At 49.7% G+C, this 144179-nt stretch overlaps 1 protein-coding gene across 1 annotated transcript; it reads left to right on the top strand.

Moving 5' to 3' along the window:
- Window positions 1-34669: 34669 nt before the first annotated feature.
- On the top strand, window positions 34670-142089 carry LOC141047971 (uncharacterized). The gene is made up of 21 exons (XM_073543345.1): window positions 34670-35280; window positions 35459-35588; window positions 69938-70060; window positions 70460-70600; window positions 79944-80069; window positions 80312-80434; window positions 80535-80657; window positions 87701-87823; window positions 87938-88060; window positions 88243-88365; window positions 119580-119705; window positions 124161-124289; window positions 124469-124561; window positions 127035-127130; window positions 134766-134861; window positions 135510-135605; window positions 137501-137591; window positions 137928-137944; window positions 139219-139324; window positions 139870-139986; window positions 140782-142089. The coding sequence occupies exons 1-21, from the start codon at window positions 35041-35043 to the stop codon at window positions 140858-140860; spliced, it is 2421 nt and encodes an 806-aa protein (XP_073399446.1). The 5' UTR covers window positions 34670-35040; the 3' UTR covers window positions 140861-142089.
- The last annotated feature ends 2090 nt before the right edge of the window (window positions 142090-144179 follow it).

Raw genomic sequence — 144179 nt, 5'->3', positions numbered from 1 at the left:
TTGCAGCGGATCCGCAGCGGATTTTACCGCGCAGAAACGTTGCATATCCGCATTGTGATGTACAGTACCATTAAAAGCAATGTAAAAAAAAACGCTGTGCAGACGCTGCGGATTTTTCCGCGCGGTTTTCCTGCGGTACAACATCCGCAGCATGTCACTTGTTTTGTGCGGTTTTCTATCTCCCCTGTCACCAAATCCGCAGGGGGAAAACCGCGATGGAAAACCGCACAAAAACCGCATGAAAAATGGAAGGAATCCGCAGGAAAAATGCAGGTCATTTGACCTGCGGATTTCTTCCATTCTGCGCGGAAAAATCCGCAGGGCCAAAAACTCCGTCTGCACATGGCCTAAAGGGAGCAAAAAGTTCTAGAAAGGCATGTGAATTAATAGGGCAAATCAAACATGATATTTTACATTATCGTGACACCGTGTAATATAGGAGAGGCCTTCATCCTGTGAAATATAGGATATGTGCTGCTGTCCTGTCTTTAGTATCTCAGTTGATGTACTTCTTTTTCATGGCACCTTATAATGAAACATATATGTGAACGCACTGTCGGTTTATATTAGCGTCTGCCGTCTTATACCCATATGTCAGTTTGTCAGTGTTGTTATCTTCCTTAGGCCTCTTTCACACATCCATCTGTCCCCATCAGTCAAAATCCGCCGTTTTGTAAAAAAAACGATCCGCCATTTTTCTTGGCGGATCCGTTTTTCTTCCCATTGACTTGCATTATTTGCGGATCTTGACGGATGGTCATCCGTAGGATCCGTTTTTTCATGGATCCGCCAAAATCTTGGCGTCCGCTGGCAAGACTGGACGGACACTGAAACGTTTTTTTGCTGGCTGGATCCGCATTTGCCCGGAAGAATTGACTTCTGGCGGCTGAGAAATATTTTCTCCCTCTCCCTCTCCTCCTGGGCACGGGTTCCTTTAAATTTCAGCCTTCGCCGGATCCGTCTATGAAATGGTCCGGTACCACACGTTGGTATAATCACTGTTACGGATCCGTGTCCTGCCATTTTCACGGATTGCAACTGATCGAAAAAACGTATGTGTGAAACAGGCCTTATTTGATTCCTTTATTGCACTGAGCACTATATATTGGGAAGCCCTAGGGACGATAGAATCTGACAGATTGGCATATGCTGCTCATTCATTCTGTTTCAAATAAATTGCAGTAAAATCCCGCTGTTACAGATCAGGTGTTTCTGCATCTACAGTGTGTAGCACTTTTTGTTTTTGAACATATTGGAATTATATAGTTTGGTGCCATTGGATCGCCCGCCAGGGCAGTGGGGTACTCGGTACCGGGCCAGTATTTCACTGGGGAGTGTCACCGTAGCGGTGACCCGGTCCGTGGCCCTGGGCGTCCATGTGAGGGAGTGAAGTGATGGAATAAAGTTTATGAATAGATGGCAGGGTCCTGAGTACAGATGGCACAGGAGCTGGTTAGCCTGGAAGCAACTCAGGAATCACTCTGGCAGATGGGTGTGCAGTCTCCTTGCTAGCGCTCTCTATGAAGTACTCCCAGTACTGAGTTACACTGGAGTCCCTCCTTTCTCATGTTATCCACACTCCACTCGCATGGCAGACAGCCGTAGCCTTCTATCTCTCTTGGCTCACCCTTCGCTGTTGTGCCTCCGAGGATTATGTGGGAATACGGCATTTACAGCTTCCTATTCCTCTGGTTTCTGGCGCAGGACCGTTAGTATCCATACACCCTTGGAGACCAGGCTCCAGATCATGCGCTCTCACTGGGACTGAGCTCTCCACTTTCCTCAGTCTCCCCAGCTCTTCTCCTCCACGTCTGCACACGATAGTGATGTGTCGTTCGTGAACGAACCGAGACAAAGAGCCGGCTCTTTCATGTGACCGACGGGAGCCGCCTCACCACTGGGAGCTGAACCAAATTTTTTTTTTCCCCTGCTGTTTGCTACCTTCTTCCTGCCTGGCTGGGGGCTGGGAGGAGATGGGGAGGAGACTTAGAGCAATGAGCACAAGTGGGGAGTGACTGGCAAGGCTTTGACTTGCGACTGGGCTCCTCCCACATGACACATAGCTGTACTGTGATTGGCTGCTCAGTGCAGTGAGTGCACACACATGATCTGTGATAGATTACAATGTGCAGTCACACAGACTGTCACTGACATAACAGTGGATGTCCGGCAGCTGCAGGATGAGCACTGACAGCCATCTTATCCCTCATTATTTTCTGTAGTTCCTGCTGCTCTACAGCGGAAAAGTAATAATATAAATCTGAGGCAGAGAAACTCTGTGGACAGGTCCGGGGTATATCTGTAATATAACGGGCTAAGGCCCTGTGCACACGGTGCGGTTTCTACCGTGGATCCGCAGCAGAACTGCAGGTGATGTACAGTACCATTATAGCCAATGAAAAAAAAAAAACGCTGTACACATGCTGCAGATATTTCCACGCTGTTTTTGTGCAGTAAAAAAAAAGCAGCATGTGACTTCTTTTGTGCGGTTTCGCTGCAGTTTTCCACCTGCTCCATTCTACAGATCCGCAGGTGGAAAACCGCACAAAAACCGCAGTAAAACTGCGAAAAAACGGAGAAATCCGCAGGAAAAATGCAGGTCATTTGACCTGCGGATTTCTTAAGATCTGCGCGGAAAAATCCGCGGAAGGATCCGCACTGTGTGCACATTGCCTAAGCATCACTCTGTCCGAAGCCTTTATAGACTGTGCAAGCGCGACACACCTGCGCATTCTGGCTCCAGACAGAGTGACGCACCCCCCCAGGAGATCGCGGAAGACGCACCCCCCACGGAGATCGCAGTAGACGCAGGCCCCCGCCGGCACGACACCTTACCGATTCGGTGTGGCCGCGGGGTCTTGCTGTGATGACAGGAGAGGGCGGGTTGATGCTCCGGAATTGGCGCCTGCGCAGTCCGCGCTTTCCGGCGCCATTTCGGGGAAGACACACTGCAGTGTGTCTTCAAGAAAATGCCGCCGGAAAGAGAGGAATGCGCAGGCGCCAATTCCGGAGCAGCAACCCGCCCTCTCCTGTCATCACAGCAGGCACAATAGATTACTGGGGTATTCGCCGTGAAGTCAGGAGATGGTGGGTTGTGGCGCCGAAATCGGGTGCCAATTACGGTCGCACAATCCCACACTCCTCAGACCTGGATCGGGGGATGTGGGGTACCATGCATACCAGGATAGGGAGATGAGGGGACCATGCATACCAGGATAGGGGGGTGAGGGGGCCATACATACCAGGATATAGGGTGAGGTGACCATGCATATCAGGATAGGGGGTGAGGGGACCATGCATACCAGGATTGGGGGTGAGGGGGCCATACATACCAAGATTGGGGGTGAGGGGGCCTTGCATACCAGGACTGGGGGGTGAGGGGACCATGCATACCAGGACTGGGGGGTGAGGGGACCATGCATACCAGGATTGGGGGTGAGGGAGCCATACATACGAAGATTGGGGGTGAGGAGGCCATACATACCAGGATTGGGGGAGAGGTGACCATGCATACCAGAATGAAGAATGGGGTGCCATGCATACCAGGATTAGGGGGGTGAGCGTACCATGCATACAAGATAGGAATGAAGGGTGCCATGAATACCAGGATAGGAGGGGGCAGCACATACCAGGATGGGAGGCCATATGCCAATAAAAATGCTCGCCACCCGGGCGTAGAACGGGTGCATAGCTAGTGTATAATATAACGCTCTAAGCATCATTCTGTCCGAAGCCTTTATAGACTGCGCAAGTGCGACGCACCTGCGCAGTCTGGCTCCAGACAGAGTGGCGCACCCCCCACGAGATCACAGTAGACACATTCCCCCCAGCAGATCGCGGTATGCGTAAGCACTGATTGCATACCGCGATCTCTGGCACACCTTACCGATTCGGTGTTGCCGCGGGGTCTTGTGTCTGGCGGTGATGATAGGAGAGGGCGGGTTGTTGGGCCAGAATCGGCGCATGCGCAGTCCGCACTTTCTGGCGCCATTTTGTAGAAGACAGTGTGTCTTCTACAAAATGGAGCCAGAAAGAGAGGAATGTGCAGGCGCCAATTCCGGCCCAACAACCCGCCCTCTCCTGTCATCACCGCACAAAAGATTACCGATCGGGTATTCACCGTGAAGTCAGTAGAGGGAGGGTTGTGGCGCCATGCATACCAGGATAGGGGGGTTAGAGGACCATGCATATCAGGATTGGGGGGAGAGGGGGCCATGCATACCAGAATGAGGAATGGGGTGCCATGCATGCCAGGATTGGGGGGGTGAGGGGACCATATATACCAGAATAGGGGGTGAGGGAACCATGCATACCAGGATTGGGGGTGAGGTGACCACGCATACCAGGATTGGGGGGTGAGGTGACCATGCATACCAGGATTGGGGGATGAGGGGTACCACGCATACCTGGATTGGGGGATGAGGGGTACCACGCATACCAGGATTGGGGGGTGAGAGGACCATGTATACCAGGATAAGGGAGATGAGGGGTACCATGCATACCAGGATTGGGAGATGAGGGGTACCATGCATATCAGGATAGGGGGGTGAGGGGTACCATGCATATCAGGATAGGGGGGTGAGGGGTACCATGCATACCAGGATAGGGGGGTGAGGGGTGCCATGTATACAAGGATTGGGGATGAGGGGACCATGCATACCATGATTGGGGGTGAGGTGACCATGCATACCAGGATTGGGGGGTGAGGTGACCATGCATGCCAGGATTGGGGATGAGAGGACAATGCATACCAGAATTGGGGGATGAGGGGTACCATGCATACCAGGATTGGGGGGTGAGGGGACCATGCATATCTCAGGATTGGGGGGTGAGAGAACCATGCACACCAGGATTGGGGGATGAGGGGTACCACGCATACCAGGATTGGGGTATGAGGGGTACCATGTATACCAGGATAAGGGGGATGAGGTGTACCATGCATACCAGGATTGGGGATGAGGGGTACCATGCATACCAGGATAGGGGGTGAGGGGTGCCATGTATACAAGGATTGGGGGTGAGAGGACCATGCATACCAGGAATGGGAGATGAGGGGTACCATGCATATCAGGATAGGGGGGTGAGGGGTACCATGCATACCAGGATAGGGGGGTGAGGGTTGCCATGTATACAAGGATTGGGGGTGAGGGGACCATGCATACCATGATTGGGGGGTGAGGTGACCATGCATACCAGGATTGGGGGGTGAGGGGACCATGCATACCAGGATTGGGGGGTGAGGGGACCATGCATACCAGGATTGGGGGGTGAGAAGACCATGCATACGAGGATTGGGGGATGAGGGGTACCATGCATACCAGGATTGGGGATGGGGGGTACCATGCATATCAGGATAGGGGGGTGAGGGGTACCATGCATACCAGAATTGGGGGGTGAGGGGTACCATGCATACCAGGATTGGGGGGTGAGGTGACCATGCATACCAGAATTGGGGGATGAGGGGTACCATGCATACCAGGATTGGGGGGTGAGGGGACCATGTATACCAGGATTGGGGATGAGGGGTACCATGCATATCAGGATAGGGGGGTGAGGGGTACCATGCATACCAGAATTGGTGGATGAGGGGTACCATGCATACCAGGATTGGGGGGGTGAGGTGACCATGCATACCAGGGTTGGGGGATGAGGGGACCATGCATACCAGGATTGGTAGGTAAGGGGTGCCATTTATGGTGCAGATATCAGAGTTACTCTGTAAGAACCTGGAACATGTCTGCAAGGATTTACTTATAAGGGTATGTGCACATGTTGCGGATTGCTGTGTGGAATCTGCATCTCTTGGCAGACTCCGCAGGTCTAAATCCGTGAGGTTTTTATGCAGATTTATTGTGGATTTTGTGCGGATTTCTGTAATGGAATGGGTGTAAAAACTCTGCGGAATCCGCACAAAGTATTGACATGCTGCGGAAAATAAACTGCTGCGTTTCCGCTTGGATTTTTCCGCAGCATGTGCACAGCGTTTTTTTCCCCATAGAATAGCATTGTACTGTACATCACTTGTGGATCCGCAGCAAATCCGCAACGTGTGCACATAGCCTTAGAATAATCAGTGCCGGCAGATGTCACAGCACTGACTAATGTAGAACAGATGGACAAATATTAGAGGAGAACACAAATCAGCAATACGGACAGGAGTGAGGGCCTGATCCCAGGAACTACACTCTTGAGAAAATGGCTAAAAAGCCTTCACTAGACCCCTGTATAGCTGTATAATGAGGCCCAGGCTTTATAGTTAAGAGACTGGAGTGATAAAAGAGGGGAAAGGAGCACTTTTTGCAAGAAGAGCCGCTTTTTGAGCCAAAAAGAGCCGGCTCTTTTTGGTGAGCGGAGCCGAGTGAGCCAGATCACCAAAAAGAGCCGGACTGGCCATCACTAGCACAAGATGCCCTCCTCACACTAACTGACTCTCCCCTTCCTGGCCCCCAGAGACAGCTCCTCCCCTCAGTTCTGGGTTCAGAGCTCCCTCTGCTGACCCGGAGTGGGAACTGTGTTGCATGCAGTGATTAACTGCCAGAGAGACCCTTCATTGCTCCCAGGCATGACATCACTCTCCCTCGAGGAAGGCAATGCCACTGTGGCGGCCATACTCCTGGTGGCGCCACACTATCAGTAAAGAATAAGAATCAGACTGAGACTTTACTCTCAACCCGTCCACAAGGTCATTAATAAAGAGGTTAAAAAGAAGGTCCCAGTACAGATCCCTGCGGTCCCCACTGCTCCCACTACAGATCCCTGCGGTCCCCACTGTTCCCAGTACAGATCCCTACGGTCCCCACTGCTCCCACTACAGATCCCTGCGGTCCCCACTGCTCCCAGTACAGATCTCTGTAGTCTCCACTGTTCCCAGTACAGATCCCTGCGGTCCCCACTGCTCCCAGTACAGATCCCTGCGGTCCCCACTGCTCCCACTACAGATCCCTGCGGTCCCCACTGTTCCCAGTACAGATCCCTACGGTCCCCACTGCTCCCACTACAGATCCCTGCGGTCCCCACTGCTCCCAGTACAGATCTCTGTGGTCTCCACTGTTCCCAGTACAGATCCCTGCGGTCCCCACTGCTCCCACTACAGATCCCTGCGGTCCCCACTGCTCCCACTACAGATACCTGCGGTCCCTACTGTTCCCACTACAGATCCCTGCGGTCCCCACTGTTCCCAGTACAGATCCCTGCGGTCCCCACTGCTCCCAGTACACATCCCTGCGGTCCCCACTGCTCCCAGTACAGATCCTTGCGGTCCCCAATGTTCCCAGTACAGATCCCTGCGGTCCCCACTGTTCCCAGTACAGATCCCTGCGGTCCCCACTGTTCCCAGTACACATCCCTGCGGTCCCCACTGTTCCCAGTACAGATCCCTGCGGTCCCCACTGCTCCCACTATAGATCCCTGTGGTCCCCACTGTTCCCAGTACAGATCCCTGCGGTCCCCACTGCTCCCAGTACACATCCCTGCGGTCCCCACTGCTCCCAGTACAGATCCTTGTGGTCCCCAATGTTCCCAGTACAGATCCCTGCGGTCCCCACTGCTCCCAGTACAGATCCCTGCGGTCCCCACTGCTCCCACTACAGATCCCTGCGGTCCCCACTGTTCCCACTACGGATCCCTGCTGTCAGGACTCTAATGTCAGCCACGCAGAGCAGGGTGACTTACCCACACTATGGGAGAGCGCAGGGTCCAATACTGTAGTGATGGTTCAAGCAGACAGGACCTGCGGCACTGAAAATAGTAAGGAGTCCCAGAACCTACGATCATGTGACTGCAGGGGGCGGGGCTTAGCGTCCTACTGCTGCAGATGATGTAACGTACCTACTGCAGGGAAACTGTTGTAGAGGAGAGGAAAACGCAGGTCAGACAAGCGAGGGTTCGTACACGGAGAGGGCTGAGCGGTACCAGAGGGACGAGCAGAGAATAGTCAAATCACAGGCAGAGGGTCATACACAGAGAGGTAGTGCAGGACAAGAGGGACAGGCAGAACTCGTAACAGGGACAGAACCGGATCAAAATCAAACAAGCAAGCAAGATATCAGGCACAAGGCACACGTACGCACGAGGTCAACTAACTCAGCCGCGGGCAGGAGTATAACTGACACCGGACCTAGGTCCAGTAAGCATTAAATAGCCGCTCTCTGCCAGAGAGAGGCAGAAACAATTAACCCCTGTCTGACCAGGATGGGCCAAAGACAAACCCCATCCTGGATCAAGACAGTACCCTCCTCTCGATGGGGGGCCACTGGACCCCCGGGTCTCTCAGGATGCTTGGCGTGAAAGCCCGGACCAACCGATCCGCATGAACCGATCGAGCAGGTACCCATGACCCTTCTTCAGGACCGTAGCCTTTCCAATGTACAAGATATTGAAGGGCTCGACTGACCAACCTATAGTCAACAATTCGTTCCACCTCGTACTCAGACTGCCCATCTACCAAAACCGGTGGCGGGGAAGACGATGATCCCTCCCCACAGGTCCCCACAGGTTTCAAAAGGGCCCTATGGAAAACATTGGGGATCCGTAGAGATGGCGGGAGACGCAACCGAAAAGCCACCGGGTTTACCGCTTCGGTAATTTCATAGGGACCAATACATTTAGGACCAAGCTTCGAAGAGGGGACTGTTATGAATGAGTCACCGTAGGAGGCAAAAACAGAAATGCTAGCTAAGTCCAGAAAACCAGAGAAGTTGGCAGCTATCGGATTGCAGACCCCTGAACCTATCAACACAACTAGCAGTAGCCGTGGGGGGTTCCTACGATGCCCTAGACCCCTCGATCACAGCCGGAGGACTATATAGCCTAAAGACAGAAAGGGAAATCTAAACTGCCCCAGAGCAGACCCCAAAGCAAAAGGCAGCCCCCAACATATAATGACGGTGAAGCAAGAAGAAAGAACACTAACACAGACAGAAAGATAGACTGAGCAAAGACGGGGCCCAAGCTAACTAGATAGGAAAGGACAGGAAGGCTGCTGTCTACAATCCGTGAAAAACCCTATGAAAATTAGAGCCAACAAACTGACAGTGAAAAAGGCCCTGAAGACGCTAGGCTTCAAAAAGGCTATGTCAGTACTCAGGAATATTCTGAAGACAGAGCAACCAGCAAAAGAAGATTCAGCTCACCCCAGCAGGGAATGGCAGAATCCAGAAAGGCAAGGCAAACAAAAACAAAACACAAATGCTAACAGGCAAAGCAGAAAACTTAGCTTTAGAGGAGCAAGAATCAGACTGGTCTCCTAGAAGTCCACAGAGAAATCACCCGCAGGGCAGAAGGGCGTCGGCAGCCTTATATCCAGTCCGTGACTCCACTCAACCAGTCATCATCATTAGGCTCAGGTGCCTGATAATCAGGCTCATTACCTTCCTTTACCAGAATAGGGAGTTCACCAGACCTCAGTGACGAAGGGGAAAATGAATTCACAACAGTACCTCCCCCTTGAGGAGGGGTCACCGAACCCTCAACCACGCCACCAGGGCGATCAGGGTGAGCCCGATGAAAGGCACGCACCAATCTTTTGGCATGAATATCAGAGGCAGAGACCCAGGAATTATCCTCCTGACCATAACCCTTCCACTTAACCAAATACTGGAGTCTCCGTCTAGCCAGACGGGAATCCAGTATTTTCTCTACCTCATATTCCATGTTACCTTCAACCAATACAGGGTCCGGAGGTGCCACCCCAGGAACAACTGGTTCAACAAACCTCTTCAATAAGGACTTATGGAACACATTATGGATCCTAAATGTGACAGGAAGAGCCAAACGAAAAGAGACCGGATTAATAATCTCCAAAATCTTGTAAGGTCCAATAAATCTAGGCTTAAACTTAGGAGAAGCCACCTTCATAGCAATATTTTTTGATGATAACCACACCATATCACCAATCTTAAACTGGGGACCAATGGTCCTAGGTCGATTGGAAAACCGCTGGGCCTTTTCCTGGGAGAGAGATAACTTATCCACCACTTGGTCCCAGATCTGGTGCATTCTCTCCATCACAGTGTCAACACCTGGGCAGGCAGAAGGCTCCACGTGCCCTGAAGAAAATCGAGGATGAAACCCAAAGTTACAAAAAAAAGGTGACATCAAAGTGGCAGAACTAGCTCTATTATTTAAAGCAAATTCGGCCAAGGGCAAAAATGAAACCCAATCATCCTGATCAGCGGAAATAAAACATCTCAAATACGACTCCAAGGTCTGGTTTGTTCTCTCTGTCTGCCCATTGGTCTGAGGGTGAAAAGCAGAGGAGAAGGACAAATGAATTCCCAGCTTGGAACAGAAAGTCCTCCAAAATCTAGACACAAACTGAACTCCTCTGTCAGATACAATGTTCTCAGGAATCCCGTGCAAGCGAACCACCTGTTGCAAAAACAGGGGCACTAACTCAGTGGAAGACAGCAACTTAGGGAGTGGTACAAGATGAACCATCTTAGAGAACCTATCACAAATCACCCAAATAACAGTCATTCTTTGAGAGACTGGCATATCAGAGCTGAAATCCATTGAAATATGGGTCCATGGCCTCCTGGGGACCGGCAAAGGCATCAACAACCCACTAGAGCGAGAACAAGATTTAGACCGGGAGCAAGTCCCACAGGACTGCACAAAATTTCTGACATCATGAGACAAGGTGGGCCACCAAAAAGAGCGACTCACCAGATCTCTAGTACCAAAAATACCTGGATGACCAGCCAATGCAGAGCAATGAACTTCAGACATCACTCTCTTCTTCCACTGGTCAGGAACATACAACTTTCCACTGGGACAACGCTCAGGTTTGTCCTCCTGGAACTCTTGCAGAGCAAGTCTCAAATCGGGCGAGATGGCAGAAAGAAATACCCCTTCGCCTAAGATGGTAGCAGGCTTGGTCACCACAGGAGAATCAGCAAAGAAGCTCCTAGAGAGGGCGTCTGCCTTGACATTCTTAGTTCCAGGAAGAAAAGAGACCACAAAATCAAAACGTGTAAAAAACAAGGCCCACCTAGCCTGTCTAGGGTTCAAGCGTTTAGCTGACTCTAGGTAAATCAAATTCTTGTGGTCAGTGAGGACCACAACTTGATGTTTAGCTCCCTCCAACCAATGTCTCCACTCCACAAATGCCCATTTCATGGCCAACAGTTCCCGATTCCCCACATCATAGTTATGTTCAGATGGAGAGAACTTTCGGGAAAAGAAAGCACAGGGATTCATTTTAGATGTTACAGGATCCTTTTGGGACAAAACAGCTCCTGCACCAATCTCAGTAGCATCCACCTCTACCTGGAATGGGAGTGAGACATCAGGTTGCCGCAAAACCGGGGCGGAGGTAAATCTTCGCTTCAGCTCCTGAAAGGAAGCAACAGCCTCCGGAGACCAATTCAACACATCAGCACCCTTCTTAGTCAGATCAGTCAATGGCTTGGCAATACTAGAAAATTTTGCTATAAATTTCCGATAAAAATTAGCAAAACCCAAAAACTTCTGGAGGGCCTTCAAAGAAGTGGGCTGAACCCAATCATAAATGGCCTGTACCTTGGCCGGGTCCATTTCAATAGTTGACGGAGACAAAATAAATCCCAAAAATGAAATCCTCTGTACTCCAAAAAGGCATTTCGATCCTTTGACATACAGGGAATTCTCCCTCAAGATCCGGAACACCGTCCGAATATGTTCCACATGAGAATCCCAATCCTTGGAGAAGATCAAAATATCATCCAGATAGATAATGAAAAATTTATCGACAAAGTCTCAGAAAATATCGTTCATGAAGCACTGGAAGACAGAAGGGGCATTAGTGAGCCCAAAAGGCATCACCAGGTACTCAAAATGTCCCTCCAGAGTATTAAACGCCGTCTTCCATTCATCCCCCTGCTTAATGCGGATAAGATTATACGCCCCCCTGAGGTCAAGCTTGGTAAACCAGCAAGCACCTCTAACTCTAGAGAAAAGATCCGAAATCAGGGGTAACGGATACTGATATTTAATAGTAATTTTGTTGAGGGCACGATAATCAATACAAGGCCTTAAAGAACCATCCTTTTTGGCCACAAAAAAAAAAAACGGCATCTAAGGGTGAAGAGGATGGTCTAATATGACCCTTCTCCAACGCCTCCTTAATATAGGATCGCATAGCCTCGTGCTCGGGTACAGATAAATTGAAGAGTCGACCCTTGGGAAATTTACACCCCGGGCTCAGTTCAATTGCACAGTAATAACTCCTATGAGGAGGCAAAGATGCAGACTCATTCTCACTAAATACATCATAAAAGTCCGCCAAATAGTCAGGAACATCATGCGACTGAGGAGAGGTGGAAAAAACCGGAGCCTCACTGAAGGCACACCGACAACCCCAACTCACCACAGACACAGATTTCCAATCCAAAACTGGATTATGAATTTGCAACCAGGGAAACCCCAGAACAACGGCATCATGCAGACCATGCAACACCAAAAATCTGCAATTTTCTTGATGGTCTGGGGCGACCCACATGACCACCTGGGTCCAAAACTGAGGTTTATTTTTCGCCAAAGGAGTAGCATCAATCCCCCTCAAAGGGATAGGCGTCTGCAGAGGTGTCATCGGAAATCCACAACGTTTAGCAAAATCCAAGTCCATTAGGTTTAGCGCTGCTCCTGAATCCACAAAAGCCTTGTCGGAAAATGTGGACAGGGAGCAGATCAGAGTAATTGCCAGAAGAAACTTAGGTTGAGCACCACCAACAGAAAACGTGTGTGCAAAGCGTTTCTCTCGTTTAGGACAAACATAAATAATATGCGAGGCATCTCCACAGAAAAAACACAGCTTATTACGCCTTCTGAACTCCTGACGTTGCGCCCTAGACAAAACTCTATCACATTGCTTAGGTTCAGACGTCTGTTCAACCGGTGGCAACACCTCTCGTGCAATCCTGCGTTCACGTAAACGCCGATCAACCTGAATGGCTAATGACATAGAATCGTCCAGACCAGAGGGAACAGGAAATCCCACCATAGTATCTTTTACGGCTTCTGACAAACCCTTCCAAAAGAGAGCAGCCAAGACATTATCATTCCAGGCAGTAAGAACCGCCCACTTTCGGAATTTTTGACAGTACAATTCTGCAGAATCTCGACCCTGGTTCAATGCCAACAGGGTCTTTTCTGCCTGATCAATAGCATTAGGTTCGTCATACAACAACCCCAAGGCTTGAAAGAATGCGTTCACATTAGTCAGAATAGGATCATCTGGTTTCAAAGGAAACGCCCAATCCTGGGGATCGCCACGCAGCAAAGAGATAACAATTTTAACCTGCTGCGCGGAGCTCCCTGACGAGTTAGGCTTCAAGGCAAAAAATAATTTACAATTATTTTTGAAACTCAAAAATTTAGATCGATCCCCAAAAAATACATCAGGTGTAGGGATCTTTGGTTCAACAGCATGCGAACGAGCAAGGTAGGCGGAAATTCCCCGCACTTCCGCAGCGAGCTGCTCCACATGATCAGACAATTGCTTTATCTCCATTGAGAGAAAAAAAAATTCCCCCTACGGCCTCAGAGATATAGAGGAAAGAATATACACACTTTTTTTTTTTTTTTTTTTTTTATAAACACAATTCTTTCCTGCTATTGAGTACCCTAGGATCTGCGGTATGGCGGGTGATTCTGTTATGAATGAGTCACCGTAGGAGGCAAAAACAGAAATGCTAGCTAAGTCCAGAAAACCAGAGAAGTTGGCAGCTATCGGATTGCAGACCCCTGAACCTATCAACACAACTAGCAGTAGCCGTGGGGGGTTCCTACGATGCCCTAGACCCCTCGATCACAGCCGGAGGACTATATAGCCTAAAGACAGAAAGGGAAATCTAAACTGCCCCAGAGCAGACCTTAAAGCAAAAGGTAGCCCCCAACATATAATGACGGTGAAGCAAGAAGAAAGAACACTAACACAGACAGAAAGATAGACTGAGCAAAGACGGGGCCCAAGCTAACTAGATAGGAAAGGACAGGAAGGCTGCTGTCTGCAATCCGTGAAAAACCCTATGAAAATTAGAGCCAACAAACTGATAGTGAAAAAGGCCCTGAAGATGCTAGGCTTCAAAAAGGCTATGTCAGTACTCAGGAATATTCTGAAGACAGAGCAACCGGCAAAAGGAGATTCAGCTCACCCCAGCAGGGAATGGCAGAATCCAGAAAGGCAAGGCAAACAAAAACAAAACACAAATACTAACAGGCAAAGCAGAAAACTTAGCTTTAGAGGAGCAGGAATCAGACTGGTCTCCTAGAAGTCCACAGAGAAATCACCCGCAGGGCAGAAGGGCATCAGCAGCCTTATATCCAGTCCGTGACTCCACTCAGCCAGTCATCATCATTAGGCTCAGGTGCCTGATAATCAGGCTCATTACCTTCCTTTACCAGAATAGGGAGTTTACCAGACCTCAGTGACGAAGGGGAAAATGAACTCACAACAGGGGACCTTGAGCCTTATATTCTTGGTAGATAACCATACCTTATCCCCAACCTGGAACACCGGCCCAAGGACCGTTTTTTGTCTGCAATAAACTTATATTTATCATGGGCCTTCGTAACGTTACTCTGGACCTCCCGCCATACCTCCCCCAACCGCTGGATAGTCTCATCCGCCCCAGGACACCCAGAGTCCAAACGGGAAAACTCTCCAAAATGTGGATGAAACCCATAGGTGCAGAAAAAGGGAGAGGTACCCGTAGACTGGTTAATGCGGTTGTTAAATGCAAACTCGGCCAAAGGTAACGAAGTACACCAATCATCCTATCGGGCTGAGATCAAGTAACGCAGAATTTGATCCAGAGACTGATTGGTCCGCTCAGTCTGCCCATTAGTCTCTGGATGGTAAGCGGATGAAAAGGACAGACCAATACCCAATCTCTTACAAAATGCCCTCCAAAATCTGGAAACAAATTGTACTCCTCTATCAGACACCACATTCAAGGGTACCCCATGCAACCGCACCACATGCTCAACAAACAATCTGGACAACGTTTCCGCATTAGGTAGAGCCGCCAAGGGTACAAAATGTGCCTGCTTACTAAACCTGTCCAACACTACCCAAATGACGGTATTACCCTTGGAGAGGGGAAGGTTGGTGATGAAATCCATGGACAAATGAGTCCATGGTCTCTAAGGAATTGGCAGCGGTACCAATTTCCGGGTTTTCGCACGGGCACAAATATCACAAGCAGACACAAATTCTCCAACATCAGAGGCTAAAGAAGACCACCAGAATATTCTAGCGATGGCCTTCCGGGTAGCCGAGATCCCTGGATGTCCACCCAGAACTGAGTCGTGGAACTCCGGGAGGACTTTGAGACGAAATTGAGCTAGTACGAAAAGTTTATCCACCAGCTTAGCCGGAGGTGCAAGAGACTGGGCTTCCCGAATTTCCCGTTCCAACATATTAGAAATACCTGCCACCACCACCCCGGGCTGAAGAATGGAGGATGTAGGTTCGGGTGGGGACACTGGATCTAGACTGCATAACAAGGAATCAGCTCTGACATTTTGGATCCTGGCCGAAAAGTGATAGAGAAGTGGAATTGGGAAAAAAAAAGTGACCATCTACCTGTGTAGGAGTCAACCTTTTAGCTGACTCAATGTAAGCTAGGTTCTTGTGGTCCGTAATTACGGTTATAGGATGGACAGCCCCCGCCAAAAAATGCCTCCATTCTTCAAAGGCCAACTTCACGGCCAGAAGTTCTCGATTCCCAACATCATAGTTTCTCTCCGCAGGGGAGAATTTCTTTGACAAAAAGGCGCAGGGTCTCAAATTAGTCAAAGTGGCGGGTCCCTGGGACAATACCGCCCCCACCACCACCTCTGACGCATCCACCTCAACAATAAATGGTTCAGATGGGTCCGGTTGAACAAGAACCGGAGCAGACATGAAACATTTTTTAAAAAACTGAAACGCCGCTATCGCTGCGGCTGACCAATTCTTGATATCGGCCCCCTTTTGAGTCATGTCTGTGAGGTGTTTAACCACCTGTGAGAACCCTCTTATAAATTTGCGATAATAATTGGTGAATCCTAGGAAACGCTGCAGAGCCTTCAAATCACAAGGTTGAACCCAATCGACAATGGCCTGCACCTTATTAGGATCCATGCGATACCCCTCAGCAGACACAATGAATCCCAGAAAAGACAGTTCCTGAACAAAAAATAAACATTTCTCTAGTTTTGCAAAGAGACAGTTCTCCAGAAGCCTTTGGAGAACTGCCCGAATATGACCAATGTGAGCCTGTTTATCAGGTGAGCAGATCAGTATGTCATCCAAATCCACAACCATAAAACGTCCAATAAAATCAGAGAACATGTGATTAATGAAATTTTGGAAGACCGCTGGTGCATTGGTCAGACCAAAGGGCATGACCAAATTTTCAAACAACCCTTCAGTAGTGAGAAAAGCAGTTTTCCACACATCTCCTTCCCGGACTCAGATAAGGTTATACGCTCCCCGTAGATCTAATTTCGAAAACCATTTAGCTCCGGACAACTGGTTGTATAAATCAGGAATAAGTGGGAGGGGATACGTATTTCTCACAGTTATCTTATTTAACTCTCGAAAATCGAGGCATGGGCGCAAACCACCGTCTTTCTTCTTTACGAAAAAGAACCCCACCACCACGGGAGAGACAGAAGGACGAATGTGTCCCTTACGGAGACTCTCGGAAATGTATTCCTTCATAGCAGCCTGCTCTGGACCCGAAAGGTTATACAAGCTTACCTTGGGCAATTTAGCACCTGTAACCAGGTCAATGGCACAATCAAATGGGCGGTGTGGTGGTAAAACTTCAGCCTCTTTTTCGGAGAAAACGTCCATATAGTCTTTTAGGTACTCCGGAATACCTTCCAGACCAACGGACACAGACACAGTAGCATGACATTTTTCAGAACAATAGGTACTCCATTTAACAATGTCCCGAGATTCCCAATTAATCACAGGATTATGTAATTGTAACCAGGGGAACCACATCACCAAATCCGCAGGCAGGTTGTCCATAACAAAGCATGAAATACGTTCCTGGTGCAAGGAACTCACTTTAAGGAGAAACTCCTCTGTAAGAAATATGATGTCATTCTTAGCCAGTGGTGTTTTGTCAATGGCAACTGTCCCTAACTTACACCTGGACATCAAGTCAGAGTCAATAAAGTTCAACGACGATCCGCAATCCACGAAGGCAGAAGTGGATATGGAGACACTCCCACAACAAAGTTCCACTAGCAACAACATTTTTGAAAATGGAGAAAAAAGGTACCTGAGAGCCTGGGTGACCTCCACAACAATCACCCGGGCTCAGTCGCTTGTTGGTCAGTGGACAGGAGGGGCAATCCTTTTTCCAATGTCCAGAATCGCCACAGTGAAAACAGCATTTTCCCAAGCGCCGTTGTCTCCTTTCTTTCTCCTTGAGGTCGATGGTTCTCATCTCCATGGTTTCCAATGTAGGACTGGCTCCCCTTCCTTGGGAGAATAACGGGGTCTCAATCTGCGTCACTCCCCTCGCCCGTAGCCTGCGATCCATTCGGACGGCCTGTGCCATAGCCTTCTCCAGGGAATCAGGCGGAGGGTGGAGAGCCAAGGCATCTTTCAGATAGGCCTCTACGGAACAAGCCACGGAGGGTGGCATCATTCCAGCAGACCTCAGCAGCCCAGTGTTTGAACTCTGAGCAAAACCACTCTGCTGAGTGCTTCCCCTGGCACACACTGATCACCATTTCCTCAGCCATACGCATCCGATCAGGCTCATCATAAATATGCCCCAGGGCCTCAAAAAATGAATCCACAGTCATACGCTCAGGGGCAGTGGTCGGAAGGGAGAAAGCCTAAGCCTGGGGGGGCTCCCCTTAACAGAGACATAATGACCCCCACTCTCTGACTTCCATCCCCTGAAGAGAGTGGTCTCAATGAAAAAAAAACTTACAGCCCTCCTTGAAAACTTTGAATTCCTTTTTCTCTCCAGAAAAGGTATCCGGTAACTTAACCGGAGACTCAGGGAAAATTAATGTAATATCCCGAGCCCCCCGATGATAAAACCCCCTGCACAGTATCAGCGATCAGCTGCTGAGACTGAGCCAGGGCTAGTTGTTCCCCCAGGGGTTTCTGAGACAACTGAGTCAGGTGCTTTACCTGCCCAGAAAGAGCGTGCATAGGATCCATCACACACACAGAAGGGGAGCGGAGAAAAAAAAATGGTAACGGTCAGTTATAATGTCAGGACTCTAATGTCAGGACCCTGTCAGCATCGGTAAACTGCCATGCAGAGCAGGGTGACTTACCCACACTATAGGAGAGTGCGGGGTCCAATACTGTAGTGATGGTTCAAGTAGACAGGACCTGCGGCACTGAAAATAGTAAGGAGTCTCAGGACCTACAATCATGTGACTGCAGGGGGCGGAGCTTAGCATCCTACTGCTGCAGATGATGTAATGTACCTACTGCAGGGAAACTGTTGCAGAGGAGAGGAAAACGCAGGTCAGACAAGCGAGGGTTCGTACACGGAGAGGGCTGTGCAGTACCAGAGGGACGAGCAGAGAATTGTCAAGTCACAGGCAGAGGGTCATACACAGAGAGGTAGCGCAGTACAAGAGGGACAGGCAGAACTCGTAACAGGGACAGAACCGGATCAAAACCAAACAAACATCAAGTTATCAGGCACAAGGCACACGTACGTACGTACGAGGTCAACTAACTCAGCCGAGGGCAGGAGTATAAGTGACACCGGAGCTAGGTCAAGTGAGCATTAAATAGCCACCCTCTGCCAGAGAGAGGCAGAAACAATTAACCCCTGTCTGACCAGGACGGGCCAAAGACAAACCCCATCCTGGATCATGACACGTGCGGTCCCCACGGCTCCCACTACAGATCCCTGCGGTCCCCACGGCTCCCACTACAGATCTCTGCAGTTCCCACTGCCCCCCAGTACAGATCACTGCAATCCCCACAGCTCCCAGTACAGATCCCTGCGGTCCACACTGCTCCCAGTACAGATCACTGCAATCCCCACTGCTGCCAGTACAGATCCTTGCCTTCCCCACAGCTCCTAGTGCAGGGATCTGTACTGGGTACAATGGGGGCTGCAGTGATCTGTACCAGTAGCAGTGGGGCCCGCAGAGTTCTGTACTGGAAGCTGTGGGAACCGCAGAGATCTCTACTGGGAGCTGTTGGGACCGCAGAGATCTCTACTGGGAGCAGTGGGGACCGCAAGGATTTGTACTGAGAACTGTTGTGAATTCCCTTGCTCGGATTTCTGAGCCGAAGCTCCCTCTGCTCCCTCTGGTGGTTACTGAAAGTAGTGGAGCTGGCCAGGTTGATGGAAGTTCCCCACCTGACGATGATAATTGAGAACCTGGGATTACTGGCTGGGAGCATATAATTGAGCTGGCTGCTCTTGGAGGTTGCTGGTGATTTTCCTCCTTGTGCATTTGGAGTTCATTTGTCCCCTGCCTGATCTGCATGGTTCAGTTAAGTGATTCTTTTGCTAATCCTTTGCATCTAATCTGGTTGTGCTTTTTTTTGCTTTCTGCTTTGTTGCTAGGGTTCAGCGTACTCCCTGCTGGGGGCAGCGCTGGGCCCTGCTCCATATGTTACAGCTTGTGTCAGTTTGTTCAGTCCCCTGTTATGTTAGTATATTTTGCTTCGCTTCCAGTTTATAGCAGAGTGCTGATCTAGCGGGGGTTAGGTCATGTGGCCTCAGGTTTTTTGTATATCAGAAGTGTTGGATTTTTTTAGGGTTTTGTGTGTGATTGCAGACAGTATCCTTTCTGTCCTGTCCTGTCTGGACAGCTTGGGCCACACCGTTTACTCAGTCTGTTTTCTGCCTATGTTTGTGTCTCATCTTGTCTCACCGATAATATATGTTTGGGGGATGTCTATTCCTTTGGGGATCTGCTTCGTGGAAGTTTAGATTTCACCTTTCTGGCTTTAGGCTTAGTTAGTTCTCCGGCTGTGATGAAGCATCTAGGGCATCGTAGGAACGCTCCAAGGCTACTGCTAGTTGTGTTGAAAGGATCAGGGGTCTGCAATCCGCATAGTTACCAACCTCTCTGGTTTTCTGGTGGCTTAGCCTGTTCCTGCCATCCTCCTCGGTGACCCATTCATAACAGGGAACAGCGGAGACCGCAGGGATTTATACTGGGAGTCGTGGGGACTGCAGTGATCTGTACTGGGAGCCATAGGGACTGCAGGGATCTGTAGTGGGAGCAGTGAGGACCACAGGGATCTGTAGTGGGAGCTGTTTTGATGAGTCACCGAAGGAGGAAAAAACAAAATACCAGCTAAGTCCAGAAAAACCAGAGAGGTTGGCAGCTATCGGATTGCAGACCCCTGAACCTATCCACAACAACTAGCAGTAGCCGTGGGGGATTCCTACGGTGCCCTAGATCCCTCGATCACAGCCGGACAACTACATAGCCTAAAGACAGAAAGGGGAAAAACTAAACTGCCCCAGAGCAGACCCCAAAGCAATAGGCAGCCCCAAACAAATAATGTCGGTGAAGCAAGATGAAAACACTAACACAGATAGAAAGATAGGTTGTGCAAATGATGGGGCCCAAGCTAACTACATAGGACAGGATAGGAAAGCTGCTGTCTGCCATCCGCAAAAACCCTATCAAAATGAGCCAACCGACTGATATGAAAAACAGGCCCTGAAATCGCTAGGCTTCAAAAGACTATATCAGCACACAGGTATATTCTGAAGACAGAGCAAAAGATCAACAGATCAGAGACAAAAATGGAATTCAGCTCACCCCCGGCCGGGGATGGCAGAACTCCCAAAAAACAAGGCAAAACAAAAAACAAAACTGAAGAGTACAAAGCAGAGCAGAAAAACTTAGCTTTGAGAAGCAGGAATCAGACTGGTCTCCAAGAATCCAGCAGGAAAATCACCAGCCAGGAAGAAGGGCGTCGGCAGCCTTATATCCAGTCCTCAATTCCAGCCACCCAGTCATCATCTAGCTGCCCAGGTGTTTGGTAATCAGTCTCACTACCTTCCTTCACTAGAGGAGGGAGTTCATCAGACCTCAATGGTGAAGGGAAAAATGAACTCACAACAGGGAGCAGTGGGGACTGCAAAGATCTATACTGAGAACAGTGGAGACCCCTGGGATCTGTACGGGGAGCCGTGGGGACTGCAGTGATCTCTACTGGGAGCAGTGGGGATGGCAGGGATCTGTAGTGGGAGCAGTGGGGACTGAAGGGATCTGTACTGGGAGCTGTGGGGACCGCAGGGATCTGTAGTGGGAGCAGTGGGGACCGCAGGGATCTGTAGTGGGAGCAGTGGAGACCACAGGGATCTGCACTGGGAGCTGTGGGGACTGCAGTGATCTGTACTGGGAGCAGTGGGGACCGCAGGGATCTGTACTGGGAGCCATAGGGACCGCAGGGATCTGTAGTGGGAGCAGTGGGGACCACAGGGATCTGTACTGGGAGCTGTGGAGACCGCATAGATCTGTAGTGGGAGCAGTGGGGACTGCAGGGATCTGTAGTGGGAGCAGTGGGGACTGCAGGGATCTGTACTGGGAACAGTGGAGACCGCCGGGATCTGTACTGGGAGCCGTGGGGACTGCAGTGATCTGTACCGCGAGCAGTGGGGACCGCAGGGATCTGTACTAGGAGCTGTGGGGACTGCAAGGATTAGCAGTGGGAGCAGTGGGGACTGCAGGGATCTGTATTGGGAACAGTGGAGACCGCCGGGATCTGTACTGGGAGCCATGGGGACTATCGTGATCTTTACTGGGAGCAGTGGGGACCGCAGGGATCTATAGTGGGAGCAGTGGGGACTGCAGGGATCTGTACTCGGAGCCGTGGGGACAGCAGGGATCTGTAGTGGGAGCCGTGGGGACCACAGGGATCTGTAGTGGGAGCAGTGGGGACCACAGGGATCTGTAGTGGGAGCAGTGGGGACCGCAGGGATCTGTACTGGGAACAGTGGAGACCGCCGGGATCTGTACTGGGAGCCGTGGGGACTGCAGTGATCTGTACCGCGAGCAGTGCGGACCGCAGGGATCTGTACTGGGAGCCGTGGGGACTGCAGGGATCTGTAGTGGGAGCAGTGGGGACCGCAGGGATCTGTACTAGGAGCTGTGGGAACTGCAGGGATCTGTACTGGGAACAGTGGAGACCGCCGGGATCTGTACTGGGAGCCGTGGGGACTGTCGTGATCTTTACTGGGAGCAGTGGGGACCGCAGGGATCTGTAGTGGGAGCAGTGGGGACTGCAGGGATCTGTACTGGGAGCCATGGGGAAAGCAGGGATCTGTAGTGGGAGCCGTGGGGACCACAGGGATCTGTAGTGGGAGCAGTGGGGACCGCAGGGATTTGTCTGGGAGCTGTGCGGACAGCAGAGATCTCTACTGGGAGCTGTGGGGACTGCAGGGATCTGTAGTGGCAGCAGTGGGGACCGCAGGGATCTGTACTAGGGGCTGTGTGGACCGCAGAGATCTGTACTGGGAACAGTGGAGACCGCAGGGATCTGTACTGGGAGCAGTGGGGACCGGAGGGATCTGTACTGGGTGCAATGGGGGCTGCAGGGATTTGTACCAGGAGCAGGGTGGACCTACCATAAAAAGCCTCAGACAAGAGAAAAGGGTTTCCAGAAGAAAAATCCAAAAAAGCATTGTCCTTTCAGAGGCCTCGTTCCCACCAGAGACCAGATTATTCTGGTAAAGGGAAAACGGGTAGATGGAGCTACCCGAAGGGAGGCAGAGGATACCTTTCCCAATCCAACAAGTAGCACAGGGAGACAATGACGCCAAGAAATTCAGGAGAAGATTCCAATACTCTCACAAGGCCTGGATGGAAGTATTCAAAAATCCGTGGATACTTCAAAAAATGGCAGAAGTGTACAGAATAGAGTTTTTGCTGATCCATCAGGGAAGATTCCACCTCACAACTATCCAGACTCCACAGGTCTCAGAAAGGCCATTGAAGGATGGAAAAAAGATGGTGAATTCTGGAGTGGTGATACCAGAAGCAGAATGGTGTCATGGATACTATGCAAATCTATATTCAATAAAAAAATAACCTGGGGGCGACGATTGCACAATTATAAATCTAAAATCCCTAAACAAATAGCGTACAAAAAATTAAAGGTGGAAACTATAAGATCAAAGATTCCACTAACCAAGAAAGACATGGTGATGTGCATGCTAGATCTCAAAGAAGCATATTATCATGTGCCTATTCATGCTCACAGTCAGATATTCCTATTCATGCTCACAGTCAGATATTCCTATTCATGCTCACAGTCAGATATTCCTATTCATGCTCACAGTCAGATATTCCTATTCATGCTCACAGTTAGAGATAGCGAAGATTCGCACTGAAAGAAGGGGAAGCCATTCAGCAGTACCAGCCTGATGCCTTTAGTCTGGTCTTTCTTTGGCCCCACACATTTTCAGCAGCTACATTGTGGCCTTTTGAGAAAACAAGAGAAATTAACTGTTCATTATCTGGACCACTTCCTGTTAATTGCAGAGTCATGAGAGCAACTAAAAGCCACTTAACATCAACCGTCTTAGTTTTAAAAAACTTGGGATGGATCATAAACTGGAAAAAAATCGGAACCTCCTTATTACCAGGGAGAAAACAAAACGAGCTCAGAGACAGAGTGGTAACCTTCAGAGAAGGCATGGAGCTTCTGGGGTTAATACCTGCCCGGTATTCAGTGGAGACAGTTCCATTTGAGGCAGTTACCACATCAGATTTTGGCATCCTGGAGCAGAAGGATAGAAAAGGACTGGACAAGAAAATAAGATAGTCCATAATAACAAGGGAGTCATAACATGGTGGACTTCTATGACCAACCTTCAGAAAGGGATCATGTTGAATGTATCCCCATTTGTAACCGTCACCACAGACGGGAGCAGCAGAGGTTGGAAGGCCCATGCACAGGGTCAGAACCTACAAGGCATCTGACTAAAATCAGAGCTTCTCAGATCTTCAAACTTCACTGAGCTCCAAGCAGTCTGGGAGACATTAAAAATATGTCTGTCAGGCCTAAAGAATCAACACATCAGAAAGCTGTCAGACAATATCACGACAGTAGCCTTCCTCATGCGTCAGGTTGTACGGAGACCTCACCATCTTCAGGCTTTAGCGGAAAAAAATAATCTTTCAGTGGGAAGAGAGGACACTTTTATCCGCGATAGCGACACACCTGAAGGGCACTGAGAACGCAGTGGAAGACTTTTTCATCAGGAAGGTGTCAGGAACACCGCACTGCACTAGCTCACTGAGCCAGTGCGCGTGTCCTGAGTACAAAAACAGTGCTCAAAGATACCTGTGGAGCAGGCAGCAGCGGTGACGATGCGTGCTTCAGAGTATCAGGACCTGAAGCATGTGACTGCTGGGGGCGTGGCCTAAGCTCCACAGAGCTAGGAGCTGCAGGGAAACTCTTAGAAAAGTAACTACAGGACAAGTTACCAAGGGGCATAGACAGAGACGTAAAACAGGTCAAGCCAAGGTCAAAGCACGAGATGGCAGGACAGTACCAAAGGGTTAGACAGAGCAGATAGTCAGGACGAAGCAATAGATCAGAAAACCAGAACGGGCAATAGACGGTACAATAGGGACAAACTGTAACGGAGTAACAATAGCCAAGCCAGGAGGTTAGAACCGGAGAAGACAATAGTACCAAAATGTGAGACAGAGAACAGCACGACGGGACAGACCAAGTCATACACAGGAAGCAAACAAGCAATGCAGTATACATGCACCCCAGGGGTCAGACACACAGCCAGAATAAGAGTATAGCTGACAGGGAATCCTAGTCTGAGATCCAAAGAGAGGCCGGCAAAAGTTAACCCTGTGAGAACAGGACATTAACCATGTCCTAACCATGACAGAAGGAAGTTCCACAGTCAGAATGGGAACTGAACTGGGAGGAATTCATAATGCATCTTCTGGCTTACTGAACATAGGCGTCTGGTTAATTAAGATAAAATTCTACGTCTTCACATTGCTTCCCCATTTTCACTAGCCAGATGTGAGAGGCTTCCGATAATCCTTCTCCACTTATCGGGGACAGTCCACAACATGTCTTTAAGCACATACACGAATGCAAGAGGTCCCACCTTCATGACAACTAAACTTTGTATCATCCAATTTCCTCAAAGCATATTCCATGTCTTACATGTAGCGTTTATTCACAAGTAATTGATGAGAAATAACTCATATCCACACATGGCATCCTCCTCATCCAGCTGTTCCTTTATTAAAGTTGACCGAGTGTTGGTGGCCTGGAATTCAATCCATCGGAGCTGCCGCAGCTCCTGTAGTTGCCATTTCTTGTTGCAGTTATACATCAATCCACTCTGGTCCTCTTCCCAAGGCACAGTTGGTGAAGTTGGACGTAATGGCATCCGAAACCTGCAGTGCATGCCTTATCAATGGTCTGCTGGGTCTGTTTGTATACCTTCCTGGTTGTGGAGCCCTCAACGGTGTCTGAGAACACCAGTCCCCTGCAGCTCCCCCAGTGCCACAGGGCTGAGTAGTATCCCACTGCTGCCACCATAATGTGAAGATAAGGGGGTCAACTGGTGCTCTAGTCCGATAACTGAAACTGCCTGGACCAGGGCACATCCTACCGAATGTCTGCTCTCCTTATACGGTTGGTGTAATACTACTCAGATAACACAGGGTGCGGGTAAAAGAGTGTGGCAATGCTCTATTGAACCATGAATAAAGGCAAGTAACACATAGAACAGCCCCAGAAAAATACTCAAGATGGTACACATTACAGAGTCCCTTCCACTGACTTGCCGGGATAAGAGCAGCTGTGACTGGAGAGCTTCCAGGGCTGACTACCCCCACCTGTGGCATGCACATAGAGGAGGCAATAACAAGCATAGGAAGATGACAATCCATTGAGGTACAAGGCCAGGTGACCAGAGGGTCACAACCAGGCTTCTCCGAATATCTCCATGGAGCCAGGTGACCAATGGATCTCATTCCTGGCTTTTCCAAAACGTATCCATGGGGCTCAGGTGACCGGTGGGTCCACATCCTGGCTACTCCAAATGTATGCATGAGTTCAGTGATTGTCAAAGGATCAGATATGTATTCTTTCACGTCAGGTGAATAAATTAGTATGCCATCAAGATAGATTACAAATCTACCCTACTTGGTGGCTAAAGATGTAATTTACAAAGTGCTGAAAGACGGCGGGCACGTTCGTCAACCCAAATGGCTTCAAAAGGTTCTCACATTATCCCTCAGGTGTATTAAAAGCTGTTTTCCACTCATCCCCCTCTTTAACACTAATGTGATTATTCACACCCCTGAGATCCAGTTTAGAAAACCATTTTGCTCCTGCAATCTGATTAAAGAGGTCCAAGATGAAAGAATGGATACAGATCACGAATCGTGATCTCATTGAGTTCGCAGAAATCTACGCAGGGGCGTAACCCCCTGTCTTTCCTCTTTACAAAGAAAAATCCAGCAGCAATGAGGGATGAGGATGGTCTGATGTAAACCTTTGACAAACTTTCTGCGATATAATCATTAATGGCCTGCCTCTCTGAACCAGATATATTGTATAGTTTGCTTTTTGGCAGTTTGGCCCCAGGGACAAGATTAACGGCACAGTCATAAGGATGATGGGGAGGAAGTTCTTGGCATACCTGCTCTGAAAACACATTTTCAAATCCAGACAGGTATTTAGGCACAGACTCGGGTGCTCAAGCAGCATCCTTGACAATACTCACTCCACTTTACCACCTCCCAAGTCTGCCAATCTACCACAGGGTTGTGCAGACTGAGCCAAGGAAGTCCAAATACCACAGCCACAGGAGAGGGCAGACCCTCTAGCACATAACAGTCAATGCCTTCTGAGTGCATGGCCCCTACCTGTAGATATAACCCCTGTCTCAAGGGTGCAGAGTCAATGGCAACTATGGGTGTAGGTCTGGAAATTGTATGTGGATTGAGGCCCTGGACCTACACATACTTAGTGTCAATCAAGTTCAACCCTGCCCCACTGCCTAGAAAGGCAGAAACAACCACCTGACTACTCTCTATCAAGGTAAACTTGTGACAGTCTACTTCCTGATGGTGCAGTCATTATGGACTCCTGGAAAACCAATTATCGATGGGACTAATACCTATTTTCTTCACTGCCCTAAAGTATAAAATTCTGTGACACACCTCTGGTGTCAATGTGGCACCCCAGGAGTCCGGTTGCCACAGTGGCATTGCCTCCATCACAGGGAGTAATGTCATGCCTGGAAGCAAGGAGGGGTCCCCTTACCAGGTGTCAGTAGGAGGGAAGTCGAGGAGAACCTGGGGAGTGGAGCTGTGATTAAACTTGCTCGAGAGTTGAGCGCTAGGAACCGGATACTGTAGTCTGTGATTGCGTGGGTCTTGAAGTTCCGGCAGCTAAATCCAGAGGGCAGGGGACTGCAGGTCTCCTGGCCCGATCTAATACCCGGTGGCACAGCAGCATACCAGAGCAAGGAGCCGACACAAAGGAGTGGCACCTGTGATAGGCTCGAGCTGCCCGCCATGCGGGCAACGGTTTGTTTTTTAAAACAGAGAATGACGGCAGTAGGAGGGTGAGCTGTTAGGCAGCAAGGAGAAAGGGAGGATAGCGCAGAATCAAGGGCTCCGTACCTGCCTGGCCAGCTAGGTGTATCCAAAATTGCTTCCAGGCTGCCCGGCTCTCCATCACGATCTGTTACCAGAGTCCCGGTCTATCACCTATCAAGTAAAGGAAAAGAAAACTACAGTCCTTGTGTCCTCCAGTGATCTCTTGCGTCCTGAGTCTTGCACCACAAGGTACACGAAGCCTGACATACACAGAACGGGTAGCCCTGGGGCCATGTTCCACCTGTGGGGAGCAGTACCATCCCATTAACCCCAGCGGTCTCCTTTAGCAGCGTCTGCCATCCGTTGATGAAAACCACAGGTGGCGTCACGTTAAATCCCATATACATATTCCCCATTTTACGGCACAGCCAGGGCCACAAAGTCGGGTAACGGCCCCGTGACTTCCCCAAAGAATGGTCCGACCCGGTTCCGAGTACCCCATGACCCTGGTGGGCGTGTCATTAATATGATCACTGCTCCTCTAGATGAATTCATTGAGATGTGTCGCTTGTAAATTGGGGTCACTTATGGGGGGTTCTGCTGTTCTGGCACCTATGGGGCTCTCCCAGTGGGTTATGGCACCTGGAAATCATAACAGTAAAATCTGCACTATAATATGGCGCTCCTTCTCTTCTGAGCTTTGCTCTGTGCCTGAAAGGAAGTTTTCGACTACTTAAGGGGAAATGGTGCACTCAGGAGAAACTGCACAACAAATCTTATTGTCCATTTTCTCCTGTTACCCTTTTGAAAATTAAACACTTGAGGTCTAAGTAACATTTTAGTGGAAAAAATATGGTACTTTTCCTTTTACTCTGCCTATTGTTATTGAATTCTGTGAATAGCCTGAAGGCTAAAAATGCTCACTACACTGCTAGATGAATTCCTCAAGAGTTGTAGTTTCCAAAATGAGGTCACTTGTGGGGGTTTCCGCTGTTTTGGCGCCTCAGGGGCTCTCCAAACGTGACACGGCATCCGCAATCTATTCCAGCCAAAATTGCGCTCAAGAATGCCATTGCGCTCCCTTCCTTCTGAGCCCTGCCGTGCGCCCAAACAGTAGCTTTCCCCCACGTATGGGTATAGGCGCACTCAGGAGAAATTGCACAATTTGCATGGTGCCATTTCACTTATTACCCTTGTAAACATGAAAAATTTGGGGGTAAATCAACATTTTTGTGGGAAAAAGTAAAATGTTCATTTTTTCCTTTTACATGGCATTAATTTCAGTGAAGACACCGGTCAGAGTTGTAAAATGTGTCCTGGTCATGAAGGTGAAAATAGGCTGGGAGTGAAGGGGTAAACAAGTGGAGGCCACATAAGAAGGGGATGTAAATGAATGGGAGACACAAAAGGGAATATTACAACTATATTGGGGTCACAAAGAAGCCCCATCTATGGGGGCGTACGAGTCACCTGTACTGTATATGCTGACACCTCCTACGACATGGTCATTATATGGCGGTAATAGCAGTGTTTATTATCATTACTCCGCAACATGTGGTGTGATGTCAGACACTGTATGACTTATTAAAATGATATTATTGCCATCTCTTTTCAGATTTATTTGCTAAGTTTGTATTATTTCTAAGGGCCATAAATCCAGAGCAGCATCTGGAGGTGGAGAGAGGTCACCCAGGTCCAGAGCAGTGATCATAGGACTCTAGTGACACCGCTGTATCGGTCTGTTCACCCCTCACCCATCTCTCCGTCCATCACTCCATTCCTTCGCCCTTCCCTCCATCCATCCTTTCATCCCTCTGTTCATCCTCCCGCCCTTCCCACCATCCCTTCTGTAATAAAGAGCAGGTGCTGGGTATGTCACCACGGAACAGACGGACCAACAGTCAGGCTGTGTGCCCATGTTGCGTTTTTTTCAGCGTTTTTGATGCGTTTTTCGGGGTCAAACCGCATAAAAAATGCTTAAAAGAAGCATCCCGTTCATTTTAATGCATTTTGGCCTTTTCGTGCCAATGGATGTGTTTTTTACCGCTAAGGAAACGCTTAGCGGTAAAAACCGCAGCAGGTTCATTAATTTCCGCTTAGGTCCGTGTTTTTGGCTATTTCCTATAGTCAAAGACGCACGAAAAAAATGCAAAAATCACGCGGACAAAAACGCGCGTTTTTGGGGAAGGAGACCCGTTTCCTGAGCGTTTAAAAACGCTAATGTGGGCACACACCCTTAAAGGGAGGTTTATTTACAGGGATAAACACCGACAATATAACAGTGCGAGTATTGGTGAAGTAGAAAAACAAGTTATTAAACAGGCAAACGGAAATAGCAATATTAAACAGTATTCTCTGGAGTGAACTTGGCAGTCGGAAGGGGACTTGCTTGTAGGGTCAACCTTCTCCCACGTAGGTACCGAACAACAGCGGCACTTGTCGTCTATAGTCTCTGTAAACTCTGTGATCCTTAGCAATCCTCAGCCGGGTTCTCAGGGGTTAATGCGGGAGTCAGAGGGGGCACGAGGCAGACGGGGTCCCCTCTGCTCTCAGTCTTTTGCTCCAACGCTACAGTCTCTCCTGCAGAAGCCAAGCTCGGTGAACAATGGCGACTCTTCGCCAAAATTAGGGGCTCTGCACTAATTCCACGGGTACCGGGGCTTCGCGCAGGGATCACTGCCTCTGTACGGGTCACTGTCTACCCATGACACCGTCTCAACACAGGCCACGGTCTCTGTATGGGCCACAGTCTCTGCACGGGCCACGGTCTCTGTACGGGCCACAGTCTCAACACAGGCCACAGTCTCTGCACGGGCCACAGTCTCAACACAGGCCACGGTCTCTGCACGGGCCACAGTCTCAACACAGGCCACGGTCTCTGCACGGGCCACAGTCTCAACACAGGCCACGGTCTCTGTACAGGCCAGTCTCTGCATGGGCCACAGTCTCAACACAGGCCACGGTCTCTGCACGGGCCACAGTCTCAACACAGGCCACGGTCTCTGCACGGGCCACAGTCTCAACACAGGCCACGGTCTCTGCACGGGCCACAGTCTCAACACAGGCCACAGTCTCTGCACGGGCCACAGTCTCAACACAGGCCACGATCTCTGTACGGGCCACAGTCTCTGCACAGGGGTCAGGACGCACCTTTGCGGTCACTGCAGTCTCCGGCTGCACGTTCTCACGGGCTGCAGTCTCTGTGTGCGGTACCCCAGTTTTTGCCTTCTGAACGGGAGCTCTGTCTCTCTCCCGGTCTGTGTCTGCGTCCTGTCCTGGCCGCTGCCCAGGCTGCACTTTTCTCGCTCTTTGTCCGGCTTCTTTCCTGTCCCCCGGGGAACCTGCTGTGCTGCTCCATGCTTCTGGGCACAGAGCAGAGGAGGCAGCCCCCTCCCCGGCTCTTCCTGTACTACACCCCCTTATACTTCGTCCTTCCCTCCATCCCTCACTCAGCCCATCCAACTTTGCTGTGGATACTTTTATATCACGAGGATTTCTGAAAGTCGAAGAGGAAAGAATTCCCAGCTGGCAGACACATGTGTGATGTGCGGAGGATGATGAGGGGAGTGGAGAATGTTGTGCTGGTGCCGTCTGTAAGGATTCCGCCTCCTCCTGCCAATCACTGCAGGATCATTTTAGGGTTCAGTTTACACCACAAATTTGAAAACTAATAAATGTTAGTGATCGTGTGAGACAGGTGAAAATGTCACCAGCAGCCCCATGTAACACCACAGATAACACAGTGATGACTCTCTGAGTACAGATAATGTAGTAGATGTCACCTGCAGTCCTATGTAACACCACAGATAACACAGTGATAACTCTCTGAGTACAGGTGATGAATTAGATGTCATCTGCAGTCCTATGTAACACCACAGATAACACAGTGATAACTCTCTGAGTACAGGTAATGAATTACATGTCACCTGCAGTCCTATGTAACACCACCGATAACAGAGTGATAACTCCCTGAGTACAGATAATGTAACAGATGACATCTGCAGTCCTATGTAACACCACAGATAACACAGTGATAACTCTCTGAGTACAGGTAATGAATTACATGTCACCTGCAGTCCTATGTAACACCACAGATAACAGTGATAACGCTCTGAGTACAGATAAGGTAGTAGATGTCACCTGCAGTCCTATGTAACACCACAGATAACACAGTGATAACGCTCTGAGTACAGATAAGGTAGTAGATGTCACCTGCAGTCCTATGTAACACCACAGATAACACAGTGATAACTCTCTGAGTACAGGTAATGAATTAGATGTCACCTGCAGTCCTATGTAATACCACAGATAACAGTGATAACGCTCTGAGTACAGATAAGGTAGTAGATGTCACCTGCAGTCCTATGTAACACCACAGATAACACAGTGATAACGCTCTGAGTACAGATAAGGTAGTAGATGTCACCTGCAGTCCTATGTAACACCACAGATAACACAGTGATAACTCTCTGAGTACAGGTAATGAATTACATGTCACCTGCAGTCCTATGTAACACCACAGATAACAGTGATAACTCTCTGAGTACAGGTAATGAATTAGATGTCACCTGCAGTCCTATGTAATACCACAGATAACAGTGATAACGCTCTGAGTACAGATAAGGTAGTAGATGTCACCTGCAGTCCTATGTAACACCACAGATAACACAGTGATAACGCTCTGAGTACAGATAAGGTAGTAGATGTCACCTGCAGTCCTATGTAACACCACCGATAACAGAGTGATAACTCCCTGAGTACAGATAATGTAACAGATGACATCTGCAGTCCTATGTAACACCACAGATAACACAGTGATAACTCTCTGAGTACAGGTAATGTATTAGATGTCACCTGCGATCCTATGTAACACCACAGATAACACAGTGATAACTCTCTGAGTACAGATAATGTAGTAGATGTCACCTGCAGTCCTATGTACCCCTACAGATATCACAGTGATAACTCTCTGAGTACAGGTAATGAATTAGATGTCACCTGCGATCCTATGTAACACCACAGATAACAGTGATAACTCTCTGAGTACAGGTAATGAATTAGATGTCACCTGCAGTCCTATGTAATACCACAGATAACACAGTGATAACTCTCTGAGTACAGGTAATGAATTAGATGTCACCTGCAGTCCTATGTAACACCACAGATAACACAGTGATAACTCTCTGAGTACAGGTAATGAATTAGATGTCACCTGCAGTCCTATGTAATACCACAGATAACAGTGATAACGCTCTGAGTACAGATAAGGTAGTAGATGTCACCTGCAGTCCTATGTAACACCACAGATAACACAGTGATAACGCTCTGAGTACAGATAAGGTAGTAGATGTCACCTGCAGTCCTATGTAACACCACAGATAACACAGTGATAACTCTCTGAGTACAGGTAATGAATTACATGTCACCTGCAGTCCTATGTAACACCACAGATAACAGTGATAACTCTCTGAGTACAGGTAATGAATTAGATGTCACCTGCAGTCCTATGTAATACCACAGATAACAGTGATAACGCTCTGAGTACAGATAAGGTAGTAGATGTCACCTGCAGTCCTATGTAACACCACAGATAACACAGTGATAACGCTCTGAGTACAGATAAGGTAGTAGATGTCACCTGCAGTCCTATGTAACACCACCGATAACAGAGTGATAACTCCCTGAGTACAGATAATGTAACAGATGACATCTGCAGTCCTATGTAACACCACAGATAACACAGTGATAACTCTCTGAGTACAGGTAATGTATTAGATGTCACCTGCGATCCTATGTAACACCACAGATAACACAGTGATAACTCTCTGAGTACAGATAATGTAGTAGATGTCACCTGCAGTCCTATGTAACACCACAGATAACAGTGATAACTCTCTGAGTACAGGTAATGAATTAGATGTCACCTGCAGTCCTATGTAATACCACAGATAACAGTGATAACGCTCTGAGTACAGATAAGGTAGTAGATGTCACCTGCAGTCCTATGTAACACCACAGATAACACAGTGATAACGCTCTGAGTACAGATAAGGTAGTAGATGTCACCTGCAGTCCTATGTAACACCACCGATAACAGAGTGATAACTCCCTGAGTACAGATAATGTAACAGATGACATCTGCAGTCCTATGTAACACCACAGATAACACAGTGATAACTCTCTGAGTACAGGTAATGTATTAGATGTCACCTGCGATCCTATGTAACACCACATATAACACAGTGATCTCTCTCTCTGCGTACAGTTAATGTAGTAGATGTCACCTGCAGTCCTATGTACCCCTACAGATATCACAGTGATAACTATCTGAGTACAGATAATGTAGTAGATGTCACCTGCAGTCCTATGTAACACCACCGATAACAGAGTGATAACTCCCTGAGTACAGATAATGTAACAGATGACATCTGCAGTCCTATGTAACACCACAGATAACACAGTGATAACTCTCTGAGTACAGTTAATGTAGTAGATGTCACCTGCAGTCCTATGTAACACCACAGATAACACAGTGATAACTCTCTGAGTACAGGTAATGTATTAGATGTCACCTGTGATCCTATGTAACACCACAGATAACACAGTGATCTCTCTCTCTGCGTACAGTTAATGTAGTAGATGTCACCTGCAGTCCTATGTACCCCTACAGATATCACAGGGATAACTATCTGAGTACAGATAATGTAGTAGATGTCACATGCAGTCCTATGTAACACCACAGATAACACAGTGATCTCTCTCTCTGCGTACAGTTAATGTAGTAGATGTCACCTGCAGTCCTATGTACCCCTACAGATATCACAGGGATAACTATCTGAGTACAGATAATGTAGTAGATGTCACATGCAGTCCTATGTAACACCACCGATAACACAGTGATAACTCCCTGAGTACAGATAATGTAACAGATGACATCTGCAGTCCTATGTAACACCACAGATAACACAGTGATAACTCTTTGAGTACAGATAATGATGTAGATGTGACCTGCAGTCCTATGTAACAGCAGCGTTATCATTAATATCCGCTCTCGTACACTATGTACGTTCCCCCTTCCTCTCCCGTTCCCCCTCTCATCCTGTGGTTGGGATCGTCGGCCGCCCTCCCCCTCGCCCTGAGGGATTATTCCCTGGGAAGAAGCTGTGGGAGAGCTCCCAGGAGAGGACGTGTCCGGATTGTGCTCCGGGGCCCCGGCGCTGGGTCCTCCCAGTCTGTGCACTGGATGAGCTCAGTCCCTGCTGGATCTCTGGACGCCTCTGACCGGTCAGTGCTCCCCCATTGATTGCATTCAGTGCTGTTTGCTGTCTCTGGGGCCCCTGTACCTGGATGTGTCACCTGGGGCCCCTCCTCATTGTCAGCACCGGATCCTGCAGGATTCCGCCCTGTGATCTGCTCTCCCATGTTATGGATTAATAATAATTTTATTTCTATAGAGCCAACATGTTCCGCAGCACTTTACATTTTAGATGGATTCGATGACCTCCTGATTCCAGGATGAGTCCTCCCTGCAGAACGTCACCTCTGCTGCTCGTCCTCCTCCTCTCTGATCCCCTAATTGCTGGTCTGGGATCAATCATCACAGGGGATCCCACAGGATCTCATAGAACTGCGGGGGCTGAGCTGGGGCCGCACCATGGCATCCGGGACGCGGTCATTCAGCCTAGTGGCCGGCCCAGCACGTGGGGTGGAGGATCCCTGAAGATGGCGATCACTGAGCCTTCTACAGATGGGAAGGTGAGAAGAATACTATTGTGGTTTAATCTACAATATTCGGGGGGGGGGAGGCGCGTTTTTTATATGGAGCCGGCGTCCCCCCTTATTCCTCCCCAGACCTCGGCTCTCTCACAGATGCCAGATTATCGGATTGTGCTGATCCCCTTTATTGCCTTCACTTCTTTGCTATATCTCACAGGTATCCGATGTACACAGTACTGGCCGGCCTGAGCAGAGCGCCCACAGCCCCCCGGGGCAGAGCGCCCACAGCCCCCTGGGGCAGAGCGCCCACAGCCCCCCGGGGCAGAGCGCCCACAGCCCCCTGGGAGGTGAGTTTATATCTGGAGCTTCAGTTTATAGACTATAAAAGGAGTGATGGGGTCCATTATTGCTGAGCTCCGGCTGACAAGTCTCACTGTAGCGCCCAGGTAGCATCATACAGCACTCAGATAGTATCATACCATGCCCAGATTGTATCATACTATGCCCAGGTAGTGTCATACAGTGCCAACATAGTGTCATAACACACCCAGATAGTGTCGTACCATGCCCAGGTAGTGTCATACTGTGCCCAGATAGAGTTGTCCTGCACGCATATAGTGTCATACATTGACCAGGTAGTGTTGTATCATGCCTAGTAGTGTCATACTGCACCCAGGTAGTATCAGACTGTGCACAGTTAGTGTTGTACTGTGCCCGGGTAGTGTTATACTGCACCCAGGTAGTGTTGTACTGTGCCCAGGTAGTGTAGTATTGTGCTTCATGCCCAAGTAGTGTCGCACCGTGCCCAGGTAGTTGTCGCACCGTGCCCAGGTAGTGTTGTACTATGCCTGGTAGTTTCATATTGCACCCAGATAGTGTTGTACTGCTCCCAGGTAGCGTCGTACTGTGCCCAGGTTGAGTCGTTAAGCCTCCGGGGAGTATCGTACAACACCCAGGTAGTGTTGTACTGTGCCCAGGTAGTGTAGTATCGTGCCTCATGCCCAAGTAGTGTCGCACCGTGCCCAGGTAGTTGTCGCACCGTTCCCAGGTAGTGTCGCACCGTGCTCAGGTAGTGTCGTACTATGCCTGGTAGTTTCATATTGCACCCAGATAGTGTTGTACTGCTCCCAGGTAGTGTCGTACTGTGCCCAGGTAGCGTCGTACTGTGCCCAGGTTGAGTCGTTAAGCCTCCGGGGAGTATCGTACAACATCCAGGTAGTGTCGCACTGTGCCTGGTAGTTTCATATTGCACCCAGGTAGTGTCGTACTGCACCCAGGTAGTGTCATAATGCACCCAGGTAGTGTCATACTGTGCCCAGGTAGTGTCATATTGTGCCCAGGTAGTGTCATACTGTGCCCAGGTACTGTCATACAGTGCCCGGGTAGTGTCGTACTACACCCAGGTAGTGTTGTAATGTGCCCAGGAAGTGTCATACAGTGCCAACATAGTGTTGTACCACACCCAGGTAGTGTCGTACTGTAAGGGGGTGTACAGGGACCGTGTAATACCCCACTCCCTTCCTTTGTGTTGATACTGTTGTAATTAATCTATATGGCTGCTATGTAAATAGTGTTGCTTAATACTGTGTATTGTATCTAATGCTAATATTTCCACAGTTTTATTAGGGAAAGCGTAGTACCCATTTTTGGCCACAAGATGGGATGTTATAGGATATGTAATGTAGGATAGTGAAACCAGTTAGGAAGCAGTTAAATGTAGGAGGGGTCAGCTGCAACTAAGAGAGGGAGAACTTCCTCATAGGAGTCAGATGGGCCATGGTGCCCATACCGCCTGCACGGGCTTAAGTGCCCAGAATTATAGCACAGATTTAAGTGTTCAGAATCGTAGCAGTGACCACGCAACGATCAAGGGAGAAGCCCAGCCATCCATAGCTACAGGACAGAACAGAGGAGGATAACCGCAGGCTTGGAACAGAAGCTTGAGGCAGAAAGTGGCAACACGGGGACGCAGGTGACTCCATTATGTAGCAACTTATAGCATGGGCTGATTCGCTCAGAACTGGGGCGAAATGGCTGAGAGAACTTCCAAATGCAGAAAGTTTGGACCGGGAGAATGCTGTGTCACCACAGGAAACAGTACAGAAGGGCAGGTCAATCGCCATGTGGCAACTGACTTTGGGAACAGATGATCCTATGTCAGGGGCGAAACAGGCAGAGGAGTGTCTAACCATCGTAGAGCTAAACAGGGAGGATGCTGAGGAACTGTATAAGGCGGTCCAACCTGGGAATGTGCTGTCTGAGAGTGAAAGAAGTACAGGGAAAGAGGAAGAGATGTGTAATGTGGAACATGTGATTAATGCTGTGAAATACTTGGATGTGCTGATAAATGAATACAGTAAAGTTGTCCTAGTTGAAATAGACTGTGAGTCAGTTCATTCGAAAACATTTGCAGACACCCTTCAGTGGTGCAGATGGGATCCGGATGATGCTGGACCTGAAGTCATAGGTACAGTATGCTGACTAATGGACATTGTTTTCGTGTGAAGGGAGGCCAAGGCACAGATGCTCTGGTGTCCGCGGTCATGACTATGGCCCTGACCCTCCCTCCCAGTACCACACCCAGGTAGTGTCGTACTGTGCCCAGATTGTATCATACTGCACCCAGGTAGTATCGTACTATGCCCAGGTGGTGTTCTACTACACCAAGGTAGCACTGTACTGTGCCCAGATAGTGTTGTACTGCACCCAGGTAGTGTCATACAGCGACCAGGTAGTGTTGTATTGTGCCTAGTAGTGTCGTACTGCACCCAGGTTGTTAGGCGTCGGATTTCTGAGACTGCACAACAGGAATCCAGAGCTGAACATCCAGCGGTCTCCCATTCCCCTCAGGGACCTGCACAGCAATCTCGGCGATCCAGGCGTCCTGCTCAGACCCGCTCTCTGGGTCTGGATGTTGCTACCACCTCTGGTCCAGCAATGGTACCGCAACCTGCTTTGCAGGGAATCGCTCCAGAGGCTAAGTCCTCTCGCCGTGCTACCGGGCATGTCCACAAGACGACTTCTCAGTGGAGAGCAGGGGTCACATGCTCAGGTCCTGTCTCGGATCTGATTGGTCCTTCTCAGAGGACTGGAAGGTCCCGGAAGCGCATGGCTATAAAAAGCCCGCATTGTGGCTCGGCCATGCGCTAGTGTAGACTTTATCTGCTATGTATGAATGGTGACGGATGCATGTGTCTGGTGACTGACTCATTGGAAACCCCTACCCTCTGATATTACAAATGTGGGCAGAGTGTATGTTTTAGTCAGCGCCAGGTAGTGGCTAGCTATGCGCCACTGTGCTCACCGCACCTTAGGCTAGCGTCCGACGGTGACCGGCTCCCCGGCACTGTCGCTAAGCGGCTTCAGTTACTGCCGTGCAGCAGTCAGCAGCACCTCTTGGCGTTTGCGGCTGCGACGCCATACGCTGGTCCTGTGACGTTAACAGGCCCGGCGTCTACGCCTTATTTATTCTAGGGCGTCTCTATGCCTTAAACAGAGGCTGTCCTAGCACCTCGGGTGACGCTAGACCGAGCGCAGTACTCCGCCTCCTAGCGTGTCTGCCATTACCCAGCAGCGGTTCTGACATCTACCGCACGGTGGACCCCGGGCGGCGAACGCACCTCCTATTATTTATATTTGGTGCGTTCTGCCGTCCCTAACACAGGTAGTGTCAGACTGTGCCCAGGTAGTGTTGTACTGTGCCCGGGTAGTGTCACACTACACCCATTTAGTGTAGTATTGTGCCTCGTGCCCAGGTAGTGCAGTATCATGCCGAGGTAGTGTAGTATCGTGCCAAGGTAGTGTCGCACCGTGTCCAGGTAGTGCATCCAGGTAGTGTCGTACGTGCCTGATAGTTTCATATTTCACCCAGGTAGTGCTATACTGTGCCCAGGTGGTGTCGTACTGTGCCCAGGTGGTGTCGTACTGTGCCCAGATGGTTGCGTACTGTGCCCAGGTAGTGTCGTACTGTGCCCAGGTAGTGTTGTATAGTGCTCAGGTAGTATCATGCCTTCCTCAGGAACTGTCATACTGCGCCTAACATGTAAAAGGGGCAAATAAAGACAAGTACAATAAACATGAGCAAAACAAGGCACACACAAGTACAGAAGGAGAGAGGACCCTGCCTGCGAGGGCTCACAGTCTACAGGGGATAGGTGAGGGTACACTAAGAGAGGGTAGAGCTGGTCATGCGGCAGTTCAGTAGACTGAGTATCACTGCAGGTTGTAGGCTTGTCAGAAGAGGTGGGTCTTCAGGTTCTTTTTGAAGCCTTCCTTGGTAGGGGAGAGTCTGATGTATTGGTGTAGAGAGTTCCAGAGTATGGGGGAAGCACGGGAGAAGTCTTGTATGCGGTTGTGGGAAGAAGAGATAAGAGGTGAGTAGAGAAGGAGATCTTGAGAGGATCGAAGGTTGCGTGTAGGTAAGTACTGGGAGACCATGTCACAGATGTATGGAGACAGCTTGTGGATGGCTTTGTATGTCATGGTTAGGGCTTTGAACTGGAGCCTCTGGGAAAAAGGAAGCCAGTGAAGGGCTTGGCATAGAGGAAAGGCTAGGGAATAATGCGGAGACAGGTGGATTAGTCAGGCAGCAGAGTGTAGGATGGATTGGAGTGGTGCCAGGGCGCTAGAAAGGAGGCCAGAGAGTAGGAGGTTGCAGTAGTCGAAGCGGGAGATGATAAGGGCATGCACTAGTGTTTTTCTGGTTTTATGGTCAAGGAATATACAGATCCGGGAAATAAGGAGGAGGCAAGGGCTTGGATATGTGGCTTGAAAGAGAGGGCAGAGTCGAGGATCACACCGAGGCACCGAGCATGCGGGACTGGGGAAAGTGAGCACCCATTGACATTGATGGATAGGTCTGGCGGAAGGGTAGGGTGAGATGGGGGAAAGATGATGAATTCTGTTTTATCCATGTTCAGTTTTAGAAAGCGAGCAGAAAAAAGAAAGCTGAAATAGCGGACAGACATTGTGGTATTTTGGTCATTAAGCAGGTGAGGTCAGGTCCAGATAGGTAGATCTGCGTGTCATCGGCGTAGAGATGATACTGCAAACCGTGGGATTCTATGAGCTGTCCCAGGCCGAAGGTGTAGATGGAGAAAAATAGGGGTCCTAGAACTGAGCCTTGAGGAACACCGACAGACAAGGTGCGAGGTGAGGAGGTGGTGTGGGAGAGGGAGACACTGAATGTTCGGTCTGTTAGATATGACGAGATCCAGGAGAGGGCCAAGTCAGTAATGCCAAGAGATGAGAGAATCTGTAGCAGGAGGGCATGGTCCAACAGTGTCAAAGGCAGATGACAGGTCCAAGAGAAGGAGGACAGAGTAGTGTCGCTTGCTCATGGCTGTTTGTAGGTCGTTGGTGACTTTAGTTAGGGCAGTTTCAGTTGAGTGATGCGGTCGGAAGCCTGATTGTAACCGGTCAAAGAGGGAGCAGGAGGAGAAGTGGGAGGTCAGTTCAAGATATACATACTGTTCCAGTAGTTTTGAGGCATAAGGGAGAAGAGATATTGGGTAATAGCTAGACACAGAGAATGGGTCGAGGGAGGACTTTTTGAGGATGGATGTGATCAAGGCATGTTTGAAGGATGAGGGGAAGACACCATTTGTAAGTGAGAGGTTGACAAGGTTTGTTAGGATTGGGATGAAGACTGTGATGAGGTTAGGAATGAGGTGGGACGGGAGTGGGTCAAGCAAGCAAGTGGTGAGATGTGATCTTGACCGGAGGGTGGAGAGCTGATCTTCTGTCATGGTGGAGAAGCTGGTTTTGGAGGAACAGGGCTAAGCAGCTAAGAGGGGCATTAGGGGCTATGGGCCAAAGCTTTCTCTGATTGTATGAATCTTCTGCTTAAAGAAAGAGGCAATGTCCTCAGCAGAAATGAGATTAGGGGGAGGAGGTGCTGGGTGATGGAGTAGAGAAATGAAAGTGTTGAAAAGCTGTTTAGGGTTGTGAGACAGGGAGGATATGAGAGATGAGAAGTAAGTTTGTTTTGCAGCAGTGAGCGTGGACTTGAAGCTGGTGAGGGACTGCTTGTATGCGTTGAAGTGCTCGGTAAAACGGGTTCTCTTCCATCTCCGCTCAGCGGCCCTGGAAGCCCGACTCAGTTCTTTGGTCAGGCTGGTCAGCCAGGGCTGCCTGTTGATTGTATGAGTTTTGCTGTGCATGAGGGGGGGTGGCCGAATCAAGTGTTGCTGTTATTGTTGTGCTATAAAAAGTGGCAGCAGCATCTGCGTCATGAAGGGAAGCTATGTCTGTAAGAGGGAGAAGGGACTCGAGAGTGGGTGTAAATTGAGGTGTTTGAGATTTCTGCGAGGGTTAGTGAGTTTGTGGAGTGGGGGCTGCGCACTAGGAGAGGAAAGGGAAGAGAATGTCAGTAGGTTGTGGTCAGACAGGGGAGGGGTTAGTGAGATTAGTAAGGGAACAGGGGTGGGTGAAGATAAGGTTCAGCATGTGACCATCTTTGTGAGTGGCAGTGGAGGACCATTGAGTGAGGCCAAAGGAGGCAGTGATCGCTAAAAGTTTAGAGGTAGCCGGGGTGGAAGCGTCAATGGGGATGTTGAAGTCACCCGTGATGACAGTGGGGATGTCAGTAGAAAGGAGATTAAGTAGCCAGGTGGTGAAGTGGATGAGAAAGGTGGAGATGGCTAGTTCTGGGGGGCGGTAGATGACAGCCAACTGGAGGTTGGAGGGGAAGTAGATGCAGACAGAGTGCACCTCAAAAGGGGGAAGAGTAGTGGAGGGTGGAATTGGGGTAAAGGAGCAGGTATCGGAGAGGAGCAAGCCAATTTCTCCACCACATTTGTTGCTGAGGCGAGGGGTGCGAGAGAGATTGAATCTGCCATAATAAAGTGGAGCTGGAGAGGCGGAGTCAGAGGGGATGAGCCAGGTTTCAGTGATGTCAAGGAAGGAGAGTTTGTTGGTGGTAAAGAGGTCTTGGATAAATGATAGCTTGTTGCAGACCGAGCGTGCATTTCATAGTGCTCCAGGTAGGGGGAGAGGATAGAGTGGTAGCTGGGTGAATGGGTATGAGGTTATCATCATTATGAAAATGTGTAGAGAATCGTGGCAGGGTGTTAGAAATGAGTGTGGGAATGTGTTGAGGAGGGCCAGGATTTTTGGTTATGTCACCAGCAATGAGGAATAGCAGACAGAGCGTTAGAAGGTGGGAGCAGGATGGGACATGATGTGGCCGTGTGTGTCTGGAGAAAAAGGATTGCATGTGGAGGAACAGTTCTGAGGAGGAGTTGAGATGGCTGGGGAGGATGGAGGGAGAAATGACTAGTTCCTTAGTAGGTGGAGGGATTACAGGAAATAGGAAAACGTAGAGTATATGGGGCTGTAAGTGAAAAGAAACTGAAACATTGTAGTGATTTTCTATTCCATTACCTTACAGTCAATTCCAGTCAAATTCTAGTCTAATTCAAAGTACTGTAATTAGAAATCTGTAATTTGGAAGATGCATGGATCAGACGACGTCTTGATCAGACACATGGTTCTGAATATATCTGCAGCTAAGAGCGGTCAGCTGTGAGAGGGGATGTGGTCGTGTATTGGCAGACCACATGTTCAGTTTCTGAATCCTGCTCATGTAGGTACTATTCACATGGTCAGGTTTTAAATACATCGGTTAGGGACTGCTCTGATATGGGTTACCTTGACGTTTGGTAGAGAGGCTTAGTATACATTTTTTGCAAAAAACGTATCAACTAAATACCCTGTTTTGTTATCATCTTTTTACTAGCACTTGCTGTCTATTGTTATATATATTTTTTTTACAACAGAGTATTTTTACACGTTGGTTATACTGTGTTTCTCTGTGTTTCATTTTAAACAAAGGTCATAAAGGGGAAGAGGGGTTACACTGACCACTCGGATATGCATGGAGAACACAAGAGGAGTGAGATACATATGGATACCAAATGATGGGTAAACAAAGCATAGCAGAGATAGTAAAGACTAGGTAAGAAAGCATACCAGAAAAGGATTATATGTACTTCATATAGACAGTCAAAGACAGGGAAAGCTGGGTAGATGAAAAGCATACCAGAAAAGGATTATATGCCCAGGTAGTGTCAATCCTTCCTCAGGTACTGTCTTACCGCACCCAGGTAGTGTCGTACCGTGCCCAGGCAGTTACATTTTGCACCCAGGTTGTGTCATACAGTGCCCAAGCAGTGTCATATCATGCCCTTCCCTTGCAGTATGAGTCCCCTTTTGCATCACATCTCTCATTTTTCCCCTCACGTCTCTCATTTTCACCGTCGCCTTATACATAGCTGTAGGAAGGATGACCCCCACAGAGTGTCCGGGCCGGAACCAAGGGGACCGCCATCTGAGTTCCTAAGGAAACAGTACCCAGGGAACAGAGGAGGCGAGTGGACTGTTGAGAGTGACAGGACAGCAAGGGGAGGGGCGAGTATAAAAGGGACAGGGAGCGTGGAGAGGAGTCAGTTGGTGATACGTCAGACACGGAGCAGGAGACGGAGGGGGTGTGAGAGAATGGGAAGGACACTGACAGTTGAGAGAAGAGACCAGCAGCAGAGGGTAGATACGCAGTGGCCCTCAGGAAAGAGGCGCCGAGCCTACCGACAGGGCACTGCCTCTTCACCCCAATCCCGGGTTACGATCTGCTCGAGCCCTTTGTGGCCTGTCCGCTCCCTCTCCCGGCTGCTGCCATCCCCCTTCAGCCCGCGGTGGTGGCCTGCCCGCTGCAACCCGCGGACTCTGCCGTTTCACTTCAGCCCGTGGTTGTGGCCTGTCTGTCACCGCTCACAGCCGCCTTCACCCCGCTGCAGTCGGCAGTTGGGGCCTGTTCCTCGTCAATAGAGAAAGTTTACGGCTGCCCTCAACGGATACATTCTGATCAAGGAGCATGTTTTTTGGGAAAAATAATGGAGGAACTACACCATCTCTATGGTATTGACAAATTCTGGACCACGCCATGCCACCTGCAGGGAAACGGGGCCTGCGAGTGATTTAATCGGATATTAATCCAAATGTTGCGTACTCTAGAGAGTGACAAGAAGGCCCGTTGGCCCGAATATGTCCCTGAACTAGTATGGGTCTATAACAACCGAGTACATCGAGTTACTGGCTATACCCCTTACTCACTGTTGTTCGGATGCGAGGGCAAGGGGATCACGGAGGTAGAGTTGGACCCAGAGGAACCTCAGCCCTGGACTGGGGTATCATCATGGATCCGAAATTACCAGCACAGGCTGCAAACTCTTCATCGAATCGTACATACCAAACTTCAAGTATTAGAACACCCAGGAAAGAGTTCATCTCTACCGCCTGACCTCCAAAGCGGAGACCGAGTACTCGTACTAGACCATCGTCCCCAGAACAAATTAGAGCCACACTGGAAAGAGGGTCCCTATCGGGTCCTACGCCATATAAACCCTGAAGTACCTGTGTACGAAATACGACCCGAGAAAGATGAAACGCTGCCCACCCGCATAGTGCATCGGAATATGCTATGCCCCTGTATTTCCACTGACCCGAAACAACCTGAACCTGCTCCTCAGGTCTCTGAACCATTGTCCGTGTTCTGGGACTCGGACTACGAAGAGGACTTCCCCACAATAACCAGGGGTTCTCTACTCAATGACAAACCAACTTACACAATTAGCCTCCCGAACCAGCTAGCCCACCACCGGCCACCACCCCAGAAGACTCCACCCTCGTCGAACTAAGACGCTCCGAGCAGTCAACAGCCGGCAAACCCCCCAAACGATAAAAACAGGACCAGTTCATATGGCAACGAAAACTGACATCTCCGCAGACGAGCCCAAGTATACTGAGGCCCTCGTTCGAGGACTGGCGAGCTTACAGGATGGGAGAGTGTAGGGAGGAGGACTCCCACAGAGTGTCTGGGCCGGAACCAAGGGGACCGCCAACTGAGTTCCTAAGGAAACAGTACCCAGGGAACAGAGGAGGAGAGTGGACTGTTGAGAGTGACAAGACAGCAAGGGGAGGGGCGAGTATAAAAGGGATAGGGAGCGCGGAGAGGAGTCAGTTGGTGATACATCAGACACGGAGCAGGAGACGGAGGGGGCGTGAGAGAACAGGAAGGACACTGACAGTTGAGAGAAGAGACCAGCATCAGAGGGTAGATATGCAGTGGCCCTCAGGAAAGAGGCGCCGAGCTTACCGACAGAGGACTGCCTCTTCACCCCAATCCCGGGTTACGATCTGCCCCCGGTCATCCTCGGCTGTTACCACTGAGCTTGAGCCCTCTGAGGCCTGTCCGCTCCCTCTCCCGGCTGCTGCCATCCCCCTTCAGCCCACGGTTGCGGCCTGCCCGCTGCCACCCGTGGACGCTGCCGTTTCACTTCAGCCCATGGTTGCGCCCTGTCTATCACCGCTCACAGCCGCCTTCACCCCGCTGCAGTCGGCAGTTGGGGCCTGTTCCTCGTCAATAGAGACACTCTGCACACAGCCTCAGGCTGTGCGTGTGGCCAGTAAACCGCCACTCTTGAGGACTGCGGCACAACCCTGCTTGGGGACAGGAGTCCCATTGAACTCACTAACAAGTGCAACCCCGCTGTTACAACGGGGTTACTTCATCGCAAGACTCCATCAGGGCCTGTTGTGCCCCAACTCCTCCTGGGCGCTGGAACGTCCGAAGACTACTCTAAATCTTCATCAGCTGGGCCCAGCGGCTGCGACTATAAGGCAGCCTCATCAAAGACTCCACAGCAGCCTTATCAAAAACGCCAAAGCAGCTTCATCAGCAACGCAGCTTCCACAGAGATGCCGAGGGATGTCAGGACGGATAAGTGACATTATAGAGTATGAGGACTCGTAGGTGACCATACCGTGGCCCCATAGTAACCGGCCTCGGCCAGATTAGTCGTGTTCTTTTCAAATAGTGTTTGGTTGTACTGAGTCCCTGCGAGGACAACTGTTGTTACCCCTTTTTGGTTGCTTAGTATAGCCCTAATTATAAAAGTTTGCTTTTCAAAGTTCAACCAGTCTTGAGTCTTGTCACTGCATCCTGCAAACCTGCTGTTACCTACACAGCCTCCACCTGCAGCACCTCACTCTTCTGTGAACACAGCCTCATACTGCAGCAGCACCTCACTTCTCTCATTTTGCCATCACGCCTCTAGGTGAAGAGCATTAAAGTTTTGTCATAGTTTATGAAGATCTAATCAGTTATAGTTGGAAATAAAGATGTGGTTATAGAAATAGTCCACTTGATGTCAACAGAGAGCTAGAGATGGCTTGATACACACACACACACACACACACATACACCTTTATCTACACTGCTCAAAAAAATAAAGGGAACACTAAAATACCACATCCTAGATATCTCTTAATGAAATATTCCAGTTGCAAATCTTTATTCATTGCATAACGGAATGCGTTAAGAACAATAAAACATAGCAATTATCAATGTAAATCAAAATGAATATTCCATGGAGGTCTGGATTTGGAATGATACTCAAAATCAAAGTGGAAAATCAAATTACAGGCTGATCCAACTTCAATGAAAATGCCTCATGTCAAGGAAAAGATGCTCAGTAGTGTGTGTGGCCTCCACGTGCCTATATGACCTCCCTACTGAACAACGCCTCCTGATGAGGCGGCGGATGGTCTCCTGAGGGATCTCCTCCCAGACCTAGACTAATGCATCCGCCAACTCCAGGACAGTCTGTGGTGCAACGTGATGTTGGTGGATGGTGCGAGACATGATGTCCCAGATGTGCTCAATCGGATTCAGGTCTGGGGAACGGGCGGGCCAGTCCATAGCTTCAGTGCCTTCATCTTGCAGGAACTGCTGACACACTCCAGCGACATGAGGTCTGGCATTGTTCTGCATTAGGAGGAACCCAGGGCCAACCGCACCAGCATATGGTCTCACAAGGGGTCGAGGATCTCATCTCGGTACCTAATGGCAGTCAGGCTACCTCTGGTGAGCACATGGAGGGCTGTGCGGCCCTCCAAAGAAATGCCACCCCACACCATTACTGACCCACTGCCTGAAGGATGTTGCAGGCAGCAGATTGCGCTCCATGGCGTCTTCAGATGTCTGTCACATGTGTTCAGTGTGAACCTGCTTTCATCTGTGAAGAGCACAGGGTGCCAGTGGTGAATTTGCCAATCCTGGTGATCTGTGGCAAATGCCAAGCGTCCTTAACGCTGTTGGGCTGTGAGCACAACCCCCATCTGTGGACGTTGGGCCCTCAGACCATCCTCATGGAGTCGGTTTCTAACTGTTTGTGCAGACACATGCACATTTGTGGCCTGCTGGAGGTCATTTTGCAGGGCTCTGGCAGTGCTCCTCCTGTTCCTCCTTGCACAAAGGCGTAGGTAGCGGTCCTGCTGCTGGGTTGTTGCCCTCCTACGGCCCCCTCCACATCTCCTGGTGTACTGGCCTGTCTCCTGGTAGCTACGCTGACAGACACAGCAAACCTTCTTGCCACAGCTCACATTGATGTGCCATCCTGGATGAGCTGCACTACCTGAGCCACTTGTCTGGGTTGTAGAGTCTGTCTCATGCTACCATGAGTGTGAAAGCACAACCAACATTCAAAAGTGACCAAAATATCAGCCAGAAAGCATTGGTACTGAGATGTGGTCTGTAGTCCCCACCTGCAGAACCAATCCTTTATTGAGGGTGTCTTGATAATTGCCAATAATTTCCATCTGTTGTCTATTCCATTTGCACAACAGCATGTGAAATTGATTGTCAATCATTGTTGCTTTCTAAGTGAACAGTTTGATTTCACAGAAGTTTGATTTGCTTGGAGTTATAGTCTGTTGTTTAAGTGTTCCCTTTATTTTTTTGAGCAGTGTATATATACGTATATATATATATATAAAGAGAGAGAGAGAGAGAGACACACACATGTGAGCACTATATGACAGGGTGCAGTAGCAGGGCTAATACACTGTGTTATGACTCAGCAATGTGACTAAATACAATGTCTATGCAATGTTCTATTACATTCACGGTTGTCATTATCTACCTGACGGTGCACTAGCTGTGCTAGCTGTGAGTCCTATCTCTACCTTTTCTCTGGAGTCGCTGTCATTGTCAACTCCCTTGGGGCATACCGGCTCTACCCGAGTCACTTTCAGACACCCAGGTGATGCAGATGTATTTCTGCAGTCAACTGACACCATATCCCTCATCACTTGGCACCCAGTGTCATTACTCCATCTTGCATTGGGTGAAGTTCTTCTCAATGTCCCATTTCCTCCAGGCCTCTGTCAGTCCTCTGCGGTCACTCTACAGTGGGCCAACCTTGTCTCTCCACTTTGCCCTATGGGTGCAGGCATTCCTCTCTATGGACTGACTTCTCCAGATGCTGCACTCCTTCCAATATGCGTAACCCTTGGAGGACTGGGCGAACCTTCATCTTCTATCTCTTCTCTAACACTCACAATAGGCGGGGCACTCAGCAATGACATCTTTGGAACCTTGGATCCTCAGTACATAGGGACATAGCCCAGAGGTATGCTCCCTTACCTTGGGGCACCATAGTTTAAAGAGCTGCTCCTGGCGTGGGGCATCTCCTTGACATGTGCCCCAGTCCTCCATAAGTCCAGAACTCAATTCTGTGATTGTCCTGTGGGCATCTAATTCTGTACCTCTGTTCCCCTGGAGGGGCATAACCCGGCTCTGGTCACGCCTCATACCGGGGTGCAAAGTTGGGTTCAAGGTTAGCTGTAAGGTTTTTTTTTTACACTTTATAATTTTATAATTCCCAACTTACCTCCCACAGTTCCCGGGTTCAGTCTGGCTCATCATTGGGCTTGTGAAAATCTGAGGTTGTGAGTTGTAATTATCACCTAGCCAGGTTAATGATGCAATTATTTTTATTTTTCCATCAAACGTCATACTGCAACTCCAGGTATATGGCTAAAATACAACTCCCTCAGTCCACAAGATCCCTACCCTTGATTGAAAGTTCTACTGTCCTCGTACTAGGTGCTACCAACTGATCCCAAACTTTAGGTTGGCCAACAGCTTTTGGTATCTACCACCAGTATAGTCTGCAGTTATAGCCTATGTTCCTCCAGATGACGGATATCGTGACCGTAGCACGTGTATCCCTCTCCAGTAGGCAACTGATCTCCAAACTCCATAGGCCATCCATATATGAGTACCATGACCTCAAGCAATAGATCTTGGTGGCCAATCATGAGGTACCTTTCTCAGATCCAATCATATATAGCCACAACAGACGAACAATCACAGATGCACAGTATTGGAAGCTGTTGTTTCTATGGATATAGAACGCAAGAGAGACTACAAGAGTCATTAATACGGATGAGCGAAGGTGCTCGGTTATACTTGGTTATCACCGAGTATCAAGGTGCTCGGATGTGCTCGTTAATCAGCGAGCAATGAGCGGTGCTCAATGAAAACTCAAATCTCCACCCTGCATCTTTGGCGCCTGTTACGCAACCCACAAGCATGAGGGGATTGCCTGTGAGTCACTGTAATGCTATAGACATCTTGGTTGTGGCATTACTGTGATTGGCTAACTGTCTGACATCATCAAGGGTTATAAAAGGACAAGCGCCGCCTGGCTCAGCACACTGGCGCCATCGCACAGCTCTGCGGAACTTTGTATTGGAGGGAGAGAGTGCTTGTCTAGACCTGTGTGTGCACAGTACAACAAATCAGAGGACTGTAGTGTTGATACTGGTGTTGAAGCTGAGCCGTATCTAAGCTAATCGTTTGTATCACATACAATCTGCATTTAGAGTAGTAGGGAAGAGAGAGTAGCAGGAGCAGGGAGAGTGACAGAATCCAATCAGCAGACAGGGATTAGGCTTCTGCAGTCCTTTGGCAAATATATAGCTGCAGCTTTTTTTGTGGGGACTAAAAAAAATTGAATATATTTTCTTCCATCAAATATTTTATACTTTTGAGGTCCTTATTTGTGTTATATAACACATCCAAAAATCATTGACACATTTTCCTGGGCTACATTTCTCAGCCATACACTATTCCATAGTGTGGAGTACTTTTCTCTGATCTCTAAAACTGATAAAAAGCTTTAAAAAATTGTGAAGGCATCCAATTCTCCGCCTTAGGGGATCATACTCACTTGTGAGAGACTCGCATGAAAACCTGGCACTGTTGCTGGCACTTTGACCGGAGCGTGCGGCTACATGTATTTCTATGCAGCTGCACGCTCCTATCCAAGTGCCGGTGGCAGTGCCAGGTTTTCATGCGAGAATCGTGTGAGTCTTTCGCAAGTGGGTGTGAGACTTTACAGTGTTACATGGTCTGTAAACATTTCTGTAATCTCTAAAATTGACAAAAAGCTTTTAAAAATTTTGTAGGCCTTCATTGCTCGGACATACAGTGTTACGGGCTCTATGAAAATTTCTGTGATCTCTAAAAGTGATAAAAAGCTTTTGACCCCTTCACGACATGTGCCGTACTAGTATGTCGCATGACCGGTGCTGAGCCCTCATCTTTCCCGGTACATGTCAGCTGTTTTTAACAGCTGACATGTGCCTGAAACAGCGCGGGTGGAATCGTGATCCACCCGCAGCTATTAACCCGTTAAATGCCAGTGACAGCTGTATATAACATGCAATTCCGACATTCGTGCCAGAAATCCAACCATCGGTGACCCCCGTCACGTGATCGCGGGTCACCGATAGGTTGGAATGACGACCAGAAGTCTCCTGGAAACCTCTATGATTGTCAATACCAGATTGCTATGAGCGCCGCCTGGTGATCGGCGTTCTTAGCAAGCCAGCAATTCTGCTACATACAGGTGATCTAATCATCAGATAACCTCCCTTTTGCCCCATTCAAAATAAAGCAAAAAAAAAATTCAAACCTACACATATTTGGTATCACCGTGTTCAGAATCGCTCCAATATATCAATATAAAAAAAGTATTAGCCCAATTGTTAAACGGCATAACGAGAAAAAAGTAGAAACGCCAGAATTACCTTTTTTTGGTTGCCGCAACATTGCATTAAAATGCAGGCGATCAAAAGATCGTATCTGCAACAATTTATTTATAACACAATTTGGATTTTTTTCACCACTTAAATAAAAAAGAACCTAGACATGTTTGGTGTCTATGAACTCGTAATAACCTGGAGAAAGTGAATGCCGGAGCTGGAGCCGGGTCCCCCTCCCACCCAGGCATGGGCGGAACCCTGCATGACAATGGGGGCTGATGAGAAGGGATGCTAATTAGGGGGCGTTTTTGGTGGGGGCCGTTATTCGGCCTGGATTGGGGGTGTAACCTACCATTTTCCGCTCTCCCTGGAGGAATTCGGTCCTCATCGCCACCATGTCAGACGTCGACCGGCTCCTGGAGAGCTTGAGGGCTGCTGCCACATCGCAGCCTCAGGGCTGGCTAGAGGAGCAGATTGCCGGTATTTTAAGATCATCTGGTCCAGCGGGGGAGCCCTCTGCGCGCGGGCGGCCTTCTCGATGCGCGAGGCCTCCTGAGAGGCTGTCGCCCGACGTCGCCCCTCAGTCTCGACGGAGGCGCAGGAGCCCCTCCAGGGACCCTCCAGCCCGGGCGCCAACAAATACTCGGGCCAGCCGGCTCCGGGCTGGGAGGAATCCTACAGTCAAGCTGAGCTCAGCGGAGCTTACACGCACCGGGTCTTCTGGGAGCCCTGACGTCAGCGAGGGACGCCGCTGCGTTGCTCCAGTGTCGCGAACGGCTGCGACGCCGTCGGAAGCAGGAGGGGATCCGGTGACCCGCAATCGGACGCAGCAGTTTCGGCCCTGACTGCCGCAACAGCGGGCTGCCTTACCGCTCTAAGGGGACCAGGAAGGACGCAAAGTGTCGCGGATGTCAGGTTGCGGACTGTGGACAGTTCGGCGCACGCATGGCTTGAGGGTCCGTCTCAGCATTATGGGGCTACTCCTACCCAGTCGGATCATTCGCCTGGCGCACCTGCATGCTCTGTGGTGCCATCATCTGGTGGGGGACCTTCAGATGCCAGGACAGAAGGTCATCAGGACTCCATTTTTCCTGCTGGAGGGGTCACAGCCCTTTTGCAGCCTGGTGAGTTCAGCGCCATGTTTTGTTCGTCTCAGCAGTTACGGGGGTCGTCGATGCTAAGTGCAGGTCAGGGTATTGGGGTTGAGGACAGGGGTGTAGAAGTTTCGGGTACTGGTTCAAATGCGTCTGTAGGGGAACTGTTAGCAAGCGTGCAGGATTTACTTGGTCGTTTAGAGAGGGGAGTGGCGGCGCCAGGGCATTTATCAGCATGGATGGCTCAGTCCGTTGGGGGGGCTTTTTCTCAGAATGGGCCAGTTGCGGTTTCAAGTAGCCTTTCAACCCTGGTGTCTGTGTCTGTACAGACGGAAAAGAAGGAGTGCCGGATCCATTTAGATGATAGGGCCCATGGGGAGGTGTATGTATGTTTTGAGGGGCCTTTGGGGGCACATTTAAAGAAGGAGGTACAGGAAAAGATATGGAAGGATGAGTATGTGGAAATTTTTTCACTGCTTCCTTTATAAAAATTAAATTTAGACAAGGGGAAAAAAGATGAGAGTAAAAAGGACGAAGAGGAGAAGCGCAGATGGCGTTTGATCCCTCAAACGTTTGTTAATTGGCTTCAAGCTTTTGCCATATTGGCGAGCGTTATTGGGGAGCGGGCGCCGGAGTGTTGTTCCTCCCTTTTTTGTTATGTGGATTCCATCGGTGACGCTCATAGGTGCTATGGCGGTCAGGCATGGCTCCGTTACGATGAGCACTTTTGCCAGCGTAAGGCGATAAGGCTGGTAATTCGGTGGGATCAGAAGGATATAGGCCTGTGGTTAAAGATTACGGCAGCTAATAGAACTGGTAATTCCTTTCAAGGGGGGGCTGGGCATTCCGGCCTCGGCAGCAGTCAATCTTCCTCTTCAGGGACTGGAAGTCAGACAGGGGGTCAAAAGTCAGGTTTGTGCTGGCAGTTCAATGATGGGCAGTGTAAGTTTGGGGCCAATTGCAAGTTTAAGCACAACTGCTCCCACTGCAATGGTACCTCACACGGGGCTGCAAAATGTTTCAAGAAAGGAAAGCTTAAGCCTGGGGGGCCAATTCTCAAGGGGGTTACTCCAGTGAAGTTAGCAAAGATGGTCCCCTATCTAAATAGGTACCTGGGTCACCCTCCCAGGGCTGTGGGGTACTCGGTACCGGGCCGGTGTCTGGGAGAAAGGTGTCACAGCAGCGGTGACCCGGTCCGTGGCCCTGGGCGCCCAAATCAATGGTGGTTTGTGATGTAGATTATGTGATAGTTCGTGACGCCACCTGTGGTGTTTGGCAAGCAAGATGTTAAGCCAACACTGCGTGCAGATCCTCTGGGGCTGATGGTGTGTTGCAGCATAGATGGTGTAGCTCTCCACAGGTGAAGCTGTAGCCCCAGGGCAGTGTAATGGCAATAGATGAGAATAGGTGCAGGCGGTGTGAGGAATGTTGATACCCAGATGTAGCGGTGCTGACGGTGTTAGCGCACAAATGAATGGAAGACACCAGGGCTTGCAGTTCCAAAGCTTTACTCACAGTCCGTGGTACACACTGGTGCTTGCCTCTGTGCCGTGTCCTCCGGGGCAGAGACTCAATCAACCTCCCGGGCAAGTCAGGATTCTCCTCTCCAACACTCCGCCAACATGTACCTCTCCTGAACGACTCCTCTATTGCGCCTTAAGGTATGAAGAGCTCCAGTACCGTGATACTCTGGAGTTCCTCCTGTCAGATGTTCCTAACAACTCTACTTGTATGGCAGACAGCTGTAGCCTCTCTCGGGGACTCCCTTCTCCGGAGTCCTGTCTCTCTATTCAGTTACTGTTGTGCCCCAAATCTTAGATGGGAGTAGTGCATTTACAGCCAACTACTCCACCGGTGTCTGCTGCTGAACCATAAGTGCCCATTCAACCTCGGGGACCGGGCCCCGACCTTGCGCTGAGAACCTATAGGCAGGGTTCCTCTTCCGACCCACAACTCCTCTCTGTTCCCTATACTCCTCTATCCTATGGAAGCTTAGGTTGCAGTTCTACTTCTTTCTCCTTCTGTTCCTTTCCCGTGCCAGCTGGCACAGATCACTGAGGCAGCTGCAGCACTCCTTCTTCTCTCCCTCTTCTAGGGATCTCCTTCCTCTCGGACCCATACTCAGACTCTCCTGACTGACTGTCCAGACTGAACTCAGACTGATCTGTAATTCTAAACCTTCCCAACCTTTTATATGGATCTCAACTCCACCCACCTCCCAGCACATCCAGTGTTCCATGCAGGGAACCACCAAGGCACTCCTAATGTTTAGGAGGAGAGAGACACCTCAATGTGGTTGTGCAGAACTACCCTGTTGTGTGGGATGCAAGTGATGGAGTGTGGAAAGGAGTTCCCAACTTACCTAGTTGGTGGGGCACTACACCTTAGGAGAAGGTGCAGTACCTCTGTGGCGACTGAGCCTCAGGGGCGCCAAATACCCGCTTAGGAAAAAAGCGGCGTTGTTGCTTTCCGGTTTTTCAGTAGGTTTTGAAATTCCCCCTCCGCCTTTTGTTCTACCTTGGGTTCTTAAGAATCTGCGTTCTGCTATGGTTCATGGGGATGTTGTTTCGGAAAAATTAGGCAAAGAGGTCGCTTTGGGTTGCATGGCTGGTCCATTTAGTTCTCCCCCATTTGAAGACCTAGTAGTTTCGCCGTTAGGAGTGGTGCCCAAAAAGGAGACGAATAAATTTCGTCTCATCCATGATCTTTCTTTCCCTTGGGGATTGTCAATAAACAATGGTATTGATCCCGAGCTTTGCTCGGTGGTTTACGCATCCTTCGATGAGGCGGAGAGGTGGGTTAGGGCATGCGGAAAAGGGGCTCTTATGGCGAAGACAGACATTGAATCTGCCTTTTGTTTGCTGCCGGTTCACCCGGATAGTTCGGAGTTGCTCGGTTGTTTTTGGAATGGAGAGTTTTATGTTGATCGATGTTTGCCTATGGGCTGTTCCCTGTCATGTGCGTATTTTGAGGCATTTAGTTAGTTTCTGGGATGGGTAGCTCGCGATGTTTCTGGTTTTGAGTCGGTCATCCATTACTTGGATGACTTTTTATGTGTAGGCCCAGAGGAGTCGTCTCGTTGTTTGAGCATTTTGCAGACATTGGAGTGGGTAATGGCGAAGTTTGGGGTGCCCTTGGCCTCAGAGAAAACGGAAGGCCCCAGTACTTGTTTGCGTTTTCTGGGCATTGTTATCGATTCCGTTAAGTGGGAATTCCATTTGCCTGAAGACAAATTAATTGCGTTACCGCAGGAGGTGGCAAGGGCGCGGTGTTTAAAGAAATTGATGTTGAGGGACTTGCAGTCATTGCTCGGGAAATTGAACTTTGCCTGTCGTATCATTCCTATGGGGCGAGTTTTTTCTCGACGTTTGGCTGGTGCTACTGCAGGCGTCCGGGCGCCACATCATTTTGTTCGATTTTCAGCGGATCACAGAGCTGACCTTGCCATGTGGCAGTCCTTTCTAGAGCAGTACAATGGCCATTCATTGATTATGGAGGAGACTGTGGACAATGATGTTTTGGAGTTGTTTACGGATGCGGCTGGTGGTGTCGGTTTTGGTGCTTACTTTAAAGGCCAATGGTGTTCGGCAAGGAGGCCGGCTGACTGGTTCTTGTCTGGTTTAGTTTAGAATATCGCTTTCTTGGAGATCTTTCCGATCTTGGTGGCTGTCAATTTATGGAAGGAGAAGTTTCGGAATAGGCGGGTACGTTTCAATTGCGACAATCAGGGAGTGGTGTGTGCCATTAACAGCATTTCAGCGTCCTCGCCGCAGGTAGTTCAGGTGCTTCGCCAATTGGTTTTGTCTTGTCTGTCTGTAAATTCTCAAGTAACTGCGTCGCATGTGCCTGGGGTCAAGAATGAGATGCTAATTCTCTTTCTCGTTCACAGTGGGAACATTTCCGTGTGTTGGTGCCCAAGGCTTAATCCGAGGGTCTGGATTGCCGGGAAGCACTTTGGAATGTGGTATCCGTGCCGCCGATTCTTTAATCAGGGCCTCGCTCGATCCCAAGACTTGGGCTGTGTATCAGGCGGTATGGGATTCTTGGGAGGGTTTGCTGGATGCTAGTTTCGGTCCGGTGCCACCTGAGCATCAGGTGGGCATTTTGCTTTCATGGTTAGGACATGGGTCTGTGGCTGGTAGGTCCTCGACGAAGGTCTCGTACATAATGGCCGCCCTCGCTTTTGGTTTTAGACTGCGGGGCCAACCTGAATTGACAAAATTGTTCCTAGTACGACAGGCAGTAAAAGGCTTAGAAGAAGTAGGAGCCAAGGGGATACGAGGCGTCCGGTCACTTTTGGCCTCTTGTTAAGGTTGGGGGGGGGGGGGTTTGGAATACAGTTATAGTTCTTTTTTCGAAATTTGTCTTTTTAGGCTGGCTTTTTCGTTGGCATTCTTTGGGGCGCTTAGGGTTGGGCTAGGGACGTGGTTCACACTGAGAGTGGGGTGGAATTTTGGTTACGGAGGTCAAAAACAGATCAAGAAGGCAAGGGCATGCGGGTGCTCTTGGGCCCGGTCAGGATTCTTTAATGTGTCCTGTGGCTTCTTTACTTAGTTTTCATGCTTTACAGCCCTGCTCTGATGGTCCATTGTTATGCCATGAGGATGGTTCCTTTTTGTCCAGGGAACAATTTACTGCTGTTTTCACACGTGCCTTGCGAAAGTTGGGATTGGACGAATCGCGTTTCGACGCTCATTCTTTTCATATTGGGGCGGCAATGGAAGTGGCAGTAGGTGGGCTTGGAGCTGAAGCTCTGAAGCGTATTGGCAGATGACGGTCGAGGTGTTTTCGTGGTTATGTCAGGCCTGAGGAGGCGTTCTCAGGCGCGGGTCCGTAATGTTTATTTCATTATGTTCGATTGTGGTTTTTTGATAAGATTGTTTTGTTGGCTCCATTTATAGGTTCCAATCAATGGCTGGTTTGGATATTTGGCCATTTGTACGTCCATTGGGGAGCGGTGCGGGCCGATGTGAGGAAGGAGGGCAGGCAGCTTGGTTTTCCCAGGAGTACAGCAGTCGTCAGATGGCTTGGCTTTCGGGGATGACGTGGGGCAGAGTGCTGCGAGAGATCCATAACAGCGCTCATCTGGACAAGGCTCCCGACATTTTGGTTCTTCATGTGGGCGGAATTAATTTGGGGGTCAGGCCTTTTAGGGAATTGGTCAGGGATGTGAAACACGATTTGTTTTTGAGTACATAATATGGTAATACCAATGGTGTCGTTCAAAAGTACAACTCATCCCGCAAAAAACAAGCTCTAACATAGCCATATTGATGGAAAAACAAAAAGTTATGGCTCTGGGAATAAGGGGAATGAAAAACAGAACCGCAAAAATGAAAAAAGTTCTGTCGTGAAGGGGTTAAAAATACATACAAATACATGCAGCCGCAGCCCTGGTCCCGGGTGCCGGTGGCAGTGTCGGGTATTGATGCGCGAGTTTCTGGCATTGCACTCGCAAGTGTGACCGGCCTTACAGTGTTACTTGGTCTTTGAACATTTCTGTGATCTCTGAAGCTGGAAAAAAGCATTGAAGCTTTTTTCTGGATTGTGTTTGATTGCCATCCACACACTTTTGCTTTCTCTCTGTTAGGCCTCTTTCACACTTCCGTTTTTGACCATCAGTCAAAATCCGCCAGGTTTTGAAAAAAACGGATCCGCCATTTTTCTTTGCGGATCCGTTTTTTTTCCCCATTGAGTTGCATTACTGACGGATCTTGACGGATGGCCATCCGTTGGATCCATTTTGTTGCGGATCTCTCTCTCTCTGTCTCTCTCTCTCCTTCCCGGCCCAGCGGTTCCTTTAAAATTCTTCATTCTGTGGATCCGGATCCTGTGGCATCCGTTCACATCAGTTAGGAACGGATCCGCTTTTCCGCCTTTTTGGCGGATTTTAACTGACACAAAAAACTGAAGTGTGTAAGAGGCCTTACATTATTCTGGAGTAAACTCCCAAAATCTGATTTGATTGTGGCAGGTGCCCAATTTTTTTATTTTATTAAAAACAAATGATTTTCAAGAGACCAAGCAATTAAAAACGTGTAAGGTCGTGTGTCAAGAGACGGGGAAGTGGAAGTGCTGATGGTGGTGCACGTAGATGCCGAGGAGCTGGTGCAACTACGCCTGTTGCTGGAGCACAAGAAACACGCCCGTCCACGACACACAGGTTCCTGTCCCGCTCTGCAGGGAGGCGCGGTACACCACATCTGAAACCAGAGCAGCGCCATCAGGTGATCGGCTGGAGAGCAGATAATGCTTCCAGCATGCTTGGTGGCACCACAGTCTCCTACACAGTCCAGCCTCGCCAGCCTCACGTCGGGATCACTTAATCCGCTTCCTCCCAACTTGTTGGGCCCCAGGAGACCAGTGACTCCACACTCCTATATGGCCAACTTTATATACATATATACCCATTATATATGCGATCATGGTGCAGCGCTGCCGCCTGCCTGCAGGTCTGTCCCCTCTTACACGGATACCTTAGGTTTTATTTCTCTTTTTTTTTATTTTCTAAAATCTTATTTTGCTCTTGGTGCTGCTGCTTGACATTGAGCACTGCGGCTTTTCTTACAACCTGTTGTTCTGCAATCCCCAATTTCATTCTATTTAATGATCAGTATATATGGCGCCCACTTAATGTATTTTGCTTCTACATAATGTCCACTTAGTGTCTATATGGTGCCCAAAAGTGCCATATTGTGTCCACATAGAGCCCAAAAGTGCCATATTGTGTCCACATAGAGCCCAAAAGTGCCATATTGTGCCCACATAGTGCGCATATAGTGCTATAGTGTGTCCATATAGTGCCCATATAGCGCCATATTGTGTACACATAGAGCCCAAAAGTGCCATATTGTGTTCACATAGTGCCCATATAGCGCCATATTGTGTACACATAGAGCCCATATAATGCCATATTGTGTCCACAGTGTCCAAAAGTGCCATATTGTGTCCACATAGAGCCCAAAAGTGCCATATTGTGTCCACATAGAGCCCAAAAGTGCCATATTGTGTCCACATAGAGCCCAAAAGTGCCATATTGTGCCCACATAGTGCGCGTATAGTGCTATAGTGTGTCCATATAGTGCCCATATAGCGCCATATTGTGTACACAAAGAGCCCAAAAGTGCCATATTGTGTTCACATAGTGCCCATATAGCGCCATATTGTGTACACATAGAGCCCATATAATGCCATATTGTGTCCACAGTGTCCAAAAGTGCCATATTGTGTCCACATAGAGCCCAAAAGTGCCATATTGTGTCCACATAGTGCCCATATAGCGCCATATTGTGTCCACATAGTGCCCATATAGTGCTATATTGTGTCCATATATTCCACATATAGTGCCATATTGTGTCTACACAGAGCCCATATAGCGCCATATTGTGTCCACACAGAGCCCATATAGCACCATATTGTGTCCACACAGAGCCCATATAGCGCCATATTGTGTCCACATAGTGCTCATATAGTGCCATATTGTGTCCACACAGAGCCCATATAGCGCCATATTGTGTCCACATAGTGCTCATATAGTGCCATATTGTGTCCACACAGAGCCCATATAGCGCCATATTGTGTCCACATAGAGCCCATATAGCACCATATTGTGTCCACATAGTGCCCATATAGCGCCATATTGTGTCCACATAGTGCCCATATAGTGCTATATTGTGTCCATATATTCCACATATAGTGCCATATTGTGTCTACACAGAGCCCATATAGCGCCATATTGTGTCCACACAGAGCCCATATAGCACCATATTGTGTCCACACAGAGCCCATATAGCGCCATATTGTGTCCACATAGTGCTCATATAGTGCCATATTGTGTCCACACAGAGCCCATATAGCGCCATATTGTGTCCACATAGTGCTCATATAGTGCCATATTGTGTCCATATAGTGCCCATATAGCGCCATATTGTGTCCACATAGAGCCCAAAAGTGCCATATTGTGTCCACATAGAGCCCAAAAGTGCCATATTGTGCCCACATAGTGCGCTTATAGTGCTATAGTGTGTCCATATAGTGCCCATATAGCGCCATATTGTGTACACAAAGAGCCCAAAAGTGCCATATTGTGTTCACATAGTGCCCATATAGCGCCATATTGTGTACACATAGAGCCCATATAATGCCATATTGTGTCCACAGTGTCCAAAAGTGCCATATTGTGTCCACAGTGTCCAAAAGTGCCATATTGTGTCCACATAGTGCCCATATAGCGCCATATTGTGTCCACATAGTGCCCATATAGTGCTATATTGTGTCCATATATTCCACATATAGTGCCATATTGTGTCTACACAGAGCCCATATAGCGCCATATTGTGTCCACACAGAGCCCATATAGCACCATATTGTGTCCACACAGAGCCCATATAGCGCCATATTGTGTCCACATAGTGCTCATATAGTGCCATATTGTGTCCACACAGAGCCCATATAGCGCCATATTGTGTCCATATAGTGCCCATATAGCGCCATATTGTGTCCACATAGAGCTCATATAGCGCCATATTGTGTCCACATAGAGCCCAAAAGTGCCATATTGTGTCCATATAGTGCCCATATAGCGCCATATTGTGTCCACACAGAGCCCATATAGCGCCATATTGTGTCCACATAGAGCCCATATAGCGCCATATTGTGTCCACATAGAGCCCAAAAGTGCCATATTGTGTCCACATAGAGCTCATATAGCGCCATATTGTGTCCACACAGAGCCCATATAGCGCCATATTGTGTCCACATAGTGCCCAAAAGTGCCATATTGTGTCCACATAGAGCCCAAAAGTGCCATATTGTGTCCACATAGAGCCCAAAAGTGCCATATTGTGCCCACATAGTGCGCGTATAGTGCTATAGTGTGTCCATATAGTGCCCATATAGCGCCATATTGTGTACACAAAGAGCCCAAAAGTGCCATATTGTGTTCACATAGTGCCCATATAGCGCCATATTGTGTACACATAGAGCCCATATAATGCCATATTGTGTCCACAGTGTCCAAAAGTGCCATATTGTGTCCACATAGTGCCCATATAGCGCCATATTGTGTCCACATAGTGCCCATATAGTGCTATATTGTGTCCATATATTCCACATATAGTGCCATATTGTGTCTACACAGAGCCCATATAGCGCCATATTGTGTCCACACAGAGCCCATATAGCACCATATTGTGTCCACACAGAGCCCCTATAGCGCCATATTGTGTCCACATAGTGCTCATATAGTGCCATATTGTGTCCACACAGAGCCCATATAGCGCCATATTGTGTCCATATAGTGCCCATATAGCGCCATATTGTGTCCACATAGAGCTCATATAGCGCCATATTGTGTCCACATAGAGCCCAAAAGTGCCATATTGTGTCCATATAGTGCCCATATAGCGCCATATTGTGTCCACACAGAGCCCATATAGCGCCATATTGTGTCCACATAGAGCCCATATAGCGCCATATTGTGTCCACATAGAGCCCAAAAGTGCCATATTGTGTCCACATAGAGCTCATATAGCGCCATATTGTGTCCACACAGAGCCCATATAGCGCCATATTGTGTCCACATAGTGCCGAAAAGTGCCATATTGTGTCCACATAGAGCCCAAAAGTGCCATATTGTGTCCACATAGAGCCCAAAAGTGCCATATTGTGCCCACATAGTGCGCGTATAGTGCTATAGTGTGTCCATATAGTGCCCATATAGCGCCATATTGTGTACACAAAGAGCCCAAAAGTGCCATATTGTGTTCACATAGTGCCCATATAGCGCCATATTGTGTACACATAGAGCCCATATAATGCCATATTGTGTCCACAGTGTCCAAAAGTGCCATATTGTGTCCACATAGAGCCCAAAAGTGCCATATTGTGTCCACATAGTGCCCATATAGCGCCATATTGTGTCCACATAGTGCCCATATAGTGCTATATTGTGTCCATATATTCCACATATAGTGCCATACTGTGTCTACACAGAGCCCATATAGCGCCATATTGTGTCCACACAGAGCCCATATAGCACCATATTGTGTCCACACAGAGCCCATATAGCGCCATATTGTGTCCACATAGTGCTCATATAGTGCCATATTGTGTCCACACAGAGCCCATATAGCGCCATATTGTGTCCAGATAGTGCCCATATAGCGCCATATTGTGTCCACATAGAGCTCATATAGCGCCATATTGTGTCCACATAGAGCCCAAAAGTGCCATATTGTGTCCATATAGTGCCCATATAGCGCCATATTGTGTCCACACAGAGCCCATATAGCGCCATATTGTGTCCACATAGAGCCCATATAGCGCCATATTGTGTCCACATAGAGCCCAAAAGTGCCATATTGTGTCCACATAGAGCTCATATAGCGCCATATTGTGTCCATATAGTGCCCATATAGCGCCATATTGTGTCCACATAGAGCTCATATAGCGCCATATTGTGTCCACATAGAGCCCAAAAGTGCCATATTGTGTCCATATAGTGCCCATATAGCGCCATATTGTGTCCACACAGAGCCCATATAGTGCCATATTGTGTCCACATAGAGCCCATATAGCGCCATATTGTGTCCACATAGAGCCCAAAAGTGCCATATTGTGTCCACATAGAGCTCATATAGCGCCATATTGTGTCCACACAGAGCCCATATAGCGCCATATTGTGTCCACATAGTGCCGAAAAGTGCCATATTGTGTCCACATAGAGCCCAAAAGTGCCATATTGTGTCCACATAGAGCCCAAAAGTGCCATATTGTGCCCACATAGTGCGCGTATAGTGCTATAGTGTGTCCATATAGTGCCCATATAGCGCCATATTGTGTACACAAAGAGCCCAAAAGTGCCATATTGTGTTCACATAGTGCCCATATAGCGCCATATTGTGTACACATAGAGCCCATATAATGCCATATTGTGTCCACAGTGTCCAAAAGTGCCATATTGTGTCCACATAGAGCCCAAAAGTGCCATATTGTGTCCACATAGTGCCCATATAGCGCCATATTGTGTCCACATAGTGCCCATATAGTGCTATATTGTGTCCATATATTCCACATATAGTGCCATATTGTGTCTACACAGAGCCCATATAGCGCCATATTGTGTCCACACAGAGCCCATATAGCACCATATTGTGTCCACACAGAGCCCATATAGCGCCATATTGTGTCCACATAGTGCTCATATAGTGCCATATTGTGTCCACACAGAGCCCATATAGCGCCATATTGTGTCCATATAGTGCCCATATAGCGCCATATTGTGTCCACATAGAGCTCATATAGCGCCATATTGTGTCCACATAGAGCCCAAAAGTGCCATATTGTGTCCATATAGTGCCCATATAGCGCCATATTGTGTCCACACAGAGCCCATATAGCGCCATATTGTGTCCACATAGAGCCCATATAGCGCCATATTGTGTCCACATAGAGCCCAAAAGTGCCATATTGTGTCCACATAGAGCTCATATAGCGCCATATTGTGTCCACACAGAGCCCATATAGCGCCATATTGTGTCCACATAGTGCCCATATAGTGCCATATTGTGTCCACATAATGCCCATAAAGTGCCATATTGTGTCCACATAGTGCCCATATAGCGTCATATTGTGTCCACATAGTGCCCATAAAGTGCCATATTGTGTCCACATAGTGCCCATATAGCGCCATATTGTGTCCATATAGTGCCCATATAGCGTCATATTGTGTCCACATAGAGCCCAAAAGTGCCATATTGCGTCCACATAGTGCCCATATAGTGCCATATTGTGTCCACATAGTGCCCATATAGTGCCATATTGTGTTCACATAGTGCCCATATAGTTCCATATTGTGTCCACATAGTGCCCATATAGTGCCATATTGTGTCCACAGAGTGTCCAAAAATGCCATATTGTGCTCACATAGTGCCAATATAGCGCCATATCGTGTTCACATAGTGCACGTAGTGCTATATTGTGTCCATATAGTGCCCATATAGCACCATATTGTGTCCACATAGTGCCCATATAGTGCCATATTGTGTTCACATAGTGCCAATACAGCGCCATATCGTGTTCACATAGAGGCGTATAGTGCTATATTGTGCCCATATAGTGCCATATTTTGTTCACATAGTGCCCATATACTTCCATATTGTGTTCACATAGTGCGTGTATAGTGCTATATTGTGTCCACACAGAGCCGAAAAGTGGCATATTGTGTTCACACAGAGCCCAAAAGTGCCATATTGTGTTCACATAGTGCCCATATAGCGCCATATTGCGTTCACATAGTGCCCATATACTGCCATATTGTGTTAACATAGTGCGTGTATAGTGCTATATTGTGTCCACACAGAGCCCAAAAGTGCCATATTGTTTCCACACAGAGCCCAAAAGAGCCATATTGTGTTCACAGAGTGCCCAAAAGTGCCATATTGTGTCCATATAGTGCCCATATAGTGCCATATTGTGTTCACATAGTGCCAATATAGTGCCATATTGTGTTCACATAGTGCCATATTGTGTCCATATAGTGCCCATATAGCGCCATATTGTGTCCACATAGTGCACATATAGTGCCATATTGTGTCCATATAGTGCCCATATAGCGCCATATTGTGTCCCCATAGTGCACGTATAGTGCCATATTGTGTCCACATAGTGCGCGTATAGTGCCATATTGTGTCCACACAGCCCAAGTGCCATATTGTGTCCATATAGTGCCCATATAGCGCCATATTATGTCCACATAGAGCCCATATAGTGCGCGTATAGTGCCATATTGTGTCCACACAGAGCCCAAGTGCCATATTGTGTCCATATAGTGCCCATATAGCGCCATATTATGTCCACATAGTGCCCATTTAGTGCCATATTGTGTCCACATAGAGCTCATATAGTGCCATATTGTGTCCATATAGTGCCCATATAGCGCCATATTATGTCCACATAGAGCCCATATAGTGCGCGTATAGTGCCATATTGTGTCCACACAGAGCCCAAGTGCCATATTGTGTCCATATAGTGCCCATATAGCGCCATATTATGTCCACATAGTGCCCATTTAGTGCCATATTGTGTCCACATAGAGCTCATATAGTGCCATATTGTGTCCATATAGTGCCCATATAGCGCCATATTGTGTCCACGTAGTGCACATATAGTGCCATATTGTGTCCATATAGTGCCCATATAGCGCCATATTGTGTCCACATAGTGCACGTATAGTGCCATATTGTGTCCACATAGTGCGCGTATAGTGCCATATTGTGTCCACACAGCCCAAGTGCCATATTGTGTCCATATAGTGCCCATATAGCGCCATATTATGTCCACATAGAGCCCATATAGTGCGCGTATAGTGCCATATTGTGTCCACACAGAGCCCAAGTGCCATATTGTGTCCATATAGTGCCCATATAGCGCCATATTATGTCCACATAGTGCCCATTTAGTGCCATATTGTGTCCACATAGAGCTCATATAGTGCCATATTGTGTCCATGTAGTGCCCATATAGTGCCATATTGTGTCCATATAGTGCCCATATAGCGCCATATTGTGTACACATAGTGTCCATATAGCGCCATATTGTGTCCACATAATGCCCATATAGCGCCATATTGTGTCCACATAGTGCGCGTATAGTGCCATATTGTGTCCACGGGATTTACTATTGTATTCACATAGAGCATAATGTGTCCTTTGTAGGGTAGCCACTTGGAACACAAAGCCACAAGGTTCTACATGGAATAGTGCTTATTTCCACAGGTTGCTCTGTAATGAAAACAAGACCATGAACCTAAAATCTCGGCCTTTTCCAGGCGCTACCTGAACAGCACAGACCCTGGACACTCACACACGGCTGCGCTGGCCCCAGCTCAGTCCCACAGAACAGCTATAGTCCATAGGAACCAGAGAAACTTCCGTTTCTCGGCAGCCGGCCTGGGCAAACTCTTCTCAGAGACTCTGGCTGGTATCTCTCCAGCTCCAACATGACGCATTCTGCTCAGCTTCCCCCAGCTGACTGGCCAGTAAACACATGGCCTGTTTCTAGTCATAACTATCCAGGTGACTAATCAGGACCTATAAAGCTTGGATTTAACACTAGGTTACTGACATACCCCTTTCCCTGACCAAAATCGGGGGCTGGGTACAATCTGCCACTTCACAGGTCCTACATGGTGGCAGCTTAAGAGCCTGAAATAGCCCACCATTCTCAGGACTCCTACAGGGCTCTAAATTGACCCGAGTCGGCACGGGGGTGACCTTATAACTTTGAGAACCTGCAGATATTTTTGGGTACCATTTTCCAGCCATGTTGATTTTTGAAAGGCAAAAAAGTTCCTGCCCCTATGACACCCATCTTGTTGGCTTCTGATTGGGCCAACCAGTAAGGGGTTTTGATCAAGTTCCTATCCTTTATCAGGTTAAAATAATAAATGGCATAGGGCTTCCTTTTTTCCTGGTCAGTGTACGGTATACTTGACCTCTCCAACCTTTTCCACCACCTATAGGGCCCTGCCACTGGGTAAGGAACTTGGCCTCCACTGTGGGTACTAACTCAGGTACCCATTCCCCAGGCCTCAACAGTCTCACTCGGACCAGCCAATTTTACCTCCTGAATTGTGCCTCTTGGGTCTTGAGGAAGCTTCACTTTCATCTCATAGCACAGCAGATCATTACGCCGAGCCAGTTACAGAGACAGAGGCTCCTGGAGATCTCTATGTAACACACTTACATTTTCCTTGGTATCAAGTGTTAAGTCCCTGAGCTGGCCAGTCACAAAGTTATCGTGGGACTCCTCCATGTCAGAGATACTGTCCTCAGAGTAGGCTTCCTCATCCTCCTCTGTAGTCAGTACAGTGAACCAAAGTTGATCATAGTGTCTCTGGCGGCATACAGGACTATTAGATGCTACAGTCTTGGCTCATAGCCACCAGGACAAAGGAAAGTCACATCTGACAATTATAGCATGAAACAAGTCCAACAAGTCCGGAGATCGCCGATATCTTTACTGCGCTGGTGGTGCCATTGTGGTAATAGCAGGTACGCAGGATGCAGTGACGAGATGCGAGACAGAAATGACTTTAAAAGTTAACTTTTATAGATAAATGCCGTTAGGGCTATTGTTACGCAACCAACAGAATAACAGTAGTTGTCCTCGCAGGGAGCCAAAACACATAAGGATTGGGAGAACACGACTAATCCTGCAAAGATCGGTCACTATATGGCCGCGGAATGGCCGACTATGGGTCCTTAGTCACTATGTATCACTTATCCGTCCTGATGTCCCTCGGCGTTCTGTTCCACGGTGTCTCTGCGTCGCAGCTTCTGGGCCCAGCCGCTGAAGATCTGGCGTAGTCTTCTGGCGTTCCGCCGACGCCCAGGAGGAGTAGGGACACAACAGGCCCGTGGAGAGTTCTTGGGTGGGATGTCCCCCAGCAGAGGCAGCAGGATACCGCCTGGGAGTGGGAGGGTGGAGGCTGCAACACCCTCACAGGGACTGGCTGCGGCGGTGATAAGTGGCGGTTGATAGGCCACAGGCGCAGTCTGAAGTCGCACTGGAGGATCCACAGCAGGCACAGGACCAGTCTCTACCGTGGACTGGAGCGGGCGGTGGCAGCTGCAGACGGCAAAGGAGGAGTCACCGCTGTGGTCAGGAGTGAAGCGGCGGTGGCTGCGGGCAGCAGCGAGGAGGCCGCAGCCGCAAGCTGGAGTGAGGCAGCTTCGGCCGCGGACGGCAGCGAGTAGGCCGCAGCCGAGAGCTGGAGTGAGGCAGCAGTCTTCTTCTGTCGGTTGGCTTGGCGCCATCTCCCTGCGGTCCACCGAGAGTCTCTCTCCTGTCGCTGTCCTCCTCTCTGGAAGCTGCTCGTGGCTCTCACTCTCTGGCCCTCCCCAAGTCTTCACCTCCTTCTCCCTCGTTCTGCTGACTCACACAGTCTGGCCCTCTCCGCCCCTCTTCTCTGGACTCCTCCCCAGCTGCCCTGTCAGTCTCAGCAGTCCATCCCCTAGCTCTGCTCCCTGGAAACAGACACCCCAGGAACCTGGAAGACGGTCCCCTCGGTTCCGGCCCGGGTACTCGGCGGAGGCCTCTCCTCCTACACTATCTTGCTGGAGAAGAAAAAAAAAGATAAGATTTCCTCCTCCAAGATGACGCCACCTGCGCAATAGCAGGTATCGGCTATCTCCGAGAGCTGCTACTGCGCAAGTGCGGGCGGCGCCATCTTGGAGGAGGAAATCTTTTTTTCTTCTCCAGCAAGATAGCGCCACCTGCGCAATAGCATCTATCGGATCACCTCTATACACCAATAGCAGTAACTGCGCAGGCGCGGCGGGTGTCATTTTCAAATTGCTAATTTTTTCCCCCTTGCTCAATTAAATAAGAAAAAGGGATTAAGTGCACAGTAAACATGTGACTCTGCTGCAGAGCATGCACCATGGCCGGCACCTGCCTACAGAAGGGTTTTTTTTCAGTATGTACAGGTATTCATGCTTTAATCATTATTTAATCTAGGGGGCAGGTCAGTGAGGGATTAAGGCCCCTTTACATTTAGCGATGCACCAGCGATCCCGACCAGCGATACGACCCGGTCAGGATCGCTGGTGCATCGCTAAATGGTCGCTAGTGAGCTTCCACACAGGAAGATCCCACAGTGATGCAGCAGTGATACAGCGGACGATACTTACCTTTCAGACGCGGCGATCCTGGCGTCCTCTGTCCGCGTCCACGCGTCGCTCGTTGGCGCCAGCAGGAAGCGCCCGACGAGAAATGGAGCTGCGCGATCTCGTGCGATCAGCGATGGACAGCGGGGGAGCCGGTCGGAGGTAAGTATCACACATAGCGATATTGCTGCTGCTTCACCAAATCGGTGATGCTTTAGCAATATTGTTAGCGATATTGCTATGTGTAAAACCCCCTTTAGTGACCAGTCAGCAGTCTGCTTTATGGATATCTAATCAGACCACCGCATACAGACCCCCCTCCACACCCGCCTTAGGGCTTGAGCAGATCATTAACTATAAACTAAAAATAAAGATTAAAGAACAACCACAAGACAAATTTCATCCACAGGTATCAGTGTAGTCAGTATAACGGCGCCGACCTGACACTGCCTGTAGGTTACTGTGCTGTTTGGGCCAGCTGCCCGCATTCATGCACCAATTGTAGGATAGGAACACAAAGCCACAGGGTTCTTTTATATCACACATGGAATAGAGGATTTCCACAGGATTCACAGCACAGAAAAGAAAACCATAAACATAAGATTCCGGCCGTTTCCAGGCTCTAACTGAACAGCACAGTCCCTGGACACTCACACGGCTGAGCCGGCCCCAGTGCAGTCACACGAAACAGCCATTGTCCATAGCAAACACTGATACTTGCAGATTGGTGCACAAAGCCTGGGCAGGCTCTTCTCAGAGACATTCTGGCTGGTGTCTCCAGCTCCAACACAAGCCGCTCTGCTCAACTTCCCCCAGCTGACTGACCAGTGAACACATGGCCTGGTCCTAGTCATACCTAACCAGGTGACTAATCAGGACCAACCGGGCATTTCTACACCATATATTGCCATATTATGCTCATATAGATACTGCTATATTGTGTCCATATATTGTGCCCATATAGTGCCATATTGTGCCCATATAGTTCCTAATTCTGCCCACACACTTTACTATAGATATCACTAACTTCTGCTTTATTCCCAGATGTTGATGAATGTGCTGCTCTGATGCCCCCTTGTGGACTGTACGCAAATTGCACCAACACAATTGGATCGTTTATCTGTCGCTGTCATCGGGGTTTCCTCCGAGGACCTTTTGGCTGTGAGGGTGAGGAGGACCCAGCTGTAATATTATATGTTACTACAGAGTATAATCTACAGTGTTCCTGACAAATGAGGTTTGATCACTGCTCCGTACCTTTCGTGAGTCACTAGATGCGGAGCTGCTCATTATTGGACAGTGGAATATTGTCTATTGCTCCCTGTTATCAGCTATTTCATGCCAGGGAGAGGATGATGAGCAGTCAGAGAGAGGGTAAGTATTGGGAGTTATTTTCATATAATACTTGGTGCAGTAGATACATTGATTCTCTGCAATATATCAGAATTTTATAGGGATCTTCTGGCATTGATCACAGGACAGTAGGGATCACTAATCAGTGGGTGATGGGACAAGTTACTGCCCCTATGGGCATCACTGAGCAGACCACCTTCTGGTTCTTTCCAGATGTGGATGAATGTCAGGTGGCTGAGATCACCGGGCTCCAGGCCTGTCCGCCGCACTCCACTTGTCTGAACACCATCGGGTCCTTCAACTGCAGCTGTGACAAGGGCTTTGTCTTTGGCTTGGATGGAAAACATTGTGTCGGTGAGTATGAAGCTCGTGTAATTTCATATAACAGTTTAGGACAAAACCCCTCATTTTTACCCCATCAGATCCTTCAGGAGCAGCTCTGACGAGGGCTTAGTCTTTGGGTTGAACAGTAAACAATGTGTCAAGGAGCATGGGGCTTGTGTGACTTGATGTGACAGCCCAGGACAAGAAGTCCTGTTTTTTACACCATCAGATCCTCCAACTGTAGTTGTGTTGAGTAGAGTTGAGCGACTTTTGCTTTTTTAGGGTCGCGTTTCGTTTAGTGAAACCCGACTTTTCCAAAAGTCGGGTCGAGCAAGATCGTCCGATTATAGGGAAAAGTCGGGGTCGTCCCGAAACACGAAACCCAATGTAAGTCAATGGGGAATAAAAGTCGGCAGTGAGAGGAGGACAGGAAACACACCTACAGTGCCCATTTGAATGCCAAAAGCATCAATTCTTCTTACTTAAGCTTGTCAACCTTAATTAACTTCATAATACAAGTTACGCACTGAAAAATGGGGGTTATTTGGCTAAATTTGTGGGGGGGGGAGGGCTGGCTGCAGGTTTTCATGTGCCCTGGGCGAAAGAGCGCCCCTTTAACACATACCACAACTCATCATGCTCCGATACGGCAGAGAAATAGCGGTATAGTACAATGAAAAATACCTCACTTTTTACATCTCATGACGAGGCCCATCTATTTCTCCATACAAAATCATTGGTCCCATATAATGTTTGAAACAGTATATGATGAGCTCCACATAATGCTACAGTATATGTTGGTCCCCATGGATGAAGCTCCACTGTCTTATGGGCCCAAATAATGCTCCAAACATAATGGGCCCCATTTCTAATGCTCTAGTTTATAATGGGCCCTGTAAATGCTGCTCCAGTGTCTGATGTCCACCTTTGGAATGTTCCAGTGTATGGTGGGCCCCATCTATCATTCTCCAGAGTATAGTGCTCCCCAAAAATTGCTGTCCCAACATAGAAAACAATCAAATAAGTCTCCTCGCTAGGGAATCCCTGTACTTGTCTGGACAGGTGCTGTAGCTTGCTTAACAGCTCGCCAGCCGTTCTCACGCCCAGTATGGATTGCACGTGATTGCACAAAGGTTAGAAAGGGTACCGTATCCCTGGATAACATGTATGGATAGCGTACACATTCAAAATATATGTCTATACAGCATGAGGCAGGCTCAGACGGTGTTAGGCCCAGTATGGATTGCACGTCATTGCACAAAGGTTAGAAAGGGTACCGTATCCCTGGATAACATGTATGGATAGCGTACACATTCAAAATATATGTCTATACAGCATGAGGCAGGCTCAGACGGTGTTAGGCCCAGTATGGATTGCACGTCATTGCACAAAGGTTAGAAAGGGTACCGTATCCCTGAATAACATGTATGGATAGCGTACACATTCAAAATATATGTCTATACAGCATGAGGCAGGCTCAGACGGTGTTAGGCCCAGTATGGATTGCACGTGATTGCACAAAGGTTAGAAAGGGTACCGTATCCCTGGATAACATGTATGGATAGCGTACACATTCAAAATATATGTCTATACAGCATGAGGCAGGCTCAGACGGTGTTAGGCCCAGTATGGATTGCACGTCATTGCACAAAGGTTAGAAAGGGTACCGTATCCCTGGATAACATGTATGGATAGCGTACACATTCAAAATATATGTCTATACAGCATGAGGCAGGCTCAGACGGTGTTAGGCCCAGTATGGATTGCACGTCATTGCACAAAGTTTAGAAGGGGTAACGTATCCCCGGATAACATGTATGGATAGCGTACACATTCAAAATATATGTCTATACATCAGGAGGCAGGCTCAGACGGTGTCAGGCACAGTATGGATTTGACGGCCCAGACTACACAGCGGAGGAGCAGGGAGAGGTAAAGATTGCAAATGCTGGGGCCCTGGCCAAGCAAGGGGGGCCCACTCGTGGGCGTCGGTACTGGCACTGGGCCCCTCATAGTACAGCGGTGTGTCTGATGGCGGGTGTGCACCACCACCGTCAGAGACACTTGATTGCACTATGAGGGACCCTGTGCCAGTGCCCGCGCCCAAGAGTCGGCCTACCCACCTGTCCAGGGCAACGGCACTCGCACGGTGTCGTGCGCTAGGTGGTGACCCTGGCCATGGGGGGGGAGGCAGCACAGTTAGGGAGTTTTAGAAAGTGGCATATGTTGATGTTGGACATTCAACTGATGCAAAAGGCGAAATAGGTGAAGTACCAGGAAGAGGTGGACCAAAGCAAGCCATTTTTCTGTCACCCTATGTGTCATCAGGGGAAGGTGGGACAAAATCCTTGGAAACCCATGCGTGGTTCATTTTAATGAAGGTTAGATCATCCACATTTTGGGTTGACAGACGGGTCCTTTTTTCTGTCAGGATTGATCCAGCTGCACTGAAGACTCTTTCCGATAGCACACTTGCAGCTGGGCAAGCGAGCTTCTGTAAGGCATATTGGGCCAATTCAGGCCAGGTGTCCAGTTTAGCGGCCCAATAGTCAAAGGGGAATGACCTGTGTGGGAGAACATCGATATGGGAGGAAAAGTAGTTTGTAACCATAGTTGACAACTGCTGTCTCCTGTCACTTTCCATCGATGCAGTATTACCAGTTGTGTGAGCGGTATTTGAAAAATCAGTCCACAACATTGTCATGAAACCCCTGTCTCCAATGCCACTTCTGCTGTGTGCACCACGAACACCTCTGCCAAGCTGCCCCCGGCCCGTACAGCTCGTGTGAGAACCATCACCGCTGCTGTGTGCTGGGAATGCCTCAAGCAACCGATTTACCAGAGTTGCTTGTTTATTAGCCAATATTAGGTCAAGGTTCTCCTGTGGCATGATGTTTTGTAATTTGCCTTTATAGAGTGGATCCAGGATGCTGGCCAACCAGTAGTCGTCATCGTTCATCATTTTGGCAATGCGGGGGTCCCTTTTTAGGATCCGCAAGGCATAATCTGACATGTGGGCCAATGTTCCCGGTGTCAATGATGCACTGCGAGTGCTGGGTGGGGGAGCACTTTCTGGCAAATCCACATCCCTCCAGTCACGCACAAACCCTGTACCAGACCTTGCCACGCCAACATTTTCACTTGCCCCACGAGATGCATCCTCCTCCCCTAAGTAATCATCCCCATCATCCTCCATCTCCTCCTCCTCTTCTTCCTCCACCTGGTCCAGGAGAGGTCCCTGAGCAGACAATGGCTGAATGTCATCAAGGATACCCTCCTCCTCTTCCTCCTCATCAACATTGGCTGCAGACGCCTGCTCCTTAAGGTGCGTCAAAGTTTGCATGAGCAGACGCATAAGTGGGATGCTCATGCTTAGGATGGCGTCGTCTGCGCTTACCAGCCGTGTGCATTCCTCAAAACACTGAAGGACTTTACAAAGGTCTTTCAGCTTCGACCACTGCACGCCTGTCAACTCCATGTCTGCTCTCAAAGTGCCTGGCCGTGTATCCTCCCACAAATGCATTATGGCCTGCCTCTGCTCGCACAGCCGCTCCACCATGTGCAGGGTGGAGTTCCACCTTGTTGCAATGTCGATAATGAGGCGGTGGTTGGGAAGGTGGAGCAATCGCTGCAGCTTCTGCATACGAACGGAGTGTACAGGTGACCGGCGGATGTGCGCGCACAGTCTTCGCACCTTCTGGAGCAGGGCTGTTAACTCCGGATAATTTTTGAGGAAGCACTGCACCACCAGGCTCAAGGTGTGAGCCAAGCAAGGTATGTGGCTGAGTTTTGAAAGGGCTATGGCTGCCACAAAATTACGGCCGTTATCATTAACTACCTTGCCTGCCTCAAGATGTACACTGCCCAGCCATGACTCAGTTTGTCGCTTCAAGTACTCGGCCAGCACCTCGGCGGTGTGTCTGTCGCCCAAACACATCATCTGCAACACAGCCTGCTGACGCTTTCCACTAGCTGCTCGATAGGGGGACACATCGTGTGCAACAGTGGCAGCTGCAAATGGAGTGCTCGTACGACTGCGCTCTGTGGACGAGCTGTCGCTTCTGGAGGAGGAGGAGGAGGAGGAGGGTCGAACACCTACAGCCAACTGTTTCCTAGACCGTGGGCTAGGCAGCACTGTCCCACCACCGCTGTCCCCTGTGGACCCTGCATCCACCACATTAACCCAGTGCGCAGTGATGGACACGTAACGGCCCTGGCCATGCCGACTGGACCATGCATCAGTTGTGAGGTGCACCTTTCCGCTCACTGACTGCTTGAGTGCATGGACAATGCGGTCTTTCACATGATGGTGGAGGGCTGGGATGGCTTTGCGAGAGAAGAAGTGGCGACTGGGTAGGTCATAGCGTGGTACTGCATAGGCCATGAGTTCGCGGAAAGCTGTGCTTTCCACCAACCGAAAGGGCATCATCTCAAACGAGATTAGTTTGGCAATGTGGGCGTTCAAACCCAGTGTACGCGGATGAGAGACTGAGTACTTTCTTGACCTACTCATAGTGTCTGGGAGGGTGAGCTGGACTTGAGAGCTGCATATGGTGGAAGTAGCGGTGGACAGGGCGGACTGAGAGAGGGTTGATGATGGTGATGGAGTTGGTGTTCTTTCTGATGGCCTAGAATCAGTCTTTCGTTGATATAACAGTGGGATTCCCTGACTGCTGTGGCCTTGCAACGACACCTCAACATTTGCTGCTGTGCTAACCGGTGTGCTTACAGTGGGGGAAACAATGTAGCGTTGCTGACTACCTTCGTTGTGATCAGTTGCACATGTGGCACTTGAGGTTTGGTGTTGTGTCCACGCTTGCAAGTGCATGCTGGTTAAATGTCTAAGCATGCAACTGGTATTCAAATTTTTCAGATTTTTCCCTCGGCTAAAGGTCTTTGCGCACTTCTTACAGATAACCTTGGCCTGATCATGAGGATTTTGTTCAAAAAACTGCCACACTGCACACTTCCTACTTTGGCAGACATTTTGCGGCCTAGCACGCTGTGATCTTTTGACCCTCTGGACAAGCTGTCCAGCAACTCTTTTGATGTTTGGAACCTGTCTTTGGAGTGCTTCGGGCCTGCCAGATAACAGCTGTTGCGATGTCAATGTCTGCTGTGGATGCTCCTCATCTGAGCTATTGGAAGCAGCACCCTCTTCCCCCAATGGATGCCAATCTGGGTCAACAACTGGGTCATCCATCACCTCCTCTTCTATGTCATGTGCACCTTTCTCTGTGTCACCGTGTATGGTGGTATAGTGTGCGGGAAGGGGCACCTGAGTCTCATCAGGGTCAAAATCTGGCTCTGTACACTGCGAGGACAATGTAGTGCTCTGAGTGAATGTACCAGCAGAATCATCCATCAGCGGCTGTGCATCAGTGCACTCCATGTCAGATTCATCTTGGCCTGGGTAATTCACCATTTGACTTGATAATCCAGGCATGGTATGTGAAAACAGCTCCATGGAGTAATCAGTAGTATGGCCTGCGTCATCCTTCAATCTTGGTTGGGGTGAAGGACACAAGGAAAGGTGTGGTTCATGAACATGAGCCTCCAATGACGACTCAGTGCTTTTACTTTTTACAACTAAAGAAGAGGAGGCGATAGAGCTGGAGGCTGAGTCAGCAATGTAAGACAAAACTTTTTCCTGATGCTCTGCCTTTAAAAGCGGTTTGCCAACTCCTAGAAAACTAAGCGTTCGAGGCTTTATGTAGACAGACGATGACGCAGGGTCAGCACCTCCTGCATTTGGTCCTATTTTGCTCTTGCCACTACCATCAGATCCACCACCAACACCATCATTACCAGCTGCCAACCCCCGCCCAATTCCACGGCCTCTTCCACCAGCCTTCCTCATTTTTGGTAGAAATGTAGACAAAATCCAACAAACTATATAGTAATGTAAAACAAGGTACAAGGTGTCTATAGGACAGGGGAGTTTTAGAATTTCTTCACACACTTGTGGACAGTGGACACTTGTGGATTGTGTGCGGCCCACTGATATCTGAGCGCTATGTGACACGCTCGATGGCACAGCTGCCTGTGACCAAAGTGACGAGAGGATAATGGAGATTTTGAATCTCTGCGTACACTTGTGGACAGTGGACACTTGTGGATTGTGTGCGGCCCACTGATATCTGAGCGCTATGTGACACGCTCGATGGCACAGCTGCCTGTGACCAAAGTGACGAGAGGATAATGGAGATTTTGAATCTCTGCGTACACTTTTGGACACTGGACACTTGTGGATTGTGTGCGGCCCACTGATATCTGAGCGCTATGTGACACGCTCGATGGCACAGCTGCCTGTGACCAAAGTGATGAGAGGATAATGGAGATTTTGAATCTCTGCGTACACTTTTGGACACTGGACACTTGTAGATTGTGTGAGGCCCACTGATATCTGAGCGCTATGTGACACGCTCGATGGCACAGCTGCCTGTGACCAAAGTGACGAGAGGATAATGGAGATTTTGAATCTCTGCGTACACTATTGGACACTGGACACTTGTAGATTGTGTGAGGCCCACTGATATCTGAGCGCTATGTGACACGCTCGATGGCACAGCTGCCTGTGACCAAAGTGACGAGAGGATAATGGAGATTTTGAATCTCTGCGTACACTTTTGGACACTGGACACTTCTGGATTGTGTGCGGCCCACTGATATCTGAGCGCTATGTGACACGCTCGATGGCACAGCTGCCTGTGACCAAAGTGACGAGAGGATAATGGAGATTTTGAATCTCTGCGTACACTTGTGGACAGTGGACACTTGTGGATTGTGTGCGGCCCACTGATATCTGAGCGCTATGTGACACGCTCGATGGCACAGCTGCCTGTGACCAAAGTGACGAGAGGATAATGGAGATTTTGAATCTCTGCGTACACTTTTGGACACTGGACACTTGTGGATTGTGTGCGGCCCACTGATATCTGAGCGCTATGTGACACGCTCGATGGCACAGCTGCCTGTGACCAAAGTGACGAGAGGATAATGGAGATTTTGAATCTCTGCGTACACTTGTGGACACTGGACACTTGTGGATTGTGTGCGGCCCACTGATATCTGTGTGCTATGTGACACGCTCGATGGCACAGCTGCCTGTGACCAAAGTGACGAGAGGATAATGGAGATTTTGAATCTCTGCGTACACTGTTGGACACTGGACACTTGTGGATTGTGTGCGGCCCACTGATATCTGAGCGCTATGTGACACGCTCGATGGCACAGCTGCCTGTGACCAAAGTGACGAGAGGATAATGGAGATTTTGAATCTCTGCGTACACTTGTGGACACTGGACACTTGTGGATTGTGTGCGGCCCACTGATATCTGAGCGCTATGTGACACGCTCGATGGCACAGCTGCCTGTGACCAAAGTGACGAGAGGATAATGGAGATTTTGAATCTCTGCGTACACTTTTGGACACTGGACACTTGTGGATTGTGTGCGGCCCACTGATATCTGAGCGCTATGTGACACGCTCGATGGCACAGCTGCCTGTGACCAAAGTGACGAGAGGATAATGGAGATTTTGAATCTCTGCGTACACTTGTGGACACTGGACACTTGTGGATTGTGTGCGGCCCACTGATATCTGTGTGCTATGTGACACGCTCGATGGCACAGCTGCCTGTGACCAAAGTGACGAGAGGATAATGGAGATTTTGAATCTCTGCGTACACTGTTGGACACTGGACACTTTTGGATTGTGTGCGGCCCACTGATATCTGAGCGCTATGTGACACGCTCGATGGCACAGCTGCCTGTGACCAAAGTGACGAGAGGATAATGGAGATTTTGAATCTCTGCGTACACTTGTGGACACTGGACACTTGTGGATTGTGTGCGGCCCACTGATATCTGAGCGCTATGTGACACGCTCGATGGCACAGCTGCCTGTGACCAAAGTGACGAGAGGATAATGGAGATTTTGAATCTCTGCGTACACTTGTGGACAGTGGACACTTGTGGATTGTGTGCGGCCCACTGATATCTGAGCGCTATGTGACACGCTCGATGGCACAGCTGCCTGTGACCAAAGTGACGAGAGGATAATGGAGATTTTGAATCTCTGCGTACACTTTTGGACACTGGACACTTGTGGATTGTGTGCGGCCCACTGATATCTGAGCGCTATGTGACACGCTCGATGGCACAGCTGCCTGTGACCAAAGTGACGAGAGGATAAGGGAGATTGGATTGCTTTTAAAAAAGCAGTTTGCGGAGCAGTGGGTAAACAGCAATGCCAGCGTGTCAGGAAGCCTTAGAAGGCAGCCCAACAACCAACACCACTGATACACCACAATATAGCCTCCCCTTGCACTGCACACACAGTGACTTGTGTGTTGTGCAGGCCAAATCGCTAGCAGCAGAAGCAGTTTTTTTGTCTTCTTCCCTGCCTAACGCTCTCCCTACAGAATCAGCAGCAACCTCTCCCTATACTAAGATCGGCAGAAGTAAGATGGCGGTCGGCGTGCATGCCCTTTTATACCCCCTGTGACGCCCACCAAAGCAAGCCAATCACTTGCATGCCCTTCTGAAAGATGGTGGTGACCCGTGCCTATGTCATCACGTTGCCTACAGTGTCCGTGGATCCTGATTGGCTGAAAAAGAGCGCAAAACAAACTTTTGAAACGCGACTTTGGCGCGTAAGTCGCCGACCTCGTGGCCGACCTCATCCTAGGGTCGGGTTTCGTTTCATGAAACCCGACTTTGCCAAAAGTCGGCGACTTTTGAATTTTTTCGACCCGTTTCGCTCAACTCTAGTGTTGAGGGTTTTGGGTTGGATGGTCAACATTTTGAGCCTCGTTTTTTACATCATCAGATCCTTTCAGCTGCTGCTGTGATGAGGCCTTTGTCTTTAAGTTGTAGAGTAAGCATTGTGTCAGTGAGTATGGAGCTTGTGTGACTTCATGTGACAATCTACGACAGAAGGGCCTGCTTCTCACACCATCAGATCTCAGCTGTAGCTGTCATTAGGGCATTTTCTTTGATTGGATTGGAGACATTGTGTCAGTGTGTACCGATCGTGTAGGACAAAAAGCCTTGGTTTATCCCAAGGAGAAGTCCCCATGTACCCATTCTCCATATCTGACTTGCTAACGTTGTGGTGGTGGGGGATACATTGTCTTGTACTGGTTGTTGTCATCAATCTGGAAGGTGTCAGTGGGATGAAGACCTGAACTAATGTACAGTACGAAAGGATCCCACTATGCTTCTATGACATTGGGTCTATCAAGAGAGAAGAAAGCATAAATAAAGTAAACCACGGGACTGCCAATGTTCCAAAACCATTTCAGGTGACTTAATCCACCATGAGAGATGTGGAATGAGTCATATAACTGTTGTGCTGTTGTCCGTACAGATGTGGATGAGTGTGCCTTTGAAGATGGATGTCGTCGTGAATTGGGGAACCTTTGTTTGAACACTGATGGGAGTTATCGCTGCAGTTGTCAGACAGGATTCCAGGAGTCAGGATTCACCTGCACTGGTGAGTGATCAATGGACCAATGCAGGTTAGATGAAACCTATCATCTGCAGGACAAGGACTTTATGTGGTCAGATTGTGGCCCTGCATCAATAGAAATCACTTTTCTCTAATCCATAGATTAATGACAGCTCATTCCCAGACCTTCCAAAGTCTTCATGGAGCATGTAGTTCGTGTAGATCGCCATGATACAAATGTCCGGTATGCCTGTTTAATATCTCAGGATCTGTGTCTATACCCTCAGATGTGGACGAATGTAAGGACAACCCTAATATCTGTTCTGGGATTGGGGTTTGTGAGAATATGGTTGGGAGTTACCGCTGTGGTTGCCAAGCTGGTTTTCGAGGAAATGGAACCTATTGTGAAGGTTAGTACCATATACTGTATGTAGTTATTATTTCCCTTGTGTGTACAATCGTCATAGGGTGTTCAGTGACTCTGGGTGTATCATAATGTTCCTTCTACAGATGAGAATGAGTGCGTGTCAGGGAGACACGGATGTAACACCAACGCCCACTGTGGAAACGTCATCGGGTCCTACTTCTGCCAGTGCTACCATGGATTCAACGGAGATGGCTACAGCTGCTTTGGTGAGGATTAGAGAGCACGAATGTGCACCTATAAATCATGAGATGGGCGAACCTGAACCTGCTACTGTTCGGGCCATGGACACTGAACACAGACTTCACCAGGAAGTCTGTGTTACTGTTTGGGCTTGGCTGCCCGATCACCGGGGGTTTGTCGCACTGTCATGTACATGGCTGCACAGCAAACATCACTTATAATCAGCGGTAAAATCATGCCTGCCGATCAGAGAGACGCAGTTCCCATGCTGTCAAAAGACAGCGTGAGCACTCAGCTGTGATCGGAGGTATAAACTTTACCTCCGGTGACTGATGTCAGCTGGTGGGACTACTGCACCCATCATCCGACACCTGCAGCCGCTAATTACAGTGAGAGCAGAAGTGGTGGATGGGAGTATTCATCATCAGCTCCGGCGCTGTAAATAATTTTAAAAAATGGCGTGGGTTCCCCTGTTTTTTTGCTAACCAGCCAGAAAAAAACTCACTGCAACCCTCAGCTGTCAGCTTCAGCAAGGCTAGTTATGAAGAATAGAGGGGTCCCACCAAGACCGGACTGGCCACCCGGCAATTCTGGAAAATGCCAGAAGGGCCTGTTTGATTGTGGGTTGCCTTGTCTGCTACATTGTTAACAGAATCGGTGTTCTCAAGACACCCATACTGTTAGGAGTTGAGAGGAAGCACAAAGTCGCTGCCTCCGTCAATTAACCCAGCACTCCATGGGTATAACTAGAAATATAGGTTTTATAGTAAATCTTGCTTTCCTCCATCCAGGGTAATATTGGTATTATATCCCATCTAGTTCTTGGGGACAGTGACAGCATGGACGTGTGTGATTTCAAATGCCAGGGCTGAATTGCAGTCCCAGTCCGAACCTGGACCCACGCTGTTGGTTTTAAATAAATTATAAAAAAAACAGCATGGGGTCCCCCCCATTTTTGACCAACCTTGCTAAAGCAGATAGCTGAGGGGCAGGTATTCTCAGGCTGGTAAGGGGCCATGGATATTAGCCCCCCACCAGCCTAAAAACAGCAGCCCGCAGCTGATCAGAAAAGGTGCATCTATTAGATGTGCCAATTCTGGCGCTTTGCCCGACTCTTCCGCCTTGCCCTGTAGTGGTGGCAAGTGGGGTAATATTTGTGGGCTTGATGTCACCTGACTATACAAAGGTGACATCAAGCCCACGGCTTAGTAATGGAGAGGCATCTATAAGACACCTATCGATTACTAATCCTATAGTTATATGGTAAATAAAGACACTGCCAGAATAAAGTCCTTTATTTGAAATTAGACTAAACACAGTTTTCCATTTTTATTTAAACGCCTAATTTCAGCGAAGCCCTCGTTCTCCTGTAATAAAAGTAAAATAAAAAAAACAATAATATACCATACCATTCAAAAGACATACTGATAGGGAATTTAGATTGTGAGCCCCATCGGAACTTCTACGAGCGTAGCCTCAGAGACCGGTGGTGACGTCAAAATCATAATAAAGCCAGACTAGAATTTGACCAGCCCCAAACTTCTGGGAGAATGTCCTATGGACAGATGAGACAAAAATTGAACTTTTTGGCAAGGCACATCAGCTCTATATTCACAGATGGAAAAATGAAGCATATCAAGAAAAGAACACTGTCCCTACTGTGAAACATGTTCTGGGGCTGCTTTTCTGCATTGGCTCAGGGTGTCTATAATCTGTGCAGGGTACAATGAAATCTCAAGACTATCAAGGGATTCTGGAGAGAAATGTGCCCAGTGTAAGAAAGCTTGGTCTCAGCCGCAGGTCATGGGTCTTGCAACAGGATAATGACCCAAAACACACAGCTAAAAACACTGAAAAACTGCTAGGAGGAAAACATTGGACTATTCTGCAGTGGCCTTCTATGAGCCCTGACCTAAATCCTATTTAGCATCTTTGAAAAGCAACCTTCAAACACGATACAATTGGAGCAGTTTGCTCTTGAGGAGTGGGCCAAAATACCTGTCGAGAGGTGCATACTGAGGTACCCAGCGGGAACCTGAGCCCTAAAAGAGGGGTAGTAGAGCCACCACTGGGGGAGTCCTAGATCCTAAGGGGTCAATGAGGGGTTATCAAAGGCCATGGGGAGAGACTTGCTTTGCTGGAAATGTAGTGGTCCAGGATGTATAGCCGCCCTTTTGTCCCTTGTCCTCCAAACAGACGGACTGCAGCCTAAGGAGGTGCTGCTCCTAATATGCATATCCCGCCTACAGTGTGGACTACCTGCCCAAAGAGAGGCCACAGTCATGTCCTGCAACTATATATGGAGTGCTGGTGTCAGGACTGTTAGACTCAGGGAGCTTGGTGACCCTGATAAGGGCCACACTCCCCCACCAGGGGATGCCAAGGACTACCCTGTTGCCAGATTGACTATAAAAACTGTGGGGTGGTTAAGGACTTGCTACACCCGGTGATAATAGGGCAGGACTTTAGCCTATTCTGGGACTTATGGGTGAAGTCGGGGATACCAAGTGTCCCAGACAAAAGCCACTTCAACTCTGAGAAAACCCCATCACAGTTGGAGGTGGATGAGTTTCCCTTTGTGTACTGGCTGGTGAATAGGATGAGACCGTGACCAGTGAGGCTGAGATTCCTGAACTGAGGGTGTCTGGTGAAAATTTTAGGACTGTTCAAATGCGGGATCTTACTCTAAGAGGGGCATTGGAAAATGTGACCGTAATAAATGGGGTTGTCCAAGGGCTGACACCAGGTTTCCACATTTTTCATTAAATGGAGAGCTGCTGTCACTAAGCTGAGAGAGGAAGTGGTAGAGCAGTTGTTAGTACCGGGTTCCTATATGCATAGGGTGTTAGACCTGGCCCATTCCCATATCTTGTATGGACATCTGGATGTAGACGAAACACAAGAGCGGGTCCTTAGAAGATTCTACTGGCCTGGGTGTCACAGGCAGATTGCTACCTATTGGCGGCCCTGCCTTACTTGTCCGCTTACAGCCCCCCGTGTCCCATTTCTGAAATCCCCTAGTGCCTGTTATAGATGTCCCATTTGACAAGATTGCCATGGACCTTGTAGAGCCCCTGGTTAAGTTCGCCAGAGGGCACCAATACATTCTAGTGGTGATGGACTATGCAACACGGTACCCAGAGACGGTACCCCTTAGAAACTCCTCCACCTGGAACATAGCCCGAGAGTTAGTCCATATATTTTCTTGGACAGGCCAGCCAAAGGAGATCCTGATGGATCAAGGCACACTGTTTATGTCCAAAGTGATGCAGGAGTTGTGTAAGGGTCTCCAGTTTACACAACTCCGCACGTCGGTGTACCTTCCACAGACGGACGGCCTGGAGGAGAGATTCAAAAAGACGTTGAAGGCCATGCTTAAGAAGATCATGGAGAGAGATGGCCGAGACTGGGATTGACTACTGTCATACCTGCTGTTCTCTTTCAGGGAAGTTCCTCAGTCTTCTATGGGCTTCTCACTGTTCGTGCTGTTGTATGGACGGCATCCCCTGGGACTTTTTGGGATGTTGCAAAGGAGAAGGGAAGCAGAAGTTACACGCCACCAGGTTGTTATTGAACATGTGGCCCAAATGCAGGACTGAATTGCTAGGGTGATTCCGATTGTGAAGGCACAAGAAGGCCAGGCGAGGGTCTACAACCAAGCTGCGAGGCTGAGACAATTTAGCCCTGGAGACTGGATGTTAGTATTTATTCCCACCGTGGAAAGCAAATTCCTGGCCAAGTGGCAAGGGCACTACAAGGTGGTCATGAATTTGAGTGACATCAACTATAAGGTCCACCAACCAAGCAGAAGAAAGCCGTACCAAGTGTACCACATCAACCTGCTCAAACCATGGCGAGACTGGGAATCGGGGGAGGCTGTGTGCCTTGGAGCCAGTCCTGAAGCCAGGGTCGAGGATGTCACAGAGGCAGAGACACTGTCACTGGCCCAGAAACAGTGCCGTGAGTTGTTTCAGTGGAACAGGGACCTGTTTAAGGAGCTACCAGGTTGTACACAGGTTGTGGAGCACGAAATCCTGCCTGAACCACATGTGAAGGTGAATCAGAAGCCATATTGGATTCCCAAAGCCCTCCAGGAGGTGATCTCCAATTAGCTGAGGAGAATGTTGAGCCTGGGCGTTATCAAGAAGTCAAAGAGCGGTTGGTCAGCCCTATTGTCCTTGTGCCAAAGCCTGATGGAGAGTGGCGCTTCTGTAACAATTACAGGAAGCTAAATGAGGTGTCTAAGTTTGATGCGTATCCTATATCCTAGGTTGATGAGCTCATTGAGAGGCTAGGGTCTGCCAGATACATCACCACCCTGGACCTAATGAAGAGGTACTAGCAGATTCTCCTGTACCCAAGTGCCAAGGAGAAGACGGTCTTCTCTATACCTGATGGATGCTACCAGTATACCAGAATGCCATTCAGCCTACAAGGAGCCCCAGCTACCTTCCAGAGGTCTGTGGACCGGATCCTAGCCCATCACAAGAAGTACGCCACCGCTTATTTAAACAACATAGTTATTTTCAGCCCGGAGTGAGGAAATCAACTGTAGATGGTCCAGGCAGTACTGGATGCACTGAGGAAGGCAGGGTTTACCATAAATTCAAAGAAGTGTGCTGTCGGGAAAGAAGAGGCAAAATACTTGGGCTACATTGTCGGAAGGGGCGGGATAAAGCTGCAAGTAGACAAAGTGGAGGCAATCCAAAAAGTGGCCACAGCAGTTCTCCAAGAAGCAGGTCAGAGCATTCCTGGACATTGTGGGATATTACAGCCGGTTTATCCTTAACTTCGCCATGGTAGCCACCTCTCTGATGGACCTCCTTAAAGGGACAAAGTCGAGGATGGTCAAATGGTCTTCTGAAGCTGAGATGGCATTCCAGGAGTTGAAGCTCGTCCTGTCCAGACAGCAGGTCTTTGTTGCACTAGATTTCACTAAGAAGTTTGTGCTCCAGACGGACGCCTCCAAGATCAGGTTAGAAGCTGTGCTGTCCTAGGAAATAGATGGGGACTAACACCCAGTCCTATATCTGAGTAGGAAACTCACCTTCTGTGAGAAGAACTATGCCATTGTTGAAAAGAGTGCTTGGCCATCAAGTGGGCGATTGACAGTTTGAAGTACTACCTGCTAGGCCATAAATTTAGGCTAATATCTGATCATGCGCCCCTGAGAAGGATGAGTGAAAAGAAGGAGAAGAATGCCCGGGTAACTAGGTGGTTTCTGGCGCTCCAAGACTTCACTTTCCATGCGGAGCACAGGCCAGGAAGCTGCATGGGAACGCAGATGCCCTGTCCAGAGTCCTCTGCTAGCCAGCGAAGGTGCCAAAACCCCCAGCTTTGGGCAGGGGGGGGATATGTGACAGAGTCACTGATAATGTAATAGAGGGGATATATGTTTCACTACGCCTAATGGCGTAAGTGATATAAAATCCCGAGTTCTATTTCCTCCAGCACAGTAAGGGTTGTGAGGGTTAAGTTAATGTATGCTATCTGCTGATTTTTAGGGGGACATTCATAGAACGGGTCGGAGAGTGTCCTCCCATATCTCCACCAACAGAGCCGGCACCACGGTGTGCTGACAGGACGTTGGTGATGTCACAGTCATGCGATCAGTCACGTGGTTGAGGAGTCACATGGTCAGAGCTTAAATAGCTGAACTCCAGGGTTAAGAAAAAAAAGTGGAGGAATGGATTCTGCACACCACCCATGTAAAATATATAATAACCTTTATTCAGGCATGTCAGACTGCACTAAAAACATAAGAAACACCTGACGCGTTTCTGGTGTGTTACAAACACCCTTACTCATAGGAACCTCATTTGGATTCATCTGGATAACGTCTGCAGCTCCATACCGCCTCCTCAAACTCCAGGGTTAGTCTGGTCTGTTGAAGGCCTGGAGAGGAAGAGTCCAGGGGAGTGTTTGTGCACACAGTGCTTGTGCAAGGACATTGCTAGTCCTGAGTGGGCTGATCCTCACTAGTGCAAGGACTACATGAAGTGCATGAAGTTCTAGCGTTTGGTTTGGCTTCACTGTTTTTCCCAGAGGGCCATGTTTATTTTTGTGCTTAAAACTTTGGTTTATACTGTACTAATAAACCAAGCGCATCCTTAAAGGCGCAGTGTTCCTGTGACTACCTCTGCGTGCAGCCAAGTGAGCCGATCTACCACAATATATATACGCTAATTAGGGAGGTCCTCTAGTGCTCTGTAAACCAACTTATGGGGAGAGAAGCACCGCCCTTTTTTATTTTGAAGATTTCCTGTCCTTGAAGTGGGGATCTCTCTCTTGTCGGTGCTTTCATGGGTTCTGAAAAAACACATTACGTGTTTCTTTATCAGATTATGTAAGATGAGGTTTGTGATGGAGTCGACTATAAAAGCTCCTTACCTCTCAGAACACATGAGCCAAATCTTACATGCTCATAATGATCCTCACTGCTTTTGGTGTCTAATCAAATCCCATCCGCAAAGTCCTGAGTTCTACAAACACAACTCCTAGACCTCGAAAACGTTCTTCACACTAACTCAAGTCTTCTTTCGATATGGACCATGGAGTCCATATAAAAGGTGATGAGCCCATCTCTTGTTGCAAAATTGACACCTAGGAAAATCTCATCAAGTGAACCAGTGGTTTACAGTCATGCCGAATTTACTTTACTAAGAAAAAACATGATTTATTAGATATGTCCACAGTCAAAGTCTCAATGACCCAAGTTCTAGGTGTTTTTCTATGAGTTTGGGGACAAAATTAGAGGATTTTCTCTTAGGCTTCTAATGCCCTTTGTTTCCCAATAAATTATCTTCAGATCACTCCCGCTCACCGACTCATTGGACAAGAGAGATGCAGGCCACATTACATATCATTGACCACCCAAGCTCATCTTGAGACTACCATATCTACTCCAACATAAATTCACCATTTTCCCTTGAAGGAACCTCCAACTGTCCTCCTTTCCTGTCCTAACTCAACTCCTGCCTTGACCAATGACTTCACCTGATATTTCATCATCTCAAACATACATGTATTGCCTCATTCCTTGACTTGTACATATTCTTTTACTTTACAGATATTGATGAATGCTCTGTGGATAATGGGTTTTGTGAGCAGCTGTGTGTGAACCAGGCGGGCAGCTTCCAGTGCCAATGCCACCAGGGGTATCGTCTCCTGAACAATGGAAAGAACTGTACAGGTGATGAACATTGGACAAGGGTCAGAACTTCCAATTGCAGACAAGTAGATGATGTTCTTGAGTTGAGTGTGGGATATCTTAGCTTTCACTCTTTCCAATCGTTTTTTCCATTAGATTTTGATGAGTGTCAGACCGAGAATGGGAAATGCCAACAGATGTGTAGAAACAGGAACGGATCCTACCAGTGCTTATGTCGGATAGGATTTCAGTTGCATGTGGATCAACGCCAGTGTGTGGGTAAGAAAGTGGCTTATTATCCAGAGCAATGATCCAAGCATACCTCAACTTCTGGCGGAAGAAGGAGGGAACCCAGAGAAATAACTGGGACGTAACATCAGCATAGACTATGCACATGAGGGTGCAGCTTGGAGTCAACCTTATCGTCTCTTTTCTTAATCGTATAATTCAATTATTTTCAGATATTGATGAGTGTAAGATCGATAATGGAGGCTGTACCCACTCCTGTAATAACACTGAGGGGGGGTTCGTCTGTAAGTGCCCTACTCACCAGACCCTGGCCAAGAATCAGCAGACCTGCGTTAGTGAGTACAAACCATCTACCAAGTGGTCTGGGTCAAAGTGGTACTGTATCACAACCAATCGCCATCCCTATACCACCAGCCCCTCTATACCCTGTGCCGTCATCCAGTCATTACACCACCAGCCCCTCGATACACTGCACCATCATCCAGTCTTTACACCAACAGCCCCTCTATACCCTGTGCCATCATCCAGTCATTACACCACCAGCCCCTCTATACCCTGTGCCATCATCCGGTCATTATACCACCAGCCCCTCTATACACTGCACCATCATCCAGTCATTACACCACCAGCCCCTCTATACCCTGTGCCATCATCCGGTCTTTATACCAGCTCATCTATACCCTGTGCCATCATCCAGTCATTACACCACCAGCCCCTCTCTACCCTGTGCCATCATCCAGTCATTATACCACCAGCCCCTCTATACTCTGTGCCATCATCTGGTCATTATACCACCAGCCCCACTATACCCTGTGCCATCATCCGGTCTTTATACCAGCTCATCTATACCCTGTGCCATCATCCAGTCATTACACCACCAGCCCCTCTATAACCTGTGCCATCATCCAGTCATTACACCACCAGCCCCTCTATACCCTGTGCCATCATCCAGTCATTACACCACCAGCTCCTCTATACTCTGTGCCAACATCCAGTCATTACACCACCAGCCCCTCTATACTCTGTGCCATCATCCGGTCATTACACCACCTGCCCCTCTATACCCTGTGCCATCATCCAGTCATTACACCACCAGACCCTCTATAACCTGTGCCATCATCCGGTCATTACACCACCAGCTCCTCTATACTCTGTGCCATCATCCGGTCATTACACCACCAGCTCCTCTATACCCTGTGCCATCATCCAGTCATTACACCACCAGCCCCTCTATACTCTGTGCCATCATCCAGTCATTATACCACCAGCCCCTCTATACCCTGTGCCATCATCCGGTCTTTATACCAGCTCATCTATACCCTGTGCCATCATCCAGTCATTACACCACCAGCCCCTCTATACTCTGTGCCATCATCCGGTCATTATACCACCAGCCCCTCTATACCCTGTGCCATCATCCAGTCATTACACCACCAGCCCCTCTATACCCTGTGCCATCATCCAGTCATTACACCACCAGCACCTCTATACTCTGTGCCATCATCCGGTCATTATACCACCAGCCCCTCTATACCCTGTGCCATCATCCGGTCTTTATACCAGCTCATCTATACCCTGTGCCATCATCCGGTCATTACACCACCAGCCCCTCTATACCCTGTGCCATCATCCAGTCATTACACCACAAGCCCCTCTATACCCTGTACCATCATCCGGTCATTACACCACCAGCCCATCTATACTCTGTGCCATCATCCGGTCATTATACCACCAGCCCCTCTATACCCTGTACCATCATCTGGTTATTACACCACCAGCCCCTCTATACCCTGTGCCATCATCCAGTCATTACAACACCAGCTCCTCTATACCCTGTGCCATATCCGGTCTTTATACCAGCTCCTCTATACCCTGTGCCATCATCCGGTTATTACACCACCAGCTCATCTATACCATGTGCCATCATCCAGTCATTACACCACCAGCCCCTCTATACCCTGTGCCATCATCCGGTCATTACACCACCAGCCCCTCTATACCCTGTGCCATCATCCAGTCATTACACCACAAGCCCCTCTATACCCTGTACCATCATCCGGTCATTACACCACCAGCTCCTCTATACCCTGAACCATCATCCAGTCATTACACCACAAGCCCCTCTATACCCTGTACCATCATCCGGTCATTATACCACCAGCCCCTCTATACCCTGTACCATCATCCGGTTATTATACCACCAGCCCCTCTATACCCTGTGCCATCATCCGGTCTTTATACCAGCTCATCTATACCCTGTGCTATCATCCAGTCATTACAACACCAGCTCCTCTATACCCTGTGCCATATCCGGTCTTTATACCAGCTCCTCTATACCCTGTGCCATCATCCAGTCATTATACCACCAGCCCTTCTATACCCTGTGCCATCATCCAGTCATTACACCACAAGCCCCTCTATACCCTGTACCATCATCTGGTCATTACACCACCAGCTCCTCTATACCCTGTGCCATCATCCGGTCATTACACCACCAGCTCCTCTATACCCTGTGCCATCATCCAGTCATTACACCACAAGCCCCTCTATACCCTGTACCATCATCCGGTCATTACACCACCAGCCCCTCTATACCCTGTGCCATCATCCGGTCATTACACCACCAGCCCCTCTATACCCTGTACCATCATCCGGTCATTACACCACCAGCCCCTCTATACCCTGTGCCATCATCCAGTCATTACACCACAAGCCCCTCTATACCCTGTACCATCATCCGGTCATTACACCACCAGCCCCTCTATACCCTGTGCCATCATCCAGTCATTAAACCACCAGCCCCTCTATACACTGCACCATTATCCGATCATTACACCACCAGCCCCTCTATACCCTGTGCCATCATCCAGTCATTACACCACCAGCCCCTCTATACACTGCACCATCATCCAGTCATTACACCACCAGCCCCTCTATACCCTGTGCCATCATCCTGTCTTTATACCAGCTCATCTATACCCTGTGCCATCATCCAGTCATTACACCACCAGCCCCTCTCTACCCTGTGCCATCATCCAGTCATTATACCACCAGCCCCTCTATACTCTGTGCCATCATCTGGTCATTATACCACCAGCCCCACTATACCCTGTGCCATCATCCGGTCTTTATACCAGCTCATCTATACCCTGTGCCATCATCCAGTCATTACACCACCAGCCCCTCTATAACCTGTGCCATCATCCAGTCATTACACCACCAGCCCCTCTATACCCTGTGCCATCATCCAGTCATTACACCACCAGCTCCTCTATACTCTGTGCCAACATCCAGTCATTACACCACCAGCCCCTCTATACCCTGTGCCATCATCCAGTCATTACACCACCAGCTCCTCTATACCCTGTGCCATCATCCAGTCATTACACCACCAGCCCCTCTATAACCTGTGCCATCATCCAGTCATTACACCACCAGCCCCTCTATACCCTGTGCCATCATCCAGTCATTACACCACCTGCCCCTCTATACCCTGTGCCATCATCCAGTCATTACACCACCAGACCCTCTATAACCTGTGCCATCATCCGGTCATTACACCACCAGCTCCTCTATACTCTGTGCCATCATCCGGTCATTACACCACCAGCTCCTCTATACCCTGTGCCATCATCCAGTCATTACACCACCAGCCCCTCTATACTCTGTGCCATCATCCGGTCATTATACCACCAGCCCCTCTATACCCTGTGCCATCATCCGGTCTTTATACCAGCTCATCTATACCCTGTGCCATCATCCAGTCATTACACCACCAGCCCCTCTATACTCTGTGCCATCATCCGGTCATTATACCACCAGCCCCTCTATACCCTGTGCCATCATCCAGTCATTACACCACCAGCCCCTCTATACCCTGTGCCATCATCCAGTCATTACACCACCAGCCCCTCTATACTCTGTGCCATCATCCGGTCATTATACCACCAGCCCCTCTATACCCTGTGCCATCATCCGGTCATTACACCACCAGCCCCTCTATACCCTGTGCCATCATCCAGTCATTACACCACAAGCCCCTATATACCCTGTACCATCATCCGGTCATTACACCACCAGCCCATCTATACTCTGTGCCATCATCCGGTCATTATACCACCAGCCCCTCTATACCCTGTACCATCATCTGGTTATTACACCACCAGCTCCTCTATACCCTGTGCCATCATCCGGTTATTACACCACCAGCTCATCTATACCATGTGCCATCATCCAGTCATTACACCACCAGCCCCTCTATACCCTGTGCCATCATCCGGTCATTACACCACCAGCCCCTCTATACCCTGTGCCATCATCCAGTCATTACACCACAAGCCCCTCTATACCCTGTACCATCATCCGGTCATTACACCACCAGCTCCTCTATACCCTGAACCATCATCCAGTCATTACACCACAAGCCCCTCTATACCCTGTACCATCATCCGGTCATTATACCACCAGCCCCTCTATACCCTGTACCATCATCCGGTTATTATACCACCAGCCCCTCTATACCCTGTGCCATCATCCGGTCTTTATACCAGCTCATCTATACCCTGTGCTATCATCCAGTCATTACAACACCAGCTCCTCTATACCCTGTGCCATATCCGGTCTTTATACCAGCTCCTCTATACCCTGTGCCATCATCCAGTCATTATACCACCAGCCCTTCTATACCCTGTACCATCATCCGGTCATTACACCACCAGCTCCTCTATACCCTGTGCCATCATCCAGTCATTACACCACAAGCCCCTCTATACCCTGTACCATTATCCGGTCATTACACCACCAGCTCCACTATACCCTGTGCCATCATCCGGTCATTACACCACCAGCTCCTCTATACCCTGTGCCATCATCCAGTCATTACACCACAAGCCCCTCTATACCCTGTACCATCATCCGGTCATTACACCACCAGCCCCTCTATACCCTGTGCCATCATCCGGTCATTACACCACCAGCCCCTCTATACCCTGTACCATCATCCGGTCATTACACCACCAGCCCCTCTATACCCTGTGCCATCATCCAGTCATTACACCACAAGCCCCTCTATACCCTGTACCATCATCCGGTCATTACACCACCAGCCCCTCTATACCCTGTGCCATCATCCAGTCATTAAACCACCAGCCCCTCTATACCCTGTGCCATCATCCAGTCATTACACCACAAGCCCCTCTATACCCTGTACCATCATCCGGTCATTAGACCACCAGCCCCTCTATACCCTGTGCCATCATCCAGTCATTACACCACAAGCCCCTCTATACCCTGTGCCATCATCCGGTCATTACACCATCAGCTCCTCTATACCCTGTGCCATCATCCAGTCATTACACCACAAGCCCCTCTATACCCTGTACCATCATCCGGTCATTACACCACCAGCCCCTCTATACCCTGTACCATCATCCGGTCATTACACCACCAGCTCCTCTATACCCTGTGCCATCATCCGGTCATTACACCACCAGCCCCTCTATACCCTGTGCCATCATCCAGTCATTACACCACAAGCCCCTCTATACCCTGTACCATCATCCGGTCATTACACCACCAGCTCCTCTATACCCTGTGCCATCATCCGGTCATTACACCACCAGCCCCTCTATACCCTGTGCCATCATCCGGTCATTACACCATCAGCTCCTCTATACCCTGTGCCATCATCCAGTCATTACACCACAAGCCCCTCTATACCCTGTACCATCATCCGGTCATTACACCACCAGCCCCTCTATACCCTGTACCATCATCCAGTCATTACACCACCAGCTCCTCTATACCCTGTGCCATCATCCGGTCATTACACCACCAGCTCCTCTATACCCTGTGCCATCATCCGGTCATTACACCACCAGCTCCTCTATACCCTGTGCCATCATCCGGTCATTACACCACCAGCCCCTCTATACCCTGTGCCATCATCCAGTCATTACACCACCAGCTCCTCTATACCCTGTGCCATCATCCAGTCATTACACCACCAGCTCCTCTATACCCTGTGCCATCATCCGGTCATTACACCACCAGCTCCTCTATACCCTGTACCATCATCCAGTCATTACACCACCAGCTCCTCTATACCCTGTGCCATCATCCAGTCATTACACCACCAGCTCCTCTATACCCTGTGACATCATCCGGTCATTACACCACCAGCTCCTCTATACCCTGTGCCATCATCCAGTCATTACACCACAAGCCCCTCTATACCCTGTGCCATCATCCGGTCATTACACCACCAGCTCCTCTATACCCTGTGCCATCATCCAGTCATTACACCACAAGCCCCTCTATACCCTGTGCCATCATCCGATCATTACACCACCAGCCCCTCTATACCCTGTGCCATCATCCGGTCATTACACCACCAGCCCCTCTATACCCTGTGCCATCATCCGATCATTACACCACCAGCCCCTCTATACCCTGTGCCATCATCCGATCATTACACCACCAGCTCCTCTATACCCTGTGCCATCATCCGGTCATTACACCACCAGCCCCTCTATACCCTGTGCCATCATCCGGTCATTACACCACCAGCCCCTCTATACCCTGTACCATCATCCGATCATTACACCACCAGCCCCTCTATACCCTGTGCCATCATCCGGTCATTACACCACCAGCCCCTCTATACCCTGTGCCATCATCCGATCATTACACCACCAGCCCCTCTATACCCTGTGCCATCATCCGGTCATTACACCACCAGCCCCTCTATACCCTGTGCCATCATCCGGTCATTAAACCACCAGCCCCTCTATACCCTGTACCATCATCCCGTCATTACACCACCAGCTCCTCTATACCCTGTGCCATCATCCAGTCATTACACCACAAGCCCCTCTATACCCTGTACCATCATCCGGTCATTACACCACCAGCCCCTCTATACCCTGTGCCATCATCCAGTCATTACACCACAAGCCCCTCTATACCCTGTACCATCATCCGGTCATTACACCACCAGCCCCTCTATACCCTGTGCCATCATCCGGTCATTACACCACCAGCTCCTCTATACCCTGTGCCATCATCCAGTCATTACACCACAAGCCCCTCTATACCCTGTACCATCATCCGGTCATTACACCACCAGCCCCTCTATACCCTGTGCCATCATCCAGTCATTACACCACAAGCCCCTCTATACCCTGTACCATCATCCGGTCATTACACCACCAGCCCCTCTATACCCTGTGCCATCATCCAGTCATTACACCACAAGCCCCTCTATACCCTGTACCATCATCCGGTCATTACACCACCAGCTCCTCTATACCCTGTGCCATCATCCGGTCATTACACCACCAGCCCCTCTATACCCTGTGCCATCATCCGGTCATTACACCATCAGCTCCTCTATACCCTGTGCCATCATCCAGTCATTACACCACAAGCCCCTCTATACCCTGTACCATCATCCGGTCATTACACCACCAGCCCCTCTATACCCTGTACCATCATCCAGTCATTACACCACCAGCTCCTCTATACCCTGTGCCATCATCCGGTCATTACACCACCAGCTCCTCTATACCCTGTGCCATCATCCGGTCATTACACCACCAGCTCCTCTATACCCTGTGCCATCATCCAGTCATTACACCACCAGCTCCTCTATACCCTGTGCCATCATCCAGTCATTACACCACCAGCTCCTCTATACCCTGTGCCATCATCCGGTCATTACACCACCAGCTCCTCTATACCCTGTACCATCATCCAGTCATTACACCACCAGCTCCTCTATACCCTGTGCCATCATCCGGTCATTACACCACCAGCTCCTCTATACCCTGTGCCATCATCCAGTCATTACACCACAAGCCCCTCTATACCCTGTACCATCATCCGATCATTACACCACCAGCCCCTCTATACCCTGTGCCATCATCCGGTCATTACACCACCAGCCCCTCTATACCCTGTGCCATCATCCGGTCATTAAACCACCAGCCCCTCTATACCCTGTACCATCATCCCGTCATTACACCACCAGCCCCTCTATACCCTGTGCCATCATCCGGTCATTACACCACCAGCCCCTCTATACCCTGTGCCATCATCCAGTCATTACACCACAAGCCCCTCTATACCCTGTACCATCATCCGGTCATTACACCACCAGCCCCTCTATACCCTGTGCCATCATCCGGTCATTACACCACCAGCCCCTCTATACCCTGTGCCATCATCCGGTCATTACACCACCAGCCCCTCTATACCCTGTGCCATCATCCAGTCATTACACCACAAGCCCCTCTATACCCTGTACCATCATCCGGTCATTACACCACCAGCCCCTCTATACCCTGTGCCATCATCCGGTCATTACACCACCAGCCCCTCTATACCCTGTGCCATCATCCGGTCATTACACCATCAGCTCCTCTATACCCTGTGCCATCATCCAGTCATTACACCATAAGCCCCTCTATACCCTGTACCATCATCCGGTCATTACACCACCAGCCCCTCTATACCCTGTACCATCATCCAGTCATTACACCACCAGCTCCTCTATACCCTGTGCCATCATCCGGTCATTACACCACCAGCTCCTCTATACCCTGTGCCATCATCCAGTCATTACACCACAAGCCCCTCTATACCCTGTACCATCATCCGGTCATTACACCACCAGCTCCTCTATACCCTGTGCCATCATCCGGTCATTACACCACCAGCCCCTCTATACCCTGTGCCATCATCCAGTCATTACACCACAAGACCCTCTATACCCTGTACCATCATCCGGTCATTACACCACCAGCTCCTCCATACCCTGTGCCATCATCCGGTCATTACACCACCAGCCCCTCTATACCCTGTGCCATCATCCAGTCATTACACCACAAGCCCCTCTATACCCTGTACCATCATCCGGTCATTACACCACCAGCTCCTCTATACCCTGTACCATCATCCGGTCATTACACCACCAGCCCCTCTATACCCTGTGCCATCATCCAGTCATTACACCACCAGCCCCTCTATACCCTGTACCATCATCCGGTCATTACACCACCAGCCCCTCTATAACCTGTGCCATCATCCAGTCATTACATCACAAGCCCCTCTATACCCTGTACCATCATTCGGTCATTACACCACCAGCTCCTCTATACCCTGTACCATCATCCGGTCATTACACCACCAGCTCCTCTATACCCTGTGCCATCATCCAGTCATTACACCACCAGCCCCTCTATACCCTGTGCCATCATCCGGTCATTACACCACCAGCCCCTCTATACCCTGTACCATCATCCAGTCATTACACCACCAGCTCCTCTATACCCTGTGCCATCATCCGGTCATTACACCACCAGCTCCTCTATACCCTGTGCCATCATCCAGTCATTACACCACAAGCCCCTCTATACCCTGTACCATCATCCGGTCATTACACCACCAGCTCCTCTATACCCTGTGCCATCATCCGGTCATTACACCACCAGCCCCTCTATACCCTGTGCCATCATCCAGTCATTACACCACAAGCCCCTCTATACCCTGTACCATCATCCGGTCATTACACCACCAGCTCCTCTATACCCTGTGCCATCATCCGGTCATTACACCACCAGCCCCTCTATACCCTGTGCCATCATCCGGTCATTACACCACAAGCCCCTCTAAACCCTGTACCATCATCCGGTCATTACACCACCAGCTCCTCTATACCCTGTGCCATCATCCGGTCATTACACCACCAGCTCCTCTATACCCTGTGCCATCATCCAGTCATTACACCACAAGCCCCTCTATACCCTGTACCATCATAAGTTCATTACACCACCAGCTCCTCTATACCCTGTGCCATCATCCGGTCATTACACCACCAGCCCCTCTATACCCTGTGCCATCATCCAGTCATTACACCACAAGACCCTCTATACCCTGTACCATCATCCGGTCATTACACCACCAGCTCCTCTATACCCTGTACCATCATCCGGTCATTACACCACCAGCTCCTCTATACCCTGTGCCATCATCCAGTCATTACACCACCAGCCCCTCTATACCCTGTGCCATCATCCGGTCATTACACCACCAGCCCCTCTATACCCTGTACCATCATCCGGTCATTACACCACCAGCCCCTCTATACCCTGTACCATCATCCAGTCATTACACCACCAGCTCCTCTATACCCTGTGCCATCATCCGGTCATTACACCACCAGCTCCTCTATACCCTGTGCCATCATCCAGTCATTACACCACAAGCCCCTCTATACCCTGTACCATCATCCGGTCATTACACCACCAGCTCCTCTATACCCTGTGCCATCATCCGGTCATTACACCACCAGCTCCTCTATACCCTGTACCATCATCCGGTCATTACACCACCAGCCCCTCTATACCCTGTACCATCATCCGGTCATTACACCACCAGCCCCTCTATACCCTGTGCCATCATCCAGTCATTACACCACAAGCCCCTCTATACCCTGTACCATCATCCGGTCATTACACCACCAGCTCCTCTATACCCTGTACCATCATCCGGTCATTACACCACCAGCTCCTCTATACCCTGTACCATCATCCGGTCATTACACCACCAGCCCCTCTATACCCTGTGCCATCATCCAGTCATTACACCACAAGCCCCTCTATAGCCTGTACCATCATCCGGTCATTATACCACCAGCCCCTCTATACCCTGTGCCATCATCCGGTCATTACACCACCAGCCCCTCTATACCCTGTGCCATCATCCGGTCATTACACCACAAGCCCCTCTATACCCTGTGCCATCATCCAGTCATTACACCACCAGCCCCTCTATACCCTGTACCATTATCCGGTCATTACACCACCAGCTCCTCTATACCCTGTGCCATCATCCGATCATTACACCACAAGCCCCTCTATACCCTGTTCCATCATCCGGTCATTACACCACAAGCCCCTCTATACCCTGTACCATCATCCGGTCATTACACCACCAGCTCCTCTATACCCTGTACCATCATCCGGTCATTACACCACCAGCCCCTCTATACCCTGTTCCATCATCCGGTCATTACACCACAAGCCCCTCTATACCCTGTGCCATCAACCAGTCATTACACCACCAGCTCCTCTATACCCTGTACCATCATCCGGTCATTATACCACAAGCCCCTCTATACCCTGTACCATCATCCGGTCATTACACCACCAGTTCCTCTATACCCTGTACCATCATCCGGTCATTACACCACAAGCCCCTCTATACCCTGTTCCATCATCCGGTCATTACACCACAAGCCCCTCTATACCATGTGCCATCAACCAGTCATTACACCACCAGCTCCTCTATACCCTGTACCATCATCCGGTCATTACACCACCAGCCCCTCTATACCCTGTGCCATCATCCAGTCATTACGCCACCAGCCCCTCTATACCCTGTGCCATCATCCGGTCATTACGCCACCAGCTCCTTTATACCCTGTACCATCATCCGGTCATTACACCACCAGCTCCTCTATACCCGGTACCATCATCCGGTCATTACACCACCAGCCCCTCTGTACCCTGTGCCATCATCCAGTCATTACACCACCAGCCCCTCTATACCCTGTGCCATCATCCGGTCATTACGCCACCAGCTCCTTTATACCCTGTACCATCATCCGGTCATTACACCACCAGCCCCTCTATACCCTGTACCATCATCCAGTCATTACACCACCAGCCCCTCTATACCCTGTGCCATCATCCGGTCATTACACCACCAGCCCCTCTATACCCTGTGCCATCATCCAGTCATTACACCACCAGCCCCTCTATACCCTGTGCCATCATCCGGTCATTACGCCACCAGCTCCTTTATACCCTGTACCATCATCCGGTCATTACACCACCAGCTCCTCTATACCATGTGCCATCATCCAGTCATTACACCACCAGCTCCTCTATACCCTGTACCATCATCCGGTCATTACACCACCAGCCCCTCTATACCCTGTGCCATCATCCAGTCATTACACCACCAGCCCCTCTATACCCTGTGCCATCATCCGGTCATTACGCCACCAGCTCCTTTATACCCTGTACCATCATCCGGTCATTACACCACCAGCCCCTCTATACCCTGTGCCATCAACCAGTCATTACACCACCAGCTCCTCTATACCCTGTACCATCATCTGGTCATTACACCACCAGCCCCTCTATACCCTGTGCCATCATCCAGTCATTACACCACCAGCCCCTCTATACCCTGTGCCATCATCCGGTCATTACGCCACCAGCTCCTCTATACCCTGTGCCATCATCCGATCATTACACCACAAGCCCCTCTATACCCTGTTCCATCATCCGGTCATTACACCACCAGCTCCTCTATACCCTGTGCCATCATCCGGTCATTACACCACCAGCTCCTCTATACCCTGTGCCATCATCCAGGCATTACACCACCAGCCCCTCTATACCCTGTGCCATCATCCAGTCATTACACCACCAGCCCCTCTATACCCTGTGCCATCATCCAGTCATTACACCACCAGCCCCTCTATACCCTGTGCCATCATCCAGTCATTACACCACCAGCCCTTCTATACCCTGTACCATCATCCCGTCATTACACCACCAGCCCCTCTATACCCTGTGCCATCATCCGGTCATTACACCACCAGCTCCTCTATACCCTGTGCCATCATCCGGTCATTACACCACCAGCTCCTCTATACCCTGTGCCATCATCCGGTCATTACACCACCAGCTCCTCTATACCCTGTGCCATCATCCAGGCATTACACCACCAGCCCCTCTATACCCTGTGCCATCATCCAGTCATTACACCACCAGCCCCTCTATACCCTGTACCATCATCCGGTCTTTATACCACCATCCCCTCTATACTCTGTGCCATCATCCAGTCATTACACCACCAGCCCCTCTATACCCTGTGCCATCATCCAGTCATTACACCACCAGCCCTTCTATACCCTGTACCATCATCCCGTCATTACACCACCAGCCCCTCTATACCCTGTGCCATCATCCGGTCATTACACCACCAGCTCCTCTATACCCTGTGCCATCATCCGGTCATTACACCACCAGCTCCTCTATACCCTGTGCCATCATCCGGTCATTACACCACCAGCTCCTCTATACCCTGTGCCATCATCCAGGCATTACACCACCAGCCCCTCTATACCCTGTGCCATCATCCAGTCATTACACCACCAGCCCCTCTATACCCTGTACCATCATCCGGTCTTTATACCACCATCCCCTCTATACTCTGTGCCATCATCCAGTCATTACACCACCAGCCCCTCTATACCCTGTGCCATCATCCAGTCATTACACCACCAGCCCTTCTATACCCTGTACCATCATCCCGTCATTACACCACCAGCCCCTCTATACCCTGTGCCATCATCCCGTCATTACACCACCAGCCCCTCTATACCCTGTACCATCATCCGGTCATTACACCACCAGCCCCTCTATACTCTGTGCCATCATCCGGTCATTATACCACCAGCCCTTCTATACCCTGTACCATCATCTGGTCATTACACCACCAGCCCTTCTATACCCTGTACCATCATCCGGTCATTACACTACCAGCTCCTCTATACCCTGTACCATCATCCGGTTATTACACCACCAGCCCTTCTATACCCTGTACCATCATCCAGTTATTACACCACCAGCCCCTCTATACCCTGTGCCATCATCCGGTTATTACACCACCAGCTCCTCTATACCCTGTACCATCATCCGGTTATTACACCACCAGCCCTTCTATACCCTGTACCATCATCCGGTTATTACACCACCAGCCCCTCTATACCCTGTGCCATCATCCAGTCATTACACCACCAGCCCCTCTATACCCTGTGCCATCATCCAGTCATTACACCACCAGCCCCTCTATACCCTGTGCCATCATCCAGTCATTACACCACCAGCTCCTCTATACCCTGTGCCATCATCCGGTCATTACACCACAAGCCCCTCTATACCCTGTACCATCATCCAAGCATTACACCACCAGCTCCTCTATACCCTGTGCCATCATCCAGTCATTACACCACCAGCCCCTCTATACCCTGTGCCATCATCCAGGCATTACACCACCAGCTCCTCTATACCCTGTGCCATCATCCGGTCATTATACCACCAGCCCCTCTATACCCTGTGCCATCATCCGGTTATTACACCACCAGCCCCTCTATACCCTGTGCCATCATCCAGTCATTACACCACCAGCCCCTCTATACTCTGTGCCATCATCTGGTCATTACACCACCAGCCCTTCTATACCCTGTACCATCATCTGGTCATTACACCACCAGCCCCTCTATACCCTGTGCCATCATCCGGTCATTACACCACAAGCCCCTCTATACCCTGTGCCATCAACCAGTCATTACACCACCAGCTCCTCTATACCCTGTGCCATCATCCGGTCATTACACCACCAGCTTCTCTATACCCTGTGCCGTCATCCAGTCATTACACCACCACCTCCTCTATACTCTGTGCCATCATCCGGTCATTACACCACCAGCCCCTCTATACCCTGTGCCATCATCCGGTCATTACACCACCAGCCCCTCTATACTCTGTGCCATCATCCGGTCATTACACCACCAGCTTCTCTATACCCTGTGCCGTCATCGAGTCATTACACCACCAGCTCCTCTATACTCTGTGCCATCATCCGGTCATTACACCACCAGCCCCTCTATACCCTGTGCCATCATCCGGTCATTACACCACAAGCCCCTCTATACCCTGTGCCATCATCCGGTCTTTATACCACCATCCCCTCTATACCCTGTGCCATCATCCGGTCATTACACCACCTGCTTCTCTATACCCTGTGCCGTCATCCAGTCATTACACCACCAGCTCCTCTATACTCTGTGCCATCATCCGGTCATTACACCACCATCCCCTCTATACCCTGTGCCATCATCCGGTCATTACACCACAAGCCCCTCTATACCCTGTGCCATCATCCGGTCTTTATACCACCAGCCCCTCTATACCCTGTACCATCATCCGGTCATTATACCACCAGCCCCTCTATACCCTGTACCATCATCCGGTCATTACACCACCAGCCCCTCTATACCCTGTGCCATCATCCGGTTATTACACCACCAGCTCCTCTATACCCTGTACCATCATCCGGTCATTACACTACCAGCTCCTCTATACCCTGTACCATCATCCGGTCATTACACCACCAGCCCCTCTATACTCTGTGCCATCATCCTGTCATTATACCACCAGCTCCTCTATACCCTGTACCATCATCTGGTCATTATACCACCAGCCCCTCTATACCCTGTACCATCATCCGGTCATTATACCACCAGCCCTTCTATACCCTGTGCCATCATCCGGTTATTACACCACCAGCTCCTCTATACCCTGTACCATCATCCGGTCATTACACTACCAGCTCCTCTATACTCTGTGCCATCATCCTGTCATTACACCACCAGCTCCTCTATACCCTGTACCATCATCCGGTCATTATACCACCAGCCCTTCTATACCCTGTACCATCATCTGGTCATTATACCACCAGCCCCTCTATACCCTGTGCCATCATCCGGTCATTACACTACCAGCTCCTCTATACTCTGTGCCATCATCCTGTCATTACACCACCAGCTCCTCTATACCCTGTACCATCATCCGGTCATTATACCACCAGCCCTTCTATACCCTGTACCATCATCCGGTCATTACACCACCAGCCCCTCTATACTCTGTGCCATCATCCGGTCATTATACCACCAGCCCCTCTATACCCTGTGCCATCATCCTGTCATTACACCACCAGCCCCTCTATACTCTGTGCCATCATCCGGTCATTATACCACCAGCCCCTCTATACCCTGTGCCATCATCCTGTCATTACACCACCAGCCCCTCTATACTCTGTGCCATCATCCGGTCATTATACCACCAGCTCCTCTATACCCTGTGCCATCATCCGGTCATTATACCACCAGCCCCTCTATACCCTGTACCATCATCCGGTCATTACACCACCAGCCCCTCTATACCCTGTACCATCATCCTGTCATTACACCACCAGCCCCTCTATACTCTGTGCCATCATCCGGTCATTACACCACCAGCCCCTCTATACCCTGTACCATCATCCGGTCATTACACTACCAGCTCCTCTATACTCTGTGCCATCATCCTGTCATTATACCACCAGCCCTTCTATACCCTGTACCATCATCTGGTCATTATACCACCAGCCCCTCTATACCCTGTACCATCATCCGGTCATTATACCACCAGCCCTTCTATACCCTGTGCCATCATCCGGTTATTACACCACCAGCCCCTCTATACTCTGTACCATCATCCGGTCATTACACTACCAGCTCCTCTATACCCTGTACCATCATCCGGTCATTATACCACCAGCCCTTCTATACCCTGTACCATCATCTGGTCATTATACCACCAGCCCCTCTATACCCTGTACCATCATCCGGTCATTATACCACCAGCCCCTCTATACTCTGTACCATCATCCGGTCATTACACTACCAGCTCCTCTATACTCTGTGCCATCATCCTGTCATTATACCACCAGCCCTTCTATACCCTGTACCATCATCTGGTCATTATACCACCAGCCCCTCTATACCCTGTACCATCATCCGGTCATTATACCACCAGCCCTTCTATACCCTGTGCCATCATCCAGTCATTACACCACCAGCTCCTCTATACCCTGTGCCATCATCCTGTCATTACACCACCAGCTCCTCTATACCCTGTACCATCATCCGGTCATTATACCACCAGCCCTTCTATACCCTGTACCATCATCTGGTCATTATACCACCAGCCCCTCTATACCCTGTACCATCATCCGGTCATTATACCACCAGCCCCTCTATACTCTGTACCATCATCCGGTCATTACACTACCAGCTCCTCTATACTCTGTGCCATCATCCTGTCATTATACCACCAGCCCTTCTATACCCTGTACCATCATCTGGTCATTATACCACCAGCCCCTCTATACCCTGTACCATCATCCGGTCATTATACCACCAGCCCTTCTATACCCTGTGCCATCATCCGGTTATTACACCACCAGCTCCTCTATACCCTGTACCATCATCCGGTCATTATACCACCAGCCCTTCTATACCCTGTACCATCATCCGGTTATTACACCACCAGCCCTTCTATTCCCTGCACCATCATCCGGTCATTACACTAACAGCCCCACTATACCCTGTGCCATCATCCAGTCATTACACCACAAGCCCCTCTATACCCTGTGCCATCAACCAGTCATTACACCACAAGCCCCTCTATACCCTGTACCATCATCCAGTCATTACACCACCAGCTCCTCTATACTCTGTGCCAACATCCAGTCATTACACCACCAGCCCCTCTATAACCTGTGCCATCATCCAGTCATTACACCACCAGCTCCTCTATACCCTGTACCATCATCCGGTTATTACACCACCAGCCCTTCTATACCCTGTACCATCATCCGGTTATTACACCACCAGCCCCTCTATAACCTGTGCCATCATCCAGTCATTACACCACCAGCTCCTCTATACCCTGTACCATCATCCGGTTATTACACCACCAGCTCCTCTATACCCTGTGCCATCATCCGGTCATTACACCACCAGCTTCTCTATACCCTGTGCCATCATCCAGTCATTACACCACCAGCCCCTCTATAACCTGTGCCATCATCCAGTCATTACACCACCAGCTCCTCTATACCCTGTACCATCATCCGGTTATTACACCACCAGCCCTTCTATACCCTGTACCATCATCCGGTTATTACACCACCAGCCCCTCTATACCCTGTACTATCATCCGGTCATTACACCACCAGCCCCTCTATACTCTGTGCCATCATCCGGTCATTATACCACCAGCCCCTCTATACCCTGTGCCATCATCCAGTCATTACACCACCAGCTCCTCTATACCCTGTGCCATCATCCAGTCATTACACCACCAGCTCCTCTATACCCTGTGCCATCATCCGGTCATTACACCACAAGCCCCTCTATACCCTGTGCCATCATCCAGGGATTACACCACCAGCTCCTCTATACCCTGTGCCATCATCCGGTCATTATACCACCAGCCCCTCTATACCCTGTGCCATCATCCGGTCATTATACCACCAGCCCCTCTATACCCTGTGCCATCATCCGGTTATTACACCACCAGCCCCTCTATACCCTGTGCCATCATCCAGTCATTACACCACCAGCCCCTCTATACCCTGTGCCATCATCCGGTCATTACACCACCAGCCCCTCTATACTCTGTGCCATCATCCGGTCATTATACCACCAGCCCCTCTATACCCTGTGCCATCATCCGGTTATTACACCACCAGCCCCTCTATACCCTGTGCCATCATCCAGTCATTACACCACCAGCCCCTCTATACCCTGTGCCATCATCCAGTCATTACACCACCAGCCCCTCTATACCCTGTACCATCATCCGGTCATTACACCACCAGCCCCTCTATACCCTGTACCATCATCCGGTTATTACACCACCAGCCCCTCTATACCCTGTACCATCATCCGGTCATTACACCACCAGCCCCTCTATACCCTGTACCATCATCCGGTCATTACACCACCAGCCCCTCTATACTCTGTGCCATCATCCGGTCATTATACCACCAGCCCTTCTATACCCTGTACCATCATCTGGTCATTACACCACCAGCCCCTCTATACCCTGTGCCATCATCCGGTCATTATACCACCAGCCCTTCTATACCCTGTACCATCATCCGGTCATTACACCACAAGCCCCTCTATACCCTGTGCCATCAACCAGTCATTACACCACCAGCTCCTCTATACCCTGTGCCATCATCTGGTCATTACACCACCAGCTCCTCTATACCCTGTGCCATCATCCGGTCATTACGCCACCAGCTCCTTTATACCCTGTGCCGTCATCCAGTCATTACACCACCAGCTCCTCTATACTCTGTGCCATCATCCGGTCATTACACCACCAGCCCCTCTATACCCTGTGCCATCATCCGGTCATTACACCACAAGCCCCTCTATACCCTGTGCCATCATCCGGTCTTTATACCACCATCCCCTCTATACCCTGTGCCATCATCCCGTCATTACACCACCAGCCCCTCTATACCCTGTACCATCATCCGGTCATTACACCACCAGCCCCTCTATACTCTGTGCCATCATCCGGTCATTATACCACCAGCCCTTCTATACCCTGTGCCATCATCCGGTTATTACACCACCAGCCCCTCTATACCCTGTACCATCATCCAGTCATTACACCACCAGCTCCTCTATACCCTGTACCATCATCCGGTTATTACACCACCAGCCCTTCTATACCCTGTACCATCATCCGGTTATTACACCACCAGCCCTTCTATACCCTGTACCATCATCCAGTTATTACACCACCAGCCCCTCTATACCCTGTACCATCATCCAGTCATTATACCACCAGCTCCTCTATACCCTGTACCATCATCCGGTCATTACACCACCAGCCCCTCTATACCCTGTACCATCATCCGGTCATTACACCACCAGCTCCTCTATACCCTGTGCCATCATCCAGTCATTACACCACCAGCCCCTCTATACCCTGTGCCATCATCCGGTTATTACACCACCAGCCCCTCTATACCCTGTGCCATCATCCGGTTATTACACCACCAGCTCCTCTATACCCTGTACCATCATCCAGTCATTACATCACCAGCTCCTCTATACCCTGTACCATCATCCGGTTATTACACCACCAGCTCCTCTATACCCTGTGCCATCATCCGGTTATTACACCACCAGCTCCTCTATACCCTGTACCATCATCCGGTTATTACACCACCAGCTCCTCTATACCCTGTACCATCATCCAGTTATTACACCACCAGCCCCTCTATACCCTGTGCCATCATCCGGTTATTACACCACCAGCTCCTCTATACCCTGTACCATCATCCAGTCATTACATCACCAGCTCCTCTATACCCTGTACCATCATCCGGTTATTACACCACCAGCTCCTCTATACCCTGTGCCATCATCCGGTTATTACACCACCAGCTCCTCTATACCCTGTACCATCATCCGGTTATTACACCACCAGCTCCTCTATACCCTGTGCCATCATCCGGTTATTACACCACCAGCTCCTCTATACCCTGTGCCATCATCCGGTTATTACACCACCAGCTCCTCTATACCCTGTACCATCATCCGGTTATTACACCACCAGCTCCTCTATACCCTGTGCCATCATCCGGTTATTACACCACCAGCTCCTCTATACCCTGTACCATCATCCGGTTATTACACCACCAGCTCCTCTATACCCTGTACCATCATCCAGTTATTACACCACCAGCCCCTCTATACCCTGTGCCATCATCCGGTTATTACACCACCAGCTCCTCTATACCCTGTACCATCATCCAGTCATTACATCACCAGCTCCTCTATACCCTGTACCATCATCCGGTTATTACACCACCAGCTCCTCTATACCCTGTACCATCATCCGATTATTACACCACCAGCTCCTCTATACCCTGTACCATCATCCGGTTATTACACCACCAGCCCCTCTATACCCTGTGCCATCATCCGGTTATTACACCACCAGCTCCTCTATACCCTGTACCATCATCCAGTCATTACATCACCAGCTCCTCTATACCCTGTACCATCATCCGGTTATTACACCACCAGCTCCTCTATACCCTGTGCCATCATCCGGTTATTACACCACCAGCTCCTCTATACCCTGTGCCATCATCCGGTTATTACACCACCAGCTCCTCTATACCCTGTACCATCATCCAGTTATTACACCACCAGCCCCTCTATACCCTGTGCCATCATCCGGTTATTACACCACCAGCTCCTCTATACCCTGTACCATCATCCAGTCATTACACCACCAGCTCCTCTATACCCTGTACCATCATCCGGTCATTACACCACCAGCTCCTCTATACCCTGTGCCATCATCCAGTCATTACACTACCAGCTCCTCTATACCCTGTACCATCATCCGGTTATTACACCACCAGCCCTTCTATACCCTGTACCATCATCCAGTTATTACACCACCAGCCCCTCTATACCCTGTGCCATCATCCGGTTATTACACCACCAGCTCCTCTATACCCTGTACCATCATCCGGTTATTACACCACCAGCCCTTCTATACCCTGTACCATCATCCGGTTATTACACCACCAGACCCTCTATACCCTGTACTATCATCCAGTCATTACACCACCAGCCCCTCTATACCCTGTACCATCATCCGGTTATTACACCACCAGCTCCTCTATACCCTGTGCCATCATCCGGTCATTATACCACCAGCCCCTCTATACCCTGTACCATCATCCGGTCATTACACCACCAGCTCCTCTATACCCTGTGCCATCATCCAGTCATTACACCACCAGCCCCTCTATACCCTGTGCCATCATCCAGTCATTACACCACCAGCTCCTCTATACCCTGTGCCATCATCCGGTTATTACACCACCAGCTCCTCTATACCCTGTACCATCATCCGGTCATTACACCACCAGCTCCTCTATACCCTGTACCATCATCCAGTCATTACACCACCAGCCCCTCTATACCCTGTGCCATCATCCAGTCATTACACCACCAGCTCCTCTATACCCTGTACCATCATCCGGTTATTACACCACCAGCTCCTCTATACCCTGTGCCATCATCCGTTTATTACACCACCAGCTCCTCTATACCCTGTACCATCATCCGGTCATTACACCACCAGCCCCTCTATACCCTGTGCCATCATCCAGTCATTACACCACCAGCCCCTCTATACCCTGTGCCATCATCCAGTCATTACACCACCAGCCCCTCTATACCCTGTACTATCATCCAGTCATTACACCACCAACCCCTCTATACCCTGTACCATCATCCGGTTATTACACCACCAGCTCCTCTATACCCTGTGCCATCATCCGGTCATTATACCACCAGCCCCTCTATACCCTGTACCATCATCCGGTCATTACACCACCAGCTCCTCTATAACCTGTGCCATCATCCAGTCATTACACCACCAGCTCCTCTATACCCTGTACCATCATCCGGTCATTACACCACCAGCTCCTCTATACCCTGTACCATCATCCAGTCATTACACCACCAGCCCCTCTATACCCTGTGCCATCATCCAGTCATTACACCACCAGCTCCTCTATACCCTGTACCATCATCCGGTTATTACACCACCAGCTCCTCTATACCCTGTGCCATCATCCAGTCATTACACCACCAGCTCCTCTATACCCTGTACCATCATCCGGTCATTACACCACCAGCCCCTCTATACCCTGTGCCATCATCCAGTCATTACACCACCAGCCCCTCTATACCCTGTGCCATCATCCAGTCATTACACCACCAGCTCCTCTATACCCTGTACCATCATCCGGTTATTACACCACCAGCTCCTCTATACCCTGTGCCATCATCCGTTTATTACACCACCAGCCCCTCTATACCCTGTGCCATCATCCAGTCATTACACCACCAGCTCCTCTATACCCTGTGCCATCATCCGGTCATTACACCACCAGCCCCTCTATACCCTGTGCCATCATCCAGTCATTACACCACCAGCCCCTCTATACCCTGTGCCATCATCCGGTCATTACACTACCAGCTCCTCTATACCCTGTACCATCATCCGGTCATTACACTACCAGCTCCTCTATACCCTGTGCCATCATCCGGTCATTATACCACCAGCTCCTCTATACCCTGTACCATCATCCAGTCATTACACCACCAACCCCTCTATACCCTGTGCCATCATCCAGTCGTTACACCACCAGCCCCTCTATACCCTGTGCCATCATCCGGTCATTACACCACCAGCCCCTCTATACCCTGTGCCATCATCCAGTCATTACACTACCAGCTCCTCTATACCCTGTACCATTGTCCGGTTATTACACCACCAGCCCTTCTATACCCTGTACCATCATCCGGTCATTATACCACCAGCTCCTCTATACCCTGTGCCATCATCCAGTCATTACACCACCAGCCCCTCTATACCCTGTGCCATCATCCGGTCATTACACCACCAGCCCCTCTATACCCTGTACCATTGTCCGGTTATTACACCACCAGCCCTTCTATACCCTGTACTATCATCCAGTCATTACACCACCAGCCCCTCTATACCCTGTACCATCATCCGGTTATTACACCACCAGCCCCTCTATACCCTGTACCATCATCCGGTTATTACACCACCAGCTCCTCTATACCCTGTACCATCATCCGTTTATTACACCACCAGCCCCTCTATACCCTGTGCCATCATCCAGTCATTACACCACCAGCCCCTCTTTACCCTGTACCATCATCCGGTTATTACACCACCAGCTCCTCTATACCCTGTACCATCATCCGGTTATTACACCACCAGCCCTTCTATACCCTGTGCCATCATCCAGTCATTACACCACCAGCCCCTCTATACCCTGTACCATCATCCGGTTATTACACCACCAGCCCCTCTATACCCTGTACCATCATCCGGTTATTACACCACCAGCTCCTCTATACCCTGTGCCATCATCCGTTTATTACACCACCAGCCCCTCTATACCCTGTGCCATCATCCAGTCATTACACCACCAGCCCCTCTTTACCCTGTACCATCATCCGGTCATTACACCACCAGCCCCTCTATACCCTGTGCCATCATCCAGTCATTACACTACCAGCTCCTCTATACCCTGTACCATTGTCCGGTTATTACACCACCAGCTCCTCTATACCCTGTACCATCATCCGGTTATTACACCACCAGCTCCTCTATACCCTGTGCCATCATCCGGTTATTACACCACCAGCCCCTCTATACTCTGTACCATCATCCGGTCATTACACCACCAGCTCCTCTATACCCTGTACCATCATCCAGTCATTACACCACCAGCCCCTCTATTCCCTGTACCATCATCCGGTTATTACACCACCAGCTCCTCTATACCCTGTGCCATCATCCGGTCATTACACCACTAGCTCCTCTATACCCTGTGCCATCATCCGGTCATTACACCACTAGCTCCTCTATACCCTGTGCCATCATCCAGTCATTACACCACCAGCCCCTCTATACCCTGTGCCATCATCCAGTCATTACACCACCAGCTCCTCTATACCCTGTGCCATCATCCAGTCATTACACCACCAGCTCCTCTATACCCTGTGCCATCATCCGGTCATTACACCACAAGCCCCTCTATACCCTGTGCCATCATCCAGTCATTACACCACCAGCTCCTCTATACCCTGTGCCATCATCCGGTCATTATACCACCAGCCCCTCTATACCCTGTGCCATCATCCGGTCATTATACCACCAGCTCCTCTATACCCTGTGCCATCATCCGGTTATTACACCACCAGCCCCTCTATACCCTGTGCCATCATCCAGTCATTACACCACCAGCTCCTCTATACCCTGTGCCATCATCCGTTCATTACACCACCAGCCCCTCTATACCCTGTGCCATCATCCAGTCATTACACCACCAGCCCCTCTATACCCTGTGCCATCATCCGGTTATTAGACCACCAGCCCCTCTATACCCTGTGCCATCATCCAGTCATTACACCACCAGCCCCTCTATACCCTGTGCCATCATCCGGTCATTACACCACCAGCCCCTCTATACCCTGTGCCATCATCCAGTCATTACACCACCAGCTCCTCTATACCCTGTGCCATCATCCGGTCATTATACCACCAGCCCCTCTATACCCTGTGCCATCATCCAGTCATTATACCACCAGCTCCTCTATACCCTGTGCCATCATCCGGTCATTATACCACCAGCTCCTCTATACCCTGTGCCATCATCCCGTCATTATACCACCAGCCCCTCTATACCCTGTGCCATCATCCAGTCATTACACCACCAGCTCCTCTTTACCCTGTGCCATCATCCGGTCATTATACCACCAGCCCCTCTATACCCTGTGCCATCATCCAGTCATTACACCACCAGCTCCTCTATACCCTGTGCCATCATCCAGTCATTACACCACCAGCTCCTCTATACCCTGTGCCATCATCCGGTCATTACACCACAAGCCCCTCTATACCCTGTGCCATCATCCAGGCATTACACCACCAGCCCCTCTATACCCTGTACCATCATCCGGTCATTACACCACCAGCTCCTCTATACCCTGTACCATCATCCGGTCATTATACCACCAGCTCCTCTATACCCTGTGCCATCATCCGGTCATTATACCACCAGCCCCTCTATACCCTGTGCCATCATCCAGTCATTACACCACCAGCTCCTCTATACCCTGTACCATCATCCGGTCATTATACCACCAGCTCCTCTATACCCTGTGCCATCATCCAGTCATTACACCACCAGCTCCTCTATACCCTGTGCCATCATCCGGTCATTACACCACCAGCCCCTCTATACCCTGTACCATCCGGTCATTACACCACCAGCTCCTCTATACCCTGTACCATCATCCGGTCATTATACCACCAGCTCCTCTATACCCTGTGCCATCATCCAGTCATTACACCACCAGCTCCTCTATACCCTGTGCCATCATCCGGTCATTACACCACAAGCCCCTCTATACCCTGTGCCATCATCCAGGCATTACACCACCAGCCCCTCTATACCCTGTACCATCATCCGGTCATTACACCACCAGCTCCTCTATACCCTGTGCCATCATCCGGTCATTACACCACCAGCCCCTCTATACCCTGTGCCATCATCCGGTCATTACACCACCAGCTCCTCTATACCCTGTGCCATCATCCAGTCATTACACCACCAGCTCCTCTATACCCTGTGCCATCATCCGGTCATTACACCACAAGCCCCTCTATACCCTGTGCCATCATCCAGGCATTACACCACCAGCCCCTCTATACCCTGTGCCATCATCCAGGCATTACACCACCAGCCCCTCTATACCCTGTGCCATCATCCGGTCATTACACCACCAGCCCCTCTATACCCTGTGCCATCATCCGGTCATTACACCACCAGCCCCTCTATACCCTGTGCCATCATCCGGTCATTACACCACCAGCTCCTCTATACCCTGTGCCATCATCCAGTCATTACACCACCAGCTCCTCTATACCCTGTGCCATCATCCAGTCATTACACCACCAGCTCCTCTATACCCTGTGCCATCATCCGGTCATTACACCACCAGCCCCTCTATACCCTGTGCCATCATCCAGGCATTACACCACCAGCCCCTCTATACCCTGTGCCATCATCCAGTCATTACACCACCAGCTCCTCTATACCCTGTACCATCATCCGGTCATTACACCACCAGCCCCTCTATACCCTGTACCATCATCCGGTCATTACACCACCAGCTCCTCTATACCCTGTACCATCATCCGGTCATTACACCACCAGCCCCTCTATACCCTGTGCCATCATCCAGTCATTACACCACCAGCTCCTCTATACCCTGTACCATCATCCGGTCATTACACCACCAGCCCCTCTATACCCTGTGCCATCATCCGGTCATTACACCACCAGCCCCTCTATATCCTGTACCATCATCCGGTTATTACACCACCAGCCCCTCTATACCCTGTGCCATCATCCGGTCATTACACCACCAGCTCCTCTATACCCTGTACCATCATCCGGTTATTACACCACCAGCCCCTCTATACCCTGTGCCATCATCCGGTCATTACACCACCAGCCCCTCTATATCCTGTACCATCATCCGGTTATTACACCACCAGCCCCTCTATACCCTATACCATCCGGTCATTACACCACCATCCCCTCTATACCGTGTACCATCATCCGGTCATTACACCACAAGCTCCTCTATACCCTGTACCATCATCCGGTCATTAGACCATAAGCTCCTCTATACTCTGTACCATCATCCGGTCATTACACCACCAGCCCCTCTATACTCTGTACCATTATCCGGTTATTACACCACCAGCCCCTCTATACCCTGTACCATCATCCGGTCATTACACCACCAGCCCCTCTATACCCTGTACCATCATCCAGTCATTACACCACCAGCTCCTCTATACCCTGTGCCATCATCCAGTCATTACACCACCAGCTCCTCTATACCCTGTGCCATCATCCGGTCATTACACCACAAGCCCCTCTATACCCTGTGCCATCATCCAGGCATTACACCACCAGCCCCTCTATACCCTGTGCCATCATCCAGTCATTACACCACCAGCTCCTCTATACCCTGTGCCATCATCCGGTCATTACACCACCAGCCCCTCTATACCCTGTGCCATCATCCAGGCATTACACCACCAGCCCCTCTATACCCTGTGCCATCATCCAGGCATTACACCACCAGCCCCTCTATACCCTGTGCCATCATCCAGTCATTACACCACCAGCTCCTCTATACCCTGTACCATCATCCGGTCATTACACCACCAGCCCCTCTATACCCTGTACCATCATCCGGTCATTACACCACCAGCTCCTCTATACCCTGTACCATCATCCGGTCATTACACCACCAGCCCCTCTATACCCTGTGCCATCATCCAGTCATTACACCACCAGCTCCTCTATACCCTGTACCATCATCCGGTCATTACACCACCAGCCCCTCTATACCCTGTGCCATCATCCGGTCATTACACCACCAGCTCCTCTATACCCTGTACCATCATCCGGTTATTACACCACCAGCCCCTCTATACCCTGTGCCATCATCCGGTCATTACACCACCAGCCCCTCTATATCCTGTACCATCATCCGGTCATTACACCACCATCCCCTCTATACCGTGTACCATCATCCGGTCATTACACCACCAGCTCCTCTATACCCTGTGCCATCATCCAGTCATTACACCACCAGCTCCTCTATACCCTGTGCCATCATCCGGTCATTACACCACCAGCCCCTCTATACCCTGTGCCATCATCCAGGCATTACACCACCAGCCCCTCTATACCCTGTGCCATCATCCAGTCATTACACCACCAGCTCCTCTATACCCTGTACCATCATCCGGTCATTACACCACCAGCCCCTCTATACCCTGTACCATCATCCGGTCATTACACCACCAGCTCCTCTATACCCTGTACCATCATCCGGTCATTACACCACCAGCCCCTCTATACCCTGTGCCATCATCCAGTCATTACACCACCAGCTCCTCTATACCCTGTACCATCATCCGGTCATTACACCACCAGCCCCTCTATACCCTGTGCCATCATCCGGTCATTACACCACCAGCCCCTCTATATCCTGTACCATCATCCGGTTATTACACCACCAGCCCCTCTATACCCTGTGCCATCATCCGGTCATTACACCACCAGCTCCTCTATACCCTGTACCATCATCCGGTTATTACACCACCAGCCCCTCTATACCCTGTGCCATCATCCGGTCATTACACCACCAGCCCCTCTATATCCTGTACCATCATCCGGTTATTACACCACCAGCCCCTCTATACCCTGTACCATCCGGTCATTACACCACCATCCCCTCTATACCGTGTACCATCATCCGGTCATTACACCACCAGCCCCTCTATACCCTGTACCATCATCCGGTCATTAGACCATAAGCTCCTCTATACTCTGTACCATCATCCGGTCATTACACCACCAGCCCCTCTATACTCTGTACCATTATCCGGTTATTACACCACCAGCCCCTCTATACCCTGTACCATCATCCGGTCATTACACCACCAGCCCCTCTATACCCTGTACCATCATCCGGTCATTAGACCATAAGCTCCTCTATACTCTGTACCATCATCCGGTCATTACACCACCAGCCCCTCTATACTCTGTACCATTATCCGGTTATTACACCACCAGCCCCTCTATACCCTGTACCATCATCCGGTCATTACACCACCAGCCCCTCTATACCCTGTACCATCATCCAGTCATTACACCACCAGCTCCTCTATACCCTGTGCCATCATCCGGTCATTACACCACAAGCCCCTCTATACCCTGTGCCATCATCCAGGCATTACACCACCAGCCCCTCTATACCCTGTGCCATCATCCAGTCATTACACCACCAGCTCCTCTATACCCTGTGCCATGATCCGGTCATTACACCACCAGCCCCTCTATACCCTGTGCCATCATCCAGGCATTACACCACCAGCCCCTCTATACCCTGTGCCATCATCCAGTCATTACACCACCAGCTCCTCTATACCCTGTACCATCATCCGGTCATTACACCACCAGCCCCTCTATACCCTGTACCATCATCCGGTCATTACACCACCAGCTCCTCTATACCCTGTACCATCATCCGGTCATTAAACCACCAGCCCCTCTATACCCTGTGCCATCATCCAGTCATTACACCACCAGCTCCTCTATACCCTGTACCATCATCCGGTCATTACACCACCAGCCCCTCTATACCCTGTGCCATCATCCGGTCATTACACCACCAGCTCCTCTATACCCTGTACCATCATCCGGTTATTACACCACCAGCCCCTCTATACCCTGTACCATCATCCGGTCATTACACCACCAGCCCCTCTATATCCTGTACCATCATCCGGTCATTACACCACCATCCCCTCTATACCGTGTACCATCATCCGGTCATTACACCACCAGCCCCTCTATACCCTGTACCATCATCCGGTTATTACACCACCAGCCCCTCTATACCCTGTACCATCATCCGGTCATTACACCACCAGCCCCTCTATATCCTGTACCATCATCCGGTCATTACACCACCATCCCCTCTATACCGTGTACCATCATCCGGTCATTACACCACCAGCCCCTCTATACCCTGTACCATCATCCGGTCATTAGACCATAAGCTCCTCTATACTCTGTACCATCATCCGGTCATTACACCACCAGCCCCTCTATACTCTGTACCATTATCCGGTTATTACACCACCAGCCCCTCTATACCCTGTACCATCATCCGGTCATTACACCACCAGCCCCTCTATACCCTGTACCATCATCCAGTCATTACACCACCAGCTCCTCTATACCCTGTGCCATCATCCGGTCATTATACCACCAGCTCCTCTATACCCTGTGCCATCATCCGGTCATTACGCCACCAGCTGCTCTATACCCTGTACCATCATCCGGTCATTACACCACCAGCCCCTCTATACCCTGTACCATCATCCGGTCATTACGCCACCAGCTGCTCTATACCCTGTGCCATCATCCAGTCATTACACCACCAGCCCCTCTATACCCTGTACCATCATCCGGTCATTACACCACCAGCCCCTCTATACCCTGTGCCATCATCCAGTCGTTACACCACCAGCCCCTCTATACCCTGTACCATCATCCCGTCATTACACCACCAGCTCCTCTATACCCTGTACCATCATCCGGTCATTACACCACCAGCTCCTCTATACCCTGTACCATCATCCGGTCATTACACCACCAGCCCCTCTATACCCTGTGCCATCATCCGGTCATTATACCACCAGCTCCTCTATACCCTGTGCCATCATCCGGTCATTACACCACCAGCCCCTCTATACCCTGTACCATCATCCGGTCATTACACCACCAGCCCCTCCATACCCTGTGCCATCATCCGGTCATTACACCACCAGCCCCTCTATACCCTGTACCATCATCCGGTCATTACACCACCATCCCCTCTATACCCTGTACCATCATCCGGTCATTACACCACCAGCCCCTCTATACCCTGTACCATCATCCGGTCATTACGCCACCAGCTGCTCTATACCCTGTGCCATCATCCAGTCATTACACCACCAGCCCCTCTATACCCTGTACCATCATCCGGTCATTACACCACCAGCCCCTCTATACCCTGTGCCATCATCCAGTCGTTACACCACCAGCCCCTCTATACCCTGTACCATCATCCCGTCATTACACCACCAGCTCCTCTATACCCTGTACCATCATCCGGTCATTACACCACCAGCTCCTCTATACCCTGTACCATCATCCGGTCATTACACCACCAGCCCCTCTATACCCTGTGCCATCATCCGGTCATTATACCACCAGCTCCTCTATACCCTGTGCCATCATCCGGTCATTACACCACCAGCCCCTCTATACCCTGTACCATCATCCGGTCATTACACCACCAGCCCCTCCATACCCTGTGCCATCATCCGGTCATTACACCACCAGCCCCTCTATACCCTGTACCATCATCCGGTCATTACACCACCATCCCCTCTATACCCTGTACCATCATCCGGTCATTACACCACCAGCCCCTCTATACCCTGTACCATCATCCCGTCATTATACCACCAGCCCCTCTATACCCTGTACCATCATCCCGTCATTATACCACCAGCCTCTCTCGACCTTTTACGATGAGCAGAAGACTATTGTTTCATCCTTGCAGACATTACCTCGTGTGGTATGAATAATGGCGGCTGTCAGCAGCGGTGCAGTGATCGGTTGGAGGGCGGCTTTGAGTGCAGTTGTCAGGCTGGTTATAGGCTCAGCGATGATGGAAGGACGTGTGATGGTAAGAAACTAGAAAAGCAAAGTATATCTGGCTTCATGCCCCATCGCGTGTGTATTGACATTAATGCCAGCACTATCGTTATGTGAAAGAACTTACATGATTCTTGTACGGTAATGATAGAGGCTCATGCCAACAGCATAGATCGTCAGCTCACGAGGGGCCTGGACCTTTCCTCTCTGCACCAGTCGGGAGATAACTGGATTTTGATACCTGGTGTGATCCCTCTTCACATGTCCGGCTCCTGGAATTAATGGTCATTTATAAATAATCATAATAATTACAACACCAAGAAGGAGAAACTGGTGGAATAATGGAAATCACGGAGACGTCATTCATCTGTGTATGATGGAGAAAAGGGAAACAACATTTTTGGCATGTCTCCAGTCCAGAGTCTGAACCTTGAGCAGAAATCCCGGCACTTTTAGTCTTAGCTGCTAACACCGAGGTTATTAATGGTCATCTGAGGGAGGAAATCATCAGGATCTGCTGACCACAGCTTCTATGTAATCACCGACTAATGACGTCCCCAATGTGCTCGATAGAAACAAGTCTGGAGATGCTGCAGCCACGGGAGACAAATCCGGAGACGGTGCAGGCACGGGAGACAAGTCCAGAGACGCTGCAGCCACAGGAGACAAATCCAGAGACTCTGCTGCCATGGGAGACAAGTCCGGAGATGCTGCAGCCACGGGAGACAAATCCAGAGACTCTGCAGCCACGGGAGACAAATCCTGAGACTCTGCAGCCACGGGAGACAAGCCCGAAGATGCTGCAGGTACGGGAGACAAATCCAGAGACTCTGCAGCCACGGGAGACAAGTCCGGAGATGCTGCAGGTACGGGAGACAAATCCAGAGACTCTGCAGCCACGGGAGACAAGTCCGGAGATGCTGCAGCAACGGGAGACAAATCCAGAGACTCTGCAGCCACGGGAGACAAGTCCAGAGATGCTGCAGCCACGGGAGACAAGTCCAGAGATGCTGCAGCCACGGGAGACAAATCCAGAGACTCTGCAGCCACGGGAGACAAATCCAGAGACTCTGCAGCCACGGGCGACAAGTCCAGAGATGCTGCAGCCACGGGAGACAAGTCCAGAGGCGCTGCAGCCACGGGAGACAAATCCAGATACTCTGCAGCCACGGGAGACAAGTCCGGAGATGCTGCAGCCACGGGAGACAAGTCCGGAGATGCTGCAGCCACAGGAGACAAGTCCGGAGATGCTGCAGCCACGGGAGACAAGTCCGGAGATGCTGCAGCAACGGGAGACAAGTCCGGAGATGCTGCAGCAACGGGAGACAAATCCAGAGTCTCTGCAACCACAGGAGACAAATCCAGAGACTCTGCAGCCACGGGAGACAAGTCCAGAGATGCTGCAGCCACGGGAGACAAGTCCAGAGGCGCTGCAGCCACGGGAGACAAATCCAGAGATGCTGCAGCCACGGGAGACAAGTCCGGAGATGCTGCAGCCATGGGAGACAAATCCGGAGACTCTGCAGCCACGGGAGACAAGTCCGGAGATGCTGCAGCCACGGGAGACAAATCCGGAGGTGCTGCAGCCACGGGAGACAAGCCCGGAGATGCTGCAGGCACAGGCGACAAGTCCGGAGATGCTGCAGCCACGGGAGACAAGTTCGGAGACGCTGCAGCTACGGGGGACAAGTATGCAGAGTTGCAGGCACGGGAAACAAGCCCGGAGGCGCTGAAGGAACGGGAGACAAGTCCGAAGGCGCTGCAGGCACGGGAGACAAGTCCAGAGATGCTGCAGGCACAGGCGACAAGTCCGGAGACGCTGCAGCCATGGAAGTAAATTTAAGCTTCATATGGCTCACAGAAGTGCAAAGAACATGCAGCCTGTTGTTATTGCTTAAAATGAGGTTCCTGGGACACTTTGGAGAAATAGCCATTCCATTGGTTCCACTATCAAATTAATGTAACACCGAGCTGTTTGTGACCTGGAATGAAGACTATAGGGTTCCTGCCACTGAACATTATGCTCTCTCACCATAATCCTCGGAGTAGGACCAATGTGACATCCCCTCGTAAAGGCCTCTTCATGGTGTTGCCACATCGTCTTCAGACCAATCTCTAGGTATCATTTTGTCTAAGACAAATATGGATTGCTGAAGAGGATAGACCTCCTTTTAATACTCCACTGCTGTCCTGCTCTCCACCATGATAGCCTTTGAAAGCTGTGACGTGAAGTCAGTGGACACCTGTAACTGTACAGCCATGGCCAAAAGTTTTGAGAATGACACAAATATTACATTTTCACATGATCTGCTGCCCTCTGGTTTTTATGTGTGTTTGTCAGATGTTTTTATCACATACAGAAATATAATTGCAATCCTATTATGAGTAACCAAAGGTTATATTGACAGTTATAATGAGTTAATGCAGCAAGTCAATATTTGCAGTGTTGACCCTTCTTCTTCAGGACCTCAGCAATTCTCCCTGGCATGCTCTCAATCAACTTCTGGATCAAATCCTGACTGATAGCAGTCCATTCTTGCAAAATCAATGCTTTTATTTTGTCTGAATTTGAAGGTTTTTGTTTGTCCACCCGTCTCTTGATGATTGACCACAAGTTCTCAATGGGATTAAGATCTGGGGAGTTTCCAGGCCATGGTCCCAAAATCTCTATGTTTTGTTCCCTGAGCCATTTAGTTATCACCTTTGATTTATGGCAAGGTGCTCCATCATGTTGAAAAAGGCATTGTTGATCGCCAAACTGCTCTTGGACGGTTGGGAGAAGTTGCTCTCGGAGGACATTCTGGTACCATTCTTTATTCATGGCTATGTTTTTAGGCAAGACTGAGAGAGAGCCCATTCCCTTTGGTTGAGAAGCAACCCCACACATGAATGGTTTCAGGATGCTTGACAGTTGGCATGAGACAAGACTGGTGGTAGCGCTCACCTGGTCTTCTCCGAATAAGCCGTTTTCCAGATGTCCCAAACAATCGAAAAGGGGATTCATCAGAGAAAATGACTTTACCCCAGTCCTCAGCAGTCCACTCCCTGTACCTCTTGCAGAATATTAGTCTGTCCATGATGTTTTTTCTGGAGACAAGTGGCTTCTTTGCTGCCCTCCTTGAAACCAGGCCTTGCTCCAAGAGTCTCTGCCTCACAGTGCGTGCAGATGCACTCACACCTGCCTGCTGCCATTCCTGAGCAAGCTCTGCACTGCTGGTAGCCCGATCCCGCAGCTGAAACACTTTTAAGAGACGGTCCTGGCGCTTGCTGGTCTTTCTTGGGCGCCCTGGAGCCTTTTTGGCAACAAGGGAACCTCTCTCCTTGAAGTTCTTGATGATGCGATAGATTGTAGACTGAGGTGCAATCTTTCTAGCTGCGATACTCTTCCCTGTTAGGCCATTTTTGTGCAGTGCAATGATGACTGCATGTGTTTCTTTAGAGATAACCATGGTTAACAGAAGAGAAACAATGATGCCAAGCACCAGCCTCCTTTTAAAGTGTCCAGTGGTGTCATTCTTACTTAATCATGACAGATTGATCTCCAGCCCTGTCCTCATCAACACCCACACCTGTGTTAATGGAGCAATCACTGAAACGATGTTAGCTGGTCCTTTTAAGGCAGGGCTGCAATGATGTTGAAATGTGTTTTGGGGGATAAAGTTCATTTTCTAGGCAAATATTGACTTTGCAAGTAATTGCTGTTAAGCTGATCACTCTTTATAACATTCTGGAGTATATGCAAATTGCCATTAGAAAAAATGAAGCAGTAGACTTTGTAAAAATTAATATTTGTGTCATTCTCTAAACTTTTGGCCATGACTGTACTTCTCGACTTGTATCCCTATATTGTGCAGAAGCCTTCTGATGGTTTGTGTAGATGTTTGACCCCTCACGCTCAGTATGTGACATGTAATTTCACTTGCAGAATCCCTGCGCACCCTTCTTCTGATCTGACCATGCGTCTGTGCAGATCTTCACCTCCGTGCACCTCTTGCTGTCATTCCAGCTTTTGCTGGTGCTCCCATACCTTGGGGCACATAAAGTTGCATAGTGTCGACATCTCGGCCTACAATTGTTGCGATCGGCCAGACTGATCAGCCGAGGCCCCCAAGTTCTAGGCCTCTGTCCTTTAACATGTGTGACACGTAGTGATTACTGGATGCCCATGAGCAGGAGTTGCCACACAATCATCCCAGTCCTAGTCCGATTTTTTGAAATTTAATTTGATTAAAAAAAAATCTGTTTGTGTTCCCATCCGACGTGTCGCAGATTGAGGCGAGGTGCATGACAATGTGATCATTGGCACATCTTCCTCACTTTACACAGCTTTACGGCTTGTCCTTCTTAGTGTTGTAATTTCCATGCGGCACCAGTGGAGTACAGCAGCCTGTATACTGGTGCCAGTATATAATTGTGGTCAAGTCACCATCACCATGTGCTTTGATTCTGGTGGTCGGCCCTCACCCGCTCTTCTCTGTTTTCTCAGATGTGGATGAATGTGCAGACTTCACCCGGGGAGGGTGTCAGCAGACCTGCCAGAACGCTGTGGGCTCCTATAACTGCAGCTGCTATACAGGCTTTACCATCCGCACTGACGACCCCACGAAGTGCCAACGTAAGGAGATCGGAGGCGCAGTGACCATGGCGAGGCGCCATCACCTTCTTTCCATCTATTTTCATGTGCCTGTATATACTGCCCCTCGTATCGACAAGACTGTCATGACAACATCGTAACATCACTAGAGGGGTTAAACATTCATTTACATCACTAATTTTCTGGTTTTGTATTTTTAGCTGAGTGTAACCCTCCCTGCCAGAACTATGGTGTCTGTGTAGCCCCCGACACATGTGACTGCCCTGCAGGCTACCCGGGGCCCGGCTGTTCAGGTAGGTGACCATTATTATATTATCTGTATGCACCTGGTCTATTTAGAGAAGGACCCCAAGTAGTAACAGCACTATCCCCTCCGCACCCAGCCCCAATAGTTACAGAAGAACTGCAAGTAGTAACAGCACTATCCCCTCCGCACCCAGCCCCAATAGTTACAGAAGAACTGCAAGTAGTAACAGCACTATCCCCTCCGCACCCAGCCCCAATAGTTACAGAAGAACCCCAAGTAGTCACAGCAGGACAAGTTCCAAGCACAGCCCCAATAGTTACAGAAGAACCCCAAGTAGTCAGAGCAGAATCCCCTACAAGCCCAGCCCCAATAGTAACAGAACCCCCCAGTAGTCATAGCATGATCCCCTCCAAGCACAGCCCCAATAGTTACAGAAGAACCTCCCCAGTAGTCACAGCACAATCCCTTCAAAGCCCAGCTCCAATAGTTACAGAATAACCCTAAGTAGTCACAGCACGATTCCCCTTGAGCCCAGCCACAATAGTTACAGAAGAACCCCTCAGTTGTCACAGCACAATCCCTTCCAAGCCTAGCTCCAATAGATACAGAACCAGCCCCCCAGAAGTCACAGCATGATCCCCTCCCAGCCCAGCCCCAATAGATACAGAAAAACCTCTCAGCTGTCACAATACGATCCTCTCCAAGCCCAGCCTCAAAGTAGTTACAGAAGAAACCCTCAGTTGTCACAGTACGATCCAATCCCAGCCCAGCCCCAATATTTAAAGAAGAAACAACTCAGTTGTCACAGCACGATCCCTTCAAAGCCCAGACTGAATAGTTACAGAAGAACCCCAAATAGTCACAGCACGACCCCCTCAGTCGCTGCAGAACCTTCTTTTAGTCAGACAAAAAGTTCCTTTGAGCCCATCCTGCATCTCGGAAGTCACAGCAGAGCTCCGTCCCTAGAGTCGCACTATTCATAGTGGAAGCCCCCTGGGCCTCCTGTTACAAGCGCTAGCTGTGCGGAGATATCTTTCAAAGCCCCCCGGGCCTCCTCTGACCAGCGCCTGTCCAATAGAGAGCTCTTACTAAGCTCCCTAGCCTCCTCTCACCAGCGCCTGCTCTACAGAGAGCTCTTAATAAGCCCCCGGACCTCCTCTCACCAGCGCCTGCTCTGCGGAGAGATCTTACTAAGCCCCCGGGACCGGACTCAAGTTAGTCTGCAGTTAGCTATTAGTTATTAGTTAGCTATTAGATTTTCATGTATGATGAATTATTCATAGAGTTGATATTGTTTGGGTAAAATTTTGTTCAGGACTTTGAGATGTTTATTTTGACTGCAGACTAACTTGAGTCCGATGCACCAGACTCCGGGCCTCCTCTCACCAGAGCCTGCTCTGCAGAGAGATCTTACTAAACCACCTGGGCCTCCTCTTACCAGCGCCTGCTCTACAGAGAGATCTTACTAAACCACCTGGGCCTCCTCTCACCAGCTCCTGCTCTACAGAGAGATCTTACTAAACCCCCTGGGCCTCCTCTCACCAGAGCCTGCTCTGCAGAGATCTTACTAAACCCCCTGGGCCTCCTCTCACCAGCTCCTGCTCTGCAGAGAGATCTTACTAAACCCCCTGGGCCTCCTCTCACCAGCGCCTGCTCTGCAGAGAGATCTTACTAAACCACCTGGGCCTCCTCTCACCAGCTCCTGCTCTACAGAGAGATCTTACTAAACCCCCTGGGCCTCCTCTCACCAGAGCCTGCTCTGCAGAGATCTTACTAAACCCCCTGGGCCTCCTCTCACCAGCGCCTGCTCTGCAGAGAGATCTTACTAAACCCCCTGGGCCTCCTCTCACCAGCTCCTGCTCTGCAGAGAGATCTTACTAAACCCCCTGGGCCTCCTCTCACCAGCGCCTGCTCTGCAGAGAGATCTTACTAAACCACCTGGGCCTCCTCTCACCAGCTCCTGCTCTACAGAGAGATCTTACTAAACCCCCTGGGCCTCCTCTCACCAGAGCCTGCTCTGCAGAGATCTTACTAAACCCCCTGGGCCTCCTCTCACCAGCGCCTGCTCTGCAGAGAGATCTTACTAAACCCCCTGGGCCTCCTCTCACCAGCTCCTGCTCTGCAGAGAGATCTTACTAAGCCCCTGGACCTCCTCTCACCAGCGCCTGCTCTGCAGAGAGATCTTACTAAGCCCCCTGGGCCTCCTCTCACCAGCGCCTGCTCTGCAGAGAGATCTTACTAAACCCCCTGGGCCTCCTCTCACCAGCGCCTGCTCTACAGAGAGACCTTAGTCATGGAGGAAAGCTCATTTGCATACTTTCCCCCATGAAGCTTTGCACTAATTATCCTAACAGCTGAATAGCCTGAGTCTAGAGACTCCTGAACCCAGGGCCCTACAGCTGCAGTAGAGCAGGTGACCACCAGGGGGTGCCTCTATAAATACATTTAGTATTAGTATATAGCACAGTATACGGTATATGAGATGTAGTTCTAGCACTCACGCGTGTCTCTCTTCTCAGCCATGTGCTCCCCGCCTTGTGCCCACGGAGGAACCTGCATGAGACATAACATGTGCGCCTGCCCTCCAGGATGGACAGGGTCCGGCTGCCACACAGGTAGTAACGCTGCCCCCTATGATGGAGACTATGTTAAATAATAATCAAATATTAATTTCTAATGTGAATTCTGTACAGGTACCTGTCTTCACCCTCATGGAAGGTTTAGCTGATATTACCTGTGTGCCGTACACTTAGCTCAGGGTAGATGGTAGCACAATATATAGAAATGACGTGACACAGGGGTTGGACACTTGACCTTGACATCGGTCGGAGGGTCTCGCGTTCCTGTGTATATGACATTTTAGGCTTACACACACAGAGGCATGTGCGCCTGAAGGTTACGATATCCTGGGTAAGCAGCCGACTGAACGGACGCTCCAGGACTTGCCGCTGATCCAATGAGCTCATTAAGAACAAATGGACAATTTCTTCGTAACTACTTCACATATTTTATATTTTGCTGCAATAATTCTTTTTCATGGACAATTAAATAAACCAGCACTTTTTTAATAAGAAATATCAAGACATTTTCTTTAGAGTATCGCATCTGGCAAGAAGTCCTGAATAAACAAATTTACAAAATAAGTATATTTAGCAGTATACAGGACAAAAGTCCGGAGGATGACTCACATCCGGGTTTTCACGTTTTGCCTGTTCAGTGTTTCTCTCTGACAGAGAACTATAAGCATTCTGCAGGTTGTTACATGTTAGTGACAAAAACATGAAGTTCCTGAGATGCCTCAAAATTCCCATCGCTGCCCCTTATTCTCCACACTCCTGCCCCCTATTCACAACACTCCTGCCCCTTATTCTCCACACTCCTGCCCCTTATTCTCCACACTCCTGCCACTTATTCTCCACACTCCTGCCCCTTATTCTCCACGCTCCTGCCCCTTATTCTCCACGCTCCTGCCCCTTATCCTCCGCACTCCTGCCCCTTATCCTCCACACTCCTGCCCCTTATTCTCCACACTCCTGCCACTTATTCTCCACACTCCTGCCCCTTATCCTCCACACTCCTGCCCCTTATTCTCCACACTCCTGCCACTTATTCTCCACACTCCTGCCCCTTATCCTCCACACTCCTGCCCCTTATCCTCCACACTCCTGCCCCTTATCCTCCACACTCCTGCCCCTTATCCTCCACACTCCTGCCCCTTATCCTCCACACTCCTGCCCCTTATTCTCCACACTCCTGCCCCTTATTCTCCACACTCCTGCCCCTTATTCTCCACACTCCTGCCACTTATTCTCCGCACTCCTGCCCCTTATCCTCCACACTCCTGCCCCTTATTCTCCACACTCCTGCCCCTTATCCTCCACACTCCTGCCCCTTACTCTCCACACTCCTGCCCCTTATTCTCCACACTCCTGCCCCTTATTCTCCACACTCCTGCCCCTTATCCTCCACACTCCTGCCCCTTATTCTCCACACTCCTGCCCCTTATCCTCCACACTCCTGCCCCTTATTCTCCACACTCCTGCCCCTTATTCTCCACACTCCTGCCACTTATTCTCCACACTCCTGCCCCTTATCCTCCACACTCCTGCCCCTTATTCTCCGCACTCCTGCCACTTATTCTCCACACTCCTGCCCCTTATCCTCCACACTCCTGCCCCTTATTCTCCACACTCCTGCCACTTATTCTCCACACTCCTGCCCCTTATCCTCCACACTCCTGCCCCTTAAGCTACTTTCACACATCCGGTGTGTGGGGTCCAGCGGCGTGCGGCGAAAAGCCGGGCCGCCGGATCCGGCCTGCAGCCGTGACACCGGATGTGTGTGCGGCGAGATGATACGGCTCGGACATTATTAAAGGAGCCGCAGGACAGAGGCAGCCAATGAGACAGCTGCTGAAAGGGAGGTGAGGGGAGGAGAGGATAGGAGAGGGGAGGGGAGGAGAGGGGAGGGGGGTGGAGAGAGAGAGACATGGGGGGTTAACATTAGTGTCCAGGCAAGAGAATCTCTCTCTCTTGCTGGGCACTTGTGGGGTTAACCCCACAAAGAGATCTCTCTCTCACCCAGACACTGTGAGTGTTAACCCCACAAGTGCCCGGCGAGAGAGATCTCTCACAAGTGTCCGGGTGACAGAGAGAGATCTCTCTCTCTCGCCGGGCACTTGTGGGGTTAACATTCACAGAGTCCGGGCATGCGCTGTGGAAAAAGCCGGTCCGGCGCTGCAAAAAAAGTTACATGGAACGTTTTTTCCAGACGCCGGACAGGCTGTTTTTGCCGGATCAGGCAAAAACCGGATACGCCGCATAGGTATCCGGCGCGATGCGGCAATAATGAAACTGAATGGGGGAAAAAACGGATCCGGTGGCAACCGGCGCCGGTTTTTACACTTTTCGCCGCATCGCGCCTGATGCTGAAAACCGGATGTGTGAAAGAGGCCTTATTCTCCACACTCCTGCCCCTTATTCTCCACACTCCTGCCCCTTATTCTCCACACTCCTGCCCCTTATTCTCCGCACTCCTGCCCCTTATCCTCCGCACTCCTGCCCCTTATCCTCCGCACTCCTGCCCCTTATCCTCCGCACTCTTGCCCCTTATTCTCCGCACTCCTGCCCCTTATTCTCCGCACTCCTGCCCCTTATTCCCCACACTCCTGCCCCTTATTCCCCACACTCCTGCCCCTTATTCCCCACACTCCTGTCCCTTATCCTCCGCACTCTTGCCCCTTATTCTCCGCACTCCTGCCCCTTATTCTCCACACTCCTGCCCCTTATTCTCCACACTCCTGCCCCTTATTCTCCACACTCCTGCCGCTTATTCTTCACGCTCCTGCCCCTTATTCCCCACACTCCTGCCCCTTATTCCCCACACTCCTGCCCCTTATTCCCCACACTCCTGCCCCGTATTCTCCGCACTCCTGCCCCTTATTCCCCGCACTCCTGCCCCGTATTCTCCGCACTCCTGCCCCTTATTCTCCGCACTCCTGCCCCTTATTCTCCACACTCCTGCCCTGTATTCTCCACACTCCTGCCCCGTATTCTCCACTCTCCTGCCCCTTATCCTCCGCACTCCTGCCCCTTATCCTCCGCACTCCTGCCCCTTATTCTCCACACTCCTGCCCCTTATTCTCCACACTCCTGCCCCTTATTCTTCACGCTCCTGCCCCTTATTCCCTACGCTCCGGCCCCTTATTCTCCACGCTCCAGCCCCTTATTCTCCACGCCCCTGCCCCTTATTCTCCACGCTCCTGCCCCTTATTCTCCAGACTCCTGCCCCTTATTCTCCGCACTCCTGCCCCTTATTCTCCGCACTCCTGCCCCTTATTCTCCGCACTCCTGCCCCTTATCCTCCGCACTCCTGCCCCTTATCCTCCGCACTCTTGCCCCTTATTCTCCACACTCCTGCCCCTTATTCCCCACACTCCTGCCCCTTATTCCCCACACTCCTGCCCCTTATTCCCCACACTCCTGCCCCTTATCCTCCGCACTCCTGCCCCTTATTCTCCACACTCCTGCCCCTTATTCTCCACACTCCTGCCCCTTATTCTCCACACTCCTGCCCCTTATTCTTCACGCTCCTGCCCCTTATTCCCCACACTCCTGCCCCTTATTCCCCACACTCCTGCCCCGTATTCTCCGCACTCCTGCCCCTTATTCCCCGCACTCCTGCCCCTTATTCTCCACACTCCTGCCCCTTATTCTCCACACTCCTGCCCTGTATTCTCCACACTCCTGCCCCGTATTCTCCTCTCCTGCCCCTTATCCTCCGCACTCCTGCCCCTTATCCTCCACACTCCTGCCCCTTATTCTCCACACTCCTGCCCCTTATTCTCCACACTCCTGCCCCTTATTCTTCACGCTCCTGCCCCTTATTCCCTACGCTCCGGCCCCTTATTCTCCACGCTCCGACCCCTTATTCTCCACGCCCCTGCCCCTTATTCTCCACGCTCCTGTCCCTTATTCTCCACGCTCCTGCCCCTTATTCTCCACACTCCTGTCATAATCCCAGTGCAGGTTTTTGAGCTACACGGCAGGGGTTAATGTCTGGAGCTCAGTGCAGGTTTTGACCTGCACACCTGGGGTTAATGATTGTGGCCTCTTTTTGGTTCTGGGAGAGATTCTTAAACCCCTGGGAAGCTCCAATCCCTGTCAGTTATACTTTTGCCCTTGGCATAGTGTGGTGACCCTGAGTGTGTTTGTGCTGTGTTCTGGTTGCTTGATACTCTGTGCGACTCGGTTTGTTCTCTGGATATTGCTTGTTGGATTCTGCTTGGTACCTTCTATGTCTGTTTTTGAACCCTGCTTGGCCCCTACTATCCGTTTTGTCTCATCCCTGGTACTTTACAGCTATCTCTGTGTATGACCTCCGTTTTGCCTGACTCTGAGTATTTCTGTTTAGTGTCCTGCCATCTCTGGAAGCAGTACGCTAAGCCCCGCCCCTTGCAGTCACATGACCGTAGGTCCTTCACTGCTTGCTAAACTTCAGCGTCCCCAGGTCCTGTTTGTACTTTCCGGCTGTACCTGACCCCGGCCCCCCTACAGTGCGGGTGAGTCCGTGCTCAGCGGAGGCTGCACGCCGGCGCTGACAGGACCCTGAAAACTCCTGCCCTTAATTCTTCGCACTTCAGCCCCTTATCCACCACACTCCTGCCCCTTATTCTCCACACACATGCCCCTTATTCTCCACACTCCTGCCTGTTATGATTGGGTCACCGAGGAGGAGAGCAAGCCCAAGCTAAGCCACAGAAAAACAGAGAGGTTGGTAACTAAGTGATTGCAGACCCCTGAACCTAATAATAATAATAATCTTTATTTATATAGCGCCAACATATTCCGCAGCACTTTACAGTTTAACAGTTTCAAAACACAAGTCATAAGTAACAACATTAACAATACAATAATTAAAGCAAAATAAGACGAAATAAGCCGACCCTGCTGGTGAGAGCTTACAATCTACAATGAGGTGGGGGAGATACAGAGTACAGGGTTGTATTTACAATTGTGTATTTACAATGAAGGTCCAGCCATCTTGAGGGAGTGAAGGATGGATGGAGATAGTGAATGGGCTACACACGCACCCTTACACATAGAATGACTTTGATTAGTGAACGTGATAAGCCGCTCTGAACACACAACACACCACACAACTAGCAGTAGCCGTGGAGCGTGCCTACGATGATCCTAGACGCCTCAGCACAGTCGGAGAGCTAACTACGCCTAAATCAAGAAAGGGGAAATCTAAACTGCCCCAGAGCAGACCCCAAAGGAATAGACAGCCCTCAAACTATTGTCAGTGAGACAAGATGAAAACACAAACGCAGGCAGGAAAATAGACTGAGCAAACGATGCGGCCCACACTAACTAGACAGGAAAGGAAAGACACTGTCTGCAATCACGCAAAAAAACGTGCAAAAAAGTCCAACACGTCTGATGCAAAAAATACTGAAGTCGCACGACTTCGCCCACTATATCAGCACTCTGGTATATTCTGAAAGCAGAGCAAAATGAGGCCAATCTAATAAGCGACAAAAACAAACTGGCAGAAGCAGTAACATGGATGGTGATTCAGCACAGCCCCAGCCGGAGCTGGCTGACCACACAAAACTGAAATAGACAAAACCAGATCAAATGTAAACAGAATAGCAAATGAACACTTAGCTGAACATGCAGAGACTGAGCTGGAAACTAAGACCTCAGGAGACAAGAAGAAAATCACCAGCAGGGAGCAGGGATAGAGGGAGTCGGCTGTCTTAAATCCCAGTTTGAAACCCCAGTTCTCCAATCGTCATCCTCATTATCAGGTGGCAAGCCTCTGTTAATCAGAACAGCTCCATTACCTCCAGTAACCACCAGAGGGAGCCCAGAAAGAGAACTCGCAACCCCTCTTTCAATTTGACCAGCTCCACTACCTTCAGTAGTAACCAGAGGTAGGCCAGAAAGCGAATTCACAATACCTGCCCATTATTCTCCGCACTCCTGCCCCTTATTCTCCACACTCCTGCCCCTTATTCTCCACACTCCTGCCCCTTATTCTCCGCACTCCTGCCCCTTATTCTCCACACTCCTGCCCCTTATTCTCCACACTCCTGCCCCTTATTCTCCGCACTCCTGCCCCTTATTCTCCGCACTCCTGCCCCTTATTCTCCGCACTCCTGCCCCTTATTCTCCGCACTCCTGCCCCTTATTCTCCACACTCCTGCCCCTTATTCTCCGCACTCCTGCCCCTTATTCTCCGCACTCCTGCCCCTTATTCTCTGCACTCCTGCCCCTTATTCTCTGCACTCCTGCCCCTTATTCTCCGCACTCCTGCCCCTTATTCTCCACACTCCTGCCCCTTATTCTCCGCACTCCTGCCCCTTATCCTCCACACTCCTACCCCTTATTCCCCACATTCCTGCCCCTTATTCTCCACACTCCTACCCCTTATTCCCCACACTCCTGCCCCTTATTCTCCGTACTCCTGCCCCTTATTCCCCGCACTTCTGCCCCTTATTCTCCGCACTCCTGCCCCTTATTCTCCACACTCCTACCCCTTGTTCCACACACTCCTGCCCCTTATTCTCCACGCTCCTGCCCCTTATTTCCCACGCTCCTGCCCCTTATTCTCCGCGCTCCTGCCCCTTATTCTCCGCACTCCTGCCCCTTATTATCCACAGTCCTACCCCTTATTCTCCGCACTCCTGCCCCTTATCCTCCACACTCCTGCCCCTTATTCCCCACACTCCTGCCCCTTATTCTCCACACTCCTACCCCTTATTCCCCACACTCCTGCCCCTTATTCTCCACACTCCTACCCCTTATTCCCCACACTCCTGCCCCTTATTCTCCGTACTCCTGCCCCTTATTCCCCGCACTTCTGCCCCTTATTCTCCGCACTCCTGCCCCTTATTCTCCACACTCCTACCCCTTGTTCCACACACTCCTGCCCCTTATTCTCCACGCTCCTGCCCCTTATTTCCCACGCTCCTGCCCCTTATTCTCCGCACTCTTGCCCCTTATTCTCCGCACTCCTGCCCCTTATTATCCACAGTTCTACCCCTTATTCTCCACACTCCTGCCCCTTCCCTTGAATTACAGGAGTATTAAGAATAAGGGGCAGGAGTGTGGAGAAAAAGGGGCAGAAGTGTGGAGAAAAAGGGGCAGGAGAGTGGAGAAAAAGGGGCAGGAGTGTGGAGAATAACTTCTGACTTCTGGACAGATCCTGACTGATAGTTGCCCATTCTTGTCCCACCATTGCTTGGAACATCACATTTTCTGGGTTTTGTCGGTTTTTGAGGAGTGACCTCAGGTTCTCGCTGAGATGCGATCTCGGGAGTTTCCGGCTGTGGACCTACAATGTCATTGATTTGTTCTCAGAGACACTTATTTCTCACTTTCACCTTGTGACTGGTCTCCATCTATTCGCACCTTGACCATGGCTGTATTGGGCGCGAATGGAGATTACTGATTCAAGTCAATCCTTTGCTCTACTCCAATTACATCTAAATCAACAAACAAAATTCTGCTTGCTTTTCCTTGCAAACTACTATACATCCGGCTGTTGTGTCTTACGTTGATGAAGTTCCAATCACACAGAGCCTTATTAGTACTGACAAAGAACAGGGAGGCACCCAGACTGAGGAAATGGTCGCTACAGCTCTGGATGTGACTGGAGGATCAGATGTCATGTATCCCACTGTTGCTGAAACAAGTATATTCTGTCAGGTCCTGGGTGATAACCCTGCTTCTCTCCTGCAGCGGTCTGTGAACTGCCGTGTGCTAATGGCGGACGATGTGTGGCCCCGGAGACCTGCCAGTGTCCGTCAGGATACAGCGGAGAACAATGTCTGAGACGTACGTACAGCTCACCAGCATGGAAACATGCAGGAATTATCGTAGATGTCACATGCAGTCCTATGTAACACCACAGATAACACAGTGATTACGCTCTGAGTTAAGATAATATAGTAGATGTCACCTGCAATTCTATGTAACACCACAGATAATGTAGTAGATGTCACCTGCAGTCCTATGTAACACCACAGATAATGTAGTAGATGTCACCTGCAGTCCTATGTAACACCACAGATAACACAGTGCTAACTTTCTGAGTTCGGATAATATAGTAGATGTCACCTGCAGGCCTATGCAACACCACAGATTACACAGTGCTAACTCTCTGAGTTCAGATAATGTCATAGATGTCACCTGCAGGCCTATGCAACACCACAGATAACACAGTGATTACTCTCTGAGTTAAGATAATATAGTAGATGTGACCTGCAGTCCTATGTAACACCACACATAACACAGTGAGATCTCTCTGAGTACAGATAATGTAGCAGATATCACCTGCAGTCCTATGTAACACCACAGATAACACAGTCACAAGTCTCTGAGTACAAATAATGTAGTAGATGTCACATGCAGTGCTATGTAAGACATGTGTGTGACATTCCTGTGTATATGGATAGTCCTCCTGACATTTGCCTCTCTTTTCAGCTCTCTGTTCTCCCGTGTGCCAGAATGGAGGGAGATGCATTGATGTGAACAGCTGCGTGTGCCCCAGTGGGTGGCTCGGTGCTCGGTGTCAGATAGGTGAGGATCATCCTTCTTTTTGGGGGTGTTGTCCATTTCCCATTGCCACTTCTGTGATTCATCCTTTTTATATATTTCATCTCTTCCATGATTCCTCCGTTCAATGATTCCTCCCTTCCATGGTTCCTCCCGTCCGTGATTCCTCCCTTCCATGATTCCTCCCATCCATGATTCCTCACATCCATGATTCCTCCCTTCCATGATTCCTCCCATGGATGATTCCTCCCATCCATAATTCCTCCCTTCCATGATTCCTCCCTTCCATGATTCCTCCCATCCATGGTTCCTCCCTTCCATGATTCCTCCAATCCATGGTTCCTCCCTTCCATGATTCCTCCCATCCGTGGTTCCTCCCTTCCATGGTTCCTCCCTTCCATGATTCCTCCCATCCATGGTTCCTCCCTTCCATGATTCCTCCCTTCCATGATTCCTCCCATGGATGATTCCTCCCATCCATAATTCCTCCCTTCCATGATTCCTCCCTTCCATGATTCCTCCCATCCATGATTCCTCCCTTCCATGATTCCTCCCTTCCATGGTTCCTTCCTTCCATGGTTCCTCCCTTCCATGATTCCTCCCATCCATGATTCCTCCCATCCATGATTCCTCCCTTCCATGATTCCTCCCATCCATGATTCCTCTCTTCCACGATTCCTCCCATCCACGATTCCTCACTTCCATGATTCCTCCCATCCATGGTTCCTCCATTCCATGATTCCTCCCTTCCATGATTCCTCCCATGGATGATTCCTCCCATCCATAATTCCTCCCTTCCATGATTCCTCCCTTCCATGATTCCTCCGATCCATGATTCCTCCCTTCCATGATTCCTCCCATCCATGGTTCCTTCCATGGTTCCTCCCTTCCATGATTCCTCCCTTCCATGATTCCTCCCTTCCATGATTCCTCCCTTCCATGATTCCTCCCTTCCATAATTCCTCCCTTCCATGATTCCTCCCTTCCATGATTCCTCCCATCCATGGTTCCTCCCTTCCATGGTTCCTCCCTTCCATGATTCCTCCCATCCATGGTTCCTTCCTTCCCTGGTTCCTCCCTTCCATGATTCCTCCCTTCCATGATTCCTCCCATCCATGGTTCCTCTCTTCCATGATTCCTCCCATCCATGGTTCCTCCCTTCCATTGTTCCTCCCTTCCATGATTCCTCCCATCCATGGTTCCTCCCTTCCATGATTCCTCCCTTCCATGGTTCCTCCCTTCCATGATTCCTCCCATTCATGGTTCCTCCCATCCATGGTTCCTCCCTTCCATGGTTCCTCCCTTCCATGATTCCTCCCTTCCATGGTTCCTCCCTTCCATGATTCCTCCCATTCATGGTTCCTCCCATCCATGGTTCCACCCTTCCATGGTTCCTCCCATCCATGGTTCCTCCCTTCCGTGGTTCCTCCCATCCGTGGTTCCTCCCATCCGTGGTTCCTCCCTTCCGTGGTTCCTCCCATCCAGGGTTCCTCCCTTCCATGGTTCCTCCCTTCCATAATTCCTCCCTTCCTTGATTCCTCCCATCCATGATTCCTCCCTTCCATGGTTCCTCCCATCCATGGTTCCTCCCATCCATGGTTCCTCCCTTCCATGGTTCCTCCCATCCATGGTTCCTCCCTTCCATGGTTCATCCCATCCATGGTTCCTCCTTTCCATGGTTCCTCTGTCTGCAGCCTGTGCTCATCCAGGATATGACAGGTAAACATTACTCCCATAACACAGAAGAGAGCACCTGTGTAAACTCCCGACATTCCTGATCCTTCAGAGCTGCGCTCACAATTCTGCTGTTGTCGTTGGCATCAGTGAGCAGATGGGACGTGTGTGGACCTGCAGGCTGCTCCCGCTCTGCTCCTCCACCTGGATCCCTGAGTGATTTCTGGAATCACCTCTTCTTGCAGAGCCCATCCGGTGTGACAAGCCCTGTGTGAATGGCGGCCAGTGCTCAGGATACAACGTGTGCCGCTGTCCCGCTGGGTTCCTGGGAGCGCAGTGAGAGGCCGGTGAGGATCTTGTTACGTCCGTGTCTGCTGATAATTTCACCGGGTTATGATCACATCTGGCAGGAAAGAATCCACACAACCTCTCAGTGCCAGTCTGCTGCTGTAAAGCCCCAGAGGACGAGTACTTTCTTTACCTGTTTGCCGGTTTGTTGGTGTTCAATCCTTGGGCGGTCGGCGCAGTGTGGGATTATTATGCCTCCTACACATTGAAATACATCACTCATTTTTGCACTAAATATATTTTCCAATGAGACGAAAATAAAAAGCTGAGTAGCCTCCTACATCATCCTACAATCGCTCTAGTTTTTATGTTGTTTCTATACAGAACTTTGTATCTCCATGGTAACAGACTACAGACATCCCCTGCGTAGTCGGTCCTGCTTCCTTCCCTTTCTTTTCTGCTCCACGCTTCCCTTTCTTTTCTGTTCCATGCTTCCATTTCTTTTCTGCTCTGTCCTTCCCTTTCTTTTCTGCTCTGTGCTTCCCTTTCTTTTCTGGTCCTTGCTTCCCTTTCTTTTCTGCTCCGTGCTTCCCTTTCTTTTCTGCTCCGTGCTTCCCTTTCTTTTCTGCTCCTTGCTTCCCTTTCTTTTCTGTTCCTTGCTTCCCTTTTCTGCTCTGTGCTTCCCTTTCTTTTCTGCTCTGTGCTTCCCTTTCTTTTCTGCTCTGTGCTTCCCTTTCTTTTCTGCTCCGTGCTTCCCTTTCTTTTCTGCTCCGTGCTTCCCTTTCTTTTCTGTTCCGTGCTTCCCTTTCTTTTCTGCTCTGTGCTTCCCTTTCTTTTCTGCTCCGTGCTTCCCTTTCTTTTCTGCTCCGTGCTTCCCTTTCTTTTCTGCTCTGTCCTTCCCTTTCTTTTCTGCTCCGTGCTTCCCTACCGCTTCTCCCTTCCTATCATCTAGTGATTGCTCTTCTCCATATCTGGCATCATGTACTGTATCTCCGTTCTTCCTGATCTAATTCCCTTTTAGGCATTTCCAGCCAAGACTTAAAGAGGTGGTCCACGTTTAGATTTTTTTTTTTTAAAATGAAGAACAGCATCTCATCCGGGTGAAGAATATATACACATTTATTGTGCCATGACAATATGCGACGTTTCGACCATCACATGGCCTTTTTCAAGCATCGCTTGAAAAAGACCATGTGATGGTCGAAACGTCGCATATTGTCATGGCACAATAAATGTGTATATATTCTTCACCCGGATGAGATGCTGTTCTTCTTCATTTTTTGGATTCTGTGTCCAACTGGGTCTTTGGACTTTGAACGTGCCTCTCCTGGATCTACGAGTTGCTGTCAGCCACTTTTTCTTTCTCATAGATTTTTTTTTTTAGTCTATAGGCATGCTCTCCTGAAATCATCACCTTCAGCTGCCATTACTTTCCCTTGCTCCAGCGCTGCCTCTCTGCTACTGCCACCGGTCAATTTTGTGCAGGTGACGCCCCGACTACATGTGGCGCTCACCATCCCAGGTCTCAGTGTCGGTTGCTTGTGACTTAGTGGCGAGACAGCTGGTCACATTGCAGACATGTTTAAGGTCCAAGAATGCGAGAACTGGGCAGGACTTCCCCATAGTAACAATGTATCTGCTTGTAATAAATAGAACCTTTCGTGATCTCTTCTAGCTGTGACTGAGCCGTGTGTCCCACCCTGCCAACATGGAGGAACCTGCAAGCCCTTCAACAAGTGCGAGTGTGCGGAGGGCACCGCTGGGCATCGCTGCGACAAGCTGTAAGTGCCAGCGATAGTGGAGAAGGTTCTGGGGCGGTTGCAGGAGCCGCACGGTTCACTCCAGTATCTTTTATAGAGTTGGTGACCAAAGCCTTTAATGTTGGTGTGAACATGGCCTAAATCTGCCGGGAATAGAGTTAAACACTAATCCAGCAATATTGGCAACATTTTTCTCTTTCCCCTGATTAGCATCTGAAAACCTTCATAAGGACATTATCGCAGCCCTGACACTTTGTATTATGGTCTGGTGTATGATCAGCAGCTGTGTTTTCAGGGTGCGGACCAACCAGGGCATGAAATAATATTGTCATCTCTGGAAACCATGCCTCTATGTCTTATCTTTTATTAAAAGCTATTTTCCAGACTTTAGGTGCAGCTGACTGGCATTAGGCGCTATGTGTTAGATTATTTGTGATTACAACCCAATCTCTACATTGTAGCCAACGGTCTAAACAGCAGGCGATGAAGAGTCCTGGCCTAGAGGTCCCGTGACTGATAATTCCCGTTGTGATGATGTTCTACTGCAAAGGTTTTCTTTATTTCAGGACTTGTCCGATTGTGACAATGAAGATGAGCACCGCCCGAGCCGTACGTCAAGGGGTGCGAGAAAGCTACGTCGAGCGATGTGGACCACTGGGGGCTCAGCTCTGCACCAAGTACAGGTACTGGAGTAGGACCTTGCCCTCACCACTGGCGCTTGAGTGGAGGATGAATCTGATAGATACTACACACATCACACGGTTAGGTATATGGATGGGACATGGTCATGTTGGTACCGACCCCTCTCCATCTTGCCCATGGTTTGCCATTGCCATCAGTGCCCTCCATCTGTCACACTCTCTTCTCTAGGGCTACTAATCATGATAGCTTCAAGTTGGTGATTGCACAGAACCTTTCCTCTTGTTATCAGCCCCGTCTGAGCTATGCGTTATTGGGTATGGTCTGCAGTCTTGCGTCTGCAGTGTAGCTGCAGAGGGGGGATGTGTTTAAAGGGTCTTTCCGATTTTATTTACATGAAAGTTTAAAGGTTTTATGGAAATAAAAAAATGACCCAAAATGCTGAGATAATGAAATTCTCCATTACCTGAACACATTGTCGTTTCCCCTCTTCTGCTGCGCTCCTACTTACACTCCTGTGTGGAGTCGGATCATGTCGGTGGCTGCTACATTGGTGTATCCGCAATATTGATACCATTACAGTGGGCTGTGACGAGCCCACTATTCACATGGTGTGCGGACCCCCTGGACAACATTTCATCGCACAGGAGTGTAAACAGAGAGGCATCAGAGAAACTAAGGAACCTCAGCGATGGAACAAGGAAGAATTAGAAGGGCGAGTGCCATGGAGACCATATGCAATAGCTACATACAGTAACCACATGAGCCACATGAGTGTCTGTGAGAAATGGTGAGTGGCAGGGTTTATTACAAATCTCTCATCTGTTTTGCTCTCATAGGATAAACCAAGTCCGGGTCTACGTTCAGGCCTATATGGTCGGCTACAAGATCCAGTGTCCCTCCAAGAGGAGACCATGAAAAGGGGGAGAGAAGAACAGGAGGACCCGGGACCAAGGACCAGTCACACATCCCAGCACCCAACAGTCCTGTCCCTGCACCCATCAGTCCCATCCCAGCTCTCATCACTGCTGTCCCTTCTCTCATCACTGCTGTCCTTGCTCCCATCACTCCTGTCCCTGCTTCCATCACTCCTGTCCCTGCTCCCATCACTCCTGTCCCTGCTCCCATCACTCCTGTCCCTTCTCTCATCACTGCTGTCCCATCTGTCTGGTCCCTGCTCTCATCACTCCTGTCCATGCTCCCATCACTCCTGTCTCTGCTCCCATCACTCCTGACCCTGCTCCTGTAAGGGGGTGAAGCACAAGAAGATTCAGAAGGGGGTTACCTCCTCTGTTCCGTGTCCGGAACCATATAGCTAAGCAGCAGGTTTGCCGGGGGGAAGACTTTTGGACCTGGACCGACTGCATCATGGGCCTGTCAGTAGCAGTGGGGAAGGTGAAGGAGTGTTGGACAGGAAGCAGTGCAGGCTGAGGGCGCAAAAGCAGAGCACGCTGGGGTCAGAGTAACCTCTGCAGCAGAGAGAGCAGGTCGCAGCCGCGCACACGAGAAGAGAGAACTCCCAGTCAGAGGTATAAGACAGGAGGACGTAACAGAGACACTGCTGTCTGTGAGTACGTGGACGCGGAGTCCCCATTGACTATAGGAGTTCATCCTCCTGACCGTGCAGAGACGGAGACCCACGCACACAGCCCCGATGCCCGCGGTGACAGGTCAGAGCCTCTGATTCCGGCAGAGAGACTTAACAAAAGACTGAACATTGGTCCGGCGGAGAGACTGTTAGTTTGAAAGCAGAGACTCAGAGCAGGGGAGACCCAGTTTGGCCCAGTGTCCCCCTTGCCATCCTCTTTAACCCCTGAGGTCCCGGTTACCTGCTAACAGAGACTACAGCGATTACAGACACTACAGAGACTACAAGTGCCGCTGTTGACGGCACCTACGTTGGAGAAGATGAACCTTCAAACAAGATTTCTTCAGAATGATAAGTTGCAAGAATACCCGTTAATTGCCATTGTTCTGCTTGACTGTTTGATAACCTTGTCTAGTTTACATATACCGTTAAATCACTATTACCTTGCCAGTTTAACACCCACTGTTTTCTCCCTGCGAGGAGATTCTGACCCCTGTAAATAAACCCTTTAACTTTTGGTCTATCTCTGTCCCGTGGTGACATACTCGGCACCTGCACGTTATTACATTTGGCATAGTCGGCAGGATGTCACACGGTAGACAGTAGGGGCAGACCAAGCAGTTGGGGTAGGCCCCATGTCTAGCATTTCCCTGGGAGCTATGGTAAATAATTTGCCAACGGTTTCTGGGAGCAATGTGATGATGTGGAGTTGGACTGAGCGCATCTGGGGAATGATGCGGATGCATCCCACGACACCGGCCGTGGAGGCAGAGATTTTGGTGATGGCCCTGGAGGGAGAGGCATGGGACTCTGCTATGCTTAGGCTCCCCCAGGTGAGAGACACCCTGAACAAAGTTCTGCGTATACCTGAGGAGGCGCATGGGGATCCCACTGACGTAGGGGAACTTCGCATGCTACTGTTTCACCGGGTGCAAAGAGAGGGGGAGACTGTGATGCAATTTATGAATGTGCTGCAAGAGCTCCATACCGCCATCATACAGAAAGACGGCGTAGGTGTAGGGTCAATTGACGTCGTGCTCCGAGACCAGCTGGTGATGGATTTGCGTGATGAGATGATGATACAAGCCAGATATGACTTTCTCTGAAGTCGGCAGTGAAGCGCGCGTGTGTGAGCAAGAGCAGGGAGTGACAGTGCCAGTGGGGAAGGTACGGAGCGGAGAGGTAACTGCCACCATGGACACTGTGCCTCAAAGGGTGGAAGACCTGAAGAAGGTAATTATGTCCATGAAGAAATGGCGGTGTCAAAAAGAACTCTGGCGGTAAAGTCCGGCTCTTTGATACGAGACAGAGAAGTTTCCCCCCGACGTGAGACTGGTGCTACCCGGAGGAGCTCACCTACATATTATACCTGCGGAGAACCCGGCCACATTGCCCGCTGGTCATGTGCCCCCTGGGCTGGGCCAAAATCAGTAGAAGAGCAGTGCAGTGCCTAGTAGACACCGGCTCACAAGTGACCACCATGCCTGAAGGATATTTCTGCCGACACTTCGCGGGGGGCATTATGGCCAGAATGGGGCACAGTGATCAAGCTTACGGCGGCCAACCTCTTACCCATCCCGGTTGCAGGGGTGGTATGGATAAACATAGAGGTCTGCGGTAAAGATGTGGGGAGAAGAGGAGTAGTGCTGGTGGATGGAGAAGCAGCTAAGGACCATACCGTAACACTGGGCATGAATGTGCTTAAAGATCTCGGGAGTCTTCTTTTCAACGAGTCCCCAGAACAGTTCCTGCAACGTATCAGCAGCTGATACGGACTGCTCTGGTCCGGGAAACATACAGCGACGGGAAGGAACTCGGCAAAGTCATCACACCTGCCTCCATCAATCGAGTGTTGCCCCCTGGACAGCCCGTGCTCCCCTTGCCTGTCCGAGCTGGTATTCCCCTGGAGGGGGTGGAGGTACAAATTGAACCCAGCAAAGTCGACCAGCTGCCATTGGGAATATTGGTCGCACGGACCTTGGCTACTGTGCGGGATGGCACTGTCCTCATACGCTATGTAAATTTGGGAGAGACGGATGTAACTTTGCCCCCCAGGAGTGAAGTTGCCTACATCCTGGGAATTTCTGCGCAATTGTCACTCTGTGCTCTTTGTGTTTGAGTCAGTGGGTGGTATGAACAGTGTCCTACCGACTTGTTCATATGTGTGCATGTCACATGTGTTTTTAATCCAGTTTTTTCCATGCCTATGCATGATTTGAGAGACCCCACCCCTCTCATGTGTGACATGCACATAAAGAGCTGGCTTGCACCACATGCCCATACTAGGAAGCGCCTGTCTTCATCCTGTTCATTTAGACACTGTTCACATGTTCAGGTTTTAAATACATTAGATCGGGACTGCTTCAATACGGGTTACCTTGTCGAGGTGAGGCAGCTTGGTATACATTTTTTTGCAAAAAAATGTATCGACTAAATACCCTGTATTTGTTATCATCTTTTTATCAGCACTTGCTGACTACTGCTATATGTTTTACTGCAGGATATTTCTGCGCAATTGTCACTCTGTGCTCTTTGTTTGTGTTTGAGTCAGTGGGTGGTATGAACAGTGTCCTACCGACTTGTTCATATGTGTGCCTGTCACATGTGTTTTTAATACTGGGCATGCCAGATGAGCTGGTTCTATCTGAA

This window comes from Dendrobates tinctorius, unplaced genomic scaffold, assembly GCF_039654945.1.
Source record: "Dendrobates tinctorius isolate UK_male_01 unplaced genomic scaffold, ASM3965494v1 ptg000130l, whole genome shotgun sequence".
Classification (NCBI taxonomy): Eukaryota; Metazoa; Chordata; class Amphibia; order Anura; family Dendrobatidae; genus Dendrobates; species Dendrobates tinctorius.
This window is presented reverse-complemented; position numbering and strand designations above follow the sequence as displayed.

Excerpts from the sequence above, each read along its gene's own strand:
- LOC141047971 (XM_073543345.1), top strand. The coding sequence starts at position 35,041 with ATGAGTCCTCCCTGCAGAACGTCACCTCTGCTGCTCGTCCTCCTCCTC. Across the intron at positions 80,658-87,700 it reads AGATGGCTACAGCTGCTTTG|ATATTGATGAATGCTCTGTG; the intron begins GTGAGGATTAGA and ends TTTACTTTACAG. Across the intron at positions 139,987-140,781 it reads CAGCTCTGCACCAAGTACAG|GATAAACCAAGTCCGGGTCT; the intron begins GTACTGGAGTAG and ends TTGCTCTCATAG.